Source organism: Seriola dumerili, unplaced genomic scaffold, assembly GCF_002260705.1.
Source record: "Seriola dumerili isolate Sdu_G_001 unplaced genomic scaffold, Sdu_1.0 BDQW01000105.1, whole genome shotgun sequence".
Lineage (NCBI taxonomy): Eukaryota > Metazoa > Chordata > Actinopteri > Carangiformes > Carangidae > Seriola > Seriola dumerili.
In genome coordinates this window covers 1,355,667-1,499,845 of record NW_019174360.1, presented here as the reverse complement: position 1 = coordinate 1,499,845, position 144,179 = coordinate 1,355,667, and the positions used below count along the sequence as shown (strand labels likewise).

The 144,179-nt window shown below is 42.2% G+C and overlaps 6 protein-coding genes across 7 annotated transcripts; 2 read left to right on the top strand and 4 right to left on the bottom strand.

The window, feature by feature from the left end:
* Window positions 1-20,659: 20,659 nt before the first annotated feature.
* Window positions 20,660-50,418, bottom strand: LOC111222765 (transmembrane protein FAM155A-like). Its single transcript, XM_022746605.1, has 3 exons — window positions 49,474-50,418; window positions 23,757-23,928; window positions 20,660-21,143 (listed from the first exon to the last, which is right to left on the bottom strand). The coding sequence occupies exons 1-3, from the start codon at window positions 50,158-50,160 to the stop codon at window positions 20,845-20,847; spliced, it is 1,158 nt and encodes a 385-aa protein (XP_022602326.1). The 5' UTR covers window positions 50,161-50,418; the 3' UTR covers window positions 20,660-20,844.
* Window positions 50,419-53,629: 3,211 nt separating this feature from the next.
* Window positions 53,630-58,929, bottom strand: lig4 (DNA ligase 4). Its single transcript, XM_022746530.1, has 4 exons — window positions 58,872-58,929; window positions 58,331-58,421; window positions 55,421-57,491; window positions 53,630-55,271 (listed from the first exon to the last, which is right to left on the bottom strand). The coding sequence occupies exons 3-4, from the start codon at window positions 57,481-57,483 to the stop codon at window positions 54,590-54,592; spliced, it is 2,745 nt and encodes a 914-aa protein (XP_022602251.1). The 5' UTR covers window positions 57,484-57,491; window positions 58,331-58,421; window positions 58,872-58,929; the 3' UTR covers window positions 53,630-54,589.
* Window positions 58,930-81,195: 22,266 nt separating this feature from the next.
* LOC111222710 (insulin receptor substrate 2-like) lies at window positions 81,196-92,073 on the bottom strand. Its single transcript, XM_022746528.1, has 3 exons — window positions 89,335-92,073; window positions 88,481-88,968; window positions 81,196-82,296 (listed from the first exon to the last, which is right to left on the bottom strand). Exons 1-3 carry the CDS (start codon window positions 92,019-92,021, stop codon window positions 82,292-82,294), a joined length of 3,180 nt encoding a protein of 1,059 aa, XP_022602249.1. The 5' UTR covers window positions 92,022-92,073; the 3' UTR covers window positions 81,196-82,291.
* A 4,687-nt stretch (window positions 92,074-96,760) lies between these two features.
* On the top strand, window positions 96,761-105,951 carry acp2 (acid phosphatase 2, lysosomal). Its single transcript, XM_022746509.1, has 13 exons — window positions 96,761-97,069; window positions 99,646-99,741; window positions 100,198-100,284; window positions 100,595-100,655; window positions 100,792-100,883; window positions 100,967-101,065; window positions 101,579-101,668; window positions 102,561-102,644; window positions 102,734-102,782; window positions 103,053-103,141; window positions 103,350-103,456; window positions 103,778-103,953; window positions 104,115-105,951. Exons 1-13 carry the CDS (start codon window positions 96,980-96,982, stop codon window positions 104,258-104,260), a joined length of 1,266 nt encoding a protein of 421 aa, XP_022602230.1. The 5' UTR covers window positions 96,761-96,979; the 3' UTR covers window positions 104,261-105,951.
* Window positions 105,952-108,360: 2,409 nt separating this feature from the next.
* Window positions 108,361-119,045, bottom strand: gpr137c (G protein-coupled receptor 137C). Its single transcript, XM_022746491.1, has 8 exons — window positions 118,373-119,045; window positions 112,530-112,579; window positions 112,106-112,213; window positions 111,852-111,990; window positions 111,166-111,315; window positions 110,054-110,179; window positions 109,838-109,962; window positions 108,361-109,708 (listed from the first exon to the last, which is right to left on the bottom strand). Exons 1-8 carry the CDS (start codon window positions 118,745-118,747, stop codon window positions 109,426-109,428), a joined length of 1,356 nt encoding a protein of 451 aa, XP_022602212.1. The 5' UTR covers window positions 118,748-119,045; the 3' UTR covers window positions 108,361-109,425.
* On the top strand, window positions 114,815-132,930 carry txndc16 (thioredoxin domain containing 16). 2 transcript variants are annotated; one of them, XM_022746490.1, is made up of 20 exons: window positions 114,815-114,825; window positions 120,608-120,788; window positions 121,637-121,719; window positions 121,860-121,933; window positions 122,666-122,740; window positions 122,958-123,079; window positions 123,179-123,269; window positions 123,571-123,739; window positions 123,935-124,104; window positions 124,396-124,456; window positions 124,593-124,725; window positions 124,842-124,988; window positions 125,167-125,226; window positions 125,800-126,004; window positions 127,775-127,911; window positions 128,734-128,818; window positions 129,340-129,478; window positions 130,162-130,349; window positions 130,427-130,617; window positions 132,604-132,930. In XM_022746490.1, exons 2-20 carry the CDS (start codon window positions 120,635-120,637, stop codon window positions 132,864-132,866), a joined length of 2,547 nt encoding a protein of 848 aa, XP_022602211.1. In that variant the 5' UTR covers window positions 114,815-114,825; window positions 120,608-120,634; the 3' UTR covers window positions 132,867-132,930. The 2 variants fall into 2 exon arrangements, with proteins under 2 accessions (XP_022602211.1, XP_022602210.1); XM_022746489.1 differs by lacking the exon at window positions 114,815-114,825 and adding an exon at window positions 119,800-120,195.
* The last annotated feature ends 11,249 nt before the right edge of the window (window positions 132,931-144,179 follow it).

Here is a 144,179-nt window from a genome sequence, read left to right as displayed (position 1 = left end):
ACACGCTCCACCTCTTCCTCCCGTTTTTGGATTAGCCAGGAGTTAGGCGAAGTCAGGTGCTGCCAAGATGGCGACAGTGAAGCAGCTCACTCTGAGCTTCAAAACCGCTCTTCAGAAACCTGTGAGGTGACGTCACGGGGGCTACGTCGCCATCTTTATTAACAATCTCTGGTTTTAGCATGTCACAGATAAACATTATAAGAAACAGTGCGTTTATTTTTACTTAATCTGCCAATGCTAAAACATAGCGTAGCAGTAGCACATGTCAGCAAAGTGACTTGCTAATGATGCAGCAAAGTTTGAAACTCAAACTAACAAAACAAAAGCAGCACGAGCCCCGAGTGCAATGAATGTGGCAATAACGTTGTGTACGGAATTTAACTTGTAAGTAGAAAAATTATGTTATTCGTTGTCTCACTTTAAATGTCTCCAAGATGAGACAGAACATAAACCAGGACATTATACATCCCCCGTTTGTATTTTGGATCCAATAAAAGAAGCCAAGCGAAGAGCTTTATGAAAATGTCAGAACCATCTCTTCACTGGTCTGAGATATCACAATATATTTTTAGCAGCACTAATGTCTCCTACATTTTGGCTGCACAAACAGTGACTGTAGCTGTTTAGTTTAAGAGGTGGAAATTTCTGTTCCTTCTTCTATAATTGCATTTCTTTTACTCGTAGTCAACATTAACACGAATGTCTGAATCTCAAAATTGACTTTTTATCATAAAGTTTTAAGCCACATTTTTACGATGCACGTTTTAGATCTTGAGGTGGGTTCAGACTTTTGGACCCTATTGTATTTCAACCAGATGAAGGATTTTAGTTTGGCTACTGGTCGTCTGGATCAGTTACAAGCAGGAACAAGCCGAGAAAACGTTAGCGGCAATGTCTTGTGTCCGCTGAACAGCATCAGAGAAACACTGATTTTTAACATGAAATTGCTTTAAGTCAGTGTTTGTGTTTGTTTGTTTTAGGGCGGAGGACACCTCTGCAAATAATTTGGCTCCTTGGCGGTAGAGAATTACAAATTGTACGTTTAATATTTTAGTGGAAAAATGATTCTGAAAAAATCCTCCAAGACACACACAGAAATAAATGAAACTATAGATTCTCGTGGGAAAAGCTAATGGGATTTTGAATATAACTCAATGGTATTTGAGGCGATGTCTAAAGACACGTCTGTGCTGGCTTTACCGCTCAGTTGTGGGGGCTACGGTTTAAACAGGTAGCTTATCAAGAAGCAGACATTACTTTACAGCACAAAAAGTTAATTTTGTGTTTAGATGCCTAAGCTGTAAATCTATAAAGACAAGCTTTTGGAGAGTGTTGTAGTGCAGGAAGAAGTTATAGCGTCTGTCAATGGAGAACTTTTTATAAATAGATCTCAGGTTGATAAGGTTTTGTTCTGAGACAACAATCAATCAGCTTGCTTATTTCCTTTTTTATTTATTTATTTTTTAAATAAGACCTCTTCTTACATCTTCTCAGATAACCCAGTATTTTTACCCGTCTTCATTTCTGCTGAAGTAAAATGTCACAAACCCGTCACTGACGTCTAACTGAGTGTGATATTTTGGTACTTTTCTTCAAGTGGCACATGAAATATGAAACGTAAAGTAACCCCTCTGAGAGAAAAATCATTCTGTGACAGAGGTTTTGACGCGAGTTGCCTGGCGGGAGGCTGTCAATCATTTTGACAGGCACTTGGCCCAAGGGACTGAAAGTGAGGAGGAGCCACACGAGCAAAAGGTAGAGTGTTTGCAGGACCTGAAAACATGCACATGAAGAAGGGGTTGAAGGTAGAACTCCCCCCCTCCCTGCTTCTGATGTTCATTGACCACCTATTTAAAACTTCACAAGACTTAATGCACAATTTCCCTCGTGTTTATTCTCTCACTGAAGTAATTAGTCACTTCCATATGAAGTGAGTAGATAAGACAAGTTAGGGCATATTTGCCTTACTGCCAAGTGAGATGTGCCAGACTAAATTTAAGAAGCTATCCAAGGCTAGTTTAGTGAAATATTGGTTTGCAAAGTCAAGGATAAACCTCCAAGGCTCGTTTGATAGATTGCTAACATGAACTTGACCTTAGGGAATAATATGTTGAACACTAAGGATTGGCTGGACCTTTTTTTTTTAAAGAAAGGAAATAGTTTGACATTTTGGGAAATATGCTTATTTGCTTTCTTGCCCAGAGTGAAATGGGCCAATCAATAGCACTCTGTCTGCTGGTTTAAAACAAGGCTACAGGAGCTGGTTAGCATATAGAGTAGGGGGAAGCAGCTAGCATGGCTGTGTCAAAATCTGCACCAGTGAAGCTAAATAAAATAAAATAAATAGCAAGTACAAGGCATAAAATACAAAATAAACTAGAATAAATGTAATTGCATGAAATAAATACAACTGCATTGGATGCTAGTGTTTGAAGACGTGTGTTTTGAGGTGGGATTTCAAGATAGGAATAGAGTTAATATTACAGATGTCTTGTGGAAGTGAGTTCAAGAGTGGTGTGGTCTCTGGGTATCAAAACGTCAAACGATTCCTTTAAATAAAATCAATAAAAACACTTCCCTCAGTCTACTGGTTTCAACTGTTTCCGTGAGAACTGCAGATCAACATGTGCTATAGCAGCATTAGCATGAGCGTGACACCTGACGAATCACATGCCAGGGATCTTATTTCACTGTGCAAATGTTTTTGTGCTCTTTACCTACCCACCTACAAACATTTGACTTACTCCATTATTCAACAAGCCATACAGTATGTAAATGTCTTTAGTCAATAAGCTCGGTTCGAGTAAAAGATTTGTTCCGCAAGTTTTCTTTGAGGCACAGATCTGCACATTGGTCTCGTGTTTCTTCTTTATAGTATTGCACAATACAATGTTCCTTACTCAGTAAAAAACCACAGCTGTAAAAGTGTTACACAAATGCACGATCACAAGATCGCAGCTCCAGATGGAAACACCATATGTCCGCCAACTACTGTATATGTGATGTCTCTTTAGTCAAACTCGCACCAGACACTATGAGCCAGTTTTGGCGCCGTGGAAGAAAAATGACAACAACAACAACAACAACAAAAAGACCAATTCTTTAAATGAAGCTTAAAGAAATATGAACGTGAAACTTCAAAAAGTCGATAATGGCTCAATTTGAAATGTTTACACACAATTTTCTCGGTAAAAGAGAGAAGACAGCCAGATAAACAGGCTGTATGGGTCTTTTCACAGCCTCATAAATGAGCATCCACAAGCACTTTAAATGCTCTTGGATTAAACAGTCTCTTTGTGATTTAAAGCTCTTGCATTCTGCAGCTTTCTTCTTCTTCTTCTGCTGCTGCTGCTGCACAGCATTTGTTTTCTGTGCATCTTTCATGACATAGATTGTAATCACCCAGTGAGCTGAAACAGCGCAGGAACCAGTCAAGTGAGAAGTCTTGTTTTACAGTCAATTGGTTAGCAAGCAAAGCCACGCTGTCTGGAAGAAATCCCATTTGAAGTAAATGCCACTTTTTTTTCTTTTTTTTTTACCATTTAGCGTTAAACTTTAATGTCTTTTTTTATGATTATTTTTTCTTCCCTGAAGGGAACAAAATCCTGAGAGCTGATATCACTTGTTGGCTTTAAATCGCTGCATTTCACTGACGGGACATTCACGGGGCGAGCATGAGGACGCTCACGATGTGGAGGATTACAGCCAAAGTTTTTTTTGTCAGGAAGAGAATTTAACAATTAATAATAATTCAGTTACAAACAAAATCCCCAGTTTAGGTCACATGATGACCTTTCAGCTTGACGCCTCCTAACAGAGACTATCTGGATTTTATTTCACTATGAAAAGTGAGTGGGGTTTGCAGAGGTATCTTACAAGACAAAGTGATAATGTAGGTTTGTACGTATTCACAGTTTGCCCTGTACAAGCAGCCTGATGAATCATACTGATCGCTTAATTAAAACCGTCTATATTTAGATATTTAATTTTAAAAGTGCATCTAATCCGCCCATTGTTAACTGTTAAACTGCTAGCTCTCTAACAGCAGCTGGCGACGTCAGTCCTTGGCGAAAGAATTCTCCATATGAACTAAGAAAGATATGAATCACAACTTCCTGCTGCGACTTTTCAGAATAAAATCAGATTTTGATTCAGATTGTGGATTGGCCAGATCGCCCGCTCCTACAGCTGACTATTTACTGACAGAATAACATCCGATCCTATTGGTAAGATTAATGCTACTCTGTGATGTTTAACAGGTGATGATCTATGTTTGTTGTAAAATGTTATGGGTTGCTATAATTCAACTGGTAATGCAGTAGGTTATGTTCTGCTCTTGCAGCCTGTTTTGAAAGAAAACCTCTGACTTCTTCACTGCAGAAACAGATCGAGGCCTGAATATCCGGCAAACAGCGAGGAATTATGGTTTTCACTGACTTTTATTGTCAGGAACCTCAAAAAGACAGTGTGAAGATTGTTAACAGGCAGAGGAAATCAATCTGACCGCCTCACACAGTCTGACAGGAGAGGCTGAGTACGTGACTGGGGTTTACGTTCTGCTGAAGCACTTCACATCTCACTTTTACAAGAGAAAACGATCCGGAGGAAAGGACACTTCTTCTCTTTAGACTTGTGCCTGTCTCTGGGAATCTTTCCTGACACTTAACTAAGATAGGGAAGATGTCTTCAGGGCTGTCTCATATTGGAGCCAATAGAGTGCAGCAGGAGTGAGTCCTAAAACGCAGGAATTAGTTAACCTTTTAGCACTTAGGGGTTCACTCATCCTGAAGTCAATGGGTTTGTGGATAGATGACTGAAATGAGGTCTGTGGCGAACACAAGCTCAAGACATTTTCACATTTTATTCTACTAGCAACTAAGAAATCCTGCGGTTTCCGAAACGTTGCGAACAAATTGTTTATTGCAAATCAGAACAACTTGTACTTGTGCTCTTGCAAACTATTGGACGGCTTTTGTAGAAGAGCTTTGTGGACTAACTAAAACTACAAGTTGGAAGTTTAATGGTGGTGATTGTAGCCTAACATTAGCTATTTACTTCTGGCGATTGTATTGAGGCATCAAAAATCATAAGATCATCGAGAGCCTAGAAAAATACATCATCCCTGCCGCACTTTATACGCTAATACTCCCTAGATCATGTTTCATGTCATCGCTCTACCACTAAATTTAATGATATAAATATTGCACAAATTACTTAACATGTCGACCTTTCTGCCCCGTTTAACCCTTCTGTTATAAAGATTTAAATCAAAATTTTCTGTACCAGCCTCACAGAGCCACACACACAGCTGCAGACTGTTAGATTTTGCTCATCGCAGATGTGTCCTCCCTGTTTTATGTTTGTTAGCAACAATTTGAACACCTAACTCGAAGCATCTCGAACCATCTGGCCGTGAATTTAATGGGGAATTTCATGGCAAAGACATACAAAGAGGACATTTAATTACATCGACTGCTGTTGCCATCTGCTCAGTGGGTGACTACAGCTACTGGAATTGGATTATTTGTAACAGCCCCAGATGTTTTATATGTATTCTATATTTTGATTTGTTCTTATATTAGAGTTTTCGTTCAACACTACAGCCCTACTTTGTGTGTGTGTGTGTGTGTGTGTGTGTGTATGCGAAATGGATGTGCGGATGTGTGTGGGTGGGTTTAAGCTTCCTGCACCATTTTTGGATTTTCTGTTTTGACACAGAAGTTAATTTCCTTTTCGGCAAATAGTTAAAGGTGCAATAAATAATTTTTTTGGAGGGGGATTCACACATTGCTGACATATTACCACCTTTTAAGCTGATATGTCAAAACCTGCTAGGAAACGATTGTTTATTTGCACACGCAGAAGACAGGCACGTCAGCATCCGTACACCAGAGAAGTCCTGTTTCTGGCCACCTGACGAATACAAGTTCAGTATTCACTCTATTTTTAGTTTCAGTGTTGAGCTGAGGAGAGCTGTGAAAGTCGTGGGCTGAAAAACCAAAGTAATTAAAAGACGCTTTCTGCGGAGCTGAGGGGAAATACAGAATCTGATTCTCTGTGAATTAATCACTACGAGAGACGGAGGGTACAATCGGCATTCACGCCATGGTCAAATGATTCTGCAGTAGATATGAGTATTTATAGACATTGATGTAAAACACGCAAATTTTTCGCCGCTTACCCACGGTGTGACGTCTTTCAGAGCACAAACACTGTAAACGCATCTGTCACCTGTCCAGGGCGGTGCTGTTAAACCAGAAACAGCACGTCTCCTCTGCTCTCGGGGATGAAAGAATGAGCACCTGCAGCCCTGAAATAAGTCTTAAAAACACACAATCACCGATCAAAGCGTCTCATGCGGAGGCTCCGACACTTACAGGAGCACCAACCCGGGGATGAGACACCACGGATCTGTTTTACCAGCAGCTAGCAGCTCACTCTCGTTAACCCAACCTGGTAATATCTGCTGCAATAAAGCAGAGACACGCCAACGGGTGGGGATGGAGGCATATTTCTTAAATGCTTTCAGCTATAAACTTCACACAACTCTTCACAAAGAGCTGCAAGTTAATAATGCTAATTCTCAATAGCAGCTACGTCAGGCACCATTTCACCTGCAGTTTCAAGCCTATTAGTGGAGGTTTCTGTCTGTGAGACGCCGGATGTATGAAGCTGATGCTCTCGCTGTCGGATCTCTTGCCTTGTTGGTCGTTTATTTTCGTACCGAAACGTCTGGAAATCATTGCAGCTACAACACTAACGGAACAACAGTTCAATCCTTCAAGAAGGAGCTGGCTTTTCAAAGAGTGCTTCTCCGTAAATGTAGTCACACTGAAGAATAGCCCATTTATGGAAACAAGGCAGAGTCGAGTTCTTTCCTCCATCGCTCCACCTAACCGTGAAAGATTCAGGTCTGAGAATTGAGTGTGAATGAATTATCCTCCACTCAGAGAAAGTCCTTTCAACTGAAAGTTTCTTAAGCCTCACAACTCTGTGAGCTTTCACTCCGTCTCATCTGTTTGCTTGTTTAACTGTCTCTCTACCAGGCTGCTCTCATTTCTTTAATATCCCAGAAAGAGAAGAGTAACTCATTATTATTGTTAAGGACAGACGATGTTGCACCGACACAATTTGTTGTCTGATCATCATCTAGCTCACACAAGGAGACTAATTACAATTTATTCATCCTGCAAATTGGCTTCTTACACGCTTGTTAATCTCTTTTTGTTTCCTGTGTTTCATGTGCTTCTCTGTTACTCTCTCTATCCTAGAAATAAAGGTGCCTTAACCTCATAGGATTTTCATTCAGTTATTCACAGAGGGTTTCGGAAAACGCCACGTCCCAATGTGGGACTGTTGAGTGATGATTTAATCTCATTCCTTTTCGTGTCTTTGGACACTGATTTATTCATGAGAGCTTCTTTGGAGAGAATCATACTTCAGATGACACTAAAGACTGCAGCTTTCTGATGCCTGCAGCATTGCCAGTAGCTTCCCACTGACCACTGTGCTGGAAATAACATCCTTTTAAGTCTGTTGTGAAATTAATTAATCCAAGTTAAGCAAGTGTGGTGTATGTACTGATACTGAGGGGGTGTTTAACAAAGTACTGTCTCCTAGTCTCTTAAGCTGCTGTCACTGAGGCGGCGTTCCAAAGTAATGCGTTTTCATTTTAAAACAGTTTTAAGATGAGCGTTTTAGCTCTGTATCAGAAACAATCTCCGTCCATGCTAACACACCTGAAGATGCACATCACATGACCAGTCACGCACACTGGGCATGCACACCTGTAAGTAAGCAGGAAGCAGATTGTCTTCTCTGCGGTTGAGTTGTTGCAGAAAATACTACGAACGAGGAGGAACAGCAAAGACAGTTGTAGCGTTAAAATGCAGAATGTAACTGCACAACAGCTGCTGGCAAAGAGACAACAACGCTTGTAATTCATTATCCATGTTGTATTCACCACTGTTAGTCGAGGCTGATAAGACCCAATCAGAGAATGAACGTGGGGGCCGCCTCATGGTTTCATCTCCGTTTTTCTGCCCTCCCAGACTACATCACAACTCCTGAGTTTTCAAACTAAAATGGGGTCAGCAGCAACCTCCAAAAGTTTTAGCGGCTCGAAAACAAAACTCTGGAGTAGTGTGGATGACAGGTGTAAACGCCGACCCGACTGATGAATCTACAACAGTAAAACTAACCAAATAAAACAGATTCAGCATTACGTTAGATCATATGTTCTGTGCGCTAATTATGAGGCCAGACAGCTCAATACTGGAAACAGGGGGAAAAGCTCTGTCCAAAGCTACAAAAAAAAAAATAAAACAACCAGCCTACCTGCAGTAGATCCAGATCAGCACACTCCCAGTTTAGAGAAGCAGCAGGAGCACCGGCACAGGAGCTGGACGATGAGCTGCTGTGGACGGGGTCATCTGCACAAAAAAAAAAATGCCCACAGAAAAAAGCAAATATCAGTTTAAGTGTACGCTTTATTTGGATTATTTATCACCTGTTTATCCTCAGCCATCAAACAGCACTTGACTAAACTAACCATTTAATCTCCTGCTGCCTTTAGCTTCATACTCAACATACATATTTAACGAGTGGTATCCATCTTCTCATTTATCTCTTGGCAAGAAAGCAATAAATGCATTTCCCAAAATGTCAAACTATTCCTTTAATGGTTTCCCAGTAAAAGAAACTTCTACAAAAATTTAATTATAATCACATTTCTTAAGGGACCTCTAAATTACTTTAATGATGACTATAAAATACCTTTTTCTCCATTGTATAACTACTATTAAAGAGAAACTATGAGCCATTTGACAGTGACACAAAAGGGTGCAGTGATTATTTTGCAGTTTAAGACCAATTTTCTCCATCTGCCTGAAGGACAAAGAGCTCATGATTGATGTGGAGTTGAATTAATTTTAGCACGGGAAGGAAGTTCAAATTATTTCAGAATTAATGGTTAATTTTCCACCAGCAGCTATCTGGAGAAAATGTCATGGCTGCAGAGAGGGAGGGAAGAATTTAAGCAAATGCACACACACAGTTACATTTAAAGTCACAAACACACACTTTGTTTTTACAGGCAGTCTTGTCTGTCCACAACAAACACTTAGCCAGCTCTCCCCTGATTATAATCAATGGGTGAGGGTGCTTTGGGGTACAAGTGTTATCGCCCCCGTCCCCTCCAGGTAATCAGGTAGTCACCAGCTTTGACCCCCACCCCGGGACTCCGCACTTCATGGCGTCCTGCATGCCGTCACACTCACCGTGTGGGAGGAACGCATTGATTTGAAAGGGCCGACGTGTGTGTTTTGTATCGTAATCACGGAAACACATCAATCCCGTATTTCAAGCCGATCCTTGAACTTTTCATCTCGCTTTATTGGAGACATTCTTCAAATTACACTTTCTACTTTTCATTCTTCTCACTCTCTTGTTGGCATTTGATTAGTCTGACTGAATGTGAGCATTGCAAGAAGTCATTACCCCCACAGCTTCAGCTCAGTAGACTTCATGTCTGGAGGTCTGACATCAGCGTGGATTTTACAGAATTAAATACAAAGACTTCAGGTCTGACAGCAATGAAGAACCACTGAACTTATCAAAGAGGCAGCTGACTTTAAACCAGGATATGAGAAACAAGAAAGTTTTATGAAGGTGTAGAGACAGACTGACAGATATGATGTAGATTTACTGTATCTTTGTGTCAGTTACAGCGCCACAGACTTTAAACACTGATTACTGTATGAAACAGTTTTTTACAGTGTTCTGTGTATTTTGAACTGTGTATAAGATAAGACTTAATTACTAATATGCATATTACTGCAGCACAGAGACAGATAATACGGAAATTAAACTAATAGAAATTATTTGAATGAAATAATTAAAGTAAAATTAAATATCAAGGGAAATGGAGAAGCTATGAACAACATTTAGACTATGTTAGTTATTTGTGCAAAAGAATCAATTGAGTGCAGTTGTGCAATTCAGTTTGCCATGATATGGAAGTATATTTAAAGTGAATATATATAGTGGTATTTAAATATATACAGCAAGCTACACACACTGTACAGTAACAATACAGTGCTGTATTGTAATTAAAGTAGATATCATCACTGGTAACACATAACCAAACATTACAGTATTAATATGTTGGACGGCTGCTGGAAGATGAAAGGAAGTTACACTTGTCAAGAATTCAGAACAAATGTATTTGTAAGTGGCACGCTGAAAATTTCATTAAATGTCACTCTGCAAAATCATCACCAGAACAAATGAAGTGCACAGTCTCATTTGTGTCTGCCAGGTGATCCAACGTCCTGCGACTGACCTTTATGATGCACTTCTTGATGAGTGTCTTGATTTTGATTATGTTGTTCTAATTAATGCCAAGATTCGCTTCCCTCCAAGGGGGAGTAAGTTAACGATAACATTGGCTTTAATTAAACAAAAGGGCAAAGGGCTTAATTATTTGTCCACAGCAGCGTTTTTAAGAGTGACTCTGTATTTATATGAACAGTCACAGACGTGTGTAGCAACAAGTCTGACGATCTCTGTTGTCGTGGTTACAATAACAACAACAAAGTGTTTAGCTTTGTCATCATAAGCGAATACTTCCACACGGGAACCGGACACCGCTCTCCTGTGTGAAACGCCTATGTTTTGTCACCTCCTGTCAAAATTACTACAGCCGCAAGATGTCGCCTAGCAACAAAGGGGTCGTAACTATGGGTGGTAATAACCTGAGACGTAACTGAAGAAGAATGAGCCTCGAGTAGCAGGTCCCTGGTTCAAATCCCAGTCGGCTAGACCCTTTACTGCATGTCTCTCCCCCATTCTCTCTCTTGTACTTCCTGTCTCCCTACACTCTCCCTATCAAATAAAGGCATGAAAATCAAATGAATAAAAAACAAATGCTTTTCCTGTTGTGTCCAAAGCCTCCAATGTTGACCACAGAGACATTTCCAACAGGAAGAAAATAGAGGAGACTGATATTAAAAACAGAAGGCAACACATGCCATCAGTCACTTACAGCACATTAATATAGGGCATACTGTTATGAATGATGAATAAAAAAAATACAGAAGCAAAAGGGTGTAAAGAACCTGGAGGAGGAGATCTGCAAAGAGCCATATCTGCTAAATGTCTGGTGCAGCCGGGAACTTCTCACAAGCCATCTGGCAATTGTGACTTGTTACAGATTTCTGGACACAGAAAAAAAGAAGAGATGAGTTTATGTCCTTCCTGCGTTACTCACCTCCCATAGTGTCAGTTTATTGCATAGAGCATGAGATAGAGCAGTTTGCCTCAGCGGCCTGTGCCAACACTACAAAAGAGAATATTTACAGCCTGACAGATTTCATTATAATCAGCTCGTGTAGTGTCCATGTGTCTATGTCTTCCTCATTAACTATGCAATGAAATAGCTCTTAATACAGCATCCAGAAAAGCTTCCTGCTTTAGCCTCCTGTCGTCGAGACAAAAAGGGGTTAACTTTGTCACCCGTTTCTCTTTTTGTGATTACAAAGAAAATGCAATCACTACTTCCTGTGATGCTCACTGCAGGCATCAAGACAACCTGACAACCATGAATTATTTTAACTACATAATGAGTTTGAAATATTACACGCTGCAATCTGCAATGCGTGGTATGGAAGAAAACCTGCAGCTAGAAAACTGAGCCACCTGTGAACCGACACTGAAAAAGGAAAAAAAAAACCCAGTCACCTTGAGTGTGTTGCTTAACAGCATGACGTGCTCATGCAGCAGGACTACTGATAACTGCACTACAACAAGCAGGAACAGCCATGGCTCAAGGCTAATGCATCACATGTACCTCAGATATGTCCACAGAGAATCATCACAGGTGATCGGCTTTGTACCTATTTTTCTGGAGCAACTGAAATCATGAGATTAAATAATTTAACCACTACTCAATAATTAATGTTGAAATTTTATGGAATAGTTTTGTTTGACATTTTGGGAAATACACTTATGCACAATACCACTCATACCGTGTGTATGCTATAAATGAAGCTACTGTCAACAGCTTCTTATCTTAAATTAGCATAAAGACCGGGAACAGCTAGAATGCATGCCTTTTCTAAAGTAATAACATCCACCTATCAGCACCTCTAATTAACAGTCCAGAAAGTCCACTACTCCTGGCCAAGAAATAGTCTGGCACATAACTACCCATAAAACCACAAGCTGTTGTTTTTACACTTCTGTCTTTTGTGCAGATTAAAGAAACAAGATATAATGTGTTAATTAGTGATCTGAAGAAGTAATGGTGGGCGATTTTGTCACCTTTGGTAGCTTTTCTAGTCTAGTCATGCGAAGCTAAGTGAACCCTAAAGCAAGAACGTGTATTTTTCCAAAATATCAAACCATTCCTCTAAATACTTCAGAGTATTTCACTTTGAAACCGTCTATCTGAGTTTATGGGCTGCAGATTTTGAAATTCCCAAGTTCACAAATTTGAATTTTGAAGCCTGAAGTGTTTTCAGGGTCTGTGAGCTCACAAGGGAAATTTAAGTGTCCAACATTTTCTGGCTGTGAAAATAGGTAACTGCAGGTTTAAATTTCAATGTTAAGTATTTAGCAGTGATTAAATTTTACAGTTAAGTAATCAGTTGCAGACAAGAGACAGATTATTTTGGCCCTTATTTACTTCTATATGATTTCTACCTGTAAGAAAAACTATTTTTCCAATGCAATGACACACATGAAAAAAACTCATATTAAAGCATTAAAATTTCATGTGGTTCCACAAGATGTGGCGGCTGTTCTCTCAGCCTCAATCGAAAACACAATGGCTCCAGGAGCTTGTTCGACGGAGTACACAAGACAGATGGGAAGTGACATGTGTAACCCAGAGGGCACAATGTAAGACTGCAGCGTCACTGGACTTCAGTGTGTGTGTGTGTGTGTGTGTGTGTGTGTGTGTGTGTGTGTGTGTTAGTTTGTGTTGCACCTTTCCTCTCCATTTTCCTCAGACAAAAAGGATCATGTAAACACATTATTCTCTTTCACTCTGATGTCAGGCTACCTAACTCCTCCAAGTCTCATGTACAATAGTAACCCCAGCTGTTCTCCCTTAGGCAGCGGCAGCAGCAACAAATGCAGCCTGCCAGGAGTTTTTTTGTCACCCCTCCAACTCGCCGCTGCAGCGCGGGCTTTGATGCAGACGAGCCCGGGCATCGGATGGATGGTGTGTTGGGCGACGGAGGCCGAGGTGTCAAGTCACTGAAGCGTTTCGGGCGAGTTGGATGCCAGATTGTTCGATAAATAAACTCCGACTGGGAGAGGAAAGTGGGCAGCGAGAGGACGAGATGTGGGAGGGATGCTGGCATCGCCAAGTCATTTAGAGCGTGTGACAGCACGAGCACAGACTGGGCTCTTTAGTTGTTGGTTGGTGGTGGGCTGTTTGGTTTAAACACAAGCGCTGCATGTACACACGTATGTTTTTTTTATGTGTTTGATTATAAATAAAGAGAAAGAGGAAGAATCTCATCAGCATTTGGCTGCATGTCTGTATTTTAGCCTCATACTGTAAAATCTGTGTTTGTTTCCTTAACTTGAATAGAGCGTCCTTAAGATTTAAAAATGTCCTCCATCTTGGATTTCAGACTTTTTGACAGGTGATGTTGTAAATCCATTTTATGATCATGTTTTTCATTTAGTTCAGCTTCTTCTGAGTTCTTAAAAATGTTGGTGGTCCAGTCTCTAAAAGTCACACCAGTGATCTCACTTCATCCATTATGAGGTCAATTAAAAAGGTGCTAAAGAAGTGTTTACATCTTTACAGTGTGCACATCTTACGATGAGCAATACAACACCAACACCAAGAGGTTATTTTATATGAGAGATTTCAGTTTCTTTTTTCCTCTATGTGCTTGTCACTTGTTGTAAGTGGGAGGGGCATCATTTTGAAAACGGTGATGTCACCAGCTTCAGAGCACCAACATCAGAATGTGATGAAGCACATTGGCTTAATTTAGCTTTTTATACAGAAATACTTTAGATTCAAAGCCAAATTCTCAAGGGCTTAACATTAATCACTGTTAGTGGATCATGGTGCTATAATATCTAATAAAGAGAGGCAACTAATGTTTTCTTTTTAATATAATTCATTAAAAAAATGCATCACAAATATCTTTGGAAATATGCAGCAATATTTGCAGATACTTAAATTCTATGTGGACATGGACATAACACCCACAAAGCACTGGGGGGGAAAGTGCATTCCTACACTGAAGACATAATTAGAAATGTCTTGACTTGTTGGCATGAGCAGACCTCAGAGTTCAAGAAGACTCTCCCCATCTCTCAGCTCCTGCACAAATGTTTTACAGCCTGGACATTGAAAAAAGGCCCCTGAGATGAGGAAATGTCAGATCGGTTGATATGTGTTTGAGAGGGGGAAAAAAAAAAAAGGAAAATTGAGTGGGAGATGTGTGTGCTCTGCCGTTGGAGAAAATGGCAAAGGCACAGAGAGGAAATTGCAGTCAAACCACTTTAACAGGCAGACCTGCCACAGGAACCATTTGACTGTTTGGAAAGTGGAAGCTTGTTAATCTGCGGTAAAGCTGAACCAACCGGTTTTTGTGTCCACGTTTCCTCTGAGGTTACATCTCAGGTTGAGAATCAGGATGGGGTTAGGGTTCGGACAATAAAATTTATTAGTATTTATTTGCTTGTGCCATCTCGACAGAGTATTTGTTGTTATTGTAGATGCATTATGTAGACACATTCTGCCATCTGTAGACATCTTATTGTGAGTACAAGCACAGTTATATAAATTCTGACATTGTTTTATTTTACAGTCATGTGTTCCATATTGCATTATTCAGATATTATATAAACTGTTATTTTTACAACAGTTTTATATTTTTTTTATATTTTAGACTTTTAATTCTTTAGTTCCCCCTTTTAAGCTCTAATTGATGGTATTTTGTACAACCTCTCAAATGTTGCAAGCCATACTGCCATCTAGAGACAATCTATACATTTAAACAAAATATTTGTCTTTATTTTTTCATTGCATTTGGCTCCAAAAAGAGAAAAATCCAAAGTCTATATCATCCGCAACACTCTTGTATCTAAAATAATCCTATGGCACCACCTTGTGGCTGGAACAACGTATTGGTTAGTTCTTCTTTTCAAACACTACAAATACACTGACCTGGTAGCAAACTGTGCTCGTGCTAAACAGAAGATAAAAACACAGACAAAGATATAAACGCTTAAACTTTTGTCAGTATTGACATGCTACACATGGTTAGCTCGGGGGAAGTTTCTATCCACAGTTCAACTGCTCAGTTCATTTTACAGTAGCCATGAGTACAAGTACAAAGATACAGTTCAGATTCAGACTTACAGCCGTAGTAAACCTAGTAAACATAGTGAAGACAAAATGGCGGCTCTTTACCTTGAGAAGCGGCGGTGTAGTTCAACAGTTGGTCCCATTCCTTGATTATTTATATTCTGTTGGTCCGTAAGTGTCCACGGGTTGACAAAATTAATAAGTTTTTTTTTCATAACTATATTTAAAGTTGTGAATATTGTCATGTGAAGTCAAATGCAGACAGTAGGACAACGTCGTCGGTCGTATTCGTCTTCTTCTTCTTCTTCTTCTTTAGACATTTTTCAATTTCCGGCTGGGGCGGCTTTGGGTATACTTTTTTTGCTTAACTTGCTGCCTACAAATTGGAGGTATCGTCATTATGTTTTGTTGAATTTTCACCGCGGGATGGTCGCGTGAAGGCAGTTGCGCACCTAATTGAAAAGTCAATGACATTTCCGGTATGCGAAGGTAGCTCTGATCCAATTATCGTTGGTCCCGCCCACTGTAATGTGATTGGTTAATTCACCTGTTATGAAGTCCTAACAAGTGAGCCAAAAAAAATCTGATTAAATAACTCTACTTTCATGGTTTTAAGACAGTAACTCTTTCATTTCTAAAGCAAATCTGATAGAAAATTGGGCTAAAATTAGAATTAGAAAAGAATAATAAATTATATATGGAAGAGAAAAAATATTAAATGAAAGAAATGAAATATAACATTCAACCTCTCTCACATCTAACTTAGCTTAGCAGCTAGCCTTGCTCTGTTGAAAGGCCATGAAATGCACCCCCATTAATACAAGCTGCTTGAAAATACCCTGAATCAACACTAAGCACTGTCAGTTATTACGACAAACTAAAACAAACATTAATTTAAGAAAGTCTGCAAGCAACATGGGATCATATTTAATTATTTATTTTTGATTTATCCCAGATGTTTTGCCTTTCTGTAGAATCAGCAAGACTCCATCAAGCTGATGATGCCCACAAGTGAGAAATTAGTGTTTGACTCTAATGATGTTTTACACTTGATGTAACACTCAAGGTGAGAAAGATCTCCATAATGGAAGAAGGAAAATGCCCCGGGTAGAGCTGACCTGATGGAAAGCTAACAGGCTCAGAGTGGTCTGCATTCTGAAATATGATCCTATACTGCCCTCTGCTGGAGTGTATATGCCTCCACATGCATCACGTTCAATATTAAATTCTTATTTTTTTAAAATAAATAATCACTTGAATAAATTGTGTAAAATATATAAATGACACAATTATTTGTTAAATAATTTAATAAATTATTAAAAGTGAAATTATTGTTATGAAATAACTATTTGATCATTCGTATTTTCATAATTATATTTTTTAAGACTTTTATTTTTATATCAAAATGCCATTTCAAGTCCATTTTTCCCAATTACTTCCTTCCACTTTTTATTGGATAATTTGATGATGATGATTGCCCTCTCACCTTTCAGCCAATCACATACCTGCAGAACTGATTTAGCAAGCTCAACAACTGCTGGATTCAGCCTGTTAGCTGCTATTAGCACGAGCAAAATTAGTGTACAACACATGTGATTATTTATTTCGTACTGTCCTTGTTATTTTATCTTTTTTAATATTGAACGCTTTGCGGTTCCATCATTCATATCAAAGACAGTGAAAAAAATACAAACACCAGTAATGTTTAACATAATTTATATTTATTTTCTTTTGAACAAAATGTTAATAAATGTATTTGTTTTACGTCCAAAAAAGATCATGACTCGTGGGACGCATTTTATAAATAATTTCATCCAAGTCTTTTGTAGAAAAAAAAGAAAGTAAATTAGCAAACTAAAGCATCTCTAGTATGACAATATGACAACTTTATCATAATTTTTTCTCTATATTTGAACCCATTTCTCAATTCAAGCTTCATTTTTTTGTATATTTTTCTTTAGACCTCTTTATCTCATCTTTTTAACATCCAACTTAGTCCTACTCATCAACTCACACCACTGCTTTAGACAACAGAAAAATGCGGCAAAAATCTCAAAAAACAGACAAAAACCAAGGAGGCGAACAGAAAACACTGAGATTCCAACAGAGGGGGGAGGTAGGGGAGGTCGGGGAAGGGGAGGTGGCCATTTTGGGGATCCCACATCCTCAGGACATATTTACAACAGAAAGGACAAGGAGTTTGTGGTGGTGGTGGCGGTGGTGAAGGTGGTGGTGGTGGTTGTGGTGGTGGCGGTGGTGGTGGTGGTTAGAGGGAAAGTGAGTGGGGCAGTTTGGGGTGGGGTTCTTCTGCATAGATCCACAGGACTCAGATCGTGAACAGCTAGAGATCGAAGGGGACGGAGCACAAAGTGTGGGCCTGTTACATCCGCTGCTGTCTTCAAGGGGGAAAGTAGTTCTCGTCAACACAGTTCGTCAAGGAAAAACAAACAAACGAAACAACACATCACACCAGAAAATCAAGCAAAAAGAAAGGGGGTCGGAAAGTAAACTGGGGGGGGGGTTAAAGTATAAGAACTGCATCTTGAAAATCCAGAGGCGAGCGTAGACTTGACTTCCATGTGACATCCCACTCTATATGAGAGTGTGTGTGTGTTTGTGTGTGTGTGTGTGTGTGAAATCAATGGTCATTACGTGATGTGAGGCGAGGTAAGGTCAAGCTGTTAATGGGGAAGGGAGGAGGCACTGATACCACGTTTTTCACAGCCGAGAACAATTTGGAGGTGAAGTCAAAACTCCAATCTGTCTGTAACTGATCATTAGAGGCAACCAGGATGGAGGACAAAAAAGAAGAGAAAGATTTGGCGTCCTTAGCTTTAGTTTTTGGTGCATCTCTAGTTGCTCATGGTATCAGATTTAAGTATTGGATAGATCTATTTTTCTGTCCAATCTCTAGCTAAAGATGGGAGTTTAATCCCTTCTTAATCCCTGCGTGACCTGTCCTCATGTCAATGTGCACTTTATTAGCAGCAGCCATGCAAAAAAAGGAAACAAAAAAAACAAAACAAAAACAAAATCAGATGGATCAGCCCTTTAAAACTCCTCACACTCCTCGCACGCTGACACTAACACAGCCCTTTGCTAGTCTGTGAAAGATAGCGGTTGATCAGCTTGTCTAAGGGTGATTTAAGAGTCGACACATTGATTGATTGGGTGGTTCTTGGTCACTTGCTCAACTACGATACTGAGAAGTCAAGCCGACAGTAGTGAAGAGGCCACAAAGTAGGACACTAACACCGGCTGTTTGTTTGTTTTTTTTTTGTTGTTGTTGTTGTTGTTGTTGGTTTTTTTTTCTCCATATTGCTCCATTGCCAGTATCTGCCTCGCTGGGCTTCTACAGCAGAGAGGCACTCAAAGATCCGGGGCCTCATTTATCAAACCAAAGCACAGGACGAGCGCTACACGTCGAATACGAAAGAGGAAAACTGGTATTTACGAAACGTTGTTTGATAACACCTTCATGCAGTGATCAGTGACCAATCTGTCGGTGGATGGAAACGCCCCCAGAATGCAGAAAAATGGTCAACCACATCCCGATGAAAGTTGTTGTTGTGGATTAAAGTAAAGAAAGATAAAAAAGATATTTAGGTTCTGGTGCATCATGGGAGGGAAAGCTCGTGTTACACGTGTTCCTGCAGGGTCACTATCTCCCTACGGTCTGAACAAGTTCGAACAATATTGTGCCAAAGATCATGATGCAGCATTTTCTAAATTAAAATTATAAAATTAAAATTATTTCTAAATTGCTAAACTACAATACTTAAAATTGACATTGGAAACTGGCTGCAGCATTTTCAATGTAATTCAAAGTTTAGAAACGTACTTTTAGAAAAAAGTTTCAGCTCAACAGAAAATAAACCCGTCTCAGTTCATCTAATTAAAATAAATGATGCTGAAACCTCACGGGTAATAACTTAATTCCTCTGGCTCTCTTATATGGAGCTACAGGTGCTCAGTAATACAGACAAAATAGAGACATTAAAGACACTGTGAAATGAAAAATAGTTTTTCATATCAAAATCCATCTCTTTTCTTTACTGTAAAATGTAAAACCCACCCATCATATAAAACTGCACTTAGTAGTAGGAAGATCTTAGTGAGAGTGTGTGTGTTGGCAAAAAACTTTTATATTTCCAAAGAATGCTGTTTAGGTCTAATTTATTAATTTAACCTTTATTACCTGCTTCTGATCTGACAGCGTGGGGGAGGCAGGTGGAGGTGTAGGGGACTGCATCGCACTGTATTCAAGGGTGGAAGGATAGAGAAGCCACACCCCCCCTTTGTGTGATCCAATCATATCTGTGAAATTTGATTTAAAATGTTCTCGTTATCAAGCTAAAACTGAAGCTACAGACTCTCTACGATTAAAAGCTGAGTTGCGGTTTGTGTGCGCTGGAGATTCGGTGATACCTGAAGAAGAAACCGATGAGTCAGATTGTGTGTGTGCAGAAAGCGGTTTACACGTGGTCGATAAATGAGGCCCCTGGTGTTTTGACTTCATGCAGCTGTCCTCTGGTGTCCCTGGGTTGTCCCTGCAGTCAAACACTACCTGCAGACGAGCCACCCGGCTGCCTGTCTGCAACGACGACGCTACCGTCTGAGGTAAACTGATGGCAACGAAGCTCGGCATCAACTCCCGCAACACCCTGTAATCATGAGCTGAACCGTCGCTACCTTCATCCCTCCTAACTTGCTCAATGGCCCAACAAGTTAGAAGAGAGAGCGCGCCAGTCTCAGAGCACTTAAGGTCCAAAAACGTGTAGGCATGTACCGTCGTTTAAGAGGTCGAGAAAAAAGATCTAGTGGGACGAAATACAAGCTGAACATCAGAATATAGAAGAATCACAAACATTTTTTTGTTTTTCAGAGACCCACATGGAGGATGGATGAGCTGGTCCTCGAGCAGCATCACACACACGGCGGCTGAGGAGACGCCTCGGAGGTGATGGAGAGGAGGAAGTGGAACACAGTTGATATGTCAAAACATTCTGGCACCTGAAAATAATGCAGCAAGAATCTGAGGGTGATGATGAGCGAGGGCACACACTTCACCGATGTCCATTTTTTCCTCTGACATGCCATCCACACACACACACTGAAAACGGACGGAGGGAGGGAGGGAGGGAGGGAAGGAAGGGAAGGAAGGAAGGGAAGGAAGGAAGGAAGGAAGGAGAGGAGGGACAATATGCTAGAAAACATTTGGATGGAATAGAAACAATGAGCAGGTTTCAAGTGGCAAGAGGTCAGTTCTTTAGGGGGGCGGTTCTCAAACATCTCGGTTCGTCGATGTCCAATCCCAGCACCCTTAGCTCCAGTTAAAACCCTCCCACTTCCTGTGGTTGATGGTTCATCTGCGGCAGATTGTAGAGGCATTTCCCAGCATGTCTCGCCAGACGTGTCCCTGGCAGCCATGACATTGTAAAAGCCATAATGCTCTCGAGCGACATCACTCTTTACAAGCTCCAGCCTTGATTCAACCCCAAGGTTCACTCCTCATTAGAAGCACTCTCCTCTGGTGAGAAAATGGCAGCCATGCCCACCAACGTAGAATTATGGGAGGCTGAAATGATGATGACAGTGTGTAGGAGGACGAGGGCCAGCAGGCAGATCTTCAGTCGCCCGCTGCACAGTCTCGGGGTAGCGGCGGAGGTGACCGAGGCCCCCTCGGGCTGGCAGGAAGAAGCAGTCCTTTTTATTGTCCCGCCTGAAGGGTTGTCCATTTTGGAGTCCCATCGGACGTCGCAGCACTCCGCCTCACTGTCTGATGGATGATCCCCCAAGAGCCCTGAGAAACAGAAACAGATGACAGCGGTTGACCATGCTGACTTTTACAGTACAAATATTCATATGAAGAGTCTCGGTGATGTGGTTTCCTGATGGTTGTCAGCCTTCAGGTCACGAGACATTAAGGTTCTCCAGGGACAGAATTAAAGATTCAGCCTCTATGGCACTATATTTAATTGTAGACTGATGTTTGTATTGTTAATTATCTGGGGGATGAATTGAGAAATTGTTTATTGATTTTGACTAATGCAGCAAATTAAATACATGACAAAAGAAGTTACTTCGTTACAGCGACACAAAAGTGACATAAAGGTTAAATAACGGCATTAAAGCTGCTTCTTTAGTTCAGCCTGATAAATAAACCAATCTGCTACAGTGCAGGTGTAATCTGATGCCGCCACTCTACAGGAGAAACCTCAGGATTAGATGGAAGCAAAGCGTCTGAATGAAGCCTGAAAAACCAGTTCAAGTTCAGTTAAAAAACATCAGTTTAATCGCAGCACAGTGAGACCGTCAGCGTGCTCGGCTCTAGTCGTGACGCGGAGGACCAGACACGGTGACCCTCCGCTGAACTCAGATTTAAGACCACAACCACGCAGGGGGGGTGACGCATCGCTGCATCAGTCGATGACTCTGGAAGTCTCAAGTTGGCGGCATGAAAAAGGGAGCTGTCACCGCACTTATCTGCACAGGGAAAACTACACGGAGCTCACACAGCTCTCACTGAACGGAGGCGCAAGGAGTCGGATGACAGGCTGCTGGGTAAAAACTGAGATCTGGAACAAAAACTTAAAAGAAATAACAACCACAACTCTTTATTTTAAGGCCGTTAACCGTCTCCACCGCAACCACAGTTCACCAGGTGTTTTACCTGATACCTCCTCTCAGCACAGACTCCGCTGGACTCACATCTCCCCGACCCTACTTGTTGGTTCTGATGCACTTTTAAGGGTGAGATAAAAACTGTAAAAAAAAAAATTAATTAAAAAGAAAAATTGCCCAATGTTTTTCTTTGTTCCTATCAGCAAGTTGACTGTGATGTGAATAATGAATCCCCATAAGAGTGACAGAATTGCCGTCCTCTGCGTATAATAAATTAAACTTTTATGACCCACTGTGCACATTAACCCCTCATCTGTAATTATTTCATTTTTCTTTTGTGATTCATTTTACGAGGGGAGGCTGAAATACGGCGGCAAGAAAAAGAAGGCGAACCGTTTATGTGTAAATTAGTCTCCAAATATGATCAGAGCTTCATCTAAATTACAATTCTTAACAAAAACAATCAGTTTTAACTAATAACACAGGCTGATGGTTTTAGCAAAAAGTGAAGTGGACGCCTGAAGTTCGTCAAAGAGCCGCTTGTCTCTCCACAACACGACTGAGGAAATGTTTCATGGACTGATGAAACTGAGGTTGAACAGTTTGGAAGAACACGCCGCTCTACGTGTGGCGTAGAAAAGGGAACAACATGAAAAGGTGAAGGCAGGGTGGAGGCGCCTGGACAGCTCCACATCACCGAAGAGGAAAATGTTTATCCGGGTCTCTTCCAGGATAACGTCAGGGTGTCTGTCCGGCTGCTGACGCTCAGGAGAAGCTGAGCGATGCAGCAGGACAATGACCCCAAACATCAAAGTAAACTGACTTCAAACTGAGAAAATTCACCTTCTGGAGCGACCCCAGTCAGAGCCCAGGTCTTAATCCATTAGAGCTGAAACAGTTCAGTCCAAAACTCGCCCTGAACATCGAGCAGCTGCTGGAGGAGCTGGTTTGAGGTTATTGGCGCCGACGGAGATTCAATCGGTTATTAAGAGTTCCATCAGCACCGTGACTGTTTAAAGGCTGCGTTCAATAAAGACACAAAATATTATAATTGTTTGTATGATATTAGCTTAGGGACACTGTGTCTGTCTACGTTTATGACTTCGATAAAAAATCAATGTCGAAAAACAAGGTCCTTCCAAAGGAGGGTTCACACACTTTTTCTCGCACCTGTATAAATTGTAAAAAAATAAAAAAGTCCCTGAACATTGTTGACATTACCGTTCTCTGACAACCACTCATTTTCCTCCAGTCCCTAAGCTCATTAAGTCCAGATGTAATTCCCAGCACAGGTCCACTCAGCTTCAACCGGAGCTGAAAACACCTGTGTGGGCCTTTTCAGCTGATGTTGTTATGTTGCTCATCTCCTCCAGATAACTTGTGTGTTGGCATCCAGCCAGCGTCTGGTCCTCTGAGGCAGAGTCCTTGGTGATTACTACAATATAAACTGCAGTAAATATTGAGGGACAGGCCAAATTCAATTCATCAATGCACTGTTAAAATGTCCTTGTGTGAGCGCGGCTGTGCTCAGACTCGCCACTAGATGTCATCAGAAAGCCTTTGGAAAGGCCTCTGTTGTTTTCCTGGAGGAATACCATCCAGGCAATATGGAGACACACATTCTGGATGAATTAATACTGTGCACCCTTTTATAAAAATGCTGTTCATTAACATTAATTAAATTAGAGGGTTTTCTCTGAAGAGAATGAAAAGGCCACACAAACACCCACACATGCAAACACACTGCTGCTGTAAACAGGAAGTAAACACTGGCCAGCGAGGCGGTATTAACCTGTGCAGATGAAGCTGGGGCTGCCGCCGTGGATCAGGTCGTCGTTATCGGGCAGGATGAACGGACAGCTCTGCTGGACCTCCAGGCAGTACTGGTGGCACGGTACCTTCCTCTGACAGGACTGCTGGAACGTGGGGAAATACTGCGCACACAGCCAGGGCTTATAGGCCGTCTGAGGGGGAGGAAGAGAAGAGAAGACGACATAAATATATTCTGCTCCGTGATGAGTTGAGGTTTGAAAGTTATTTGGCTCTCCCTCTGTTAATAGCGCGGCACATTTGCTCTCTGTACAAGAAACAAAACATCTGCTTGGTAGTTATTTATCACCCCAACTCCGTCTCCTGGAAAGTAATTACTTGTATATTTAAACCGCTGAGCATCAGATACAAACTCTTTTCTCACACAGATACCCAGCACTTGATGCATTAATGAAAGCTCAGGAGATATTAGCCAAGGCTAGGCTGCTAGCAGGGCCACTGGTCTGTTGGATCAATCTCACTGCAGAGGGTTAGCTCACACAGAGGAAGGCATCCCAAATACAGTGTGAGGATTTGCTTATTTATGGGACATGAATAATGAGAGGCTGCCGCAGCAGGTAGAGGACACTGAATTTTTTACAATAACTTTGACAATAATAAATAATTACAGAGTTACCGCCCAACATTTCCTCGATCAATTGGCTTATGAGATGTCAGACATTGTGAAAAATGTCCATCACCATTCACTGCAGGCCAAAGCGATGTCTTCAAACTGTGTGTTTTGTCTGACTAACAGCCCAAAGGCAAAATATATTTCATTTACCATCATATAAGACAAAGAAAAGCACCAAATATTCACATTTAACAAGCTTTTAAGGAAGTTTTTGCTTAACAGGGGATTTAAATGGTTCATTAATATTCTGTCAATCAGTGACTCTTTTCATTTACTAATTGTTTCAGCTCTACACGATTCAACTGTGGAGAGGTTTGTCAAAACTACTAAAGGCATTTTCTCATTTAGTTTGGTTTGTTTGACAACGGTGTCAATCAAAACGGAATAACCTCACCAAATTCAAGTCTCTGTCCTCCTCCGAGTTAGATTTGCTGCATTTCACTGAGAGGCAGGGTGTAACACAAAATGCACAGACTCATGTGCATAAGGAGACAGATGGTGACATGTAATAGCCAAAGCCTGAGGCTTGGAAAGCTTAGCAAAACAAAATGAACCAAGGGCAAACCACAGTCTGGATTTATTCTCATTTTTAGCTATTTCTTCATGTGCTTTTTACTGGGATTAGCACCAGAGAAGGGAAATTACAGCAAAGAGCACAGACAATCCATCATATAGAGAGAGTGTAATAGGATTTGTTTAGAACCCTCTCCTGCTGCCAAAATCTCCGACCCGGTGAGAGGAGAGGTCGACACAACTTCTGCTGAGTTCATGTGACTTCTGCTACACGGGCTGGCCGGCGTGTAATTGGTTCAGTGTGAGTTTAGAAGCAGTTTTAAGGCATAAAAAGAACCACGAGGGAATGAAAACATCAACAACTTTAGATCAGAAAAGTGAAAACAAACGCTTCATGTGCAGCAGGACACATGAGTATTTAGTTCACTGTGTTGCCTAAAAACAACTAACGATTGATTATTTGAACCAATACCAATATCAATATTTGCAACCTCCTAGTCAATATTATAACATATTTTGACATAAACACACAACATGTGTGATAAGAATCCCCTCAGTTTGGTTCAGCATGGCTAAAAAAAATGACTCAACTATATAGCAAGCAGCGCTATGAGCTAAATGCTAACATAAGCGTGCTAACATGCTCACGTTGATGATGCTAACATGGTGATGTTTAGAGGATATAATGCTGAGGATTATGGGAATTATATCAATTGTTTTAAAGGTTTTTTTTTTGCCACAAACCAAAATATTGATTAAATGTCTGTCAACAGCTTTATGGATTAATTAATCCTTCATTTACAGCTGCTCTTGTTTCTTGCTATGCTAACAAGAGAATCACCATTTCCAACCATTAATTACACCAAGATAACAGCTGCTCCATGTCCCAGTCACATCATGTCCTACATGTCACATGTTCTGTTTCAGGTTAGCAAGGTTATCTTGAGGAGTTTTCAGGGTTTTCACCCACGGAGGGAAGTGAACACGTCGACCTGTGTCTCCAACCAGAGGCAAGTCATGTGCACGCTGCCTCATCATGTACAACCCACACAAGGTTACTCTATTGTCACCATCAGCAACTTGCGCCGCTTTCGTCACTGTGGCTCCATCAGAGGCCGTTGTCTCCTGTAACGTGATGGCAGCGCGGCGTGTCGCCTACTGTCAGTCACAGGTGCAAGGAAAAGATCTGCCCATGAAATCAAAGAAGAAATGTGCCACTGCTTAAGTGATGAAAGGTTGTTGAGAGAGTCGTTTGACTATGTGATGCACTCAGGCAAAAGAGGCACAACAGCCATTTCCAAGTCATGAATCACAGACTAAAACAAACCATTAGCAGCAATCAGGTAATTACCATGTAGGAGAATAATAAAATGTTCAGCATTAACAGTTTTACACTTACAGAAGCAACAGGATCAGATTTAAAGGGGAACTCCGCCACTTTAACACATCACAGGTGTCGGGGAGTACGACAACACACTCTTCAACCAAACTGGTGGCTGTTGTTGTTGTGTTGCATTGTGGGTAACATTAAGACACATAAGCCTGATTGGTGCAGTGAAATATGTGACATCATATTTTTTCCCAACTGAGACCCGCCCACTTCAGAGTGAGCAAAGTATGGACAAAAAACACAAAGTGCACGTGTAGGACGCCACTGCTCATCATTAGAAGATAATTTGGCCTTTAAACTAATAATATGAGAGATTTAATTTTGCAGTTTGCAACAGAATCGAGTTAAACTTTCCCTCGGAAGTTTTGTTTCCTGTTTGTCCTGTTAGCATTTAGCAAGTGCAATCACAGCCGCCCACAGAAACATCACCGCAATAGAGAACACACACTGCACCCGCAGTTAATTATCCCCTGTGTTTTTTAACCACAGGGGAACGTCCATAGCTCAAAGATGGGGTCGTTAACTGTCCCCTGTGTCATGGATGTTTGGTTAAATTACACCCAGCACCTCCACCCGGCTGAAGAAGGTAAATCTTCTGCCCCCTCCTCCACCCTCCCTCGTACATCTAAACGCTGAGAAATCGAACAGGGCTCTGGTTTATTTCCTGTTTAGACCAGCATACAAAGATAACACTGCACCGGCAATTATAATAATTAGAATAATCTGATTATGATGGTGATGAGAATGATTATGACGAGAACAACATGGACCCGAACCCTTTGTGAAATCAAATATATTCCAGACACCTATGACTTCATGTGTGTGTTATACTGCACTGCACAGGTTCAATCCTCCAGTATTTGTTTTTGTAGTAAATGATGTCATCCTTCAAAAACAAAAAAAAAAAAAAAGTGGTTTTGTTGTTTTGAAGGCAGATCTGTCTCCATTTTATTTCAGGTTGAACTGGTAAAAGAAAAAAAAAGCTTTTTCTGTGGATGTTCTGTCATAATAAACATGTTCATTCAAACCGCAGCGACTACACCTCTTTGTATGTTGGAGGGTAATTTGGATAAATCACACTGACAGTTTAATTCCCATCATCCTCTGCTTTTAGCGGCAGTGTTCTCCCCACGGAGAGGCTCCACAGCTCAAATGCGTAGAGGAGGAACTGGCTCAAGGCCAAGATAAAATCACTCAGATCACTGATTACATGTGAGTTTGGGTGGAGGTGGAGGTGGAGGTGTTAAATCCACGCCTGGAGATTTTCAGCGTGGCGGCTTCCTGTCTCACAAATGGCTGCTGTTTAAAATCGCGATGATTTAGCATAAATTCTTGCCAGCGGTGAGATAATCCGTCTAGGGATGCCGCGGTTATCAAAAGACAACCAAAACAATACGACCGCAGTCAGACAGGAAATCTGGGTCCTCCTGAAGATGTATGCTGGCAGTTGCCAAGGTAACGGCTTTTTCTGCTTTTCATTAGAGCTCAATGGGTACTGCCCCGCACTCTCTGCTGGTTTTCTGTTAGTGTGCACACGTTTTACGCGTGCATCCCGGCCCGTGTGTGTGTGTGTGTGTGTGTGTGTGCGTGCGTGTGCTCAGCGTGAAAAGGGAAGCGTATGAGAGCAAATTGAGTTAGTCAGGAAGCAGGCCAGGAGTCTGATTTGATCAGTCTAATGTGTGATCAGTGTGAATGGGAACCTGGCACTCAAAAAGCCTCTGTCGCCATGCAGCTTAGTCTGCTTCAAACAATCTACTGAAGCCCAGAGACACAGACAGGACAGACAGCAAGCCGGCAACGTGGGCTTCACGCCTGCAGCTGATTTCAGCCCCAGCCCGGCCTTTTGTGTTTTCACCCCCCTTTAGGTGTTACATCTGTCCACAACTTGAAATCTTCACTTCCAACGATGAGATCAAGGAGAAAGTGGTCCTGACGTCGTGGACACTTACACTGACGCAGAGATGTAAAATATGCCAGGAAGACGTTTTTTTTTTTTTTTTTCCCCCTCCCAGTGCTTACGTGCAAATCTTTTGAAGCCTAAAAATAACATTTAAAAATTAAGATTCAAACGCTGACGCTCTGGCAGATAAGTGTCAGCAGCACTGGCATCTGAATTTCGCCACAGTGATTACAATTATATAAGAAGCAGGCTGGAGAACAAGTCATGGACTGCGCATTATTTTCTGTAGCATGCAGTAAAGTCATACTCTGGGCCCAGCTTCTGCTTCTGCACAGGCCAGGAAACACTCTTCATAACTTTATTCAAACAGCTGAATTAGTCTGAGTGTTTATTGCTTTCTCTCTTTCCTCTTCATCTCTTTGTGCAGAGGCAGATTCAGAAACCTTCATCCTGTGCAGATGCATATAAATATAAACTATAATGGAATAAAATGATTTTTGCACATATTAGTGGAAGCAGCAGCTCAGCTTCAAGCATCTGGGGTGGGCGTTTCCCATGGCAGCGACTGACTGACATCTGAGGAGTCAGAGTCACCAGGTAACAAACACAGGGAGGTGTTTGAATCATAGATGGGATCTGACACTGACATCTGAATCACAGGGACAAATACAAAAATAACTAAAACTTCTAACATCGACACAGGTCCAAACAAACGCCACAGGTATTCTGTGTGTGCTACAACGTCAGTTCAACTTAAATACTTCCAGGTATCAGTTGAGGAGCCTCTTCTCTCTCACGGCCTGATCTCCAGGTCATCCACGATTTTATTTCATCTCGGTCACATTATTATAATTCGTTGTATTCAGGGTTGAGCCAACAAAAATGTCACGCTTTCAGTAAAGCGCGAGCGAGCTGCTCGGCTTTTAACTAATACTAGAAGACAAGACCATATCGCCCTTGTTTTAGCCTCTCTTCACAGTTTTAGAATTGATTTGAAGATTTCACTGATCGCCTTTAAGAGATTTCATTTGAAGTGCTTTAGTCCTGAAATGTTTTAACCCATGTAAATCACTCTGTAGCTTTGTAACGAAAAGTGTTATATAAATAAAGTTTTTTATTATTATTATTAATATTAGTTTGTGTTTCTGCTCAGCACATAAAATAAGTGGCAGCTTGGAAAAATGTGCATCTGCCGCCTTCAGGGAGGTGTGTTGTCATGTAGCATCAATCAATCTGATAGAGCAAAAACATTCTCTAATCAAATGCTGGAGCAACCCTGTCTCAATGGGGAGTGTGTGTGTGTGAGTGTGTGTGCGTGTGTGGTAGTCACACTATTTCATAATGTAATGATGCTGCAACCAGCAGGTAGCAAACTGTACTACGTGTGAAAGGATGAGGGGAACTACTGAACTATTTTGGTGCAATATAAATCAGCAACTGCAGAAAAAGAAAAGGACATAATGAAATGGTTCTTGGTTACTTTAAGGTTTTCTCTCTGCTCAGCTGCAAGGGGGTGGGGGGGGTCCCCAGCTCAGCTCAGATGGACATATACACCCCCCCCTTTGTTGTAAACCTGGTTCAGTGTTGGTCACTCCACCAGCCGTCTCAGGCTGACAGCCGCTGCTTCTCCTGGGCGCAGGGGCTTCCCCTCGCCATTCCCATGATCCACAAACCAGCTGACACAGAGGCGACTGTGGGAGAGCAACCGCTGAGCTGCAGAGACATTTCAGTGTTTGCTGAATATTCCTTCAGCTGCAGAATTACCACCAGCGCCACGAGGAAATGTCAAACATCAAATAACCGTAATAGTCTCGCCAAATTTTCCCTTCAACACGAGTAAGTGGAACTGGACGAGGGACAGAAGAAGAACCGAAACAAGAATAATTCCTACTACAACTTCAAATCGTAGAGCGGAAAAAATAACAACTAGAACTTTTGTTTGGTGGTTTTCATTTGTTCCAAAATCTCAGAGCAGGATTTATTTATTTTATTAGGTGTGAAATAATGGACAAAAATGGATGAATATTTCCTTGGAATATGGAGAATAAGTGCGTTAAAATAGGAATTACAAGAGAAGAGAGGAGGCAGAGGGGAAGCCCAGTGTAGGTGCATGTGAAGAACTAGTGGAGTGAATGAATGAAACAAGGACTAAATGGATGTGCTACACAAAGTGAAATCATGCAGGTAAAAGGATTAAAGTAATATACTCTGTGTCATACAGATTTGTATGTATAAATCATAGTAGCACTTGTAGTACTTACGCATAAGTAAGTACACATACACGCATATTCCTTCTGTGTTATGTAAATGTGTACTGGATTTCTCCACGTTAAAGACACACTTTCACTTTCTTTCACTGTTTTTTATTATAATATTCTTATGATTCTTATTGTTTCTGTCTAATGACAATAAAATATTATGAAACATGATTAACTGGGGGTTACAAAATGTTATGTATTTTCTTCCCATATAGATGCTGATGATGACTTTTAAATTCCTTCATGATCTTTATGCTTCTTCAGTGAAGTTTTCCGTCCTGATGTGAATAAAATGCAGCGAACAACAATGTACATTTGCATTGTTTGTCATGAATATAAATGCTGCTGATGCTACACAATTACACTGAATCTGGTGGTGGCCTTAAATGTGCATTAATGGATATTCTGGCCACTTGCCTGCGGTACAACAAGCACAATACTGACACACTATCACAAGTTTTCATTGGCCTGTAGCCACAGAGCAACATTAGCATTCATTTGGAGTCGCCACTCCAGCCAACATTCACTCTTCTCTTCACTGTAGCTCCAAAGCTTTTCCCCAATCTCCACTTTTTACAAGGGGTAGGTGGATTTTATTGCCTCTGGACTGAAGCTAGCTGTTTCCCCCTGTTTCCAGTCTCTATGCTAAGCTAACGGACTGCCAGCTCTAGCTTCATATTTAGCATACATATATATATATATATATAAATAAAATAAAATATATACATCTAAAATAAAAACATATGTAAAAATTATATATAAAACCTATTGGAAATTGGAAAAAATTATATTGACATATATGTCCAGCTCAAACACATATGTATGTTTATGTATGTATGCTTATATTGTTATGTACATGTATATCCATCCTCAAGTTTAACCAGTTTAACAGAATGTGAGGATAGACATGTTTAAAATTAATAATAAATTAATAAAAAAATAACATATATAAGCATATAGATATTTATATGCATGTTGTTTTAATAAACGTACATATTTATTTTGAACATATATGCTCGCAACATGTTATCCATAATATAAAAAATAATTATATATTTTCAAACATACTGTATGTACATGTATATATACATTTTAAAAACATTTCTGTATATTTCAGTTTGTGCTCCACACGTCTTTAACTGACTGTGTGTGTTTATTATTAGCCGCTGTGATGTGTAGTCAGGTGTACGAACAGTGATGTGCAGCCTATTCCTGAACTGTACTTCACTAATCAAACACCGGGTTGACTGCACTCATGTGGCTTTAGGTAAAAACTTCAATTCTTCTTCTTCTTATTATTATTATCATTATTATTATTGACGCTCTTCCCTCCCAGCTGGGCGGTGTTGTCGCGCGCACGCACACGTGGCGGCGGTAAAGTGGAATGACAGCTATAAAAAGAATATGAGTCAGCGGCAGAGTGAGATCCCAGTTAGAAGCTGAATGACACAGATCATTACCACTCACACAAATCATGGTAAAACAGGAAGCGGCTCTCACACTACCCGGGCTATTTTCAGACGCCTTATCCTCGTTTGAGGTATTTTGTCGGCACTGTAATGTACCGACTGTGCGAAATATTACATCCAGATTCTTGATACTGAAAAAAACGTCAAATTAGGACGATTTATTTTATTTTATTTTATTTTTTTAAAGGTTAAATTTTATAAAGCACACACACACAACATCAACCCCTGACAAAATGTTTGGCAGGGCTTTGATGCGCTCACAACTCAAATCTCAGCAGCTGCCTCAGGTCACTGACGCAACCCTTGGATAATCAAGCAGGACAGGGATGTAAACATGTGTCTGTCTTCCTGCATTGATGTCCGCACTTATTACATCCCCGTCCCCCGGTGATGTAACGTATCCAGGCGCTGTATGTGTGCTTCTGGAAAATGGCACTCTGAGGCGGAGCGGCCTCATCAAATTAGATGGTTTGCAATTTCAGTGCAGCCCTTGTTTGTACGTTCACTGTGTCATCTTCTACCAACAAGTGCTCTCTGGATAAAACGGGGTCAAAGAGCAGCTGTTGTGGAGGACTGTGAATTTGACTGAGTTTAAAAATGGCTTCGTAAATAATCTGCCCAAGTCATCATTTAACCAAACCAAAAATAAGATGTGTTAAAAAAGAAGCAGGCAATTCATAAATCTATATAAAGGTCCAATGTGAGCACAGATTCTAAGCAAGTTGAATGATTTTAAGTTAAGTTTAACTTCAGTATCAGAAATGAAACAGTCCAAACAACAAGTTTAAAGTCGTTATTCTTTAGATTTTCACTATATAAAAAAACAATGTTTGATAATATTCTGGATTCAAATTCACTGGAAATGATGCAGCATGTAACCCAGATTGTAAGTCTGGGTTAAACTGGTGTAAAACATTTATAACTAGAGAGCTCATACCGCTGTCAAGGTTGCAAAAGCCTTTAAATTTTTATTTTAATAATACTGAATATTTAAATTAATGAGCCACAAAAATTTGCAGATGAAAAATGTGAATGATTAATGACAAACTGATGGTGTTCAAACATCATTATCCATAAACAAACACTGTACTACCTATCTTAAATACTAATACTAAAAAACCTAACTTAAAGCTCCCATATAGTCTAAAGGCAGATGTCGGTGTGTAGTTTGATTATAGATCAGGTCTAGGTTCTGTATTAATACTGAGAAAGTAGCAAAGCCTCAGTCCTCAGAGAAATGCACACAGCCTGCATTCAGACACTGAGCCTTAAAACCAGCCGTCAGGACTTCCTGAACTTTGTGATGTCACAACAAAGCAGTCACTGCTTTAGCCATGACCCAAGGACTTGGACTGAATGAATGAGCAGACTGAAACTCAAAACCATGACAACGTCTGCACGCAAAATATTAAGCTTGCAGCCAGCAGCTGGTTAGCTTAGCTTAGCACAAAGAGTGGAAACCGGGGGAAAGCTAGCTGTTTCAACCTGTTTGGAGTCTTTATGCTAAGCTATATGTGTGTGAAGCTTGATGCTGAACTCGTAACACTTCTTATAGACTGGTAAAATAAACAGCTGTTAATGCTAACGTTTGCTATGTAGCATTAGCAAAACTTACAAATAGCTCCTTTAAACGATTATAGGTATTTCCCAAAATGTTGAGCATATTCTTTTTAAACAACGGGGTTTATACACATTGTTCTGAGCTTATGTTCTCTTGTTGAGAAGAATATACCTGTGTATTATACAGATTACCAGCCATATAACCTCTTCAACAAGACACAAATCAAGCCTCATTTTTAACATATTCATATTTTAAATTTTCTGTGGTTCTCACCCTCCCATCACTGATATCTTTGTGTTGTAAATAAATATTCATAATGAAAACAAAAACACTGACAAAATGGTACGAGCCATGTCAGTTTCTCAGAAGCACACCCGTCTGAAAGAACAATGTGTAAAGGTTAAAACAGCAAACAGAGGCCTTGATTAGTGATCCATCAATCGTATTGACAGGCCTCCAGAAGCTTCCAGAAACCTCGCACCTTCTAACTGGAAATGCCCCACGGAGCACAGGGAATTATGGGACGTCGGAGCGTGTGGTCTGACTGACATGATCCAGGATATTTTTAAGATCTCTTTTGTCTTGTGCAGCAGCTCCTGATCCATGTGTGGACAAGGAGGATTGGATCCACCTATCAAGGCACGAGGACGTAAACTGCATCCAATTCCCTGAACTATGTTTTGTAGATTAGTTCTAAGAAAAACATGACCATGAATGTGTATGGCAGGATTTGTTTTCAGCCTGGTTTAGCACGCAGGCGCAGCGATGAATTGGATATATTCACAAAACAGGTAGATCTGAGAATTGGCTTGGAAATCCTCTCGGCTGTGGGAAACAAACCCAGTCTAAACTAAATACGAGGTTGTTTCCCAGGTTTGGTGTCGTGTTGAGTAGATTAAGCCGTGCTCTGGTCACAGGATCCCCGTTGGCTCGGCGCCAGCCCTGCAGCCCTCTTCTACAAAGGTTTAAAGAATTCATTTTCAGCTGGATCAGAGCTCGGGGAGGCTGCTGAATAGGTCAGCGTGGCTCTGCTTTCTCTATCGATGCAGAGCCCGCTGACTGCAGGAGGCTCGACCTAAGCCCAGGACATATTGACTGAAACCCTCCCTCCGAGACGTCGCTCCACGATAAACACAGCCGGATAAATGCTGAGCGGGGGCTTTGACGCTTTGACACACAAGAACCAAAACAAACTGGACGGAGCTCAGCTGCACTGCTCATGTTACACATGTTTCAAAGTGAGCAATACTATTATCATCTTCATCCAATACTACTTCCTAAAGTCTGCAGGCTCTGATTCAGGACTGGAAGTCTTGTGCCTGCCATTTTAAAAGGAACAGCTTGACATTTTGGAAAATTCTCTTATTTATTTTCTGCTGAGAGTTAAATGAAAATATCGATCCCACTTACATGTTTTTGGTGTAACTATGGAGCCTGAGCTGGGAGTTGATTAGCTTAGTGTAAATACGTGACGCAGGAAGAAACAGCTGAAGCTGGCTCCATCCAAAGTTAAAAAAATGTGCCCAGAGAGAAAAAGCTGCAGGACACGACGCCCCGTACAAACCACACGTTCTTATATGGATGAAATAAATGAGATAAACATGTAAAATAATGCTGAGAGGACAGAGTTCGGCAACCTCAGAAAACACATGCACATAGACAAAACACAAACAAATTCATAAAACAACTTCATCAATATGACGACACACGTGCTGCAAATACAGACGACGACAACCAAATACACAAACGCGCTGCGAGTAGCACAGATGACAACGGTAGTGTTTCCAGGGGACACAAAAAAAGTGACGCACCCGTCCCGGATGCACTTGTTGTTCACTGCTTTTAATCAGGTGCGTCCCAGCCGGGTTCATCACTCGTTAGTGTCCCCTGGAAACACTTCCGTTGTGTTGTGAGTCTCTGCAGCACGTGTTTTGTCTGTTTGCATGTGTTTTCTTCAGTCGCAGTGTGTTGAGCTCTCAGGGCCACCGTAGCAGAGGACTAGAAGCACTACATTATTATTTTACATTACTGCAGCGTATCATATGAAGCACTGGAAGTCCCGGTTGTTCTGACGCTTGCGCTGACCCTCTGCAACTTGGTGTCCACAGATTATTACGTATGAGATGAATGACGTCACTGATGATCACTTTCCAAGCTAAACATTATCAGCCAAGTGTTGGCAGTAATGACAGCGAGGGAATGAGGAGCAACGGCGTGCCTGAGGCGGAGCAATCAGCCTTTTCATTTATCAGAGTGAAAGGAGGTGAAAATGTGAAAGGTCAGTGTGTGAGTGATGGAGGGCAGATAAGTGTCATGAAGAGTGCAATCCTTACGTAACACTGTCAGTGTCAACACTCACCTCCGTCACCGCCTCAGAAAGGTCTACTCAAGAAACAGGAACGAGGTAAAATAAGAAAGTATTTCAGTCACAGTAACAGAATCATACAGTAAGTGTGTTTTTCCCCCATCTGAGCTGTAAATGCGTTCGCTAGAGGCGGAAAAAAAGAATAAATAATGCTAAATATACTACTGTGAGGCCAGTTCTTCACGTCGTCCTCCCATCCTCTGGTGGCAGAGGCCCATTTAACATGTGGCAGGTTGTGTTCCTACCTCATTTATTTCCCAAACAGCTGTAAGAGAAGGGAGGACACCTGTAGCGTACCGCTAACTCTCGCAGACACCGCCTCAGTGAAAGGAAGAAGAGGAAGTCGTGCTCTATAATTCACACGAGGTATTACGGAGATAAGAATAACAGAGGGTTTTCGACAAATTAATATTTTGGACTGCAGTTTGTGCTACGAGAAAAAAGTCAGGAGTCTGAAAGCATTAGAGCTCAGACATGAAGCCCAGTGGTGTGTTATACTTCAGAAATGTAAAGAGTTTAATGTACAAGGAGAAATAAGTTAAACAGTCATGAGGACTTCCTCTCCTGATTCCGCCCCCACAACAGGAAGCTGACATCAGTTCCTGCAGTCCTCACGCCACGTCTACAGTCAACATCACAGCCTTGAAAAACCAAACTCCTCGCGTCGCCGAGCCGTATCAAGGCAGATGCTGAGTGTGAAAGAGAATAGTTAAGAAATGATCTACTGCTGTAACAGAGCTGAACGCCGTTGAAGAGACGGGAGAGGGGCTCTTGGTTCAGCTACTCAGAGCTCAGCGGAGAAGCTCTCATCTCAGGTGCCCACTTGGCAGATCAGATGTGAGGATTTGGAGGGGAGGCCACGCAGGAACATCAGGACTGTGGGTGTACCAGGTGGCTCTGCTAATTGTTTGACATGCTCTATCTCTTCTCTGTTTATGCTAAACGAAGCAGCTCTCTTAGACAAATCACTGAGAGATATAGTTGAAGCTCCATATGGTCTAAAGGCAGATGTCGGTGTGTAGTTTGATTATAGATCAGCTCTAGCTTCTGTATTAATACTGTGAAAGTATCAAAGCCTCAGTCCACAGAGAAATGCACACAGCCTGTATTCAGAAACTGAGCCTTAAAACCAGCCGTCAGGACTTCCTGTAACTTTGTGATGTCACAACAAAGCAGTCACAAATCGTCTGACAGCTGAAAGATTTTTCTGTGTGTTTGCGCCAGAACTGGTCCAGATGTGGAAGTAGCATCTCACAATCATGCTGTATACGGGCCAGATTCGGGGCCGTGGAACCGGGCCTATACCGGGCCAGAGGAAAACAAGCATGTTGTCTTAAAAGTAGTTCCATTCAACAGATGTAAATAACCTTTGTGAGGCTATGCATACAGGCATTCAGATATATGCTGTGGTTCTTTCCGTGAGGTCGGCTGTCGATGACATCTAGGCCATGACCACGTGACCAGACGTCAATTAGCACCCGACGCCGTCGTTCCGCACGGTAAGCGACATGTGACGGCACTTACTCGTCTCACTGAACAGATAGGCTTCCTTTTTTTATCAGATGCATCAGTCCACACTCACTCCAACACTCAGGCATGGGACACATCACCCCAGCACCCACAGATGCTCCCGAGGGCTCGGTGAAGTGTAATCTCCACAGACAGCCGTTTAAATCACACCAACCTCCTGCTGTTGGTATGTTCTGAACATATTAACTGCGTCTGCGGTGATTGATCCGTGCTCCCAGTGTCACTACGAGGTTAGCAAGTGGGTGAATCAATACAAATCAATAAATCAATACAGAAAAGCAATTCTGATCCCTTCCTGCTGAGTCTCCATGAAAACTATTTTTATCTAATAAATTTCTGCTGACAGGCCGCCGTCCTTTCAGACCTCGGGAGCTGCTGCTGACTGCAGCTGAACACAAGTCAAAGCCAGTGTGGACGCAACAGACCGAACGCTTCAGTGGCTCTTACTTGCAGCTCGTGTCTCTCTTTTAACGGAGTGCATTCTCAGTTTGTCTCATTTGTCTGTAGAGAGTGCAGCAGTGAGCATGGGCACTCAGAGAGCACGCACCTCCTCCAAGGCCAGTGTCAAACAACATGCACCAGACTAAAATCTAATTCCTCGTAAAAATGATCCAGATCTGCCCAAATAAAATTTACGGATTCTTCCCGGGCCCACGGCCCAGCCCTCCAACAAGTGTGGTGCAAAATCGCTTCAGGTCTGATAAACAAACCATCAAACGCACGAGTGAAAACCAAGCAACAACCTCCAGGCCACTTGAGTCTGGCTCCAACAGTGAGTCAGTCCCCATAGACTCCCATGTTAAAACGTCCAACTTTACAGCAGAAATAAACATGATTACAGCCTAGTACAAAAACAGTTTTGGTCTCTAGAGCTAATTTCCTCCTTCATGACACCTGTTTAAAACCCCCCCTCCTCTCTGCCAACTTTTGGATTAGCTGAGAGTTAGGGGCGGAGTCTGACACTGCCAAGATAGCAACGGTGGAGCAGCTCACTCTGAGCTTCAAGACTACTCTTCAAATTTCACTTTAATATTTCACTCTGTCACGGAAACTTCTTACTGCATCTGGTTTTGTCTGCAATGAGTATTTGATATTTAAGATCATCACTTCTGTCTTCTAAATTAGAACAAAAGCAGAATGATTGAGTGCTTTTGCCTTCATCATCTTTTTGTTTTATCGCAGGTCCATGGGCGGGATACCACAGGAAGAGAGAGAGAGAGAGTAGCAACAATCCTCAAGGACAATATCGCAGCTCACATCTTATCTTAACAAGAGCATAATTATATTTTCTCCACAAACCTCTGATGTTTAAGACTACACAAAGACTTATTGGGTAGTATCATTCTTACAGAACGCCCAGTTTACCGTGGATTATTTCACAGACAGTGAAGTTACACAGTGTGATGTGGGAAGATATTTCAAACACACGTTTCTGGTTTTGTTTTGGTTCCAGCAGAATATTTTCTTTACTGCAAGTCGTGCATGAAGGAAGGAACAAAGCCTCATTTCCCTGCAACAGGAAAGAGAAATAATATAATAACATCATGGTGCAGACTCTTAACTAGAATAAATATAATTTTTAAATGTCTAAATCTCCTCTGTAGACTCGCCTTTTCGTGCTCCAACTTTTTGTTTTCTATGTTTAAACAGCTTCACCTTGACAAAGAGTTAAAAATATATTGGATGAATGAAGCACCTCACTACTGCGCATCAACACTTTTACAATTATATTTTCGATTGAAAAGGTTTAAAAGTCAAATTACAGTGAAGTATTTTAAAAGAAAGTGAATTATTTATGGGAAATTGCACGTTTACCGTCGCCTTTATCTCCGATACACTGCATAGATCTCCACTGCTGTCATCACAGTCGCACTGGGCGACATGTTCCTTCATTACCACGATCACAAACTATAGTTTATTTTGACTCAGTCCCACATACACTCGCTAAAACACCAAATGTGGATTACTCCGCAGCTGCAAATAGTCCCTAACCCAAGCTGTTTGAGGAGATTACTGAGACTTTTTAAAAAAAAATGAAACTATGTCTTTGCAGGTTGTTTTTAAAGACTTACGTCTCCAGTAGGAACTAATGAGTGTCACACACAGGGTGGGGAAGTCAGACGATATAGAAAGAGGGACCTGTTGACAGTATGGCTCCACTGGGACCGGCATACATAATAGAAACGGTCAGAAACTTTAGTTATGCCTGCAGGCTGCATAATGATTTTGGGCCCAATACTTTGCTACAGACTAGACTAAAACACCCATTACAAAAAAAGGCAACACATGCATTCACAGCTACACTTTGAAAAATCAAAAAACAATCAGGTCTAATATATTTTAAAACAACTCAAAAAGCTCAAGATATTGACGCTCACGTCTGGAAATAAGGAACAAGCAAATGGTGGATGAATAAATTCTACCTCCAAAGCCTCTGTTGAAGCGATGGATAGAAACAAAGTTGACAGGGGGAAGGAGAGACGACGAGCAGCTGGCATGAAGAAATTAGTTAATTTAATTTAAATGAAATCACTTCCTGACATGTAAACTCTCACAGACCAATAACAAACCCTCACCACTACATCACCGAGCTTTTAGCCGTGACACTGTTTTGCTGACTTTTCTCTTCTACCTCCTGCTCTTACTTCCCCGCCTCTACTTCTTATCCTCCGTCAGCTCATGTCAAGCAGAAAACATTTCGGAGCAGAGAGGGAAGAACGATGTAAATCAGCGCTGTGGCGAGATAAGCTTGAAGTTCTGAATGGAAAAGCTGTTGATTTTTATCAATCATCATGTACTACGCTACCGCAGGCGGCGCACACTCATTTGGCCTCACAGTATCCAAGAGAAGCTTTTTTTAATAAACTAAAAACATCTTAAGTTGGCAGCGCAGACTCCATCATACTGTAAATCAAACTTATTCCATAAGACAGCAGCATGTGTTGTGCAATGGGCAATTTAATGGAAGAAACTGCAGATGTAGCAGTACGTCCGTCCCATTCTCAGCAACACAATATCTCAGTGACGCCTCGACGGAGCTTCTTCAAATTTGGCACAAACGTTCACTTTGAATCAAGGATGAACTGATTCAAATTTGGTGGCTCAGGGTCAAAGGTCAAAGGTCAGTGTGGCCTCACAAATGTCAAAAATGTTTCGTATTTTATACGATTCTGGATAAACAGGGATGCGACCTGAAAGTAGTCTTGAGTGGCGGAGGGATACAGCCACGATGCCGTTATCCTAGTTTCTGAGGAAATAGTGCTGTTAGGTAAACAGTCTCATAAACAAAACTCAGTGCCCAGTGACAATTCAGTTAACAGGACAAACATCCTGCTCAATCATCCTAATGGGCCACATGGAGCTTAACAGAGATTCAAACATAACCTTTTACCTAGTCCACTGTATACATGCAGACCTGCTCTGGAAAGGCTTTTTTTTTAAAAGAGGTACTTAATGGGTGAATAAGGGGAAGGTTAGATAATCCCATTAGTGCCAAGTGGTGGGGAATTTAGATGTGATCATGTGAAGGCAGCACACAGGATATCTGGGCTACGTAATCATCAGTTTTCGTCTCTATATCCAGCTACGGACAGTGTCCCCTGAGCAAAGGCAGAAAAAAACCCTCCACCCTGCTCTAAAAAAACATTTTCTACATTAATTAAACACTAAAATTCAATACGGCACACAGCGACTGGGATATGCATTCAGGCATCTATCTGTCCCCGTAAAAATAATCCATTCAAATACCTATGCAGACAACAGGACTGTTAGACTAATTGATGTCATGCCCATAAATGAATAGAGGTATTAGTCTCACCCTTAGGTGTTTCACAGGGGGGAAAAAAAAAAAACACATCCTGCTTGCAACATCTTCATTTTCTGGCAATTATGAATCCAACGTAATGAATGTTTTTATAATTAAATTTTGCTTGTTCCATTATGGCCTAAACAGGAGAACAGCTTGGCAACTAAATGGAATTCATCTCCAGGGAGGATTTTTTAAAGAATGTGTCATTACGACACATCTGTGCGTCTTCCTTAGGACTGCATATGTTTTCTAATCTTTACTCAGTAGCTGCACGTGTTCAGCTCAGAGTGGAACTGAATTTAAAGCCCTGAGAGTTTGACCTTGTGTTTTAAGTATTTCTGTGTAACATTAAATATTTTCAAAACAAACTCTTCTTTAGGTATTTATTTCAAGAGTTTTACCTTGATAAAAATTCAGTTAATCTTCTTCATCAGGATCTTTGTGGGTGTGGTTTAATCAGATTTGATTAATCAGTTACTAAATCCTGATTGGTGCGCTCGGAACGAGAAGCTGATTGGAAAAAGACATTTTAGGGCCTTTAAGTGTGACAAGTATTAAAATTATAAAGCTCTAAGAGGACAAACACAATTCACTCATTTTAGGAGATATCCTATCTGACACCTAATTTGATGCATATTACATTATATTCATTAAAGACAACACCTAATCGTGTGATCAATCATTTGATCTTGCATCCAGTTCGTTTAACTTGAAAATATCAATAAAAAGAGACATTTCAGGTTCTGAGGAGGAAACAGCAGAGTGGTATTAGTGGTATTGTATCGCCATCACTTCACAGTAGTGGGCCGAACGACACTGCCATCCCCAGAGCCATGCCGCAAGCTTGAGTAAAAATCCAACGGCTCATTAAACAATGGTGCTGTTGTGAATTTGGGGTCCATCCATATGTGTGCAACCAAAACACAAACAAGTCTCGTTTCCTCTCCACAGATGCTGTGTAACTCGCTTCCCAGCGGCTTCTTAGCAAATGTAGACAAGAATGTTTACAGAATTTATCTGGCGGATCAAAGATGTAGAATGAAAATAGGTAAATTTACTTTACGACTTAAAGTTCCTCTCCAGACACGTTTTAAATGTTTTCCAATATAAAAAGTAAAAGAAAAATAAAGGAAAACTGGGGCTGGAAGCATATCTACTCTTCCTCATTGAGAGATTCTGGATCAGGCCTTATGCCCCGCCCACCACTACTGCTGCTGCTAGGTTGACCAATGAAAGAGCAGCGAGTATCAAGATCCAGATGCGGTTTACTAACATCGTTAGCTGCATGAAAACAAAAGTAGAGGTTTGAAACAACTATATTGTGACACTCAATCCATGCAACAAGATTAGAATTTATTTCAAATCTGAAAATCATTTTTCACTTCTGGCTCCCATATGGAGTAACCCAGATTTCCCACCATCCGTGTCAGGATGTGCAGCTTAGACACTGGCATGAAAGAGGTTTAGACCAGCTCACTGAACTCTATGAAGGAGGAACAATGCAGTGTTTTGAGGGGCCTGAAGAGTAGATATTCTCAGTTTGTCTGCTATTCACAAATACGACACGTATACACCCGAAAACCACATGAGCAGAGGAAATCCTCACACGGCCAATTCCAAATGCTTTTGTTTAAAAATGATAACATGAGAAAACAACGGCAGCAACTTTCTCCCTTCTCTGTGTTGGTGGTGTCTGACCTGCTGTGTTTTGTGTACGTTTCATTAAAATTGTTAGGATGAAAAATGTGGTTCAGTGTCTCCTTGATGCAATTCGATTGTTAAACACAAGAACCTCAATAAAAATAAAAACAAAATCTTGTTTCCTAAATGGAGCCACTCCTACCAGCAGAGATGATGCAGCTCTGATTAACTTGATTGACAACATTACTATACATCAGAGAAATGACTCCACGTGTCATCTATAATGGAAATGCCACAGAGGTTAAATGAGGCCTATTAATTGGGTAACCCACTTTAACCCCTTCTGCCTGGTGCAGTTTCCCTCCCTCCCTCCCTCCTGCCCATGTGGTCTGATCTGCTCTCTGCTCTTCACTGTTAAAACAATATGGAAGCGCTGCTGTGCTCTGCAACAGCTAGCCCCCCCCCCCCTCTCCTCTTCCCGCCTCATTAGCATGCAGCTCAGGGATCTGCCCATTCATAAAAAATAAAAAAAAAGAGCTGTTGTGGAGTGGGCCGGGCATCTTGAAGGGACAAAACCCTCTCCAAGGTCAGCATTCACAACCGCCGCAGGAAGACACAAAGGCCGGAAATCACACGTGAGCACTTCCGTTGCCTTGACCGCCTGGAATAATGCAACGCACTGCAACGGTCTTCATTCATTCATGGCTGCAGCGGCAGCCGGATGTGAGCCACCTCCACCATGTAATCACTGCTGGTTTGGGTGTAGACACACAAAACACTCTCATCGTCAAACTAATACACAGCAAGAACGACGCTGATGGCGACGGATCTCCATGGAAATACTGTCTCTTCACTGATGAAGGGATGCCAGGTAGTGTCCCTGTGATGTGACAGGTATGTAGCTGTTTGACTGAATAAATATTAATAATGATCAGATTTTAGTTCAACGTTAGAGGGAGGGTTTAAAAATCTGATAATGACATCAGCCAATCATTTACCTGCTACACCTGTCTCACTGACGGTTTCACAAATCTACGCCACTTCACTAATTTACTTTTACTGGTGAGTGTGTGATCATAGTGGCTTCATTATATTTAATCATGTAGTAAAAGCTACAGAGAATCTGATAATCTAATCTAATAGTGACTCAAGTACCTGATCAATAAAAGTACATCCTGTTTATTGATTTGCAACATTGCTCATATTTAAACATGAGCTCATTCTCATCACAACCTGACACGGTGGCCTTTAGCCAATCACACGCAAGCCGTCAAAGTTTTAAAAGTGTCCTCTCTCTCTCTCTCTCTGTCTCTGACCTCCAACCTCTTCGCCGCCTCACCTGTGAATTCCCGACCATCTCCAATCAAAACCATCCAATCAGAAGTTTCCCCCTCTCTCATTCCTCATCGCCACCGCCGGTGTCTCGGCACCTCGCTCCTATGGACCATTCCCCACGGTGATCCACTTCCTGTCAGGGGTCTGAGCGCCAAAGTCTGTTCTCATACTCTTTTGATCCTCTCATGAGTCTCTCCTGATTGAGCTGAATTTCAATTCAACAGCTGAGATAGTTCAGGCTGTTGTAGCCAGTTAGTCATAGCATTAACCGGCTTATATACTGTTTCTAATAGTGATTGGACTTGTTAAGATGTTGTTAAACAGCAGGTTTGTTCATCCGAATGTAAAGCTCAAGCATTTTCAAAGCCATAAGAGAAGACGCTTCAATCAGCGCTCAGATTTCGTTTCAGGGCTTCCACATCGGAGAACTGATATCCCCGTTGTCACACATCATTTACTGCAGAATTACATAACTGTCCCTTTATAATTAGGGAGATAACAGATGAAGAGAGTGTAACTTTAACATTGGTCTCTTTCTAAACTGTACATCCCCTCATCTACACACACACACACACACACACACACACACTCTCCCACATCTTATGGCATAATCAAACAGGTTCAGACAGTGACATGATGTCTTCACTGAGCTCAGGCGCTGCCCTATTTTGGTCGGAGGAGCTGCCCACTATCAAATGAAGGGCGAGTGAACGCGGACCACTCGGTGCAAATCAATAGGGATCAGCCTCGTGGTAATGCTGCCACCCCGTCCCTGCGGCTCAAAAAGAGCTCAGATCAATGCAGATGTGTGCGGTTGACAAGGATCTAAAGAGGGACGACGCTGTGGACGCTGTCCTCCTTTCCACTTGCACACAACACCGGCTAAGATTAGACATTCAATTGGACCTGGAGGGTGGGGGGTGGAGGAGACGGATTTGTGCACAGACTTGTCAGGGAATGTGTTTTAAAATTATTTGATATCATAGCGGCGATGCAGGTAGTGGTGGCAGGTCTAAAAGGTAGAGGTAATAACAGAAGTGGCAGTGGAAGCAGACGGTTCAGTTCCAGACACTCCATCATTACTTGCTCAGGTGCTGAGAGTTCTGCCTTTTAAAATCACAAATGAGTGAAATGACCACAGAGGAGCACATGGGCAGACACCTGTGAAGCCAAATTCATTATTCTTGTCAGGCAATTTCCAGAGTTCTTGTGAAAAAATTGTAGATATTTTTTGTCTCCCGCTGCGATCCTGTCAGATGGGAACTGGGACGTTTTCTAAACCCAAAATGAAGAGTCCTCCAGCTCATCATTTCTGGTGGGAAACCCTGATGTTTCTCACTTTTCTCACATGTAATTTGGGAAATCTAACATCATCACAAAGGCAGGATTAACCCTTAGTGCGTGCATCCTCTATGCATTAGCAAGAAATCTGTACGTTCATGAATCTATTTAAGTATATGAGCCACGTAAACACAAGGTAAACTGAAAAAATAAGGCTTTGATTCTCCTATTCAACATGGTGCTGACGAACAAATCAGTCAAATAACCACAAACTGATAGCCACACAACAAAAAGCAACATGTAGACATTTTCAAACAATTAGTCAATTAATTGAGTGATTGAGAAGTCATTAGCAACAAATGTGAAACTAATTGTATACGTCAGAAATGCAGAAACTCCACTGGTTTAAGTTTCTTCGATGTTCCTGGAAACTTACAAAGTGTTTCTCTGTAGCATTAAACATTCGTGACTAAATGAGCGACAAACAAAAACATCTTTACTTATTATTTATTAAAAGTTTAACGCTGAAAAAACGCTTTGTTAAAACTGCGTGGCTGTGGTTTGATCAGATTTGAACGACAGTGACCAAATAACCAAAACTGTTCAAACTTTGGCAGAAAATATTGGATTCTATCACTCACAGTAAGAAACTGACTGAGAAAATACATTTCAGGGCCTTTAAATTTGCATTTTTTCTGATTTTCCTCATCTTTTGTGACAGTAAACTGAATATCTTTGGGTTTGAGAACTGTTGGTCTGTCTAAACAACCCATTTGAATACGACACACTGAGCTCTAAGATAAGGCATTTTCACTATTTTCTGTAATTTAAAACCAAATGATGAACAGATTATAGAGAATATATTGGGCATATTAATCAATAATGAAAGTAATGGTTAGTTGCAGACTTAATAACAACAAAACACAGTGTTTTTAGGCTTTACAACAAACGTTCATTGTTGTTTTGATGCTACAGACTTTTGGACAGGAACTATAACATTATATAACGTGGTTATTGACGACTGAAAGCAGCCACAAGCACTGAAGTATCATGAAAGCACCAGCAGTTCACTACAGACATTCAAACAATAGCTTTTGGGTTTACCTGTGGTGCACCTACAAGGAGATTACACATCTGTGTGCTGGAATAAGCTTCCTGTTAACAGGCCCTGATAATAGTTGTGTTGTTAGACTTTTGGCATCACAGGTGGGAAACCTTACATTAAACAATGTGATTACAGTGCTGAGACCCCAGGCCTTCGTGGATAACAGTTGTTTTCCTGCCAACATGCTTTTTGAGAAGCCAGGTTTGTTTTGGCTTCACTGTTTCCTGTGAAACTACTAGTGAGTCTGACATTTCATTTTGGTTCACACTCGGCATAAACAACAACAGCAACAACAATGAAAAACAAAAAAAAAAAAAAACGCTGGGAAAATACTGCTGCTTTCAAGTCAGCGTTAGTGCGCCGGGCCCGGTTTAAATGTTTCAAGCCCGGCCCCGCTGTCAAGATGAATGGAGGGTTTTCACAGAGCCAGATGATGGAGGATCCCATTGTGAGGAACAGCACAGTGGTCATGTCCACTGTGTGATGTTTCACCTCAGGCTAGAGGAATCAAAGCGCCACCTGAGGACCGCAGGACCCACTCCTGCACAACAAACGCTAATCTCAATGTCAAATATCCTCACTTGAAATGTCAGCGATCTTCCCGGCTCGACCGGCCTGCACTGCCGCTGCCCTGCATGTTGAAATGAGACAATGAGGCAGGGATCTATTTGTTTTCACACCTGCCGGCTCAGTGTTCACTATAATCTTGCCATATTTACAGAGATTACATGCACATATGCCTGAGCGGGCACACAACTTGAACAGCTAGGCTTCTACAAGTCAGATAGCCATTAACTCAACAAGAGCTTGACATTATCGCGTGAGTCATGCTGCTCTTTCTGTAACGCTGCAGACCACATACAACATTTTTACAAACCCACAATCAAGGTAATGGACAAGGGTCATTCAGCAGCTTGATTAAATGACTGTTTCCTTCAAAGGTCGAGAGGTGACATGAAAACGTGCGGGGGAATGTCACACACGGAGGCTTGAGCGTAATGCACAGCTGATGCATCGTCAGCTGACATCAATGGGAGCCTTTCCTCCAATGGCTGATGGCGAGCCTGTGTGCTGGCTTGGCTATTTCTTAAGAAAGCTGCATTCATCAGCGGTGTAGCATGATCGTATATTCTAACGCTGGCAACCGATCTTGAAGTAAGACTCTGAAGTGGCTCAAGTCAGGCTTTACATTCATTAACAAAGGGGCTTGTATGCAGAGTGTGGTGAGCTAGTGGTGATGGGATATACAGTAAAGCTTCTGGCAATGACGAGTTATAAGAAATATCAGAACTAAGGCTGCAAGAGCCCAAGGTCTTCAAATGTCTTGTCCCAAACCCAAAGATGTTTGGACTTTTTTTCACTTTTTTGCTTGAAAAATCATGATCAAATATTTTTTTTTGACGATCACCTGATTGATTAATAGACTAATCATATCAGCTCTACCCAGAACAGAAGAATGATTTCAGGATGGTTCGAATTGATAAATACGTCCCTCGGCTTCAAACCATGATTTCAAAACCATCAGTGATAAAAACTGTGAAACCTGATTTCATGTTTAAATATAAGATCCATTAAAGTACAGCAGTCTGCTTGTGTAAACACAGAGAGTGTGCGTCTGTAAGAATGTGAGGTTTACAACTTGAACGCTGGAAGTATCTTAACCTAAAGAAGCTCTGTTGTCTTTTTGTCTTTGCCAGGATTAAGACATTGGACAGCAAACAGGATATAAAAGAAAGTGGACCATTGTTTAATTAATACACACACACACACACACACACACACACAGACACACACACACACACACACACACACACACACACACACACACACACACACACACACACTGTTTTCCTCTTCTAAATATAAGCTAGTTTTTAACTAGGCCCAGCTCATGTGCATGTGGGTCTATCTAAATGCATTGGGTTGGTAGAAGCAGACAGATGGCCTGATTAGAGTCGCGTTTTTGACGCCCGTGCTCGTGTCTCTGACACTGGCTGGGTGAATGGAGGCCATCTGGGATTGGCCAGGGCTTCTGTGAATGGAGCCGGGCAGCGCCATTCAGCACCGCGGACAGCTCCGCGCTGCCGTGGAGCTGTCCGCGGTGCTGGATGCAGCTCTTTGTGGCTCACAGCGGCCGCACACAGCGGCGGCTGTGTCCCTGACCGGCTCCCTCCCGCGTTTCCCGGACACCCACAACAGCCTGTTTGACCCACCTTGGTCTGTTATGAGCTGGTTAACAGCGCATGGCAATCAGAGAGCGAGTCTGGGCCTGGCTGGAACGAGGCCTCCGTGCGGGCCTAGTAATGAGCAAACACAAGTCGAAGCGAAAAAAGCCTTCCGCCACATTAGGCAAGGAAACCACCTCTTGACTTTAATGAAACGCTCTTGATATGAAGTGGGGCGGCCATGATGAACACCTGGCGGACTGCGACAATGCACACAGGACACAGGCTCCCAGAGTTGTTTGCATATACCAGCAGTCTCCTCTTCATTACAATGTGATAAACGCGAGGCTATAAAGGCTCAGGCAGCTCTAACAGCCCAGTCTAGGTTATCGATGCTTGATCAGGATTATTGGCTAAAGCAGCGCAGCGGTCTTCAATGTCAAAGAACAGAGCGTGAACTAAATGATGCTGGGTGCTGAAAAGACACTAGCAGGGCCTCCATCTGCACATTAGCATGGGGCCTCAACACAATGAGGAGATGAATGAACATGAGGCCCGGAGCCGGGAGTCTCCTTGAATCTGTCATCCGTCTCCATGGCGACAGGAGGAGGAGGAGGACCAAAACTGGCATCTATTCGGGCCCAAATCAACAGATGGCCACCACATCACTCTCCCCTCCAAACCCCCAACTGCCCCCCACCCCCAACCCCCCACACACCCACACCCCCTTCCCTTTGCAGCCTACCTTGCACTGCTCCATGCACGTCCTCACTGAATATGCCCCCGGCTCATATTTCTGAGTCAGGAGCTCAAAGTCCTCGTATTTCTCCTGGGCGTGCTGGTCGTAGCGCTGGTACGCCTGGACGCACAGGCTGCATCTGGTAGTGTCGCCATCGCCGAGCACGTCGAGGCTGCAGTTCAAATTGTCCGGACTTGTCGACCCGTAAAACAAATCCAGCAGAGAGTAGGAGTTACAAAAGGAAAGGTACAAATCGCTCATATTTACAGCCCGCGTCCCCTCTTTGTCGGAAAGGCCGCTGCACAAATGGTCGGCATCTGCGAAAGCAAAGCAGTTCTTAGATAAACTATCCTGGTGGCAAGTTTCGAGCCGCCACAAATGTTTGGTAGAGTTTCCTATAAAAATAGCATCTGGGTTTCCTCTGAGGCTGCTGTGTGCTGAGTGGGTCTGGGGTGAGAGGAGGTGGGAGGATGCGAACTTGTCCAGGGTCCGGGCCAGTTTGGCCTCGGCGCAGAACCACAGGTGATCAGAGAGGAGGATGGTTAAGAACAAGAGGGATGCCAAGGACAGTCGCCATCTCTGCGCCCTCTCTGAGTCGGTGAATGGCTTTTGGTTGTCGCGGGGGGGCTCTAGCCAGATTTGGAAGCCGTCGTCATCTTCTTGCTGCCAACACGTCCCAGCACCCCTGGTCATATTTTGGGAACCGGCCGACTCCACCGTGGGGGCTCCTCTGCCGCAACAGTCATTGACGTGGGGTCCGCTTCGCGTTTTCCTCCCCTCAAGTGTCGGGTGGTGGGTTGTCCCGGCTTGCCTTTGCTATTAGCGGTAATTCCCATCAAAATGAGCGTGGGTCGGATGGGAAATTAGACGCTGGCGACTGCGGGCCGCATCCTCCATGGCTGACCGGCGAAGCCGCTGTCCTCCCCGTCCGCCTTGAGCTCCGCGCCGCTCCGCTCCTCTGCGTAGCCTCGACTCCCGTTTTTAGAAACACTCACCGACGCGTTTACGTTTTCCCCGGCCTCGGTCGAACAGGGACAAGGGCGCTATTCTCTTCCAACATGGCGAGGCTGTCTGCCTTTGTGTCGGCGGAGAGGCCTACAGCCTGTAACAGACCTCTTTTCTTTTTCAAGCCCTCACCGTCTTCATCTCTCTGCCGTTGTTAAGTTGCCGCCATGTTCGCCAAGAGACGGTGTATTTGCAGGAATCTGCGTCAAGTCAGCAGCAGTAACCGGCAGCGTTTCCGGGTCTGACATTCAAAATAAAGGTCGCAGGCTGATTTATGTAGATTTGTGTGTCATATCTGCCTCATTTGACCCCTCAAATATGTGTTTAGACCCCTTCTCCAAGTTGAGGGTCTATTGAACTTCAAAATTTGAAGATTCTTAGACAAAAATAATTGGTATAAGCCTACTGCATTTATAATTACATAATTTTAATACAGCAAGGAAAAGAAAAACTAAATAATAATGTTTACTGCATAACTAAAACAAGATAACATTTCATATAGAATGTGTACAAACAAAAACATGTTATGATGCATCCAGGGAAGCTACGTGTTGCGTTTTATTTTGAAAGTCACCTCACCTAATATCCGGTATTCTGCTACTCTCTCGTGCTAACTTGGCCAAACTTCTCCGTCTCTGACGTTATGCGCGCGCACCGCAGCCGCCGCATCCCTCCATACGATGGCATGTCAAGTCCGAGAGGCCGCTGAAAAATTCACCAGAAATATTGTAATTGTGACTTCAAAATTAAAGCCTGTGTGTCAGTCTTAAAAAAAGAAATATTATTTAAACTATTTGTGTCTATAGAAGAAGAAATGAAGAAAACACTTACTTAAATCAGGTGTATAATAGATACGAAACAATAAAAGGTGCTTACTAGCTTAGTAGAGTTTGTAGTTTAGCCTGTTTTATTTTGAAAATGAATATTAGCAGACTTATTCTAGTCTTTATTCTGGTCGACTTGACTTTGGACCAGTCACACAGGTTGGTACTCACCTGGTTTCAGCCTCAGGCAAGATGCTCTCATCCAAAGAAAGGAGCCTGTTTCCTCTTTAAAGGACACCAATGCTTTTTGCATGTTTTAGACCATTTGGGATCAAGTGTGCTTCAGGCTGCTGTTGTGCACTTGTTTTCATTTATTTCTGTGTTGTGTTATCGTTGCATGGTGATGCAGCAGAAACATTAAAAATCTTACAAAGTTCTGACGACTCCATTACCACTCAGCGATAATTTTGAGAACAATTAAAGCAGACATGAGGTTTATTGTGACAGATTGCACAATTAAAGCAAGTCTCAAGTCTCTTAGAACAGTAGTAAATGAATGCAATTTGTATTTGACGTTTTGTTTTTTGGCCAAAACTCACTTTTGTAAATACTTGTATGAGGCTCAAGGTAGGAGACAGTTAGCTTAGCTTAGCATAAAGACTGAAAGCAGGGGGAAAGAGCTAGCCTGCATGGCTCTGACCAAAGGTAAAATCCACCTGCAAGCACAACTAAAGCTCACAATTAACATGTGGCATCTTTTTTTATTCTAAAAAGCAAAGTGTAACATCAAAACTAGCCGTCTCCTGGCTCTAGCTTCATACCCAGCACATATGAGATTGGTATTGATCTTCTCATCTCATCTCTTTTGAAAAAAACAAAACAAAACAAAACGAATAAGCACATTTCTGAAAGGGGTCACAAGCCCTTTTCGTTTATACAGAAAAAAGCTTACCGGTGTTGTCACTAAAACCACTTGTTACTTGTGGTTCTGTTATTCTATTCCTGATGCAAAAAGTTGCTTTTACCTGCTTGTACATTGTCCAGGCAGATAGTTTGTGTTGTCACCAGTGGCTCCGTTCTCCACAGTGAAAAAGATTTAAAGGAAGGGCTCTTATTCTACAAACAAATGTTTTTCCCCAAAGCAAGTGAGAGCTTATAAAAATGTATTAGACGCTGTAATTCAGAGCTAGAAGAGCCTGAGACTGATTCTAACTTTTACTGATGCAGTTTGTAAATCTGAGTCGAATCAACCATGACCAGTTTAGCAGACTTCGATTTTGGTCAAATGTCACTGATTTATGAACCTTATACCCCTTGTTTACGGAGCTTGAGTTGCTGAATTTCTTCATTGAGGGTGGGCCGCGCTAATTGCTGCAGACAAACCCTCCCTGCAGCCATGAGCCTGTGTTTGGTCTCTGCAGGAGCTCATTTATTTCAGCTGAGTGCGCGCAGCTGCTGGTTGTCTAGGGGGCCGCTTCATTTGTTTCTGCTTGTGTCCAGCGAACTTGCCATTCTGCTCTCCAACAGCTACAGCCAGTCTAATTAGGGCATTTATCCCATTAGGACATGGTATTTCTGCAATGCTAGCTTTCAGCGGCTGTTTTTTTTTTCTGCTACTGTTTTCATATCCACATCCTTAGGACTAATAATTTGCTCCTGTGAAACCTTTCAGAGGACCAGCAGTTGGACTATTCAATACAAACAGCTGTGCTGCAGTGACACAATGCTTCACATTCAGAAGGCACACAGGAACAAATGCTGGACGAGTACCTCTAATTAAAGCCTGTCAATCAAACGCTCACTCTGCATCACCTGGAAATAGTCCAGAGTGGGCGGCGGGTTACAGAGTGCTTACTGAAGCACATTATAATTTTTTTAACCAATAATGGAGATGATTTTTCTCTCAAACAGTTAATGCTTTTTTGGCATTTTTAACAAGAGGCATAACTTTATAAATAATAAATAAATAAAAAACTGTTCCTAAACTGGCACAAATGTCGTAAAAGTTGAATTTGAATGAAAATTATAAAAACTTAAACCCACAAACCCTACAGGGAACTCTACAACATGTCAATTAGAGCCATTATTCACACTATATGATTAGGAACCGGTGCCTCATCACTTCTACTTTGAAAATGTATTCATACGGCATTTGGGCACAACAATGCCCAGAACACCTCAGGTAGCTACCTGCACCCAAGAGGCGGTGGTAATGAAGGTTATAACATATCAATGAGTCCCAAGGCACATTGCTGACATTTTTGAAGACAGGAAAACATGGCGACATCTTTGTTGGAGGGCCTTGAGCTGAACCGGTTTTAACGTACCCCTGTGGTGTCCCTCGGTCTCTCTCTCTGCCAGCTGAGCTCACGCTACAAAGCTGAGGCCATCACTTCACACAGACGCTCGTTTTTAAGTTAATTACCAATTTTTAAAATTCATTAGTCACTCAAACAGTCAATGTTAATGCTGTTTTTTACCAAATCAAATTATTTATTAGGGTTGTACTTAATTTAGTAATTACACAGACATAAAAGCACAAAAGGCACAGGAAGAATTTCACTGTTTCCTTTTATCAAAAGGCCACCACCTATCAAGGAGGGTCTAACAAAGATGCTATCCAGTTGCATTTTGGGAAATATAGGATGTTTATAGGAGTTTGCCCCCTACATTGTACTAAAAATCAGAACGTCTCGCCTTCTGTTGCTTCAATTTTGACCAATCTTGCGATACTAAATCACTGGACTGCCCATTTAAAATGAAACAATAAGAATGGGCCATATTCCTGGTGGAGTATTCCCTAGTCGTTGTGCACTCATCTGTTCCCCAGGCTTTACTGATTTACATTAGTCCGCTGTGGATTGGATAAGTTCAAATCTAAGAACAGTTAAAAGTATTTTGAGAAACAGAACCTTTATATTCCCAGAAATCATACGCAGTGTTCCAGTTTTGGTAAAGTGGAAAACCTCTTCTCCTCTCCAGTAAATCAGCTAAAGGTTTAAAGAGAAACCAAAACACCTTCTGTGATGTCTCATAATGCAACTCTAACTTTTTGAACTGAAAAAAAAACTTTATAGTGGCATATTCATTTAAAACTAATAACAAGCAGCTTTAATCATTAAAAACAGAAGATAAAACTCATCAACTTTGCATGAAAGTAAGTGAAGTAACATCCCTGTACAGTCACGTCTTAAAACCTCTTATCTCACCCTTAATGTTGATGGTGAGTTTTTAATTGTTCAGCTTTTCTTTAAGTGTTTATTACTAATCTTATTAAGAATGAATTAAAATGCTTGATAAAAACAGGATATTCCTCCAGTGTCTTAAATCTGTATATATCACCAGAACCCTCATTAAACCAAGTAGTTATCGTCATTCATCAGATACCCTGCTTCAATTGAATCAGTCACCCATGAGTCTTTTACGATCTTAAACTTCTTCCTAAAGCGCCGCCTCAGAGTCTTGAAATCCAGAAGTCGTGTTTCCTCTGTGATTATGACGTGAGAGACTCCTTCCTCCAACTCCTGCACCACTGTGCCCCCGTGGTATCGAAACTCCAGCGCCCGGATGTCCAAACAGGTGGCAGGTATGGCAGTTTCAGGGTCTCCTATGTCAGCATAGCTGTCCATGTAAACTGTGAAGGGTCTGAACATACTGGTGGGAAGGTCGTCCCAGCTGTAACGCTGCTCGACCTGCGCGAGGTCCACGGCCGCAGCCGCAGCCGCCGCCACGCCCCCACTGCCGATCCTGCCGAAGACCTCTCGCAACTGCTGCTCGTCTGTGTCCACAAAGTAGCTGTCGCCGTAGCTGTCGTACTCCTTGGCAAAGTGTTCCCTGGTGGAGGGCGACATGTGGATCATGTGGTGTGGTTGCCATGGCACCACTTCCTTCTGGTTCAGGCACTCCAGCAGCCATGAGGGCCAAACCACGTCGTGCTGGTTGGACAAAATCAGGTTCTTCACACGCATGTTCTCCATGCCGGCAATCACGCAGTAGGTGTCCCGTCCTGGGTTTTGAACCACGATTCCTCCACACCTGACACGGAGATGACATCACTAATCAGTTATTTGTAATAGGATACTTTCAGTCATGATTTAAAGATGCTGATAATCTTTATTTATACATGGTATACAAACAGTGGCTCAAATGAAAAGCTCATAATTCATTCACAGATTTCATTTTACCTGGCCACGCCCTTCTCCAGCTCGGCCTTGGGGTGATCCTCGGTGCCGTTCAGGATGCAGAACTCCACATCTTCAAACATATCCGTCTCCTTGGTAACCCCGGAGAGGTCCTGAGGCTTGAAGTGGTCGATGAGCCCGATCACCTTCTTGGGCTTGGCTGCCACCTTGCGCTTCTTCTTTTGCAGTTCGTTGTCGTTGATGTGAAGGTGGCGCGAGGCGAGTTTCCCCGACGCCTTGCTGCGGAACTGATCCAGCTCTGCCAGAGTCATGCACTGGTGCCACTCCTTGTCATCACGGATCTTCTCGATCCTGGGGAAGCGGAGGGTACAGTTGGTTTTATACATGTCGCTCCCGACTATCTCGGCCGCCTTGACTTGGATGATGACAGAGTTGCAGGGTTCGATGTAGGCTTCTGGCTTCTCTGTGCCACACAGGATGGACGCCGGCGGGTCGTTCTTCCGGTACACTTTCCAGTGCTTGGCTAGCTTCAAACCGAGGTCATACAGCTCCTTCATGGTGTATCCAGAGCCGATGCGGCAGAAGCTGTGGAAAAGTGAAGGTTTCTCGCCAGGCTTTGGAGCTTCAGCAATGGCACATAAGAAATGGGACATCATACCACCCCGTCTCCCTTTCCCCCAGTAGCCACCGACAATCAGCAGGTCAAGCTCATCCATCAATCCATCAACGTATTCTGGCTTTATTTTCAGCCATCCCTCCCCTCGCTTGTCAGGTTTGTAGATGGATAACGGATCCTTCACCATGATCCCTTCTTCTCTGCTGTCTATGGCGTCATTGAGGGCGTTCACCACCTCTTGCACGGTTCTGGCTTCGGTCTGTGGCACCAGGTGAATCCTTCCCTTGACTGGGGTGAAAACCGTCTGAATGGTCTCATAGCGTTTCTTCAGTGTTTCCTTGCCAAGCTTCTGGTCATTGACTAACAACACGTCAAACACGCAGAAGCACGTCTGTAACTCGGAGTCCTCCATCAGCCTCTTGATGTCGAACTTGCTCCCTTTCTGCATGAAGTTCTCTGTGCTTGAGTTGTACGCCATCATCTCGCCGTCGAGGATGCAGTTCACGACGTGGCTTTTGAAAACATTGTGGATGTAAGGAGTTAGTGAGCCCTCAAGTGCAGATGCTCCAAACTGCTGCGTGTACTCAAAAGCATTCCTGCTAAAGTATTTGTACACGTCTCCATCTTTGTGCAGCTGAATACGCTCCCCGTCCAGCTTGGTCTGGATGTAAAAGGGGCTGTTGCCCATCTGTTTCTCCACATTGCGGATGTTAGCCACACCTGCCAACATGGGCTTGAAGGCAGAGAAGAGTCCAATGGAGACTTCGCTTAAAGAGACAGACGGGTTGTGGAGCTGCTGGCACACCTTGTTCAAGTCTGTGTTGACATTGTAGAGCTCAGCAGCGTCCGGGTGGAAAACCTGGAGAACAGTTTCTTTGCTGACCCCGAGCTTCATGTCCTTCAGGATCATTCTGATGAGCCATTTTTGCTCTAGAGCCGAGCTCTGGGTGATGAGGTGCAGGAGACTCTTTTTCACAAGATCCTTCTGATTGCTGGCGTTGTTCATGGCCACCGAGTCCAGAAAGTCATTGACTTCTTTGATGCTGAGGTTGCCTTGGCTGGTGCACCGTTTCTTCAGCACAAAGTACGCCATGCCCGCAAAGTCTCCAGCTTCTCCTTGGGATGTAGATGGAGCTCGGTAGTTCAGCAGTTTATTGGCCTCTGGGCCATTCTTTGGAAGGCCTAGTACGTCGATGTACAGTTTAGCTAACATGTTCTCTTTGATGCCATATGCCATCCGCTCGCGTTCAAAAGAGGGGACTATGAGGCGCATAGCTGGGTAGAAAGAGTCTGTTGTTTTGGGCTTGTCCTTGTGGAGGGCAGAATGAAACTTCCTCCATGATGCAATGAAATCCCCAAGGATCTTGGATTTATCTGGACGGAGTTTAGACTTCTGGATTTTCTCTAAAGTGGTACACAGGTGAAGGAAAGGAACCTGTGCTGCGACAGGCAGCTGGCCAGCAGCGTCACTTCTGGAAGTTCCCTCCATGGTGAGATCTGTAATACACGTCAAAGATAAAAATCATCCCAATAGAAATAAATCAACAATTTACTGTGCAGTTTGACCAAAGCTAACTTCAAAATTAATCAATATAATAAAGCAGAAATAATGAAACGTTTAATCAGAAGAATGCTCAGCTATTCTGAAAATCATTTTTCAAACAAACACAACCAACATTTGTCTGGAACCAGTTTCACTTTCAGCAAACTGAAAATCTTTGAGTTGTGGACAATTGGTCAGACAAAACAAACAAATGGAAATAATCATTAGATTCTGATTATTTTTACACTTATTATTATCAATTTTAGCTTCCAAAGGGTAATTTCAGTCTCCTATCATGGTCTAAAATGTGAAAGATAAAAAGTATTTGTGGGAAACCCTGAAATATTCTTTCAAAGAAAATTAAATTAAATTAAAGTTCTGAATATCTGCTTCAGTGTTAAGATATTATTATCATTAAGCAATATTAGTCCTCCTACTATAATATATAGATGGTTTTCTTTTTGACAATAAAAATGCCTTATAAAAAAAAATCTAAAATTTTTAAATAATTAATTAATCTTTGTTTTTTATTTTCGTCATACAGGTGGTCCATATTGAATGCAATCCATACATTTACTATAAACATAAAACTGAGAATTGTTTAAAAGTTAACAGGTATAAAAAGCCAGAACGACCACAAGAAACGAACCTACTTCTGTTTTGAAATATGTGTTTCTCTACAGACATAATCTAGAATATCATGTTTTCATAACAGTTTCTGACAGCATAAACCCTTAGTGTTAGAATAACAGAATTTTATCATCATTACTATTATCATTTTGGTTCCACTTACTCTTCAGTTGGAGATTATTGATCCACACAGGTCAAACTTCAACATGTTCTGACATGTCTCACTGTGACAAGCCAACCTGTTTTAATATGACCTGTAAAATGACAGACAGTAGATTTACACAATCATTCAGAAGAGCTGTCTAAACATGATAAGTATTTAATCAATTAATTACTAAGGATATACTTTAACTACTTTTAAACGTCAATATTAAGTGTAACATCTTCTACGTTAATGGCTGCTACAACTCCGGTTAATTTTCAAAATAAAAGTATCTGTTGTCATAGGAACTGTGTTTTGTCCGGGCATGTCTGTCCAGATAAGTTACGAACATTTGCCAAAAAGCAAAGCAATATCTAAGATAACATTTTATGTTCATAATGGCAGTTTAATGTAATATTCAAAACAAAACGTGAATGAATTCAGTTAAACGCTCGCGACGTTTAAATCTTTTTTAAGACCGCGAAAGTAAAAGGTACAAACAGTAAGGATATATATTAGCAAAAAACAATTAAATATAAAAGACTGAGCTGTTACTTTTCACCTTGTATCCTCCAACTCCAAACAGTGAGCTACATTCCCAACACTTCCTTGTATTCAAAGTAGGGTCCTTCAGGGAAAATGTTCCGCCGGAAACAAGAGCGGAACCTTTGTTTCCACACGGTGTTGTTTTGTGTTGTTAGGAAACTATTACATTTATTAACTAAACTGGAACCACGTCACATTTCAAATACGTCACATTTTGTATATTTAATCTTTAATGAGTCATTATGACTATAATTTATCAGATCACTGTGCTTTCCTGTTAATACACATTGTTTTATACCTATCGTGTTTCATTTTTAATGTTTTTCTTTTTTACTCTATCTAATCTTATGTAGCAAATGTTCAACTCGTTACGATTTAATGTAATATCAATATTAGTATTAATTAATATTAGCACTTATAATATTGTTGCTCTTCCATTCACCAGCAGAGGGCGACAGTGAGACGCTGCAGTGCTGAGAAGGTGCAGTGAAGTTGTTTACCATCCTTGACTTGTAGTAAGGTTGTAGTACAAGTACTTGTAGTACTTGTTGACCACAAGAAGGCGTTTCCCCTCATTAAAAGTCTTCTTCTTATTGTCACTAGATATTATATAATAACATTGCCTTTGACAATGTTAATAAAAATGATGATCATGCTGATAAGCCAGATGGGTATGGGATCATTTTAAAGACATTTCAGATGATTTCATGTATTTATACTAGATGCAAGCTATAGCATGGTCTCCATATCTTTACATGTGTTTCCTCCAAGTGCTTCAGTTTCCTCTCACATGCAGCACAGGTGAGTGGGAGACCCCAGTCTGCCAAGGAACTGAACTTCAGGTGTAGTTTTGCAACACAACACACAAGCAAAGAGCATCAGTACAAAATCATCCAAAAATCTGCAGAAATATTCAAAGAACGAGGGGGCAGAGGAGACCATTTAAAACTTAATGATGCTGCTAATGGCATCGTGTCAGTCCTCTTTATTGCATCTGCATGATGAGCACAAACCAGCCATTTTGAGTGGAAAAACAAGCTGTTATATATATATGTAATGAATTTGTATGATTTTCAAATACTGACTTGAACATAGCCGTTGTTCCACCGTGTTGACATGTAATGGATTCAGCTATTTACTTATTTGTTGCCTACAGCTTAATGACTTTTAACCTTGTGCTTTTGTTTCCATCACAAACTTGTTTTGACAGACATCATTAGGTGCTCGCTGGGGTAATTCCAAGTACATGCTATTACTTGTGTAGTAATGTAAAATCATTCCAATGATGTCTTGTTGTTCCCAATCAAAAGTATCTGAGGCTTGTACTGACGTAGATTCCACAAAACACAGGTCACATTCCTGGCAGAGGCAGGGCCGCTTCCTCAAAAACAAACACATAACTCGATGCTTGTTTCTCTTAAAAGTGACTATGGCAATCATGTTTATTGGAAGAGTTAATTGCTTTTTGTGCAATTTAATGTTTTAATGTGAAGAACTTCAGTGTTTGTGGGCAAGACTGTGAATCTCTTCCATCATAATGTAGGCTAATAGGATGAATAACTGGCCACGTTTTCATGCCAATAAGTAGAAATAAATGTTTCACAGCATAGTTTCCCATTGTTGACAGGTTATTTGTCATTTAGTTCTAGTTTTCTCTGTTTAACGTCAAGTGGTTAACTGGTAAAGTTTTGAGATTATTGATTAAATTGCTAATTTTTATGTTAATTTCTACGTAAAATGGACATTTTTATAGTTTCAAATCTTGCACTAAATGTCTAGAATGCTCTTTAACTTTCTTTTTTCTGGGACCCTTTTTTGGACGTATATAAAGATTAATGGACTACATGTCAAGATTTCAAGCACAGCCAGAGCATAACCCTGAAATGATATGCTGGTTTTCTTGCTGCCTTGTACAAACTCTTTCTTTAAAAAAAATAACCTAAACGCCAAAAAAGTCAAATCACAGGACCCACAGGTTTTAAAGCATAGATATGTGATCAGTGATGCCTTTGGAAGAGACTTCCAGTCTACCAGCAGGACTTCTAAATCTGAAAAATAAAACAGACTCTGACCCCTGAATCTTCTCCAAATTGGGTGATGTTCATTCTGCTGACAACAGGGGGCGCCCTGTGTCTGTGCAGGAGGAGCTGGGCAGCAGTGAGCCCTCAGTCACACTCCAGCCAGGGTTGTTTACTTCTCTGCTGCTACTGCTGCAGTGGAGGATCCTGGGATATGTGTGGGGAGGGAGGAGGTCCAGTTGGAGCCACTATGTGCTCCAGCAGTGAACCCGCCGTGTTTTCACTTCACACACAATGCAGTGCAGTGGAGAGGAAAGCTGGCTGTTTACACTGTATGTCTGCGCGCAGTATGTGCACACTCTTCACGCACTCTGCAGTAAACGGCCTCTCATGCTGTCATGCTGCAGGCACAGGAGTTACATAAGCCCTGCTGGATGTGCTGCTGCACTGCAACGAGCTTCGACCTACAAGACAGTAAACAACTGACGTCACTGCTTCCGTGGCATGCATCAGCTCGCACCAGGACTGAGAGGGAACGGGAGGTGGAGGTGGAGGAGGAGGAGGAGGAAAGGGGGTGCTTGTAGTGTACTGGTGTAGGACTGAGTGAGATTTTGGCATGGAGGGACAGAGGGAAAGAGAGAATTGGGCCGAGTAATAGAGCTAAAATCCCCCTCGACATGGCCGATGATTAAGCAGCGCATCAGCCTCCTCATTCAGAGAGAGCTGCTGGTGATGAGTGGCTGCACAGACAAGTCGTAAACACTTCCTGTCCCCTGCTGGTTGCTGACACACTGAGAAATGTGTTTGCCAAAAGGCTCATTGATTATTTACACTGATTGTACGAGCTTTCGTAAAGGACACTGGTGTGGGGAATCCAGGTAGAAGTCAATATTTACCCTCCTTTAAACGAGGAATTCCACCAACTTTACACATGAAGATCAGTGTACTAGTCATTCCAGCCAGTGAAAACAGCTGGAGAGGAAAAGCTCTGGGAAAATGAACCTGATGATGTCATAGTGATGTCATCAGGGTCATTTTGGACTCCCCTAACTTTAGGTAAAGTGTTTTTCTACCTTTAAGAAGGAAGCAGAGTTGAAAAGCTGTGAAAACCTTAAATTTGTGCTCCAGATTTAAAATAGCAATATAATCTTTAATATATACATACAATATTACATAATATATATATTGTATAAGAGATGTAATATAACACCTCGTATGCTAGTACACTACATATTATGTCAAGTACTATTCTGCCTTACAAAGGCAAAAGCCGTCCATGTCTGTGTTGCTGCGACACCTTAATTTCCCCCTCTAGATCAATAAGGACTGAGCTAATCCTATTTACTAAATTTAGCATAGCATACTATAAAATGAAGTGCGACATGTATTCTTGGTATCGGGCAGTACAGTGCACCAGCTGCTGACGGTGGCCCAGAGGCTGAAGCTGACATACATTACTGACAAACACAGCGTTCGTGTGTTTTCAGGACAGTATGTACCCACATGTTTGCTGCCTAATATGCCATTCCTAGCAGTTGTTTTATAAACAGAGTGAAAAAAAAGCCACACACTTGCTAAAGCCGCTTTTGATGCACCATCGCCTCAAGGCACGATTGAACTCCTCACCACATAATCTTAGAGAAATGTCAGGGGAGATGAGGACAGGGAGATCCTGTTCCCCTCAATTACAGAACACAAAATATTGTGCTGGGCTTTTTTTCAGCTGGCAGCGTGAGCCAGACAGCACCCAGTGACCTTCGACTAAAATTAGATCAGCTTCACACATCACTGCCATTCCACACGGTGATCTGCCCTCTTTTTTCTACCTGTTTAATAGCTGTCTATCTCTGTGTCTGTCTCCTCTGTCATAACATGCTGTGTCATAACAGCTCTCTCCCTCGCCCTCTCTGCTGTTATGAAATGAAATTTCCGATAAAATCCTTGACCATTCTCTGTTTTCATCAGGCCGACTGGACAGCCAGCTGACCTGTGCAGCAGTCTGGCTCGGTTACATCATGTGGCATAACAGCAATGGGGTCGAGAGGTCGTCACAGCAGCCCTTCAGTGACCCCGACTCAGCCTTGGTTTGGCTTTGCGTGTGAGATAACACCCCCTGAAAGTAATAAAGTGAAGCAGATGGACCTTTACAAAGAAGGTCAGGGTTAGATTATGGGCATCTAATAAAAACAAGCCAAAGTGCTCCTGAGGTAGGTCGAACCAACGAGTTTGCTGATAATTAAAAATTGGTTAGTTTTGATCATTAGCAAGAAATCACCACTGAAACTTCAGCACCTTGTGTCTGTCATTACAACGCTGAGTTAAATTAGTCCAATCTAGGCTCAGGTGTCACTGGGGCTAATTAAGCCATGAAGAACCACAAACAGTTATTGGATCCATTATCAGCACAGGAGATTTGTATGTGAAGGGAGCTGTTGGCTCACACTCTCGCCCGCATGTCTTTCCACTGTCACCTAAGCCTTCCAGATTGGCACCGGCTCATCATGTTAAATTTAAGCGGTTGCTTTTGACACCACAGTTCACGCCATCATGATTCATTTGAGTCAGCCCTGACACGTGTAACATCAAGGTATGTATTCTGATCTAATTTTACTTGTCACAGACAAAATAAAGGGTATTATATTTCCGTTTGTGCTCTGGGATGTGGGGTACCTCAGGGCTTCATTCTCGGACCTCTTATATTTTCTGTATACATGCTTCAGTGGGCCTCATTATTCACAGCCTTGTATTGTTTATATGTGGATGACACAGTTTTATATTTGGCTAAATCCTCGTGTTATTTTATTACCTTATTAAAGAACTAATTGTAGTACTTATATTGAAAGACTGCTACGGCCCCGTCACTTCTGATTGTGGACTATTGCTAAACATCGTGTAAGTCAAGAAAAGCTTAAACAATCAGTTGTTTCATTGATTAATCAACTTGACAAAAAAATTATAAATAGATGATAAATTATACTGATGTGTGTGGGAAGAGCCAGTTCTAGACGTTATTCCATTATCAATACCTGCTTATCCTTTGCTTGATAGAAGATCCAGGGACCTCTGGGGAAACATTAGTAGGTTATTTGGGTCCTGTTGTTGATTCTTTTGAGTTCCTGTTCTCCAGCTGAACCATGCAGCATCTCAGCAGAACAAATGTGGGATCAAATTAATCATTTTCTGTTTGCTTAATCACCACAATTACCATTTTGTATATATGTCCTATATTTATTTACTTTTGAAAACATCCATTTACCATTTTTGACTTCAGACATCACAGGTTTATTCACATAAATAATCTAAGAGGTTGACCTATAGAAGGAAAATAATGAATTATTTACAATGAAATAACACATATAGTGACTCACATATGGTTGTGATATTTCAGAATAGGTCACATAGACTTTGAGAGTATTTTCAGCATATTTTCAGTTTTACAATGCAAGTTTATTTCATAAGTGTCCCCTGTCTTCTCATATTCAGGCGCACTGAAACGTGCATTTGTGGTGTGTTTCGGGGCTTCCCTTCCAGTAAGGTCGTGTTATTGATCACACTTTTATCAACTGAGCGACCTTTAGCCTAAAGACAACACCTTCACTTACCGTTAATATGTCACATCAGAGGCTAAGCACATACAGTACCAGCAGCGACGGAGAACACAACATGGCAACACCCTCTGATGCATTTTATACAGCGTTATGTTATCACCAGCCCTGCATTAAGATATGGAGCTCTGCTCAAAAACAACTCCTTATATAACAGCCAAATTAATGACATCGCAATGTTCTGAGGGAGTGGGACATCTTGTTGGACACGGAGGTCAAACTCTGATTCAAACCAGGGAACGGTGCCAAGACAGTAAGCTGTGAAGTTTGGTCTTAAATACTGATAAACAAGACCTGAGCTCTTTGAACTGAAGCCAGATTCATTCACCTTTATTTATTTACAGTGGAATCCAATGGTCCTGACACCCAGTCGTACAACCGCACTGCTACTTCAACACAAACAACTTCAATTCAGATAATTTAGTGACAGGGCAGATTTTATGCTGCTGCACAGTGGGAACATTTATGAATAACATATGTGCTCTTGTTTATTGCTCTTTGTTATCACATGTTTTTGTTTTCTTCAGACCAGGACTCTGAACCTCAGTGTGTGGTGCCAAATTAAGACACTCGGCACTCTCCGTAATCCAATGAGCAAGTGGAGCAACAACGGTCAGGTCATTTGTAAACAAACATGGCTCACAGCCTCTCTCCGGTTGGTTTGTCTGTGCGGCCTGGAGCAGCTCTGTCTGAGTGTCTGCACTCAGCTGCTTTTTGGTCGGGCAGCGTCCAGGTCTATGGTCAGTGCCTGCACCAACCTATAAGGCTGAGTCAAAACTACATACTCCCAAAAGATGCAATCAAATAAGAAATACATTTTCCAAACTGTGATCTGGTATCATTAATTTTGTGTCTGTTTATTCATTTATTTACCCTTTTACAGTCCCTTATTTAACTGTTCAGATACCTCACTATATCTTCACTTAAATCGCACTTTTCTAGTCGTGTCAGGCACAAGGACACGTCGAAATGCAGGTTGGAGGAGCCGGGAATCCAACCACCAACCTTCCTGTTAGTGGATTAACCCACTCTATCTGCTGAGCCGCAGCCAGCCAGGAGGTACGATCCACATGATCTACAAAGCACTACCAAACCACTGATCAACCCATTGGTAACAATCTACATTAACAAGTTATTGACTGACTTTCGAAGTGACACCTTTTTGCTTTAATGGAAGTGCATTCAATCCATGATGCATTGCAATATCAACCACAGACGACAGTCCAGTTCAGTGCTGGTATCTTGTTCTCAGAGCTGTGCACACTAAACGACTTCTGCAGTAAAATGCACAGAGATAAGATTAGAGGAATGTACAGCTGGTGTGGATGAACAACATGTTAAATATCAACAAGGAGCGAATTGCTTGTATCAGGAAGCAGGTTCATTGTGCAGAGGCAACAATAAGCCATCTGAAACCTGCTCCCCCTCCCAGCTCTGGCTCTCTTCTTTCTAGGGCAAAAACAAGTGTCGAGTCCATGATTAGTTGGAAAAGAGAGAACTTGTAGTTGACAACAAAACAGCCTCCTAACAGCTCTACTCATAAGAAATCATGCAGGCGTGTCTCAATTAGTTGTGTAAGCATGAGGCATGGAATGAAAGGTCACGCTCTGTTTACAGCACACTTGCTATTAATTGCAAGATAATCTACTGTTTACTTTGTTTGGTGCACACCTTTAGTTAAGCCAATCAGAGCTATCCAGAGAAGCTGTTCCCTGGTTGTGTATTTTGCACCTGCTGTTGATGTCAGAGGTGTTTGGATGTTCTGCTCTCGGCTTCACCTGCGTGTTTGGGGACAGCACAGAGTGAATGCGGGTCTCTCTCTGCTGGATTTGGTTGTGAGGTTTTGGGTGCAGCATCTTTGCGTGCCACCGCTCTCCATTAAGCCCCTCAGAATGTGTGTCTCCCTGCGACTCCTGTCCTGTTCTGTAAGCTTTAGCCCCATGGCTGGCATGTTTGACGGATGATTTACTTGGCCGCTACGCACGCAAACATGCCCCCGGTGTGACCCCGGTTTGTTGAGTGTTGTTGTGCTGCTGACTAAGATTCCTATAGGCTCTAACCCATTCTCACTAATAGGATTGGGCCAGGCTTCAAACTCCTGCAGACAGCTGCTGGAGAAAAGTTCATGTTTCACCTCTCCTGCATCGACGTGGTGCAAAGAATTAAGCTCATACAAGCTTAGAGGAAGTAGGTGATTCAAACAGCACCTCTTTAGTGTTGCTGTCACATAAGAAACCTCATATATCAACAGTTTGAGCTCTGGCCTGCCTGACAGCAAATGAGAATGAATTTCAGGTTATTATCTTACTCAAATATAAGCTTATGTAATGTACTGTACAGTATGTTGAACAGGAGCTCTGCATACAAAGCAAAATGGTTGCACCACGTCTTTTATTGTGTTTATCGTTATTTCTTTACAGCACACGTGTTCTTTCTGTGTGCAGACGTCTATTTTTGTTCAATACACTGATATGTTTAAGGGGAAACATGAAGAGCCACAGCCCACTGATACCCGATGTGGTGGGTGACAGACTGTCTGAGGAGTGTTTATGACCCAGTCCAACAGCAGCAGGCGGCCGGCCACAGAGGAGATGCATGAGGGCAGGATGGGCTCCATGAATAGAAACCTCTGGAAAGAAATATTGACCTCGTCTGCGCGTCAGTAACACACAAACATACGACGGGATCACGTCAGAGGAAAGTTTTTAGCAAACATGAGGGGAAATTTCCATATAATGGGAACACACTCGCACTGGTTAACAATGCCTGAGGTGTGTGTGTTTCCACGTTGTGTGTGTGTTCAGTATGCGTAAGCTGAGTGGGCCTTTATCTTTGTTGTGTGACCATAAAAGCCTGGTTATTGGTCATAAAGGTGCACGCGTCAGGACACAGTGAGCTCAGACCTCAGCACACGCGTGTGCACTGTGCATGTGTCTGTGTCATAAAGCTTAACGTTGTGTACACAGGGTTGTGTTTCTTTATTTGAGCACAGTTTGGATGTAGTGTGTGCGACACCAGAAAGGCCGTATCATTAAGCTGTTCGTCTGTGTGTGAGCCAGTGTGGACATTTGTGTGTGTGTGTGTGTATTGCCCTGTGGCCCAGGTAACGGAGGGACACGTACCTTCTGATAGATTAAGCCTTACATAACTCCACATTCCACTCAGCAGGTAAACAAGCACCAGGACTAAGGTCAAAAACAGTGAGACTACGGAGCCAGACACCGGAGGCTGGAGCAGACCCGAGCCGCAGTGACCCACATGCTTACAAACTCAGGCTGTCATTAAAATCTGCACGGCTTACAAAGCTCAGCAATCAACAAGAACTGTAAACATCCATTTGTGTAGTCGGTTAATTGCCACTGTACTACACTGACTCCAGTGGAGGTCAAGGAATGCTGGGAAATCAAAGACAGAAATATGCTGCAAACATGGGGCCCTATACGGTCTGATCGTAGCTGAAATATCTGTAGTCTTATATGGAAACAGTGGAGCTGCTGCTGCACCTTTCAGTGTATTTGTCATGACCGCAAATCAAGTTGCATGTCAGAGAAAATCTTTCAGCAAATCTGAAGCATTAGCATCTTACTTATGTTTATATAAGGAAGGGGAATATATATGTGTAACTGTTAATATACAAACTGCTTTTTTTTTTTACTTTTTCTTTATCTTTTTTGTTAATATTGTGTTTTTGTGTCCCTATGGTGAGTTTAAGTTACCTTTGGACAGAGCCAAGCTAGCCTTTTCTCTCAATGCTTCCAGTATTTACGTCAGGCTAAGCTAGGCTAAGCTAAGATAAAATAACCACCTATTTCTACCACTTCACATTTAGCAAATAAACGGTGGTATCGATCTTCTCTCAGCAATGCAACACTGAAAAATGTCAAACTATCCCTTTAAATTAGCTATTTGTTTAGTTTTGCTAGTGCTACATAGCTAATGTTATGCAGCTAGTTGAGCATCAAACTTTTCTTTTACTCGCCAGGAGCTGTCTTCAGCAGTGGAAAGCAAAGTCGATGTTAACTCTTGTTGCGTCTTCTGCTGAAGTTAGCATGCTAGCTAGCTAACTAGCCTGTCCCGTCACTCTCCCATAGAGACTCACTGTAGCCTCGTAGCACTGCTCAGAGGATGTAAGTCAAGCCACTAGCATCACACCTGAGTTATATTTACGGCAGTGCTTCATTTTGAAAATGAAAAAAAAGAAAAAAAAAGTCTAATCAATATATATACAAATTACATCCTAATATTTGTGTAGCTTCTTAGCAGTCTGTGAAAGTTGTACATGGTGCTGTTGTCCTGCAGCTGAAACTGAGGCTAGTAAAAGGTTAACTGTTCGTATTAGCCCTATGAATAGATGGATTTAGATGCTTTGCCTCATTTGGCAGTGCAGCGAGCACCAAAATGTTTCGAGAAAAGTTCATAAAAAATCTGGGTTTAAGGAGGAATTTGAAAGAGGCGCATAAATCCTGCTCTTAACAGGAGTGAGCATGAAATGATTCCTGTCTTCATTCATACACAACACCACTCACGCTAATGGAAAGATAACATAAATTTTATTGTACCCTGAGGAGGAAACCTGGCTCAGACTCAAAGCTGCTGCTGCTAAAATAAACACACAGACCGACAGGTCACACCACAACACAACAAGCTGATTCATCCACAGTGTTAAGGCTTTAATGCATACTGATGCAAATCACATTTTGTGCGTTTAAATAAAGGCTGAGGATAGCGGCAGACATGGTGCCACCCTAATATATTTACAGAGATGAGATTAGAGGAATGTAGAGGGATTTGGACTCAGGCCAAAACCAGAGGGATGGCACAGTATAGTAGGCTGTGAATACCTCAGGCAAATTAATTTCAATTTCATTTCTTTTTTTGATTATTTAAGCGCAAATTCAGACATTGTGAGCTCTGAAGTAACGTTTCTGGTCAAAATAAATTGTTATATTTACATTTACTAAATAGTGGATATATCTAACATGAGATTCTAGGATGCTTTAATCTTAGCATGAACTGCCGAAGGACATCATTTGACCGAAGATGAGTGGCTTCAGTTTTTGGTGGACCGTGCAGCACCAGAGAGGTCACTTCATATCTGCAGGGTTCACTATTCATCAACTGTATTTAACCACTCAGGCGAGAGACAGCAACCAACTAAGTTTTGTATTTATTATGTCTGAATTTGGCCATTTGTGTCCCCAAACAATCCAGATTAAAGGAAGTGCTAGTGATGCTACAACAGCGTGTAATACAGTGTAATAATGTAGATTGCATTGAGATGGAAAATAGGTTTATGCACGATTCTATGAAAAACAATTGAAATGCTGCATTAAGTTAAAAAAAATGTAACTGTGTATTGTAGCTTTTAGGTCACCAGCAGTATCATCCCAAATCCAGTGAGTCAGATTGGTTGTGTTGCTGTGGGCCGCCCTCAATGTTAAACTGCCATGCTCCGCATTACAGGCTTAAGCTAATGCCTCATTAGCATCAGTGTCTCACTGACTCCGCTCTGAAACAGCATCCTCCTCCACTACAGACGACCTGTAAGCATCACCGCCAACCACGCACCGCCGCCGACTGAAGCATGTGACGCACAAGGAAAAGATCATCCATAAATGTTGAATGCAGCAATAGTACAGTATGGATTGTGCCTAAAGAAAAACACAGCAGTTTAAATATGATTAATCAGTCATCAGAGTCCTCCCGCCCACACAGCAATAAGGTTTACATATATTATTATATATGACATTATCTGTTTCAGATCTGTGTGGTGTCAATCTTCTTCACACGAAGACCTACATATTTTCTACATTACTGAAGCATCTTGAGGGTGTGTTCACATCAAGCATGTTTCGTGTGGTTTGTTCAAAATTCCTGAGCCCCCCCCCCCATGTGAGAACAGTGGCTGAACAGGTGTCACAAAATCGTTTCACACCTGAAAATTGTATATTAACATCTACATTAAACTGAAATCGAAAACAATACATTTTGAAAATGCCCTTTACAGCTCTGTGTGTCTTTAATTTTGTTTACTCTCAGGCAGTAAAGGTCAGACACACACACACAGATGGAAGCATGGATAAGCCGGCAGGGTGTATGTGCATGACTGTACATGTGCATCAAAGTCACCATAACTCCTAATCTCACATTGCATGTTTTGGTTTGGTGCTTAAAACTCAGATGTCATGCAGAGGCTGTGTTTCCTGACATGTGTGGATTGCGTGTCCAACTCCAAACAGTGTGTGATGGATTTTTTGCATTTTTAAGTATCTTTTCCATGAATTTGAAGAGCTTTGTATCATTACAGGAAATAAAACAAGAAGTCAGATTTTCATGATAAATAAAGGATTAAACAACATAAAGACTAATGTGGTCCCTGACCTTTTGATTCATGCTAGCAGCATGGCTTTATATGGTCATGCTAGCAGCATGGCTTTATATGGTAATGTTGGTCGAAATATTTTAACAACTGTTGGATGGATTGCCGTGTTTTCTTGAACATATATTCATGGTTTCAAGAGGATGAATCCTGATGACTTTGGTGAGCCCCCCCCCCCACTTTTCCTCTTAGCGCCACCAGCTGGTTGACATTGTGAGCCTTTAGTTAAATGACAAATCATGACAAATGCTTGCTGTGATATTTTGTTCAAGCACCATCATCAGGACAAAGATTGATTTTGTTCTGTAGTTTATGATGAAATATTTGTGTTCAACTAATGACATTATCTTCGGCCTCAGTTTTACTTTGTGTTTAGTGGTAATTAGCAAATGTTAGCATGCCAAGATAACACGTTAAACTAAACTAAAAATGATCAGAAACACAAGAAATAAGTTTTATGGGACAAGCAGCGTTTCATTTAGCAACACAGTTAATCCTGTTCTGGATATACAATGCAGAAAAACATCATCACATGATGGAAAGTACGACCTCTAGCAAATATATGCATGTTTAAAGAGATCTATTTAGAAATGTAGATGAGTCTCAGAGTCTTAGGACAACATTGGATTATAATATAGGATCTGGAGAAAGAGAAAATATTTATCTTTCAGAAGCTCTTAGTTGCAAGCCAGGATATCAAATAGCTATGAGGATTCCTTTTGAGCCGCCCGAGGGTGTACAGTAAATAGTTTTAAAAACATCCTCCTCCCAACATCTAAAGGCCATGCAAACTCTATTCAGGCAAAGTGGAGTGAAGGTGACACTGTTGTTGTCAGACTGTGGATTTGCATATTTGCCGTAAGCAAGCATTTCATTGGTCTGTGCAACCAGTGAGTGTTCACATGTTCAGCCCGAGGCCTTCGGTGACTCATGCTTCAGTCAGAAGATCCCAGGCCTTTTCTAACCTGTTTGCCTCATTGAAAGACATTGCACACAAAAACACAACATAGACTGAGGTCAGATTTCTCTGGTTGACGCTAATTAGTAATCTTTACTCTTCAGAAAAAGGCCACAGTGTCTTAGCCTGTGACACCCACCCAGGACTCATTGGCTGATTGATTGACACACATTCAGACTTCACACCAGTTAGTGTTGGTCGCATGGTGCATTGTTTATATTTCTATACTGGATTAGGTAATAATGAGTGGGACAGACCGTGATAAACATCTATGTAAGGGCTGAAAAGAAGTATGATATTATCATTTTTATTCTAATTGTGGTGCAAATCTGAACAATCTGGAAGTGAATGTCTAAGAAAATGGTACATTGTAGTGCTTTACAGATATTTGTCGGCACCCAGCTTTAAACCGGTACAATCCCAGGACGTCTGGTCACCGCAGGTTTAACCCGACCAATGAGATAAATTCTTCCTACTTCCTCTAAGAAAGTACAATTCCAGCCTGAATAAGGTTTCCAGCGTGATGTGAATGAGCACAGGTCATGTTTTACAATCAACAGAAGAAGGGCAGCATGGGAGAGAAACCATCCTGCAGGTCACACAGACCCTGATCTGTTTAAATTGACTCCAAAACAGTAAAGTGACACATAATGCTGCCTGCATCTATCATAGCAGCTCGTCAGAGACACAAAAATATGAGTCAGTTTGCGTTTGGCTCTTTTTACAACAGTGTTTTCCATAAGAATCTCCCTCGCAAAAACATGTTTATGAGCTGAGTGTGTGAGAGTGTTGGCTGATAACACAGCGCGTGGACCAGCAGGTTGGAGTCTTCCAGTCCACTGCCAGCGTGGTAAACAGCAGCAGGAGTGTTTGTGAGCGGTGGGCGGGACCTGGGCTCCACATGCTGTCCAAACACGTGGAGTCTGACTGTCATGGTCCAAGAGATACAGAGCTGCAGAGACTTGAGTTTTCCATTGACACACACACACGCACACGAACTCACATGTACAGGCTTCCTCAAAGACAAAAATGTTCAATATGGTGGCTCTCTTCTTTTGATTCCTCTGCCAAACGTGTACAGTGAAAGCTGTTAAGAATCCAGACAATACAATGAGTTTAAGAACTCTTTGAGTAATACTTAAGGAGTGTTAGTGATTATTGGATGTAGTCTAAAGCTGAGCAGGCACAAGGCCAAGACAATTACCAATGTTACCAAATGTGGTCCGTGAGGCTCTCGAGACATTTTTTCAAATAGCCAACAAATGAATCAAACTTTCCATGAACAAAACTGACACATCCAGCATCCAGATTTTTTGTTTTTGCCTTGTGGCAGTTTCCCCGTCAGGAGAGGCATGTAGAAGGGTGGAAGCTAAAAAAAGCCAAGACAGGTCCGGAGAGAAGACGTGACTGCAACGCATGAATGCAATGCAATTCTTGTAATCTACACCGCTGCTGCTGCTGCTGCTCCAGGAGAGAGACCTGGAGAGGCTGGACACCATGAGAGGAGACACCAACTGCCCTCGTCACACTTTACAACCTGCATCCTGGTTCCCAATAACCTTCACTTTTAAGAACCTTGCATGGCTCAGTATAGTGTAGTGCTTTTATATAATAAGGATTGGGGATTTTCTAACCATATATATAGAGAGTACTATTGATCTACCTTTGTATATTCCTTACTCATATTCTTTACATGCACCAATCTAGTGAAAGAGACAGAGGATAATACAAGTGACATGTGTGCAGGCTTCATTGTGTCTTTGCAACTTCCCAGGAGCTCGTACACATGCAGATACAAACCCAGAACGTACACACAGTTTAATATTGTATGAAGACATATTGATTCTCTAAAGTTTGCAGTGATAACATATAGACTCAGCTCTCCGGCTCCCAGGCAATGAGCCGTTAGCAAACATACAGCAGCTTACGGCATGTTTTAGCTTTAGAGAGACTATTTGTAAGTTTCCCTTTCCTCCGCCGCTGAACGTGGTTTCTTGCTGGGAGTGGGTGGTGGTGATGAGGTGACGAGGTCATACTACGTCTTCTGAGCGGCGCTACTTCTTCAGGGCAAACTCAGACTGGACGCTACGGTTGACTCCCTATTGGAAAGTGACGAGACAATCTGGCTGGAATGGGGCTAGCCGGTTAGCGTGCTAAGTTTGGTGAAAGAAAACAGGAGCTGACATTAGTGTTTCCACCTCTTAGACAGCTCTTGGCAAGTAAAGGAATGAAGTTTGATGCTAATTTGCAACTTTTTCTTCTAGACTGGTAAATAAACAGCTGACAACAACAAACAATAAACAATAAACAACCCAGCCCATGATGATGATGGTTAAAACTTCTTTATTTGCGTCATAAAATCTATACATTGAAACTGATATTTGATTTAAAATGGTATTTCTAAAATATATGTCAGTGTGTTATGTTTTCATGTGGGAGCAGCAGAGCTGTGTGGCTCTTTCGTATCCTCTGTGAAGAGCCAGAGCTGGCTAGTGTAAGTGGGTCACAGCTCCGCCCTGCTGCTGCGTGGCGGAGTTCAATGAGCCTGACTGAAACCCTCCTTAGGCTGATTCAGGGAGAAATAATGGGGCCAGCGACTCCCAATCCCCTCAAGAGCCGCGGCACAGCACGGCAGCAAGCTGGCAGGGAGGCCCAGTGGAGCACAGGGTGGACGAGGTTGCCAAAGGAGCTGCTATCCGCCCTATAAGACCCACTCACATGCTTGTAATCTACGGTGCATACCGCACATGCTGTTCTGATGTACAGTGCAACGGGGGCATCGAGTCCATACTGTTCATAAAGACTTGCCTTTTAAAGTTCAATTTCACATGATTATTTCCAGTTTGGCTGCCGGCAGCAGATCAGAGCACCAACAAAACAAGTGTGGGTTACAGGTTTAATTCCCACTGGAGCTACTTACGGAGTTTCACGAGTGCACATGATCTGTTTATCTAACCAATTTCCCATGAACAGATTTGAAAACTAGCATACATGACTGTTGTCCAATAGATAATCAACAGAGCTGGTGCTGGTTTCTGAAGATCATTTGCTCACAGGATTCAAAGCATTAACTCCAACATAAAACCAGATTCGCTTCATGTTACGCTGCTGAAAGTGACTTATTTCTGTGGCACATTCACCTCCTGTGAAATGCACAAAAATGAAATATCCACGTGCACTGTTATAATCATACTTCAGTGTAATACCCTGCTTCTGCTGACTGTTCACAATATGTTCTTTCTCAGTGAAAGTGGAGTCACTGCAGTGAAAACAAGTGCAACTAATGAGATGTGACTGTAAACCAATACCTGGCTCTGTGATCAATATTTTAATTACATCTTAGAACCATGATGCTGCTCCTTCACATGTGTTTATTCATGCAGAAGTGGAGGGGGAAATAAGTTGGATTTCCTCTTTTACTGGAGCTACTGCACTACAGTTACACTACGTTTTTCTAATAGCATCTCTACATTTACACCTTCTCTCACCCAGAGTGATGCAACACATCGTTTGTTTACACAACTGTGAACATGGCAAAGTGAAAGAGGGATTATCTTGTTATTGCTACTCATGCTACCAGGTGGAATCAGGTTGTGTAGTTACTCACATCTTAGCTATTTAACAGCGAGTACAGCTCACATGTTCTCAATGCAGTAAAGTTTTAATATACAGTTATACAAGTTTATAAATCATCAAAGGTTCTGTGTATATATATATCAAAGTTATACAAGTGTATTTACAGGAGAGGGACAAAGGTCTTTGACTCTGCACGCCTCCTTCTTCTTCTCCACCTCTTCCTGTTTCTGTGCACACAGTCCAGACTTCTGCAGCCAGCGCAGCGCCCTGGACGACATCGGCCTCGCTGCTTCTTCAGAGGAGCAAGGAGGGGAAGAGCACATTAAAAGATGCCGCGTTAAATAAGTAGAACGATGCAGTTTGAAACTAATGGATAGAAAGGAGTTAGGTACTTTCAGACTGGAGGCGTGTTCCTTCAGCGGCGGGGCGGTGGTGGGTGGAGTCGGTTGGGTGGAGCTCCTCTTCAGGAGTCTGGTCTCCAACCCAGTTGTTGATCAGAGGTTTTCTTCCTCTCTGCTCCTGACTCCTCACCTCAGAGGTCGGGCTCTTTGAGCTGCCTCGGCCTCCTCTGCTGCTCCTCCAAAAAGTGTATTTATTAGCCTACGTGTTGGCAGATGTTAGCATGCTAACACGCTAAATACAAAGAAACTACAGAGAACATTACACCTCAATGAATTGTCATTGTGAGGCCACATAATACACTATGTGTTATTGTCATGCAAGTTGTGAAAGACGGCAAAATATGATTCGTCAGGTACCGACATGTAGCACAGCTAGCGTAGCCATGACGATAACATGATAACAAGCTGCTACTGTAATAAACACTGCAGTTTCCCTCCATTGCTTCCCATCGCTGACCACAAAGGCACTTTTTGTCAGCCCGAGTGCCAGACAGTTTCGCCGCTTTGATGTCATTTTGAAATTGGAAATTTCCTGATTTTAAAAGACACAGGAAATGTCACAAGTTCTAATAAATCAAACCTCCAAAATCACATGATGATGACACAGATTTCATGGCTGCAGCACCACAGCTCGTCCGCATGTGTGTACAAGCATTTGATTGTGAATGTGATGCTAAATTTGGGAATAATTATAGGGCATCCAGGAATAGATCAGGTATGGACACACACACACACACACAATAACTTCAAAGGAGCATCCTGTACACTGTATTTTAGGAACCCATAACTGTTGCTGTACAAGCCTGAGAATTTCACTTCCCTGGCACTCTTTATTTTCACAAGCTCTTTGTTCAGGAAGAAAACCAGCAACAACAAAAGCCTCATGCAACAAAGACTGTCCTTCTTCTTTTCCTGTTGTTTGCCTTCAGACCAGAATAGGTTTCATTAAAGAAAAAAAAGGAAGAGAAAGTGATTTTCTCTTTTTTTTTCAGGCAGACAGACAGTGCAGAGGGGGGTGAGGAACATTGTGTCCCTCCTGGTGGCTTGGTGGTGGGGTCTTATGTAAGGCTGGTTTCTGCCTGGCAGCAGAGCAAAGCTCCACTGACAGTGTCACACTGCTAATTAATACACACCAGCTAGAGGTGTGCCCTCATTGGCTGCTTGTGTGTGTTTACTGGAGATTTTGTAACTTGGTAAAATGATGCCCATAAGAATATTAAAGCGACACAACTGCATTAAAATATAAACATATTGTGAGTGTGGGATATTTTATTTCATCTCAGCGTTTGGTATTTCGAGGGGACACTCCAGATGAGACCCAAGGCACCCACTTAAATTGATATGTGTAATGGGAGCAGTAATAGCCTGAAAGCTGCACACTTTTTTTTCTTAATGTGCATTAAAAAAAAAGACACTGATTTATTAAACATGACCAAATAAAATGTTCCTAGAGAGACGAGAGAGAGAGGAGATTGTGAAATACAGTGAGATGGTTTTTGAGTGGCGTATTTGTCAGCCGTGCTAGCAGCTTTGTGCCAGTGCTCTGAGCTAAATGCTAACGTCAATGAACCAAGATTCATTGCACGCTGCTAATGAAAATAAAATGGCAGCAAGCAACGCTGACAGTATTACACTTTTAAATGTAAGTATTGGGCTTGAGCTCAGTTCAACAGTTAACGGCACGACTGTTAAAACCAAGTGGCCTTGAAACCTCAAATCAGGAGCGCACCAAAGTCGCTCTGACGCGGTTAGCATGGCTACAAATAAAAGCTATATAGTGTAATGCTTGAGTCTGAGAGACAGTAAGCTGTATGTCACATAAGCATCAGTGGAGTGAGTGCAGTCTTTATATTTCCCATGTGGATCATGTGTTTTAAGTCAGACAAAGTTGTACATTTGCTGCCTCACATATGACAGATTTGTTGTTGCTATTTGTTGGTACCTACAGATACTTCCACACGCTGTTTCTCAGTCCTCCCCCATTTTCAATCATTAGTTTAGTTCACTGACAGGTCCCTGAAAGCAGCCATAGGTCAAGCTGACAGTAGAGTTTAAGATCTGCCGGTATGTTGCACGCATGGACTGTAAATCTTAAATTCCAACAATAAAAAAGTGACAACTCTATTTGTCATTGTGAAACACACCGAGTCATTCCTGCACTGGCCCACTTTTCTGTGGAGGAAAATGTGTCAAAATATAATCTACACAGCTTTTCGTCAACAGCTTTAACTGGGACAGTTTGTTCAGTAAAATGTAGTTCCACACAAAACCGTCCAATACCAGACTAGAAATTCTGTCAGGGAACATGTTTTGCAGTATTTTGGGATTTCTTATGTCTGTGCATGAAGTCCTAGAACCAGGAGGCGGTTAGCTTAGCTTAGTTTAGCAATCTTAGCAACGACTGGAAGCAGGGGGAACCAGCTGACCTGGCTCTGTCCAAAGGTCAAAAGTCAGCCTGCGCCTCTAAAGCTCACTAATTAACACTAAAACTAACAATGAGACTTTATGGGCTATTTCCATGTGTGTGCAAGTGCCCAATGCCTGTATGTGCACAGTCCATTAAAGCAGACAGATGTGCGCACCTCTGGTTTTTCCCTGCAGGACCCGTTTAGATTTGTCATCTAAACATTAAGTCTGTGAACTCTACTCCAGCACAGTGCAACAGAAATTCATTCCTCGCCTATTTCATGTAAATTCAGAATAGTCACATCAGACAATCTTTGCCTCTTTTTCTGTGACAGTAATAAAAATGAGGCATTGTCTAAATCTGTTGTGTTGTGTGCTCAGGATGATTTCTTTTCTTGAGCAAATTTCTTGTTTTTCCCAAATGATGTAGAAATGGCTTGATACGGTGAATTGTGCATGTAGCTGCTGTGAATGGGGGAAAAAGTTCCTTGGGGGAGCATCACCCCTGAATATTGACTTAAGATGGGGCTAAGCCCCAAATGTTTACAATGTCTGGCTCCGCCCCTGCGTCCTGACCTCCCTGCACTCACTACACAGTCTTTTCTGGAGACGCGTGGCTTGGCAGGAAGTCATTGGCTCAGTATGAGTTTCCTGCCTCGGCCTCCGTCTGCAATAAAAAACACTAACAGAGAGAGAAAGTGTTGGCTGGAGAGTTCAGCTCCTCACTCTCCACAGGATGGAGGTGGGATATCCTCCTGTCTTGACGCACGGTCAAGAGGTTATTTGACTCTGTGCCAAGTGCATGACATTCCAGTGGGTACAGGAGAAGATAGTGAAGTCATATGAAACTTTTATGTTATTAAATCAATATATAAAAAAATAAAGTGACCCTACTGTATATAACATCCCAATATCCACTGTGGTCAAATGTTACAGTAGTAGTAACGTTACATAGGGTTGCTTTAAAGCATTTCTGAACATATGGATAATATTTTTTTCTGTGTTTAACTTTATAGTACTAGTAGATAAAGGTAATTCTGTAAGAAAAATATTATATTTTCATTATTTCATTACTAATATTGCAAAGAGAAGCATGCTGTTTGTCATTTAGGCTGCATGGACCGTTCTTTGTGGGAAGAGAAAATTTGAGACAAAGTTGTACCTCTTTAAATAAATTCATTTATTTCTGTAGGTTGCTATCCATAATCAGTACAGACAAAAGCAATACTTGACTACCAGATTTTATAAATCATTATTATCATCTCTTGTGAGCATCACAATAAACAGTATATTGATCTATGTACAATGGAAGACAACGACACATTCAAACTGAGTCAGTCCAAGATCAATCTGTAAAAGAAGAATCTGTCCATGGACACAGAAATGAGGGGGAAAGCGCTTTGAGACATGTCAAGAACAGAGTTCCCAGCGACGAAAACAAAACACTTGGCAGAAAGAGAAATATACAAGGAGCAAAAAACAGCTTCTGCTCGCCACGAAAAGAAAAAACAAAATCGTCAATGCAATGTTACATTTGGTTCCACGGTTGTAAACTAGATTGTATTTATGTCACTATTGCATATGCCATTAGGTAAAGTGTGTCAACAAGGCAAAGAGATCTCTATAATAAAATAGACAGAGTTTTTTTTTTCATAGTCACAGAGACTGTGAGGGAGAAAAGCATACAATACACTGTACAACCCCAAAGCAAAAAAACCCATCCCCTTTTTAAAAATCGGTAGCCAAAGTCTTTACACAGGAATATCATTGCAACATAGGTAAAATCTAAGTACTCTTTTTAGTTAAACTCTTTCTATGTACACAATATACACATTCAAGACTCTGAAGATAAATAGATACCACCGTGGTACAGCTCCAATATTACTTAACTTTGTCAAAACCGCCCCCCCCCACCACCACCACCACCACCATCACCACATTATGTTTCTGCGGTGTTCCCACCAGCTCAGCGATACATTCAGACATGGTTGAAAGTTTTACAATCTAATGTACACTAAAGGGGTTTGTGAGCCGGTCGGAGTCAGCACAGTGGACGATGCAAAGACCACAGAATGGGGGATGTCGACAGAGGGCTTTCAGATGAAGTTATTACAAATGCTCTGGCAGCCATTTTGGAGGTTGACAGCTCTGGGGAGGCAGCTCTATTTAACTTTTTCTTTTCTTTTTTTAAATGTGATTTGTGACTGGAGATAATTTCTCTATTGATTAAAATGTTTAGTTTCTCTTAAAAAAGTCAAACAACAAATGAAAAGTTGAATTTATCAGCATTAAGTCTTGTTAAAGCCTTGGTGTGAGTAACTTAAATTAGCCAATGTTTGCTAACGTTAGCTAACGTTAGCTAATGTTAGCTAACATTAGCAAACTTTAGATAGATAGCATTGTGTAACTAACATTACTGAGTTGGTTTGCACACTTCTTCTTGACATGTACTAGTATTACGCTACATGTTAGCATTTAGCATCATCCCGAACCTACAACTCGTGGCTGCTGTTCAGCAAATGTTTCACAGTCTTACTTTAAAGAAAGACTTTCGTAGCATTTAAAGTAAGAAATAACACATTCGTCAGAAGCAACTAAACATTGTTAGTTAATTCCTCAGCCTTACTTGGTCTGGTATGACCTTTAGTGTAATTTACTAAAACAGTTTACTGACGTGATGACCCTTCTCTGCTTGTGCTAATATTGTGTTAGCATTTAGCATTATCTCATAACTGTTATACAGTAGTCACATAGTCTTACTTTAACTTGTTATTACATAACTGTCTTCAGCCGGCTCTACTGCCATACAGTTATATTTTCCAGACAGCTGACTCTCCAGTGAACCTCCATGATGGCGCCAGATGTGGCTCTTGGCCTCTCTTCTTCTACTACTCTGTTCTGCTCCTCCCCTCATGCACTCGTTCACCAGAAGCCGTCTGGACTTTGCCCCCTCCCACCCCCACCCCCCCCAACCTTGATATTTTTTTCATAGGCTCCACCCCCTCCGTTATCACCTCAGCTAGACAGTTGTACCATCAAATGATATCACAGCAGGGCAGCCGGCGCTGAGCTAAACAGCAGGCTGTAGGTTTGAAGGTAGGAGTGTGTGAGGTTTTCAGGCTCAAGTGACTGAGGAACTGTGGGAGGTACAGTGCATTCAGATGCCTGGTGTTGTGGGGTCTGAGCTGAGTTATAGAGACATGCATAACTCTTAGAGACATTTAGAAATATATTTCTTTAAGTCCAGCGTTTTGATTGGACAAAAAAATAAACTAGGTTAGAATAAATAAGAAATTAGTAATTAAGAAAATACTTTAATATCAATACGATAAATCAGCTCTCAAGCAGCCCCACTGTACTGTACATTTCTGAAATAATATATTTTAATGGTAAACTAGGCTTTTTACTTTCCACAAGAGAATAACAATATAGAGATGTAGGTCCAAACAGACATACCGTAATAGAATATTTATCTGTCATTTCATAGAAAACATAAGGACAATATAGACATTAAGGCATCGGGTAGGTCTTATCAGACATTCATCTTCCAAAAATAAATAAAATATCTAATCTAAATATAATTATATACTCAGTGTACCTTGGTATCCTTGCTCCCTGGGCCGTGTCTATAGTAGGTTTCCTTGTTCACTGACATACCAGTTGGTCATACTTTCTCAGAAACACACTCGCACACATACAGGTAGTCATCAAACTACCCTCAAGTAAATAAATAACATCTGGGTACCATGAGAGCTTTGTTGTTGTCTGACTATCTTCGCTTCTGTGCTTGTGCCAAAAATTTGGGTCACGGGAGCCCCAATGGCCAATGGCCTCGGAAAGCGCATGAGACACGCACACACACAAAACACAAACACACTTGTCCTGCCTTTAGCAAACTCATGACATGCATAGATGGTGGCATGCTTGTTTCCTAAGCGTGTGTTTCCGTGTGTGTGTGTGTGTGTGTGTGTGTGTGTGTTTGTTGAGGGTCCAGACAGTCTTTTAGGGCCACAGAGCCCAATGGAAGGGCAACGTTTTTTAAATTCGAGCAGCAGGTTGGTGAAGACGCCAAGTCAGAGGACGGAGGAGTCGCTCAGTCTGAAAGAGACAAGACAGGAAAAAAAATAAAAGGAGAGTTAATGGAAAAATTCAATAACCTCAACAGCCTTTGCTTCACTTTCATTCCACTACATGACAACAGCAGCGGTTTATGTTTACCTTCAGCGTTCATCTCACGACTTTTAAACAAACTTGTGGAGAGCATTTCCCTCAATACACAACATTTACTGCCTTAGTGGGGTGCATTGCTTTGCTTCTTTATATAAATATATAAATATTAACTGCATCACAGAGCTGGGACCCGCTCATCAACACATTATAGCTCCAGCTCTGCCCGGTCGCCCCCACCGCCCCGGTCCTGTGCGTCGCTTTCTGCTCACAACGCACGACAGACGATTTGCCCGGGAAGCTCTTGAAGGACGGTGGGGGGAGGCTGGCCGGCAACGGTCGTAATTACATAATCTGGGATGTGGAGTGATGGGGGTTGGGGGTTGGGGTTTGGGGGGGGGCAACACGTATGGACTCCTGTCGTGCTCTGCCGTGTTGCTATGGGCACTCGCTGAACAGAGGAGGAACCAGTTAGCAGCAGTGGCAGTGAGCAGTACAGTAGCTGATGCATCTCTGATATTATACACACAGAGAGACTGTGGCTGGTTTTAATCAAATTGGTAGTCTGTGTGTGTGTGTGTGTGTGTGTGGAGGGGGAGGGTGGGGACACTGTAAGAAGCGCTAAGAAGGAAGGATTTACTTGAAGTCCGGCTGGTGGTCAAGGGGTGGGACATGGGTCAACTGGAATCCTCCAGGAAGAGCGTGCACGTGAAGGCGGCGCAGGGGCGAAGGAGACAACCTCTAGACAATATCCTCGCTGCAGTCATGTGTCATGAAACCACAGGAGAATTACACGGTCTTTGGGCCGGGACACTTGTGTCACTGTGAGGCTGATGAAGCTCCTTAAAAAGCTGTTGGATAACCTCAAAAATGTGCGGCGGTCAGAGCTGAAAACGAGGCTGTTTTTCTTAATTCCTGAAAAGCTGCTGCTGTTGGAGCCGTCACCCAATACACATATAAAGAAGAAACGTATCATTAGATCTTTTTATAGATGTTTTTAACAGGAATAAATGATAAACAGAGAAGGATGAAGTGCAGCGGTGTTAAGTCACTAAATCCGAAGATAAGTCCCTGAATCTTATATAATTCTCTATTAAAACACCCAGAACTCACTTGCACATCGACACTGATTCTATGTCATGAGTGAGATATTACCGTTTGGTTGATTATTGCCTCATGGCTCACAGGGAACATTCCTCTATGATTTTATGGCCCGTTTCCAATTAGATTTCTGTTGATTTTTTAGCTCAATTACAATAAAAAAAAACATGTGGACATGCCCAAGTGCACAAATGCCGACACCTTGCGTTACGTATTCCCCCAGCTGCTGTCTGGGGAGTAGCCGCTGGCTCTCGTTGATCTACCCCTGGCCGTCTAATCTCGCCTGCAGAGGCTGTAATCTCATCTGGAGCCGTGGCTGGCTAAATGTGGGGAACGCTGGCCACGCAGTTATCTCGCAGCTAGCGCTTCTGTCTGGAACATCCCGGCCTACTTTAGCCCCCCGCCTCCCTGTGCCATGACACACACACACACACACACACACTGCCTGGAAACTCTGACACAGGAGCCCGCGGTGTTATGTGTGCATGTTTGTTCTCTATATATCAAGTAACATGGCATTTCTGGATTTCCTTGGCTTTGGCTTTCTGCGCTGCTTTGCTATGTTTGCAAGATCTCAGCTTCAGTGCAGCTGGATGTAAATAAACCATTTCACAGCTTTTGTGTGTGTGTGTGTGTGTGTGTGTGTGTGTGTGTGTGTGTGTGTGTGTGTGTGTGTGTGTGTGTGTGAATTTGAGCTGGTGTGCAGGGAAGCAGCAGCAATGAATGGACTGAACAATCAAGCTGATGGCTGAAATCAGGTGTCACCTTTACGAGTAATTCCACAAACGCCAGAACAGAGTGTAACAGAGCTCCACAGGGGGATGACGACTCTCTACAGCCCTTATATGTAAATGTCTGTGTGTGTGTTCTTTTATAAGACCAACACTCGAGCCTCAAGTCTCTATAACATGAGATAGAAATCGATATGATAGATGATAACGATATTATTATCATATCTATATATATAATGATAAAAATAATAATGTGTGTTATTAACATCACATCAATATTTCATTTTATTATTATTATTGTCAGAACCGGCATTTCACGACACTGCTCCTCTGAACATGAAGGAGTGTTACAGGACTCTGTAAGTCACAAGCTAAACTTGCCACAGAGTCTCAAATTTATACATGATCGATTATTGACTATCAGAATAGTTTATGGTTATTTTTCTGTCAAATAATAATTGTTTCAACTCAAATTTAAAATTCTAGAGAAACACAAAAACAGGAAAAGAGGGAACTGAGGAGTGATGATGTAAGATGAGAGTCTGAGTGGTGTGTGTGTGTGTGTGTGTGTGTGTGTGTGTGTGTGTGTGTGTGTGTGTGTGTGTGTTTTATGAGTTTAGTTAAAAACAGGTCTCTTCTCCCTCCCTGACTCGCACAACTTGTTATGACGGCATCATCTACTGAGCATGCTCAGAGCGAGTTAGAGATGCATGGCTGCGCAGCTCGACTCCTTTGGCTTGCTGCCTCTTCTTCATCACACACACACACACACACACACACACACATCACCGGAAATGCGTGCGACATAAATAAATATATATATAAAACATGCGCTGCGTGCATCATCTCTGTGATGACATCACTCGCAGTACTACAGACTGAATGACGTTCAGAGGAAGCGGGATTTGAGTAGATGGCCACGAATGCCTCTAATCTGGCCGACGAATTACACACACACACACACACACACACACACACACACACACACACACACACTCGCTGCTGATGGTCATGCTCTCTGCAGCCAGGGGGGCAGCAGATGGCTGGCCGTCATTAGTGGAAGGATAGTGAGTAAGTAGAAATGTGTGTGTGTGTGTGTGTGTGTGAGAGACATATAGTAGTGTGTATATGTTTACATGCTAGCGTGGGCACAGGCAGGGAAATTAGTGTAATGAGAGTGTTTGTGTGTGAAGATCGGGGTAGAGTGGCAGGTGTTTAACCCCCCCCACCTCAACTACACACACACACTCTCACACACTTGCCCTCCAGAGACTGGCCATCTGCCATGAGCACTCAGGACGGACTGGGAGTGTCACAGCGGGGCTCCTCCAGTCCCTCGCCCGTTTTCTACCGACTGTGACGCCTGATGATGAAACTGTGAAGCTCCCTCACGGAGGAAGGAAGCAGGAGCCGCTCGTCGCCGTCAGATGACGGTATTAGGGGATGGAGACGGAGACGGCTGACTTGGCTAATCTGGGTCTGGTACAGAACGTCCACCTGGCTGAGCTGCGGCTAGCCAGAGCCGCTGGAGGAGACGGGCGGAGGGAAACACCACCTCAGGGTCACATGGGCTGGCCCGCTGACAGAACAGGAGGTAAACAAATACCTGACCCTGATGCCAGGCATTAAGACATCTAAGCTGACTCCAGGTGGAGCAGAGCAAAAAGAATGTATCCAGCTGTCAAGAGCTTATGACCATGGGGGGGGGGGTGTTGACTGGAAGCAGCGCAGTCACGTTTCACTCTGAAGGGGGCTGTCACATGGGTCTGGGGGTGGGGGGGGGCAAACGCTAAATTCCATGGGGCAGTTATGGCGGTTCTTTGATCCTGACAAACAGCCACATCTTCCTCCACAGCGGCGTTACCCTGACCCGAGAGTCAGCAGGTTTCCATTCCAGCCAAACTGCATTTCACTCAGAGGGCGAACTAATCGGCGGAGTCGAGGCGTGGAGGCGTTTGGCTGGAAAGGGAAACCTGCAGACTTTTGGGTCAGGGTGGCCGGCGGTCCTGGGGGGCCGCGGGCGTTACGTTCCTGATAAACACGTAATTAAAGCGCTCCGCCGGGTGGTGGACTGGTGCCAAAAGAACCCCCTCCCCACGTAGCGCACTTTGACCTCCTTCAACCCGCGTCGCCACTCAGCAGTTGGGACTGAGTGTTCAGTAAACAAGCAATCGGGATCCCAGAATGCACCTTGGTTGAAAGGGGCCCTCACCAATGAGTTTGTTTGTTGCTTCAAAAAGCCGAAGCCCCTCCCCTCCTCTTTCTACTGAGCATACAAGGCCGTGCACCCCCCCCCCCCCCCCCCCCCCCCCCCCCCCCCCCCCCCTCCCCTGCTTGTCTTACTTCTGCTAAGTGAACAGCCTAATGAGGCAGAAGGGCAGCGGAGTGCACGTGCCATCCTGCCCCATTATGCACGCATTCATTCGCTCTCCCACAAACAGGCAGGCAGCACTGGAAAACAAAACAGGCCTCTCTCTCTCTCTCTCTCTCTCTCTCTCTCTCTCTCTCTGCACATCCCTGCCAAGTGTTCACGGATGCGAGCTACACCACTGGAAAAAAAAAAAGAAGAAGAAGAAGAAGAAGAAAAACACTGACTGCTCTGCATGTGTACGTGCTGGAGTCCACATGTATGTGCGTGACTGTTTTCCCTCCCTCTACGTTCAACCAGCTTCATTAGCACCGTAAACATATTTGATTTGCTCCGAGTAGGGAACATGATGATAACAAACACACACACAAACACACACACAAACATGCGAGCACGTGCTGCTGCAAATTAAATTCACTTTTCGAGCTTAATTTCTGTCCCGTGTGTTCAAATGGAAACGTAATATAACGTCTCCGTCCACACAGCGGCCTCGTGGTGAAATAAAAGCCACTTTCTATTCAAATGGCCTGGAGCCGGTGGGGGGGGGTGGGGGGTGAAGAGGGGGGGACACACACACACACACAAAAACAGGCCCCTCTCTCACAGCAACTTTTCAAACCTGCTCTGCCAGGAATGTGGACCGTGACATCCAGTTACCTGATGGCCGCATAGCAACTCACCCACTTTGTTGTTTTCCCTCGCTTTCCACACACACACACACACACACACACACACACACACACACACACACACACACACACACACACACACACACACACACACACACACACACACACACGGGGGTGTAGGTGCTCACAAACACACGTGATTTCACTGAATCCAATAAATGGCACAGGGGGCTCAAACTTGGCTTTAATGTCAACACTCTGCCGTCCCTGCGCTCTTTGTTTACACCGTCTGCTACCTTACCCCCCCACCCCCCACCCCCCCACCCCTCCCGCCACAGCCTCATGTTGTCCATTGGGATATTCTGGGGCGTGGTATTGATCATGGGATGGTGGGAATAAGGGGTCTATAGAGGTCAGGTCGATGTGCAACACATCCTAATGCCTACCCAGCTGAACAACACCAGGCGGAAATGCCCCCAGCTCAGTGTGACATTACAACTGACAGGAAGCTTTGACTATCAGCTCAGAGGCATTCCTGTGGTATTACTGCTAATAACAAGCCACAGTTAACCACTTTGACTGACTATCTCAAACCAAAATCTCTGTGGGTTTATCATGCATCTTTTTCTTTTTTCTTTTTCGTTAATTTTGTGCAAAACAAACTAAATCCGTCAGCGTTGGAGTCTACTTGTGTATTTTTGGTGCCTGCAGCCCACAACAGAGGCGGCGAGGCAGCGTCCTGCTCTGTCATGGTGCTTGTTTACTTCAGAGAGCTCTCCAGCCCGGTCACGTTTCATAGCAGCCTCGTGCTGCGTTCACGTGTGGTGGGAAATACCGGGAATTAACAAATATGGAGGATCTGAAGAGCAGTGAAGGAAACATGAGGAGCGGCTGCAGCTCTCCTCTTCCTTTTGACTCCGTTCGCTTTAGTGACTTGCAGCCACAAACGCGCCGCTCGTGTTAGAGGATTTGAAAGTGCTCAGGAGTGGGAGCTTACGAGGAGCACCTGAAGGCAGCATCAGCACCACCTACTTATGTGCTTTGAAATCCAGAGACAGTTTGAATTTGAATCTGGAGGAAACACATCTCTGTTTCCTCTCTCCTATTTGACTGCCAGCTGTACAGAGCAGCTCTCCGTCCACACAGTAAAGACAAAACTGTTTCTATTCAAATTTCTAAAACATATTTCTCCCCTCCTTTAAGACAATAACGCCTGCAGTGCTTAAAGCTGAAAGAGTTTAGATGAATTATTCAGCAGAGACACATCTGACATGGGCCTCACTCACCTTTGGCAGTGGTGGCAGCCTCTTTGAATCCCAAACAGACATATGGCGTGCTGTGTAATCCATTGATACCCCCTTTGCAGCTGCTGGTGGGTTTGAAGCCAACCAGGTCTTCGCACTTCTCCACGTCCCTGTTGTCCAGCAGGTTCAAGGCGATGTAGTTCAGTCCGTTGGGGTAGCCGGCCGAGCTCTGCCGGTTCACCGGGCTGCCGTACTCCTCGTCGGAGCCCTCGCTGCTCCGGGACGAGATGTTCTCCACGGAGCTGTGCCTCTTCACCGCGTCGCCCCGGGCGAAGGAGGGAAAGACCGGCGTCACGGTGGCGGTGGAGGAGAAGGTCTCGGAGCTGTGGCGCCGGCGTCCCTGCGGATTGGCCCGGATCACCTTGGCGGAGCAGTCGGGGTCCACTGTGGGGGAAGAGGTGGCCCCAAGCAGGAAGACCCCAATGCTTTCTGGGACTCCCTGGTCCTCCAGAGAGAGCCTCCTCTGGCTGCTGGATTTTTCAAAATAAGAGATGTTTAGTGATCATGCAGCTTTTATTTTCACAGTGAATTCACAGAAAATGTGTTTACGAGATGTTGAGTCTTTCCACCATCTCCACCTCTTCAGAGTAACAGCTTACACCAGGATTCACATCATCAGTGTTTCTACTGCTGACGGTCACACACTTCACTTCACGTGCTTTTATTCACTGATTTAAAATGTACGTTTGTTCATTCAGAGGAATTAAAATGCCTGCGAGCTGTTCTTCTAATGAGCGACTCACTGTTTCCAGGCTGTGATAAATCACACAGCCAGCCTGTTGTAATAGATGATAATAAATCATAACACTGCTCCCTCCCAACGCTGCTGCACATACCTCGCTGTGTTCTGAGGAACAAGCTGTGGCGGCGAGCTGGTCATCCCGAACGTCATCTCGGTGTAGTCATTTTTCATCTCGCTGCCGAGGCCCTGAGACCCCGTCTGGTAAACGCCGTCCTCCTCAGAGCAGGGGCACATGGACAACACGGGGCGTGCAGAAGGAGTGTTAACCTCCTTGGGGGAGTGTGACGCCAGCTCCAGGTTGATGTAGTCAGTCAGGGAGGACCTCCCTGGGCCGCCACCACCGCCGCCGCCGCCGCCGCCGGAGCCCAGAGATGAAGACTGGCTCTCTGTGGATACAATGGAGGGTGGGGAGAATCTGGTGCAGCTGAAGTCAATGTTAATGTACTCCCCGGGGCTCCGCGGCTCACCGGGCAGGGGGTGTTCATTCATGCTGGGCAGGGTCCTCAGGGTGTCCAGGGAAAGCCTGTTGGGCCGGCCCAGCCTCCCCCTGTACGCCAGGTTCTCCACCCGGCCGTGTCTGACGGGAGAGGGGACCGAGGGGCTCAGCGGCGAGGTCTGAGCGGCGCTGGGCTGCATCACCGAATAATAGTCGGACTCCCCCGCCCTCTGCCTCACGCTCTGAGGGCTCATCAACACATACTGGCAGCCATCTTCGTTCTTTGACGCCTGCAGCTTGGCGGGCAGCGTGAGGGAGCCGCCCTGGTAAGCCGACCTCACCGGCGCAGGTTCACCGGCCAGCAGGCCCAAGTAGTAGTCAGGGGGGGTCTGGAGTGGAGGAGGGTTTCCGGGTGACATGTTCATGTATTCGCCATGTCTGTCCGGGCTCTCCATGGAGGATTTGGAGCCACACCACATTCTCATGTAGCCGTTGTCCTCCAGAGAGCTGCTGCAGGGGGAGTTGGTTTTGTAGCCGCCGCCGCCGCCGCCGGCCCCCGCCTGAGGGTGCACCCTGGGGTTCACAATCTGCTTGGGTGCCGAGACACACATGGGGCTCATGGGCACGTAGTTGTCTCCCTTTCCAGACTGGGGTGCTACACCTGGCGTCATTGGCATGTAGCCATCGTCGCCAAGGTTACTGCTGGAGCTCCTGGAGGAACCGATTTCAATGTCTCCGTAATCCTCGGGGTAGCACACCTTGGGCGAGGCGGAGTGAGAGTTCTGCCCGTGCGCCATCCTCATGAGCGTGTACTCATCCAGGGAGGCGGAGGACAGCGGCGCCACCACCCTCTGTTGACGCGGCGTGGTGAGGGAGTGCGTCCGCTTCCTGTAAGCCTTGTCAAACGCCAGATCGCCACCAGCGAGAACCCTGCCGCCGTTCGCGCCCTCCATTATCATGTAGCCACAGGGGTCGCTGATGTCCCGGGACGGAGGCGTGCTGGACAGGGAGTCAGGGGTGTCGCTGCGGGTCAGGGGGAGGAATTTGGGTTCACCTGGGCTGGAGCTGTAGTCGTCACACAGCATGAAGCCGGTGTCACTGAGGGAGCCGGAGATGGAGGCGCTGCAGCTGAAAGGCCGCCTGGCTTTGTCCGGAGTGGAGATACCAGCCCCCCCTCTGGGAGACATGCTGATGGGGCTGGAAGCGGCTGGAGGGGAGTTGGACACCGGCATGGACCTGCTGTGGTGCAGGTTGGAGGAGGACTCCAGCATCCTGCAGGTGCGCCCGCTGCTGAGGGTGTGAGACCTGCTGAGGTGATTGCCACAGCTGGGGCTGGTGGGACTCCCATTCACAGATATGGACATGGACACGGGCCGGGTCACGCTGCCATCGCCCTCGCTGGCCGTTCTAATCCGGCAGGACGTGAACTTCCTCCCCGGGGATGTGGCGGCCATGCTGTCTGTCCTGGATCTCCTCACCAGGCCCGTCTGGCTGGGGGGGAGGTTGTTGAGGTTGCGTCGCGTGGGCACAGAGATGGGGTTAGTGCTGGCAGACTGGCTCTTGCTCCGCGGCCTGAACTCTGACAGCTCCTTCATGGCCTTCATGGCCTCCAGGATGGTCTCGTGGATGTTCTGCGCCACCACCGAGTCCTCTGCCTGCATCCAGAACTCCCCGGGCCCGGTCACCGCTGACCGGCCCACCTCTATGAAGAAGAAGCTGTCTGAGTGTCCACACCTGCGGATGTTCATGAGCTGTAGACTGACAGCTGCTGTCTCAGAGTTCAGTTTCACAAAGCTGATGGTGCGGCTGGACAGACACAGCCTGTACACTCCAGTGAGGTTCTTGATCTGACCCAAGCCTTTGGATTTCAAGTTGACCTGCCATACCTCCTTGTAGGCAGCTGCTGCGGGAGTAATGAGTCCGTAGCTGGCTTCCTCAAAGCCCACTAAAGAGGAGGTGGATGCGGGGCTGTCGTACACTTTCCCCTCGGCTATCAAATCAGTCAAAACCCCGAACCAGCTCTCCTGCTCCTGCTCGTTGTCCGCAGCCACCGCGAAGTACTCGTCCTTGGTGTAGAGGGCGATGAGGTGCTTGTGTTTGGCGTCGGCGCGTTTGTTTACGCACAGACACGAGTCCAAAGTTATCACCCGTTTGGCGGCGGACTTGTTCCTCCATTTCTTCTCGCTCTCATAATACTCCAGCCGGGCAGGGCAGCGCTCCGTCGGCTCCCGCAGCACGAAGAAGCGCCTGTGTCCGTGTTTCTGCTTCCTCAGGTACCCGCACTTCTTCACACCGTTCGTCCCATTAGATAACAGGTGTCCTCCCGTCGCCGGAGGACTTGCCATTTCGCTCCACGTCTCTCTTCAAGTTCCAGATAAGCAAAGTCTTTTATTTAAAAAAAAAAAAAAAAAAAAAAAATAGATTATCTCTCTGCAAAAATAAAACTTTAAAATAACCCGTTTATTATTATTATTATTTTTTTTTATCTAATCCATAGCAGACACCGATGTGTGTCCGCTGTCCGCCACGGGAGAAGGAACAGTGGAGCCGCCGGACCAGAGACCGATCTGATCCTGGAGAAAAACAACATGTGACGCGGCTGCTGCTCTAAAAACAGAATAAAACACAGAGTCATAGAGGGGCGGGGCGTCCTGCAGGGGCCGTGCCTGTCCATCATCCGGGGGCGGCGCTGCCCATTGGCTGATTTCATAATTCGCTGCACGCTAGCCCCTCCCCTGCTTTTCCAGCAGCTCTCTCATGTAGAAACTGAAAATAATGTGGAGCCCATTGAATATCAAGAGTTCCTGTCTATCTTACTGTAAACTGAAAGCACAGTAAAAAAAACAACACACCCTCACACACACACATAACTCTGTTTATCTGTTTAAATGCAGCATAGCAACACCTCCATTAAAATTTCTTCCGCTTATTCTTCTTCTTCTTCTCTCTTTTTTTTTAATGTGATTGACAGGCCAACTGAGCCCATTTGGATTAATGAGGATTTGAAATGTGCAGCATAATGCTGGATTGTAACCCCTTCATTTCTCAGGCACCAACATTGTAAACAACCCTGACGTCCCACTTGTTATATAAGGAGCGTTGTGGCCTATTTTTAAACCTGTGGGTATTCCTCTCCAACCGGAACCTGGCGTTTCCTATTTCATTACCTCACCATTTATTCTCTACTTTAACACTACAATGATGTCTACATATGGTAATAATAATCATGACCATTATCTTTTCAAAAATGTTGCTTTTTCTCTTTTAAAAAAGAAAAGAAAAATGTTATTTTGTGTGTGGTTTGATATTCTTTAATGCTTATGCTGCACCTCGCAGTGTATTGTAAAATATGTTCATACTGAATGAGAAACAGACATCTCACAGAGGGGGAATGACTAAAGCAAGTGCGTCAGAGGCGTCTGTGTAACAAGCTGCAGAAATGCTGCCATCATCTGGCTGCTCAGGTTCACTCTGCATACCTGTCCACACAACCCCCCCCCACACACACACACACACCCACACACACAAACACACACACACACACTAAAAAAGAAAACTTTCCTATTTGTGGAAAGGTAGTGGTAGATAACAAGCATTTTGGAGTGACTGTGTTTGGCTGGGAAGGGCCTGTCAGATGACAGGAGGAAGCTTGCAGACATCTGTTCATCAGATCATCTCGGTAATTATGTTAGTAATTCTCCCTGTGATCTTCATGATCATCAGTCAAGTCCGTGTTGGGGGGCAGATCACCCACCAAAACCCCCTCGACATCCGCACAAACACACGCTTGGATTGGTTTTTATAATCCCCCAACAAGCAGATTACACCTCTGCCATTGAGGTGTCGGTGAGAATTAGACCGTATATAAATGACAGGGGGGGTGAGGGGGTGGGGGGGTGCTCTGCGTCTTAATGAGCATATCTGCCCCCTTAAACAAACACATAGATAGATTAAGGGTAATCCCTGCCTTCTCTAATCACTATTGTTCTCATTATTGTTATTGTTGGAGGGTGTGTGTGTGTGTGTGTGTGTGTGTGTGTGTGTGTGTGTGTGTGTGTGTGTGTGTGTGTGTGTGATCTCAGTGACATTTGGCCGTTGCCTATTTTTCTGTTTTTGCACAAGTGTTAATTTACAGGGGTTAAGCCCGACAGCACCATGTGTTTTCAGCATTAGCAGCCACCTATAATCTGAGATATGAACAAAAACACAAACACCTCCACTGGGATTTAGCAACACGTAGCATTTGACCGCAGATATAAACAGCCTGGGGCAAAAACAAAGGGAACAAAGAGATTATTGTTGACATTTAACTGGCAAAGACTTACAATAACTTGGCAACAATACAGCGGGAATATTGCTGAATGATGAATATTGTTGTTTTGCTGTTCTGTGTTTTGCGGGCGGTTCATGGGATGTTGCGTACTCATACATTCCCACAGGGTTTATTTCAACACTAATCTGGGTGTTTTCTGTCCCTCTGCAAGCCTCAACTCAGGCATCTTTTATTTGACTCATTACAACTCTGCCAACAAAGCATGTGACATGATTGTAATTTTATTATTCTGTAGATATAGTTTAACTACAGCTCGCTATCTTTTGGTCCATGCAAAATAAACTATCTGTTCCTTTTATGCAAACAGATTCTGAAACCAGCAAAGTGAGACATCAGCAAATTAGGAGCTCCTCTACCTCAGAGGGATATTTTGGGATTCTTTCCACTGCTGGTTAATTTTCAACTCCAGTGTGAGAAAGCCTGAGGACAGACATAGAAATAGTTGTGTAAGAAATAGTTGTAATAGTTGTATTAGGCCTATTAGTAAGTAACAACAATAGTGGTAGTAGTAGTAGAAGTATGATGTGTTCCAGCATTAGTAATAGTAGTAGCCGTATTAGCAATAGCAGTATGCTACAGAAATAATGGCAATAGTAGAGGATAATATAGAGAGGAGTAACTACAGAAACAGGGAAGTTGGTCACTTACATGGGATGACTATCTGAATTAATAAGATGTTGCATTGTCAAAATTGAATTTTCAAAAGAAGATACAGGTAGAAAAGTAAATACATTCAGCATCAGCTGTGGCTATCTCAGCAACTAGCTTTAACTGAACTCTGTTTCTTCAATACACTCACATGTAGCCTCACGTGGACCACTTTCATCAAAAACCACTCAGCAGTAATGACACCGCCGACCTGCTCACCAGGTCAAGACTGTACTGAGTAGACTCCACCCAGCACAAGCTGCTGGTCCCGACGACATCAAACCAAGGCCTGCCAAGGTCACGGCTCCTTAGATAACAGGGTTTATTCATTCTATTGGTCTAGAAATGATATGTCTTAGTGTGTAATCACAGTGTAGTTGAACAGCGGTGATGACAAAAGGTAGAGAGAGATCCCGCTGCTCGCTCCTCACCGGTGACTTTAACTGGTACCACAGGTTTCCAGCTCTTCTGAGGATCAGTAACCGGAGTATAAACTCCTCCAGGCTTAGTGCTTCTAGGTTGCCAGATCCTCACACAAGAAAGCCGCTTTTCACTGTAAACACATACAGATCAGCGTACCACTGGGTCATGAGAGAAGGGTCAGCTCTGAGTCAGAGGTTTTCCACGTTAACCGCTGCTCTTGAAACACAAAAAGCTTTTTTTCCAGACCTCAACCCTTTCACACATGCAGTTTTAACTTTTAACACCTCCGGGATTATTGCTCACTTTAACAAGTGTGTTTATGACCCAGTGCTTTGTAGTATCTGTAAACCAGATTAGGGTGAAAGCTGGTAAATACCCGCATGCATGTGTGTACACATGGTTAACTGATCAATTACTCTTTTCAGCTCGAGATCAGCTCAACACGAGATTTCTGCAGTTAAAGTAGATTCAACAGAGAACTCCGTATTATATTGATTGTACGACCACTGTATTACGCTCAGAACTGAATGTATTAAGTATTTGTATGTATTATTAGGTATGGTTCTGACATATTTGTTAATTTTCTGCTCTCTATTACAATGTGAACAACATCCAGAAACACCTCTTACCCATAGGTCTGGACTGAGGCTGAAAGTCTTGTATGTGTGAGGTTACTGTACTTGTTAGGTTGCTTAAAACTGAAGCACCACTGACCTCTAGTGGCTAAGGAGAGATATTGCAAGTGAATGACCTGCCAATTCTGACCTGTATGTTTTGGCACATCTGCAATGAAAATGAAACCAACAACAACAGAAAAGTTGTATAAAATACCAGAAAGATCTGGTTTCCCCGATGGCCAGTCCAGCACTGTCATTTATTCAGTTTAATTCAACCAAATAAACAACTTCAAATATTATAATATAGAATAATATTGATAAATAGCTACTATTTGTAAGTAGCCTAATAATTATAAGCAATGGGCCCCTGGACACAGATATGTAATAGGCCTCCCCACCACTCAGGAGCAAGCCCTACATATTAAAAGAGGCTGTTGTGGGTCTCTCTTCAGTCATCGTGTGTCTGTTACCTTATAATGTGTCTTTTCTTAGGCATTTTATATCTCTTTCTGGTCATTCTGCATCTGTTTTGCGTCCTGTTCTAGTTTGTTTTGGGCAGAGAGAGTGCATCTCTTTATGATCCTTTTGCATCTTTTAATGGTTGTTATTCGTTTTGCACCTCTTTGTAGTCACTGTGGTCATGGGTCTCTCTGTAGTCATGTGTTTCTATTAAGTTGTTATATGTGTCCTTGTGGTTGTGCGTCTTCTTTGTCGTGTTGCATCTTTTTCTACTTGTTTTTTGTGTTATTTTAAGTCACTGTGGGTCTTTTCGTGGTAATTGCAATTGACGATCTAACAATAACTGCTACCTTACTTCACACAGATTTTTTCTTCTTCTTCTTCTTCTTCTTCTTCTTCTTCTTCTTCTTCTTCTTCTTCTTCTTCTTCTTCCTCTTCTTCCTCTTCTTCCTCTTCTTCTTCTGTGGCGTTCTAAGGCAGTTGGCGTCCAAAATGCTGCTTCCGTTTTAACTGTTTCTATATTTCAAAATAAAATGCGCACTAAACAATGTGTGCCATTTTTCACACAAAAAAGGGCAAGTGTTGGTGAAATTTAGGTATACGCTTTCAAAAATAATAGCGTACACACCACCCTTAGAAAGCTGTAAGCACCCCATGTATTGAAAGTTTTTTATTTAAACTTAACGGCTACATTTTACGGTTCAACTTCCGTTAACCGCGGCTAACTTCATTTAGCTAGCTCTGACAGGAGACCTAGGCAAGGAAACAACAGACATATCTGCGGTTAGCTGAGCGTTAGCTCTTCGATCACACAGACGGAAACATGGTGCCCGCTGCGGTTCTCTTTATTTTAACGGTCGGGTCTGTCTGTGGACCAGCTGCAACAGAAAAAACACTAGTTTATGTGACTGTGGTGAGTATTTTCAATATCTGGTAAAACGTTGTAGAGGCTGTGTTGAACTCTGCAGCGACTTGCCTCGTTTCTCTTCGGGTTGTAAAGACGCTTACGGAACTGCGTTCAAAATTTGGGAGGTTTTGAGTTTTCTTTGTTTTTCAGTAAACATATTTATTTTTCTGAACACGAGTTAAGTTAGACGGAATTCGTTAGAGTTTTCTAGTAAATTCGGCAAATTAAAAATCTGCTTAGTAACACTTATTTTTTTAAAGAATCGAATTCTTGTGTTGAGTTCATACTGCTCTTTAGTACTGCATCACCTTAGAACAATAACAGGCTAAGTCGTTGTAAAAGTGGACATTTCAATTGAAAGTAAGAATAAAATTCAACTTGAAATAGTATATTTGAATTTGAAAATGTATAAAAGTCGAGGCGTGTTGTGTATATACACACGTAAGAAACCACTAAACGACCAAAGATAGTCTTGACAAGAAAACTTGAGAGGAACTCAAGTTTCAGATGACGCTTAAATAAATCATGTGAATTCTTCTGAGCTCTCATGTTAATGTTATTCCTGACAAACGTGGAGACAACTCTGCATAACGGGCCTTACCTGTCTGACCTGACACCTAGATTATTGAAGTGTTTGGAGTGAGCTACAGCAGCAGTCATTGTCATTTTTTTTTTTAAATTGTCATACACCCATCCTGTCAGGTGACATCAATACAGACACTTTGGAATAACTAGCATTTTTTTTTAAGTAAATGCTGATGTTTTTTTGGGTCATATCTAATCTCTGAGGCAGAGCTGGTCACATTGATAATGATTTGGGTCATGTAGAAAACTCCATTGATTTCAAGCAGAGAAGAGGAGCTCATATTAAGGCAGTAGTAGAAGAAATGCAGTGTAGTCAAGGATACAGAGGTTATTGTCTTGTTACTGCAAGATGATACAGTTTATCTCCTGCTATTATGTTTTTTGCAGCTTTTTGGAGGGTGTAAAGGTTGTTTGTTCCTCTCAGGGTCACATGTAGTAAAAACCTAGCACTAAAGAATCACTGACTGTTAAGTGAAGGCCAGTGAATTTTGGCGTGCCTTGATTATTTTCTGTGCAAAGTGTGCTGGTGATGTTAGAGTTGCAGCAAAGTCCTCAGTTCACCCCAGAGAGAGCACAATGTGGGAAGCTGTGAACACTAAAATCTTGTCATGCTTGCTTCACTTTGATTATTTTGTCAAATTGAACTGATACTTATAAAAGATCCTGTAAATTTTGAACATAAAGAAACCCCCCAAAATTTGATTATTTATCAAATATCTCCACTCTGTCTTGAGGACGAGTAGGTTAGGTTTCCTTTCTTCTTCTTTTTTACAGGGAATCTGCCACTGATGTGAGAATTGAAAAGCCATTAGACACACTTATGTTTACCTGTGTTAAAACCATGACATCAACAATCTTGCATGTCACAGCAGTAAAATATGCTCCTGAGGGGAAGGTCAGGTCAGCAGGTCATTGTAGATTTGCTCATGTGAAAGTTTTATTTACGTGACTGTTGCAGCTATTCAAGTCGCTAAGCTCAATGCTTCCTATTTTTGCACTCATTCGTAGAAACCGTTACCCAGTTGCCTGCTAGATAGCCATTCATGGATTGTGGAGCAGATAAGATTAAGAGTTGTAAAGGGATTATCCACCCTCGAAATAGAGGTTACACACTTTTTCAGCTATTTTGAATAAGATCAGTCATGCATTCTCTTCAGACCAGGAAACCCAGAAAACCACACTTCTCTTTAGCGGCTCGAAGACTGAAACTTGAAACCGTTCTGCTTGAATGGACAGCTGATGTGGTGGCATCGAGTAACAAGACTGAATTAACTACTGTCAACCTATGCCAACAATAGCAGTTGGACTGTAGTAGTAAGGATGCTGTGGTGTTTGTCCCTGTGTTTCTTTAGCACCTTACCTCTGTTTTAAACCATATATCACATTTTTAATGGCTTTTAGACTTTTTTTTTTAAAAACATTTCTGGACACAGCTGTTACTGCAGTTTTTAATCATCTTCATGCAAATGTGTCATGGAGCTGCTTGACTAGATAACTGACATTACAGTGTCTCTGTGGTGAGGTCTCTACTGTCAGCTGACTGGATTTTATAATCACCAGTGACACAAATGAAACTAGGACCAAGGTTTTGGCTTCATGTTTTTGAGGGTGAAGTTTTACAAAGGTTTTATGTGATAAAGGCAGAACAATAAGCACCGTCGCTTCAGTTACAGCAATGCAGATATACACTCTCAAGCAGTGGGGAATTGGGCTTTTAATTGTGCTTATAAAGTAAAACAAAAGTCACATGATGAAACGATGAAAGTTTCCAAATTGTGAAACATTCTGCTGAAATCCAACCCTGCTAGTCTAATTTCAAAAATATTTTCCTAACGTTGTCTCCATGCAGCAATGCTTGAGTCATTTTACTCAGTTTCAGTTTTTAGGATAATGAAAAATACAGTTTTTTATGCCAAAGAGGAAGTGCTGTTGTTGCAGTTGTACAGTGTGTGTCCTTAGTGCTGTGTTACCAGACGTCTCTCCTCTTTCCCCTCCAGCTGTTCCGGCATGGTGACAGATCACCAGTCAAAGCCTATCCCACGGACCCGCACCAAGAGAGCGACTGGCCACAAGGCTTCGGACAGTTATCACAGGTACAGCCTGCCTGACTTCACCTGTGTGAAACACATTTGCATAGTTACTGAGCTTCTTTGTAGATGGAAGCGATGAATTGTTATTAAAAACGATCCCATAGACTTCGATTGTATTTATGTTTCAAAATGCTCAGTATAACACACTGATCAACTGTAAATGAAGTTATTATGATGATGTGCACAGTTCATGATTAACTGTGAGTTCTGTAATATTATTAAAGTCTATGGAGGCCTGTTCAGTCCCATTGTGTTCATTACGAAGCATCTGTAGACACTTATACAGTCATCTAATAATGAAGCCAGTCGTGTGTGAGTAGCACAACAAGCCCACACATTTCCTTCAGGAAATGCAAAATGCTATTTTAATCAGTAAAGGTGAACTACACTCAGTGATGTCATCAGCGGTCTAATGTCAGTTGGATGTGTGTGTGTGTGTGTGTGTGTGTGTGTTTCTAGGAGGGGATGAGGCAGCACTTTGACCTGGGCCAGTTTCTGAGGAGTCGATACAACGGATTCCTCAACGCATCCTATGACAGACATGAGGTGAGAGACGGACTCTCGGATCACATGACCCCCTCACCCGAACCTTTACACACACATGTTGATTCATTAATATTTAGGAGAAGGGGCCTCCTGCGTGTTGGTGTTATACAGGGTTCCCACTGGTGCTGGAATTCCTGGACCATGATGGAAAAGTGGGGGGGGGGTTTTCCAATGGGAGCAGTTAATTATCCAGTGCTCGCACTTGTATATGAACAGAAAGTCTGTTATTAGCACCTCTCTTCTAACTCTCTGTATATTTAATGCTGTCTATTTCAATTCTCTGATGACCAAGCCGCTCCTCTGTCCTCAGATCTCAGTCCGCAGCACAGACTACGATCGCACCCTGATGAGCGCCGAGGCCAACCTGGCAGGTCTGAGCATCAGTTCACTCCTCTTCCTCCTCCTGCTTCTCTTTTGTTGCTACTTCACTTTGCAAGACTCTTCCTCTTCCTCCCATAACAGTCTGTATTATTATTAATATTATTATTATTATTATTGCTCCTCTAGGTCTCTACCCCCCCAGTGGCCCGCAGGTCTTCAAACCCAGCCTGAGGTGGCAGCCAATACCTGTACACACTGTGCCACAAAGTGAAGAGAGGGTATGTACGTGAGCGGGTTTGATCAGTGCAGAGAGCTGAAAGTGATTCAAAGCACTTTGTCTGAACTCTGTCTCTTATTTTAGCTTCTCTCGTTTCCTCTGGGAGACTGTCCTCGCTACAAACAGCTGATGAATGAGACTGAGCACACACAGGAATTTATTAATGTCACCACCAAGTACCAGGTACTTCTTTTCTTTTCTTTTCTTTTCTTTTCTTTTCTTTTCTTTTCTTTTCTTTTCTTTTCTTTTCTTTATGAAATTATATCTGTGCTAGGATCAGCTGTAGCTTCCATAGAGGACGCTGAGGTCATATCCTCAGTATACAATGTCTGTATGGAAGTTACATTTTTTTTAGCCTGATTGTGATATAGTATAAATACCTTCAATTAGTTACTTTCTCATTTACACCATAATGTAGGAAGGTGAATTACAGAGGATAAAATCAAAAAGTTAAATGAATAAATAAAATGTGGAATTTGTCATTTTATTTTTCAGTTTTTATTTGAAATTTAATGTATTTTTTGTTTTTATTTCATTATCTTTAATAAGAAAAATACATATGATGTTTCTAGGTGGGCGGGGTTGCTTTTAAGAAGAAATGAATGAGTAGCTATAACAGTAAAAAATGAATGAATTTTCTAACGTGATACAGATGTAGGTATGTGCTTATAGATCTGACTGTGCTCCTCTCTTCAGGACATCATAGAGCTGGTGAGGAATAAAACAGGACTGAACAAGACCAATGTGGAGTCAGTCTGGAGTGTGTATGACACACTCTTCTGTGAGGTGAGAACACACTGACAAAAACACACGCCAGTGAAAACAGGAAGTGAAAACCTCAAATTTTTGTATTCATACATCTGTTGATTTGTCCCAGTTTGTATTTTCCAAAAAATCTTCTGATGTGTTCAGTGGACTCAGAAACACGACCTTTCACTGACATTATTATGGGAAGTAGTTAGATATTAAACTTTATGAAATGTACATGCACCAGCCCGTACAGCACAGACATACTGGAAACATTTAGCCTTGAACGCCCCCCACTATTCGAGACCGAATTGACGAGCTGTTTGAATTTCAACAGAAAAGTTTATTGAAGTGAAGCATTTGATGGGCTAATCTGTGACTGATGAGTGTTGGTTTTAGTCTTGTGACTCCACCCGCCCGCCTCAGCAGTTTAGAGGAACACATGGACACTCTGGCAAACACACAGTTTGAGGAACAGGACCGTGTTATTTGGTTCACAAAGGCCTCTGCGTTCAGCGAACCACATATGCCAAAACCATCAATCTGCTTTATTACTGTCAATAAATAAAAATACCGACATCAGTATCTAGAATTTCCACTTTTACATAGAGATGCTGCTTCACGGTCGTTAAGAAGCAACATTCCCGCCTTGAGCTGACTGTGTAACAGGGGCTAATATGAAATCAGGGACAGCTGGGTCACTTAGTTCAGCCGCACAATAATTAAGCAGCAATGTGAGACATGGCTGCCGAGAGACGGAGGTGAGGGTGGAGCTGCTGAGAAAGTGCTGACACGGACAAAAGGACAGTTTGTCAACTTAATTACAGCTTAATTAAAGATTTTAGAAATTCTTCTTTTAGTATTTATCTTGGTTTTTCATGATGTGTGTGTGTGTGTTTGTGTGTGTGTGTGTGTGTGTGTGTGTGTTCAGTCCATTCACAACAAGTCAGCTCCTGACTGGGTGACTCCTGATGTGATGGAAAAGCTCAAAGTGCTCAAAGACTTTGGATTTCAGGTAAAAGCAGTTTACCGTCGCTTCAGTTACAGAATTTAAAAGTATTGTAATTTAATTGTAATTATAGTTTGATGTCTGATTTCTTACAGGTCATATTTGGGTTCTACAAACAACAGGAGAAGAGCCGGCTGCAGGGAGGTATGTGTGCGTAGCTCAGGGACGGAAAGTTCATTCTTAAAAGAGACAAAATGTTTCATGTTTTCATTTTCTTACCTCACATTTGAGCTCATGAATACATAGTTTCATTTAACTACTGAACTGAGTCAAAATAAACTACAGTGTGTACAGTGGTTTTACTAATTTCTTATCTTTTCATGGGATTTGTTGACAATAAGGAAACTTTATAATATCACCAGACTTACCCTTTAAATACAGGGTTAAATGTGGAAATTGCTCCCTGTCTTTCAGGTATCCTGTTGGGCGAAATAGTGAAGAATCTCTCCAAGATGGCCGCCCCCGACCCAAAACAGCGACTCAAACTGATGATGCTGTCAGCGGTGAGCGAGTTAAAACACTCACAGGATAAGAGTTATTGTTTTTGAATGACTGGTACATGCTAAGCTAACCAGCTACTGGCTTTAGCTTCACTCATAGTGTACAAACATGAGTAGTATTGGACCTTCTCATCTGACGTGTGTGTGTGTGTGTGTGTGTGTGTGTGTGTGTGTGTGTGTGTGTGTGTGTGTGTGTGTGTGTGTTCCACAGCATGACACCACTGTAGCTGCTCTTCAGGCCAGCTTGAATGTGTTCAATGGAAAACAGCCACCATACGCTTCCTGTCAAATATTTGAGCTGTACAGGGATGACAACGGGTAAAACACACACACACACACACACACACAAGAGACAATTACTCAAGCATAATACTGACTCACACAGACTCGAGGAGCCAACATCAGAAAGAAAGGGGGGGAAATAAATAGACTTTTACTTTGAAATTTAACTGCTGAATCAAAAATAAAAGCATGTATTAACCAACTGATTTAAAAAATGCTTTTAAAATATTCAAGGCTCAGAATCAGTCAGTTTAGGATTTGTGTGTAAGTCTAAATCTGCTGTTTTAGGGTGAAAACTGCTGATGGTAAATATTTGACTTTAAAACCTGTCGTCTCTCTTCCTCTCGCCGCCTCCAGCTCTGCCTCTGTGTCCATGTTTTACCGGAACGACAGCACAGCGGCTCCGTACCCGCTGCAGTTACCAGGCTGCTCCCTTCACTGCCCCCTGGAGGACTTTGTGAGAATTACAAAGCTCTCTATCTCAGACGACAGGGACAAAGAGTGTCAGCTGCCCTCTGAAGGGAGAGATAAAGGTGAGCTTTTCACACACACACACACACACACACACACACACACACACACACACACACTCTCAATTAAAAAACTTCACACTGCGAGAATAAAAAAATAAAAAAAGATGATAGATTGTGCCACCATTCATCAATTTGCTTTCTTTTATCTCTCCGATCTTTAGAGGTGATCATCAGTCTGGCGGTGTCCGGCTGTCTGCTCTTCTTCCTCATCGTCCTCCTCCTCGGGATTATTTGTTGGCGGAAAGAACCAACCAGCAGCCGGGGATACCACCATGTGATCAACCACGAGGTGGGAGAGGAGTCCTGACAGAAGCACAAGCTCCTCCCTCGTAGATCTTCAAGCCTGGCGTCGTGGGACAGCAGCGATGACGACGAACTCTGAAACTCCACGGTGACCTTTTGTGATGGCGTCATCGCCGCTGGTTCGGGACCCACTATGATTTTTTTTTTAAAACTGGGAACTAAGAAACATTTGAAATTATGATTTTAGGAAAAGTCTTCTATCATCACTCTAAACTAAAGAGTGAGAAACTGCTGGAGGGACCAAGACAACACAGCAGGGAAACTTTTTTATATCCATCACTTTGTCATTTAAAGTAGCTGCTGTGTTCCCACATGGTTCAACCTCCAATCAGCTGCTTAAGTTCAAGATTAATATATGACCCAGATTTCTGCCTGGTCAGTCTGGGCTTTTTAAACAGTTCAATGAGAAAGTCAATGAGAAAAATTGTGATGAAGTTAAAAGTTTAAATAATTTCATAATGATCTGGAAACTTCTCGGTAACGTCATTGGGAGAAAATGTTCTTATCTTTTTAGTGTTTTACGTCACCATCTCCCAGCAGGTCCGATTTTTCATAAAATCCTTTACTTAATTATAGAAGACCGGAGTTGTTGACTTAATTAAAACTTAATTAGTTAAAGATGTTCATCCCCAGTTTCCAGAACTGGTTTTTAATGGACAAGATTACATTTGGGGTGTGTGTGTGTGTGTGTGTGTGTGTGCTGTGTGTGTGTGTGTGTGTGTGTGTGTGTGTGTGTGTTTTAACTCTGAGGCCTAACAACCGAGATGCCTTCAATATTTTTAATAACAGATTTTGTTTTTTTTGTTGATGTTACCAACGTTTTGTCGGATGGTGCTGATCATTGAGAAAGAGCCTTGTGACAGAAAGCGTCTCCTCCCTTGTGTCCTTTTAGCAAAACACTAAAACACCAGCTCAGTGTGACTCGTTTGACCTTTGACCTCCTGGAAGAGGGAAAGCAAAGGGTTTCACCAAGAATCAAATCAGACTAGCGATCATATCAATGACCTTCTTACAGGTATGATTTCAGTTTTATTCATCTTCCAGTGAAAACGTTTTTGAATAGTGAATATCTGGGGACTTTGGAAACACTGGAAACTCTTACATGTGTGTTTTTGAATTTCAGCCTTTTTAAAAAGTCAGCTTTCGATTATTTGAAATATAAAAACATGTTACGTCTTTTGAAGTTGGCATCTAACACTAAATGCTTTAAGTGCGCTTTCTTTCTACAACCTTCAGCTCATGCTGCTGTTGAAAGTTTTTAGTTTTATACAACAGGAGATGATGGTTTCTTTGTTTGCTTTGGGACTATGATTCAAAAACATAGAAAAATGTTAATATATTACAAATAAGTATAAATCCTAATGCAGCCATACAGGGATCAGATTTTTCTGTAAGTCAGGATCCAGACTCTGGACTGTAAAGGAATTTGCACATTGTTGAAATCATCATTGTGTTCAGGTACGTCAAACATGGAGAACACATTATTTGCTTGTTTCAATTGTAATATTCAACACAATGGAGATTATTTGTCAGTATTGCGTGTCCCCACTCTGGATTACCATTTTATTTCATTGTCTTTCATGCTGTATGAACCGATTGATCAGACTTTGAGAATGTGCTTGTAAAATGTTATTTTGGAACAATAAACGATCAGTCTTTGCAAAGCTTGTTAATAAATAAAATATCTTCATGTTATATTTTCTGGCACAGCGATTTCACTAATAGTTCCCTGAAATATGTTTATGTCAAGGAAAATGGCAAAAAAAAACATGCCTGTGTTTTGCACTGAGCTGGCCAGCTGCTGTCTCTGACTTCATTCAGATGTTCCTCATAAACTTGTTAACTGGTAAATTCCCCCACATGACCGGTGTTGGTGGGAAAAAGTCAGAACAAGTCGGATCCACAGGAGCAAATGAAATCAGGACATTCATGTCAGTGTGCATTTGGTGGTAATTTGATTTTCTTATGTACTTATCACACTTTATCAACACACACATATATATATATATATATATATATTATAATATAATATATATATATATGTATGAATATTCTGGTTCACATTTGTCTTAAAAACAGTGCAGTAGGCCTTTATTTAATCATGGTAGTGCTTTTCTTGCATACATCATTAGTGATCTGTCACACAATAGGTTACATTCAGTATGGCCACGGATAAAACAACATAAAACAATTACCTCTGCCTTTTCAGAGCAGATAGATCAAATAACATTTCCACACAAATAATATCACCTTGGAAGGAAAATATGACACTGAGTTCTTGCACTCTGATTCAGAAGCATGCACTGCAGATGTTAGTTTCTTCAGAAATGATTTGAACAGCTGGACCCAACGATGAGACGTTCACTGCCTTCACTGTATTTTAATGTGTCCTGTGAAACTTGTTGATACGAGAGATGCTTTAACAGCGGTCTACTTCAACTAAATGACTTCACTGGTAATTAACTCCAAGAAACAGTACCAGTGTTCTCGCAGCTTAAAGTTAAACCCAGCTGCAATGTTGCTTCTTTGTTGTCTTGTATGAAGTCAGAAGTGTACATGGTCATTTACAGATTGAGTGTGCTGAAGTACCACGGTGTTAAAGAACACATGGATAGCATTTTTTCCCCCTCAGTCCTGAAAAACTTAGTTAACACAGATGCACTGATTTTGGTCTGAGAACTGGGTCATAAGCAAAAATGTTCAATTAAAGTAAATATTGCTTACAGACTGCAGTCAGTCATGAGATTCAGGAAATGTGTGAGATTATGAATAACAGAAGGAGAGGGAGAGTGAAAAAAATAAACTATAAAATCTGTTAGACAGTAAAAATCAACGTAAAATAAAAAATAATGTATAAAAGCATACTAAACTTCAAAAACAAAAATCTAAAATCACACACATACTGACTCAAAATGTCACAAATCTCACACTTGGATTAGAAATCGATTAGCTTGGAGACACACAAACGATTCAAAACATACATCATCCCACCATTTCTTGTGCAAAAATATTTTCCTAAACGAATGAACGAAAAACTCTAAGATATGACAAAAATGTGATGGCACATTGATATTTCCTTTCTCAAAGGATAAATAGCAACATACAGAATACAGACAACAATTGAAGAAAATACATCAAATAAGGAGATGAAATCCTACATTCAGGCTCCAAAGCCTTTTTTCTCTGAGGGTGAATTTCTTCTAAGTGCAAATTGTTGTCTCACAGCTCACAAACAGATCAGAGAACATGAAGAGTTTTTGGTCAAAAAAATATTGTTTCAGAGACTCTTCCACCCTGTTATCAAACAACAAACAATCTTAGGGCTGATTTTTCCACCAATGCTGAATGTAAATTACATATTGCAACTTTAATCTGAAGCATATTGATAACGTTGCTGCTGTGTAAAATGCGTTTTGACAGTGTAGGCTATGTAGTTGCACTGTGACGGAATTTGGCCACTCCAGTCTTAGGTTTTCACATAGTTTCTATTGTACAATTGTGGGTTAGCCTGGATTTGGCGGCACATATTTTGAGGCTGCAAGAACTTTACACAGATGATATTTGTGAACTGTGAAATAAATTTACTAGTATTTTGATTCCTGTCAGTAATGAAAATTGCACAAAAAAAAAGAAGCTTATTTTACATGTCAAACTATACAAGAATCCATTGTAAAGTAGGACTTTGTGGACAGGCTAAAGTCAAGAATGCTAACGCCGTTTGTACAACTTTCTATTTGTGTGGCACCAAATTAGCTTTTGAGCTAAGAGCTATTTGTAAGTTTTCTCTGCCGTTGCATGTGGTATCTTGCCAGTAGCAGGTGGTGGTGATTGTTGCTTGACAAGAGCTTCAGCCATTTTTGCGTTTGCAAGACAAGAGGTTATAATACACCCTCTGAGCAGCGCTACATCCTCAGGGATAGAGGCTACGGTGAATCGCTATCGGAAAGAGACGAGGCGGGCCGAGGCTAGCTGGCTAGCTGGAAGTTAGCATGCTAACTTCAGTGGAAGAAAGGACGCGATACAGACAAGAGTTAACATTGGTGTTGAGTTTTCACTGCTAGAGACAGCTGTTGGCGAGTGAAGGAATGAAGTTTCGCATCGTTTCTTATGGACTGGTAAGTAAACAGCTGCTAATGCTAACGGTAGCTACGTAGCAATAGCAAAACTTACAAATAGCTCCGTTAACTATCACAGTTTGAAAACGTGTTTGCTACCAATAAGTTAGTAAAACAAAGTCTGTGATGGAAACGTTTAATTTTCTTTTCGTATTTCAACTTTGTTGGGTCTCTTTTTGTTCGTTTTGGTGGTTAAAAAGATTGTGAGTTTAAGCTAACTGTTAGCGTCGGCTAGAAGCTAGCCCTCACTACCCGAACAGCTAAAGGCAAATTAGCAACAGCTAATTCCTGTCCAAATGTAGTCAGACCTAAAAGTGAGAAACACCATAAATCTTGGTTTTTATAGTCAGAGAAGTCTTTTTGAGGATCAAAGTCAATCCTTCACTGTTTTTTTTTTCCAGCCTAAATGACCCTTTTTTTATGTTTATTAGCACGCTAGGATCATATGCGTACCCACTAAAAACAGTAACACAACCTATTTTTGACCACTAAAAGTTTGACAAATGCTGAGTGAATATAACATCTTGATTTACAGATTAGCATTAGCCACATTAACTTGATAAGCCTGCTACATGGATCCTCTCTATGCATTGTTGTACCTCCCACAGAAGCATAACTGAATAAAATTTGCAAGGAATGCAAAAAAGAGAAAATGAGAACGATGATTATCTGGTCCCTGATGATTCCACTTTTAAAAATGATAATCTGACCAAAACATTTAACAGTAAAGGTTTGGTCTTTGCAGTTTTAGGTGTATTAGCCATATTGGTGCTAAAACTCTGGTCCATGGATTGCGCTTGCTTTTATTCTGGTCCATTCACGCCATTTACAGATGGTGCAAGTCCTCAAAAAGCAGTTTGTCATGGCACAACACCTTCCCAGTGGCTGATTCCACCACATTTCTTCAATAAATTGGTAAACCAATTTTTATGCCCAACTTGGTCCTCAGCAATCTTTCAGATTATCTCTCAAAGGTACCTGCTTTGATGTAGTTGGGGAAGCAAAATGGTGACGCAAATGCAGACAATCATTAAGATATTAGTCTGTTTTATGCTTAATTCTGTGGGGTGCAGAAATATGTTTGAGACCCGCAGTAATAATTCTGTGGTGTGGAATAGAAGTTACTGTGATGATGGTGGTGGTAGTTGTTGTTCTGTGGGGTGGAGTAGTAGTTGTGGTGGTGGTGGTGACTCTGGATGTTCCCGTAGGCAAAGAGGACGGGGGCGGTGGAAGATGGCGGTTGCTGGGCTGACGCAACGCCCGCCGTCAGAGTCCCGTTACATTGGATGGAGCCATACCAACTGGATGCACCCAGCTGGGGAGTGGTGGAGAGAAGGCTGAGAGGCAGAGAGAGGAGGTGAGGAAAGAGAGAGACGATAAGAGATAAAGGCAAATCAGTTAATTGAACAACAGATTCTGATAGACTATCTGTGCTTGTGTGTGTGTGTGTGTGTGTGTGTGCCCACCTGGCTCGATCAGCCCTACTGTTAATGCTTCTGGACAGGTCGTCGTCACTATCATACCGTCGAGGATTGTCAAAGAAATAAGCTCTGGAGCTGAAACTGTGGCTGTTGATCATCCCTCCTGGAGCCTGACAGATATAGAGATATTAAAGTGTCGTTATGGTTTGTTAGATTTGAGAAAGTCCACAGTCCATTTGCACTTTAAAGGTGTTGTTATACCAGGTTTTGGTTGGGTCTCTGGACTCTGAAGAAAACCACCACTAAGCTGGTCGGTAGCAGCTCCCAGAAGAACAAAATGATCCCAAACACGATGTAGGCTTCACCACTGATCTCCTGCACGTCAGCCTGTAACACACATACACTATATGATGCACTGATTTACTCATTTAATACAACTTACCAACTCACAATAAAGCATTAGCTTGTTGTTTTTATATGTTAGTTTGTATATGTATTAAAGTAACAAGATGGAACATGCTAATGCTCCCATTCCCCCACCTGCTAACCTAAGCTAATTGCCTGCTAGCTCTGGCTACGTAATTACCTCACAAAGAAGAGAGTCGTGTCAATCTTATCATATAACTCATTAAACTATCACGTAAGTGTATCTCCCAAAATGTCACACCACACTAGCTCTTTCCTCGTGTTGCAGTCTTTATGCTAAGCTAGGTAGTTACCACACACAAGACGAGAGCAGCATCGATCTTCTAATTTCTCGGCAACAAAGTGAATAAGTGAATTTGCCAATATGTCAAACTTTTCCTGTAACTCTGCAAACGGTGACCTAACCTTTCCCCCCCTGAGTTATTCATTATCCAGCACTGGTGATACGGCTCATTTAGCCCTAGCACTCCTTGGCTTTAGCTACATTTAACATTTAAAAGCACCACAAACAGGAAATTATCAGTCAGCTATTTACTGATGCACACTCAGAGACACAAATATACAGAGTAGGGACATAATGAGATGCTCGCCTCTGACAGCTGTTATACAGACAGATTAAAGGAATAATTTGTGATGTCAGATTATGCCCACACATACACATTGTGCACATACACACAGAAACACACATGATGAAACACTTTCAGATGGGCTGCCCATCTCAAGGCCTGAGCCCTGATGTAGGTCAGGACACACAGACACAAACACACACACATGGTTATTTATAGCCAAACAAAGCCCTTTACCCCACTAAGCATTGCTTTCCCAAATCTCCTAACATGGATTGTCCACACACACACACACATACACACTGGAGTCTAGGTTTCTGGCTAAATAAATCTTATTATTGTTATTATATATCTTATTTTACATCATGCTTGGTACATTACCTGGTCAGATACGCTGTACCAGCCATAATTAAAGGGGCTAGGTCTGTCCTGTGGCGACAGAGCCACCACCACCAGGTTGTAACAGGCTCTGGATGTGTAGAGGAGAATCACCATGGCTCCTATGGCGGTGGCCTGGCACACAGACGTACCCTGGAGGAAGAGTTACTGCGGTTATTACAGGCTTACACTCATGTATCACAGCTATTGGCCTGTAATTGAATGGCAGATATGGGCCACAGATGTGATCCACAAATATAACACAGGTCTCTCGTCACCAAAATGACTGAAATTGAGTTTTAGGCGACATAAATATAAGCGTTAGTCCCCATTTATTGTTTATATCTGTCAAATAGATGACAATGAATTTATCTTTTGCATTGTTATTAGCACCACAAATCATACATACAGCATACAAATCATGTTCTCCAGACATAAGGTAAAATGCTCTTTTGCTTCAAGCATGTTTTTTAAATTTTCAGTAAAATTTAAATGCAAAAACGATCATTTCACCTGAAATTGTGACTCGTATCACAACTGAAATATCTGCCAAAATAATCCCAATATGATTTTTTTTTGCATATCGTTCAGCCTTAGTTATCAGTGTTCAATTTCTCAACACAAAGCAGCCGTGCAATCATTTTGCCTGAGTAAAATGCAGTCTGCAATTAGTGATGTTATGGTTTCACCTTAGATTCCAGGTAAACGTTGGCTGAGGACATCTTGGCAATTTTGAAGATGCAGACGGCCAGAGAGATGGCGCACAAGACGAAGAGACTGTCGTTGATCAGGACACGGGCCAGGACTGCATGTCTGATCCCCCCATCACTGGAGACATGAAGGTTATTAACTTGTTATAATAATAACTCAACGTCTTCATATTCACACACTAATATGCAGGAGGAAATGTTCTATTGATAGCATTTTTTGTGTTGTTGTTTACCTTGGCGATTCTGAGCGCTCCAGAGCTCCTTGCACTAACAACGCACAAGTCAGATTCACCACCAGGAAAAATATACTGAGAGACAGGAAGAACAAACGCAGAGGAACCCTGGAGAGATAAAGATGAAAGGAAATACAGTCAGTAAGAGGAGGGCCAAAACAAATGTATTCCTACAGTTTCCAACAACTAATTAAAATTCATATTGTTCTGTCGAAGCAGACAAACAAAGTCTGGAGATAGCTTATTAAAACCATACAACCATACTCTGAATTCCTGCTTTTAACAATCAAGGACATTAGATGTAGATATTGACAGTTTCATTTGAAATATTTTCCAACTAAAAGTCAAATTACGAACAAACCAAAAAAAAAAGAAACTGCAATTTACATAAAAAACAGCAACATCAATACAGTAACAGACTTACTTGTACTTGGTGAGCTCTGGGGAATACTTGGCTTTAGCTTTAAACATCACCTAAAGAAAGAAAAGAAAATATATTATTACATATATATAATTTTTATGATCTTTTAACAATGTATTATCAGTTTATACAAGGGATATTTAATTCATTTAATAAAATAAAGACCAAGTGGAGCATGTGAAAATGAGGTAGGAGGACAGAGGACAAAGTGGTGGTGAGATTCTTTTAGGAGCAGAGTGTGAACTTAACAGAGCCTGAGGAGATTCCTGTGTGTCACTGAAGTACACACACACACACACACACACACACACACACACACACACACACACGCACACACACTTGACATTGAATTTGACTGATTTTGACATCTGCAGGTATGATTTGACACATTAATTTTAAAACTGTAGGAGGAAATGCATAATTAATGTTATGTTATGTTTATATATATATTTTTTAAAATGTTTTTAATTGCATAAAATACAAATAAACTGAAATTCATATGTGATTACAGGTGAGCTGAAAAAGGCAAGGAAGAAGAAGAAGAAGAAGAAGAAGAAGAAGAAGAAAAAGGTAAGCAGGACAAACTGCTGCAAATGATTAAGTACATTTTTGGAAATTCAATTCAGAAACTGTTCATGCAAAAAATAACCTCATAGAAATGTCTGTTGGATGATCTGGTCAATAAAATACCTCACAAACAAGGTCCTTGAAATAAGTTCAAATCAAATCAATGCAAAAAAAATTTAAAAAAGCCTGTAAACCCAATAATATCATAAAGCTCACTGCTTTGTAACATGGACCCAAATGTCCTTGTACACGTGCATCAGCAAAGAAAGCACAGGTCATCTTCCCGGTCTCCCAGCAGCCTCTTCACATTCACTTTCATTCGCTTCCATCAGGACAGCGGAGGCACTAACACATATATATGAGGTCTTTTATTCTGTTGCTGTTGGCTCTTAAAATAAAATGTAATTCATGGTGAAAGCAGCTGTTGATGTGTTAAGGCTTCTGTCGGTTTTAGTAATAAGCAACAATAACAGTGATGTTGCATTAACTTGTTTTTATTGTTCTTTATTTAAATCGTTGCTGAATGTTTTAGTATTTTATGATTCATTGTTGTCTGTGAGCCAAATCCCCCGTCGGGCACAATAAACAACCAGAGTCATTAAAGGGACTGACATATTGGCAGCAACATTTAGACAAATATCATCTCTATTATCTACTGTTATGTAATATTATCTGTTAACCTTTCCTAATTGTAGATAAGAAGGAGATGTAAGCCAGAAGCTGTGTAATGCAGTCACATTATGTAAATGGCCCAACAAAGAACCAGCGGCTTGTTAGCAGCTGTACAGACAGAACAACGTATATGTAATTTAAAGAGCAGATCTGCGCTGTAGCAACGTAAAAACAGGCATATAATAATCTAAATTGGACTTTAAAACAATGTTGTCTCAGTTTGGAAACATCTGCAACGTTCACACATTTTTTTATCAATAAATGTCTGTTTTGCTTCTTTCTCTCTACGACTTAAGCAACTCAACATCCTGTTCATTTGCTGATCCAAGGAAAAATGTAAAGGAAGCAACGTGCTTTACATTTTGATTTCTTTGTTTGGTTATTTATATTGATTTCATTTCCATTCATTGATTATTTTGTTGTTTGTCTATAAAATGTCAGGAAATAGTTAAAAATGCCTGTTGTAGTGTCCCGGGGCTCAACACCACAAAACCTAAAGATTATTATTTTGATTGTATTGTCTGGTGTGAAAATAATCTAAAGACTGGCCGACAAAAACAACATATCAACTGCCAGCTGCTTTGCTGCCAACATGTTATCAGCAGTGACCTTAAAAAAAAAACAAACATCAAAGTGTGCACAAGTCCCATTGAAGTGTACAGAAGCTGGGACACTGGCCTCCACTGATCTAGTTTAACACTCACTTCCTGGAATGACTTTTTGCTTTTGAAAAGTTGTTTACCAAAATGCAAAAAAAAAAAAGAAGCTTATTAAGTTATGAAGTGGCACAAACAGATGTAAACAACATTATCTTTGCTCAGTCTAATCAAAGTCTCTCAGACCCTTCAAATGATCCGATTACTGGTGATAATGGTTCATTTTTCATATTGGCACACAGCAACACAGTCAACACTCAGTTTAAACACACACACACACACACACACCTACACTCGCACACATCAACACTCAGCCTTTTGTGTGAGAATGTAGGCCAGGAGGAGGTCATTTGCAACCTAGAAATGAAGCAACCAGCCAACAGAGAACAACCAGATTACACACTGTATGTATACTGTGTGTGTGTGTGTGTGTGTGTGTGTGCGCGCCACAGACATCTATGTATAATACGGCTAAATCAACATTTTCTTTCAGTAGAGATGGTGTTGGAGTCTTTAACTGACATGTGTACTTATCTCGTAAAATTTGCTCCGGGGAAGTAAATCACAGGTCGGGCCTCATCGGCCTGAGTCATCAGAAAACCAGTATTTCCACACATGCGTTTGTGTGTGTGTCAGACGGTGTCACATGTGGCCTGATGTTATATCAGCTCTCAGCTCACGGTGTTTATTACCGTCGGCGAGTTCAACATTAAACAGTGCTGTCCAGCAGTGAAGCACTAATGCAGGAACTGCGCTGTGACATTGGTTAAACAAATTAATAATCAAACTGGAGTCAAAGTTTCTGTGTCTGTGTGCAGACAGCACAGCTCTGCACTGTTGTTCAGCTTCTGGAGACAAACAGTGAGTGATGATGCTTTATACACTTTGATCAGACAGTGAGGGCACTTCAAGTTCCCCCTAAAATAATTAAAACAGAGTGCAGCCTCACGCTGTGTCATTGATTAATTATAGTTTAAGACAGTGGTTCCCAACCTTTTTGGCATTAGCAGGTCAACAACAGTGATTGCACTTTCTCAGGTGTTTTATTTGAATCACTTACTGAGTCCTAAAGGAGTAAAACAATTAAAGAAACCGTTGAACTCTGTGGAAGGAATATATTTGATTCCCTACAACCTCATTTAGCATCTCGTTACGTTTGAGATTTATCTTGTGGACCACAGCTGCAACAATTAGATTACCTTGGACTGAGAAATAAAATTTCAATATATTAGTTGCATTACTACTTTGAACCCTGTGAGGGGCCTGAATGATTTAAAATGTAATGCCTGGTGGGGCACAGGAGAGTCGGTTTGTCCGGTTACAGGAGGGGAAAATGTTAGACAAGTTGTGTATTTCTCAGCCGATAGTTGTCGCATAAACACACAAAAAAGAACAGCAATTTGTCGTCCAATGAAAGTCTATCATTCATGTGCGTATTGGCCAACCAGCTGACCTGTAAACAAAATGGGATAAAGGTAAAGTTGCAGGATACAAAAACTGAAACGATGAACTAAAGGAAGCTAAATAGTTAGCGATAACTCTCTGTGGGTTTGTCACTATGAACAACCCCTCATATAAAAGTAGGTATGTGTTCCGTTGTTAACGTAAAAATATTGATTATAGCATCTTTAATGTTAAACGTTCAGACAGGTGTGCCCTCTTTGGATATGGGTCAAGACCTGCAGCGCTGCGGCACGACGGTCGCGGAGCTTCCAGTTTGCTGAGTTTCTGCTGAAGAGGAAAATATGATATTACTCAGGTCTGACCAGGCCAGACACAAACCACAGGCAGGAAAACTTTGTTCACTGAGCTGGCCAGTCACATGGCATTCCCACCATAGATATAGATGCATATTTTTAAACCTATAATGATGGGTTCAGCAGATATGGAAGAACACCATTTTGTTGGTGATGGCGGAAAGGGAAAAGGCCGCTGTTGCCACATACATGTGAGGTATGTCCGTTTTCGTGCACATAACACAAAGAGCAAAAAAAAAAAAAAAAAAGGAGGACATTTACTTTTTATTGAAATGAGTGTAGTTTGTAGGAACTTAACTGGTCAAAGATCAGCTGATGTGCTACAGTGTTTATTCAGCAGTCAGATGACACCATTTGCTTCATTACCTAATCTCCACCCATATATGTGATAGAGCTACGTGCTGTGTTTGCCTCTGAAGCCGTGGTGTTACCAACTGGAGGCCCCAAAGCGTGTAGGTGTTCAAGAGAAACAAACAGGTCTTTGACATTTGGAGCAGGCAGGTGTTAAACAACAGTGACTGACCAACTGTTCCCTCTCTCACACACACACACACACACACACCTCTGGGATAACGTGCTGCTAACAGGAACATTTGCTTCAGTCTTGTCCACGTATTGGACAGAAAACGTCAATGGAGGCCAGGACTTAATGCAACACTGAGCTTTTTACCAGGAGAACTTCACATCTCTCACCCCGGGATATGAACAGTCAATCTGCAGAGCTCTCAAATCAAAAAGTCAAAGTCAGTGAACCCACTCTCCTATGTAGGCCAGCGATGATCACAGTGACCACATTTCCCCCTCTGAGGAAGAGGAAACCACTGCTGCAGATACATTTTGCGGGGAATGACTGCTATTGCGGAAACCATACAAGCAAAAAATGTGACTTTAAAGTTGGGAAACAAACATGTCTTAACAGCTACATCTTGACCACGCACATTACTGCATGCTGAGCTGCTAAAAGGAATAGTTTGATATTTTAGGGAATGCGCTTATTTGCTTTCTTGCCAAGAATTAGACGAAAATATCACGCTCGAGTCCATCAGTGAAGTTTTATGTTGGAGCCAGAAGATGGTTATCTTATCTTAGCGTAGCTTAAAGAGTGGAAGCTATCCAAAGGCAATAAAATGCATCTACCAGCACCTCAAAAGCTCAGTAACCAACACGTTATATCTTGCTTGTTTTGTATGAGAACAAGCTGTTGATTTACACGGGGTTATCTGAGGGACTGTTTCTTGGCTGTGCACAGTGACCTAAAAGCTGTAAAAATGTGTTAAATTTAATCTAGGACTGAAATTTATGACTATTTTCATTCTAAATTATTCCGCTCTGCTGATATGTTCTCAATTAATCAGTTAATCAGCCAGTAAACTGCCAGTAAACTGCGTGTTTTTCTACTGATCTACTAATCAATTAACCAATAATTAGGTTAATTCATTAGTAGATTATTTCAGATCATAGTTTATCCAATATATTGAATTAGTCTAATGGTGCATTCAGTTTAAACTGGGAAGTTGGAATTTCTGAATTCCCAGTGTGAAATTTCAGAAATTTCAACGTCAGATTTCCGATTCGGATTTCAGAACATCAAAATCCAAGATGGCTGCTCTGTGCATGAACACACAGTATACTGTTTATTAGAACTTCTGTCTTATTTGTGTCTCATTAAATCAGTCATACACGCAGTACTGTGCAACCTCTATCCGTGGATAATATACTGTGTAATGCATTGTTATGATCTGGTATTGCTCACAATAACAACAACATGAAACTTCTGATTTGATTGTTTGTACTAGAACATCCATTTGGGCCTCTGTCTAAAAAACAACAACTTATCGTTTACTGCAAATTCATGATGTATCTTTAACTTGAGCTAACGGAGTATCTTTGGAGAGCTTTTGCCCACGGTGTGTTGGGTGATGTTGGTACAAACAAATGAGGACTCGGCAGAATACAGTAGAATAGACTAGAATACCTGGCATTTGCTTGTATGGCGTTACATGTGAAATCAAATGAATACACTGAGAACAAAATTGCAGTGTCAGCTATTTTATGAAATCAGGTCACACACACATACACTCAAACACTGCAAACCCTCTCAGACACCTCTGTCTCTCTCTCTCTCTCTCTCTGTCTCACACACACAGACACACACACACACACACACACACACACACACACAGTCCAGTCCTACCTGTGTGAAGTAGAGGTTGAGCAGGCAGAGGGTGAAGAACTGCAGGCATACGGGGCAGCAGTAGAGCAGCCAGTAGGCCAGAGGCTGCAGCTGGTTGGCCTGCACCACATTTTTAAAGTAGAAAGAGAAGAGGGTCGTCCTCAGCGCTGCCCACAGCAAACACAGAAACAAAAACACGCTCTGGTAGCTGAAGCGCTTGTGTCCGTAGTGCAAAATAAGCCAGAGCTGCAGGTAAACGAAAACAAACAGGAAAGAGTAGAGGACAGTGTAGATGGTTGTCAGACTGAGCTCCAGTGTTGGGGAGATTGCAGCTCCAGGGGACTCCTTCAGTGAGGTAAACAAATGGGAATTAACCTCCTCTCCTGCCGAAAACATCTCCACTGGCGGCTCGCACTAACACATGGGATGCTGTGAAGGCTAAAGCACTAAAACTGGGTCAGACCTGGGCTAAATTCACCGTGGATGACAAAAAGACGAGGGTATTCGAGTGAAAAATTGCGATAATAGCAGTTTATTCTGAAAACAAGTGGCATGCTGAAACTGCGCCGGGCTTTCAATCCGATATTGTGTTGAAGAAAAATTGGAGTCTAGTTTTTAGAGAAGCTGGGTTAAAAAAAAACAACAAGAAGGCGAGAGAGGAAACAAGAGAGAGGTCCCCCTGTGATTCTCTGCAAAGCTGCTCTCCGCAAAAAACAACTTGAGGGGGGAAAAACCTCCAGATCAGCTGTGATGCAGTTTAAGACCCGCCCCTTGCTCTAAATTAAAGCGGAAACTAGCTCTGCTTGAGGCGCCATCTTGGCTCAACACCCGTATCATTTTCATGTGAAACAGCTGACTCCGGGGGCACAAGCTCGAGCCAGTTTCCGAGCTAAATCTCGCCAGTGAACCAAACTGTCCACGCCCACTTTCTCAGTGCCCCCCTCCCCATTGGTTAATCGTGCCGCCCAACCTCCACAGCGCTCTCACTTAATTGGTTTATGATGATGTCAGCTGTGGAGGTGTCCGTCCTCCGCACGCTTGTGATCGGTCATTTGTTCAAGTCGAAACTGCTCCCCAATCCGATTGGCTCATAGGAGCACGTGGGCGTTCCTCGCAGAAAGAGAGGCATCAAAACAAATTCGCAGAAAGTCACGTCAAGTTTGTGAGAGGTAAGCAGCGTCTGCGGAAAAGGGGTGTTGCCTTCAAAATAAAAGCGAAAAGTTTGGATTTGCACGGGACAACAACCTTGGACAACAACGAATAAGTTATAACTATAAAACAACTTTATTCCCATTAACTACATTTACGTACAGAATTATTGTCGCGCTCATCGTACTGAGTAGTATGGACTACTCAAAAACAAACGTGCCAATGTAGGATTTTATTTTCAAATGGTAACCGGAAATACAGTTTCAACTGTATTAGCTTGACTGATGGAGCATCATTCCTCTAAGACACATTTTTCAGCTTTCACTGTTTAGCTTCGCGAAAAATAAGCTTACAAACTAGCCATGTCTGTGGCCTACACCTCCCACAGACACATGTCGACGTGTTTATTCTTAATTTACAGGTGTTAACTTTAGCTAGCTCTAAAAACCCATGGACGAATATAAACCAATAGGCAGCTAACAAGCATAGCTAATGAATTAGCATCACCTAAATTCCTAACTAAAGCCATTTTTGGACTTTCCTCTGGATTTTACACTCCTAGGAAAAAACTCCTGCTTATAATTGGCGTCATAATGTGTTTATTTCCGTTTTCCACGGTTGTAACTGTGGCTTTTAACGTTTTTGCCACTTGGAAAAACAAAAGTTGAACCTTAACCCTCCCCCGACTTTCTCAGGTAACAGTAAGCTAGCATCTCTGTTGTCACTACTTGTTCCTTTGCTCACAGCTCTCGTGTTTCTATTCAGAGACCAACAGATATAACAGTGCAAATCTTATGAACTACTAGTGAGTGTTAATAGTTTGTTTGGGACCCATACATGGAGTAACCCTTTGGAAACTAAAGCTGACATCATTACAGCCTGTGTATTCCGAGTAATAAATGGGACACAGCTGCTTCATGTGTAGACATTTAGCTGAGAGATTAGGCATGAAAAAACACTATCAGAGCACAGTTCCTGTTTCTGTTATTCATAAATGTTTGTCTAGTAAACATTAATGCACAGACAACGTAGTTATTTTCTCTCATGTGTGCTTTTGTTGTTTACTCCTCCATGCTGATAACACTTCTGCATCTCCTGGTTTCACAGAGAGAAAAATACAGTCTGCTCTGCACAATGTGGATGTGTATTGCTGCTGTCCTGTTGTGGACCAGGTCAGGAGGATGCACAGAGAAGGCCAACACATCGGACCTAATTGAATACACCGCTGCCGACTTCTATGAGAAATTGCATTCTGGGAAGATGATGTTTATCTATTTTGAGCATAAAGGTAGGACGCTCACTGTGTAGCAAAAGTAAACAACTCACATTTGTATTGAGAACATGTCCGGCAGCAGTATTGTAATGTATTCGTCAGAGCCATTGCTCACTTCAAATGTTCCTTTCAGCACAGGGGTGTTGCATATGCATTTAGCTACCTCGCAGACATATTGATATTTCACACATGCACAGCAAAGTTAGCCAAACATGCTGACGTGACATCTCTTAAATGAATTTTGGACAAGTCTAATATCTGAAAGCTGATTCGCTGGGGAGTCGGTTTAACTGCACCCTCAAGGGATCTGCTGCCTCTGTATTTGAACTGAGAAGAGTCCAGTAGGGGAGTAGAGCAGGTTTTCAGGCACGCAAAGACAATACACTCACGTCTCTTGAAGGCCATGGATGTTAGGGCGACTGCTCCGAAGTCGTTAAGGCAGGAGTTCTTGGTACACTTGGGCAGGAGGTGATGATGGATTCTTTGAGGCTTTCCTTTTTGGACAATCGTCTAAAAGTAGCCCACACCACCAAATCTTGTGTTTGTCTATTTTTAGATTGTGCTGCAGTAATCAGGGGTTGTTGTACAGCATTGTATGTTTAAATTTGTCGCTTTCCTTCTGTTCCCTCTCGTCATTGCATGTAAGGCAAGTGGTGTCATGTAAGTTCAGGTCGGGAGGAACCTTTGGGTGACACTTGAATAAAAATATGTCTTTATTCATTTACATTAAAAACGCCATGTCAAGTTCCATTCTTTATTCAAATGATACGATCCTTTATCTCCATCTTGTGCCTGCTATTTAAAGCATCTCTTGTCACTTATCAAGGATAACAGTGTTCATTCTCTGCCACCTCTGTCTCCAGTCTCTCCAACCATCTCTCTCTTCCTGGTGGAGCTGGAGAAATCGGCTGAAGTTCTGCAGGATTATGGAGTACTGGTTGGCAAGGTAACCATAGTTATAAAGTGCTCCATCTGTCAAAGAAGTTGATGTTAAAGCTCATGTTTTCAAGTTTTTTCAAGATTTGGACACAGATGACAGCAAGTGAATGTGTGGCTGATCCGAAGCTTTCGGTTCTCTCTGTTCAGGTCAACTGCAATAAAGAGCCGGTTCACACATACTGCACTGATGAAAGGCTACTGCACACAGCTTTTCTGTTCAGGTAGGTTGTGTAGACTTGAAGTACTCAGTGACGGTTAGTCACAAAACTCAAAAAATAACCAGAGAGTATATAACAGGACAGTTTTTACGCTTTGGGCCACAGCTGGAGACACGTTTTTTTTAGCCTGTATTCCTTTACATTTTGGAAATGCTGTTTGCAATGTGCTCATGGATGTAGAGAGAACTGTCACTGCTTTGATGCTGAAGTTATCAGGAGATGTTTGTGGGTGTTTATCTGCGAAGGACATCTGAGATAATGATCTCCTCAGAAAGTGTACGTCACACTGAATCTAAAATATGTGTATCATGTCTGTGTTCAGATTTGACTGAGTTATAACTGAGACTCAAGTTGCTGTAACTGCTGACTGGTGGTAAACATGCAAAAACCAGAGCCTTAAAAGATGATAACTAACATTGTTTTTAGAAGAGTGGCATGTACCAACCCGTCAAGCCTCCCACACCATAATTTGGAAACCTCACTCTCACCATTTGGTTATCACATTACAGAAACAGCCTCCAGAGTCAAATCAAACAAGACTTCTACATCGACTCATGATTATTAAAATTATATTCATCAGTCGAACAAGAAGTAGCAGTCAGAACACACTTCCACAGCACCACAAACTACTATGAAGGTGAATCAGCACATTCTCTAAAACAGCAATAAACCAGCGACAGAGTATTTGGTGCAGTGTATTGTCTCTCTCTAACTCTGCCCACGTCTTTGTGTCAGGGCTGGCAGGGAGTTCTTGGGTTTGGATTTGGACACTGTGTTTGACGTCAACTCCATAGTCTCTGAAGTCCTGTTGTAAGTAAGCAACACTCCCTCAGTTATAATGCCACACAGCTGTGGGAGATTTTACTTTCCAGTCTGCACTTGTATCTAAAACACTCGAGACAGATAACGTTTTCTTCTGCTGCTTATTTATGTATTTCACCGCATTTAATGCTGTTTATCATCATCTCATACAGACGTGAATAATAACCCCAGCCTGTAAACAGAAGCTCTTCTCTTTCTCTTCCAGCGCCATCCTGCGTGAAGAGGTCAAGTACGTCCACACAGACGCCGACCTCTTGGCCATGGAGAAAGCAGCCAGGGGGCAGAAGGATATCGTGCTGGGTTACGTCCGCAGTCTGGGAACACAAGGTATGAACAAGGAGGCTCTGATGTGTTTAACAGCTGATTAACTGGCTCTTGTTCTGTGTCTGATTAATTGTATTGTTTCTGCTGATCGGATCACTTCAGAGCACAGGTCGCTGATGGAGACGGCTTATGTGTATGGAACCAAATACCAGTTCATCCTCATAACAGGAGGACCAGTCCTGAAACATTTAGGGTGGGTTCTTCTTTTCTTTTCTTTGCTTTTCCTTTCTTTTCCTTCACAGTGCCCAGATTGTGTTTCATGAAGGTGTCTTACTGTGAAAAAACAGAGGGATAAAGTGATCAGTCTGGTTGAAGAGCTGCTTGTTCCTGACTTGGAAACACAGACCTGAGACATCGAGTACAGATCACATCGATTCACAAAGAGCAGCACATATCGAACATAGAATACGGAGGGTCAGATATTACAGGAGAAAGTTTGTATTCACTGTCTCTCTCTCTCTCTCTCTCTCTCTCTCTCTCTCTCTCTCCTTCAGTGTTAATGAGTCGTCTCACTCGTCTCAGGTGTGGTTCCTCCACTGTGGAGTTCACAGTAGGTTCATGACCCCGATGACCTCTGAGCGCTGCCCTCTGACCCGCATGAGGAAACCCCTGTCCATCCTCAGCCTCCACTCCTTCCTGCAGCTCATGGAGGCTCCACTGGTGGTGAATAGGATGCATTTAATTAAAGGGGCAATTATTTGTAATGAGCACAAACCACAACAGCCTGTCCCCTGTTTTTTGCTGTAATTACAGACTGTGTTCGTTAATGATCATTGCTTCACTGTCAGGATGTCCAAAAGGTTAAAGTTAATTAAACTGTTAACATGTACATAATTGCATGTGTCTCTCTGCTGCCAGTCTGAAGTATACGACGACCCCTCCGTGGTCCCGCCCCCGCAGTTCCCCTACCAGCAGACCCCCCAGGTGTTCCTGTTCTCTCGCCCCGCAACCGAGCACCTGGACCTGGACACAGCCACCACTCTGGCCTGGAGGCTCCGTGGCATTGCCCTGCTGCTGCTCGTACACAGGTGTGTAGGAGGTACAGGTACATCTCTGAGCCAATAAGAGATTGTTATTTATTTATTTTTATACCATTTCTAAAACAAATTACATTACAATCACAAACACATTGTATAGAGCTAACAAATGCTGTTTTTTTTTCCCCTGTGTTTTTACTGTATCTGTTTCCTGTTTCTGTTTCTCCAGCAAAACTAAATCTACCTTTGTCACTGTCTGGCTGTGTGTGTGTGTGTGTGTGTGTGTGTGTGTGTGTGTGTGTGTGTGTGTGTGTGTGTGTGTGTGTGTGTGTGTGTGTTTAGGCAGAGTGCTGCAGTGAAAACTCCTGATGAATATAATGTTGCTTACAGGCTGCCTGAGAAGGTATGATGGTCACGAGCAAAATAAACAAACTAAATTACTTGTTATTCTTACCCATGAGTGCTTTACTTCTGTGTGTGTGTGTGTGTGTGTGTGTGTGTGTGTGTGTGTGTGTGTGTGTGTGTGCGTGCACTTCAAGGGTTCTGAAGTCAAGTATATGACCTTGCACAACCTTGATGAGGTGTTGGAGCTCTTCTCAAATGAAGAGGAAGAGGGAGGGGAGGAGGAGGAGGAGGAGGAGGATGAAGAGGAGGACGAGGATTCAGAGTTTGGTAAAGTGTCCAGTGGTAAAATGGAGAGAATAAGACTGAAAAACAGGAAGCAAAGGAGGGAGGAGGACGAGGGAGAAGATATACCTGTGTATTTATGTGTCTGTGTGTGTTTACAGGGCAGCTGGACGATGAAATTGCAGCGTCTGTCTATGAAAACCGAGGCAACCTGCTGGACATGGACTCAATCACCCAACTAACCTCTGAAAACTTCCACACTGCAGTAGCACAAAGCAGCCTGACGGTGGTGCTCTTCTACCTCAAATGTAAGACACAGTCTCTGACATTAGTGCAGTGTCTTTGGGGGAAATGTGCTGTTGTTGGAGATGTGTTCTTATTTTCACACTTTCTATTTAAAAAAAAAAAGGGCAGGAAGCAAATAATTATGATATAAAATAATTAAATGTGGATTGAATTAATTGTAGTTTCTGTTCTCACCACCAGGGGATGCTGTTTCCATGGCTTTTCTCAGCTCCTTCATTGAAGTTGCAGAGAGGCTTGCAGGTAATCGGGAGATGACAGTAAGAGACAGGAGTGGAGGTTTTCAGGGTCTGACACTGTGACCCAGTGTCGAGGAACATAAGACCGTGTTCAGAGGACGTTCTGAGTCTTAGTAGTGTCAAAAGAAATTAACAGGGCTGCAGAAAAAAGTAAATACTCTTTGTTTTACCTACTTGTGATATTTAGAGCTATAGAGTTTTTGGGGGATGTAAACAGGAAGTATAATGTTGCCATGGCGTCTGTGAGTTAGCTCTGAGCTGCAGCTTCATCCAACTCTGTTTTTGTTTACATTTTTGGCAATCTGGAAAAAGTAAAAGCTGAATTAGTCATTAGCACTTCCTGGTTGCAGTGTACATCACCTGATCACTTAGATACTGAAGACAACTTTTAAGACCTGATTATTCTCACGCATCTCTGTCGAAGTCTGCTGTACGGTGCGTTCGATGTAATTGTAAATTTGCCACCTCTGATCTCAGATGATTTTAGGTTTCACTGTGATTTATTACAGTTATAAGTTTAGACAGTTTTGAAGTGACCTGATGTTGATGTTTTCCTGGTCAACGCTCTTTTCCTCAGACTCCGAGGTCGATGACGTCCACATGGGCGCGGTCGACTGTGGCGAGTGGACCGACCTCTGTGCCGCTCAGCCAGGCGGCTCTCTCCCAGCCCTGTTCCAGCCAATCACGGCCTTCCCCGTTGTCTTGGTGCTCCGCCCCCAGGAGTCGGCCCAGCACTACAGGGGCATGCTGGGTAGTGAGGCACTGCATCGCTTCATCATGCTGTGAGTTTTTCATGACTGTGTCTAAGCAGGAGTTAAATGATATCGTTATCGTTATGTTATGTAGAGTATTACTGTTTCTATGGAAACAGGCGTAGAACGTCTTCTGTGACTGGAGCGAGAGAAAAAAACAGCCCTGATGACGTCATAGTGATGTCAGCATCAGGTTTCTTCCTCTTGGCCCTGGACAGGTGTAATTAAAGATGCTATCAAGTTGCATCATGGGAAATGTTCAAGCTCATATCATACAAACAATTATAATCTTTTGTGTCTTATTCTCAGTGCTGGTGGGAGAAGTAGATAGATTCAATAACTGGTTGAACCCCCTTTTGGCACCAGTAACCTGAAAGCAGCTCTTCCAGTAAATGCTGATCAGAGCTGCACAATGTTCAGGAGGAGCTTTAGACCATTCTTCCTACAGAACTGTTTCAGCTCAGACTTCAGTTCATTCCACAGGGTTTTTTATTGGATTAAGGTCTGGGCTCTGGGCCGATCCAACAGGTGGATTTTCTCCGTTTGAAGTCAGCCTATAGTTCACTTTATTTACTGACTTTGATGTTTGGGGTCATTGTCCTGCTGCATCGCTCAGCTTCTCCTGAGCGTCAGCAGGTCGATGATTGATCCTGAGATCTTTTTTGTGAGGAATGGTCCACATCTGCAGACGTTTCTTGTGAACAGAAAACTCAAAATGTTTTAGCTCTAACACAAACTTCTGATCTGGATTCATCGACTGGACTCCTGGCTCGAGTATGTTTTTGTTAATTGAAGGGTTCACATACTGTTTCCAAATACACTGTGAATATTTGCATGAATAACATATATAATGATTTGTGTGTTATTAGTAAAAACAGATTGTGTTTGTTCCTGATAATAACTTGGGTAAAGATCTAATCAGATTTTAGGACAAATTTATACATAAATGGATATAAGATAATTCATGAGATAATTCAGATCTTGTCGCTGCAGAAAGAGCAGAATAAACAAACAACTTGATCGGCATCCACATAAAAACAAACAAAACTCAAAATTCACAGTATCCAAAGATGTAGTAAATATTCTGCTGCTTCTAAAAATCTCCATATATGATAAAGACAGTGAAGGAAACATCCTGCCCTCCCCCGCAGGGATGTTTGCTTTGGACATCAGAGTGATGTCAATGACATGTAAGAACAAAGGGCTACAGTGTGTTTGCATTAGACCTCGGCCTAACCTTAAATAAGATACTATAAATATATATAAACTCATAAGAGATTGTCCACATGTTTAAACCGCTGCTGCCTGAAATCGCCGGACAGAAAACATCCATCTTAGGGAACATTTTATGAATACATCTTAAGTCTGAAGGATTCTTGGAGCCCGTGTTTATATTCATGTGCAGTCATGTTCTCTGTAAGTCAGGAGATTTTCCTCAGGCAGAGCCTCTTTGTCCTGTAATCTCCCAGAGACTTGGATCCATGCTTTTGTTTTTTCATTATGTCTTGATGAAGGAGTCTCTCCTCGGAGCAGGATGAGACCAGTCAGACCGAGTTGTTGTCGCCATTTCTCCTGGACAACATCCATCAGGTCCAAACACACCTCTGGGCTCTGGAAAGAACTGTCAATGCAGAGTCCATTTTCATTTACTTGAAATAAAAGCTTGAGTTTTACTTGTCTTGCCCACTCACTCGTAGTAATTCTTTAGAAATAACAGTGTGAAAGCTGCCTGTATGGGGTTGTCATGTTTTAACATATTATTTTTATACTATTTACTGTCATGTTTTGTTCTGTAACCAGGAGCCGCCCTGCGTCTCCTGCGCCGCTGTCCACCCAGGAGGATGTGATGTCATTTCTTCAGGAAGTGCCTCACCCTGAGCTCGCAGGCTGTAAGCCTGACAGAGTGCTGGGGCTGTTTAAGACAGGAACACATGCAGGTAGGAGGCGGCAGTTGTGTGTTGGCATGATCAATGCATCACAGCACATTATTGGCTATTGATGATCTGAGAAATTTTCTAATTGATGATATGAAAACTTGGATTTCATCAACTTTTTAATGGCCATTGAAGCTTTGCCTCAGTCAGTCAAAAGGTTGAGATGAATCTACACTTAAAGAATAAAGTTGGTGTTATTGTGCATTTTTCTTAACGCCAAACAAATCCAACGGAGAGTCTCCTGCTGATGACGCAAATATGAAAAACCTGGTCACAAATATTTATGCTTTTATTTTTTATTTTTAAAAAGCCACAGCAATTTGCAAATGTTCCTCAAACTGGAGGAAAAAAGTTCACTTGTTAGAAACTGTTTTCAAGCTAAACAGTAGAAACAGTGTTTATGTTATAATGTAAAATACCAGGAAGATGTGAATGTACATATTTGACTGGCTGCTGCAGCAGCGCCTTGCTGGATAACAGAGAAAGATAAACCAGGTTCAGCTCAACACAGTGCTAAACTCAGTCTGATCTGGACTTAAGTGAGTGTTCCTGGCAGCAGGTGTGTGTCGGATTGAGTCAAGACAAAATACAGTGTGTGTGTGTTCATGGTGATAAACTCTTTTTCTTGTTGACAACAAGAAAAATATGAAATATTATCAACTTTATCTTTGGAATTTGGAAGACATGAAAAGAAAGTTCACATTTTAATGAAAGACGGACCAGGTCATGACCCGGTCCTGCTCTCTGTACAAACCACTGGCCTGTCCACTGTCATCATGTGACATCATGTGATGGTGTAATGTTGACGTCTCTCTCTCTTGCCAGGAGTCCCGGTGTTTACCGAAGCAGCGAAGTCATTGAGAGGAGAGGTGCTGACTGGTCTGTTGACAGACGAACTGGCAGAGAAATGGTAACAGCTCTAAAGTCAAGATCCTAAAATTTGGGATTTTACTTGAATTTTTTTTTTCATGTGCTTTTATCTGGAAGTGGCGAAACACAATGTCACCAAAGTAATGACGCAGAAATGAAAAGGTGCATTTTCTGAGTTGTGTTTGCTCAGTAACATTTAAAGGCAGCATTTGTGCCAGCACTTTAAGGCAGTACGAGATGGTATCTGTGAAATAGGTTTGTTTTTGACGGGTTCAGTTCACATCAGCAGCCTGTCAAAATACAAATTCAAATTGGATTCAAATCCAGTCGAGTATTGAAAGGTTACTTTTGTTAATGTATGGTTACATTTTGTAAAGGTTAAAATATTCCTGTGTCATTAAAAAGTCTTATATTGGCTCAATGTATTACCTTAATGTCTTTAATAATGATTTAAATTCTTTTTAATTATTATATTTCTATTTTAAATACATTTTTTCTGTCTGTTTGTGTGTATATTTGATATCATATGGTGTGTGTATATGTGCGTGTTTTGCTGCTCAGGGCTGCAGACCACACCGTCGACCTCCCTGCAGTGTTGGTGTTTCCATCTTGGAGGACACACACTCGTCCCTCCACGCTGCCCGTGTCGTCGGCTGAAGAGCTGCTCACACACATCAACACAGCACTGCTGCATCCTGTGGTAAATCCAACTGTGTTCATTTGTCTGTCTGTGTCGCATAATCATCTTTGCATTGAGAAACACTGAAAAAAGGAGAATGTTTTACTCTAATTGGACAATTAGGAGTAATACAGCCGAATGGAAAATTCCGAGGTCTCAGCTTGTGCTTTTCTCTTCATTTAAATAAACTGAAGTGAAATCGCACGATGTCAAAACTTGGTGTGGGTGTTTCTTGGAAGCCGAGATGGAATTGTTCACAGCATGTCACAGATAACAAGCTCCATATGTGGATTCAGTTGTGCATGTGTGGTTTCTGCAGTAAATCAAGGCCGCAGAGGGATGCATCATTGTCTGAGTCACGTAAACATATGGAATTAACTGAAGTGGAAGCAGCAGCGTTTTAATCTACATGTTGCTCAACAACACGACCTCCAACCAGTGACAAGTTGTCTCCTTTTGGTGGCGCTGTTGTCCTGATTTAATCAATCCCAGAATGCAGCAAGGCCTAATTAACCATGTAAAAGAAGGATTTCTATCAGACCTTCTGTAAAGCCTCTCTGTTTTATTTATATTTATGTAGTCGGGCCCTCGGTATCCACAGCACCTGTTTTCTATCCACCATGCAGCCACTTCCTGTTTGGCTTTGATTACACAAAGTTACTTGTCAATAGAAATCACTGGAATGACTCTTGTTGTATCTCCAGCCTGAACTGACGGTGGGAAACCTGCCGTCCTTCCTCTCTCTGGGTAAAGCCCTCCTCCTCCTCTTTGTGGGAGAGGAGGAGGACGAGATCGGACGGAGGCAGAACCAGGCGCTGGTGGGGGAGATGAGACGAGTGGTAGAGTTGGGGGAGGGGAGGATGGAGCGATATCTAGCCTGCTGGATCCACCTGTAAGTGCACCTCCCACTGTTGTCAATCAATCTCATTATTATCTGAGTATTTTATTAATTGCTGGTGTGTTTCCCAGTGGCCGTACTCCGGCTGGCATGTCCGTCCTGGGGTCATACCTGGGCTCTATGCCCCCCCTCCCCACTCTGGTCCTCACCCATTTGCCCTCTGGAGATGAAATCTATCAGTACCCCCCCAACACCCCCATCGTGGCCCGCTCTGTCCTGCAGTGGCTGCAGAGGATCGAGGACGGGACTCACTCACCTGCAGGTACGGAGGAGGAAGTGTGGTTAACAAAATAAAAGTCTGCAATATGATAAATGTGCACAGGACGTTTGAACCTATAGTAATTGATATATTCACTAGAAACAGCATCTGAAGCAGGTAGAAATGTGCATGGTTTCCTTAAGCAGTTAACCCACAGGTTAAATCCGTTCTGTTGTCTTCATTGACGTTCTTTAAAACATTAATGAATCATGTTTTGACTAGTACACAAAACAGCAACAAATCCAAATCATAGTTGGACTTAAAAAAAGCCTAAAAACTGGAACCAAAAGCGGACGGAGAGCGGCTTTGTAAGGTCTTACTGTTTACTATATTACTGTAAGTGTTATCCAAACAGACATACCAGTAGAGCCAAAAGAGATGGATCACTGCAGTGATTCAGTTGATCTATTGTCTCAGTCAGAAACAGGGTGAATCCTGAGGAACGAAACATTATCAAGCGCCTCACTTTCTCTCTGAGTCACTTCCCCCTTTCTCTTCACTGTAATTGCTCCATAAAGTCAGTCATTTGCCTCACAGCTTGTTTGTTGTGAGTATTAAGGTCTGTTCAGCACTTGCTGTTGAAGTGCAAATGTCTGCATCTAAATGTGTTTCCCAGCTGGTGAATACATCCATAAGTAGAAGGGAAGGAGAGCGCATACCTCCAAACAATCCTACGCAGATAATAATCCGGATCTGACAGACACGTGTGCAGCATTGGCACCGCAGATGCAATGGTTTCTTCCCCGGCCTGTTCCTTAATCCCTCCAGCAGTTTGGTGCAAATTGGTTCAGTAATCCTGCTGACAAGCAAACAAACAAACAAACAAACCAACAGACAATAACAACCACCTTGCTGGAGATAATGCAGGTATTTTCTGGTTGTCTGTATTTTATCTGAACAAATTACAAAACCAGCAAATGAGCAGCAGTCACAACAGTGGTGTTTTTAACTGGCGCAGTGACGCTCCTGTCTGCAGTGATCGCCCTCCTGCATGCAGCGATTAGGCGGCTAACTGCAGTGATGACTTTCCAACTCAACAAATGTCTTGGCTTTCCAGCTGGCTGACTCCAGTCCGCACATCATCAGCACAGTGTCTGCTCTGTGTGCACTTACACCGGTCTCCCATTTCCACTGACAAATATACAGATTCAACATCAGATTTAACGCGATGACGCCATTTAATGGCATTTAAACCTTTCCTATGTGCACTGTTGTGTTTATGGCTTTTATTGATCCACGTTTTATTTCATACACTATAAACAGATTAATTAGAATTATTTGACTTTGCCTTTTTAAATCAAGTCTGTTTCTACTCTTCAAAAGTGGATACCGTCAAATGCTTGTGATTAATGGGATTTCATTAACTTGTACCAGACGAAATAAAGAGGGTAGAGGCAGGTTGTGTGTCCCATGAGTTGATATAAAAACAGAGTGGTAATAAAGCTGTTTCTGAGTTAAAGGACGAGAGAAGTTAAAGGAATATGGCACCAGTTGTACGTGTTGGTAAAACGTACAGATTTGAGTTTGCGGCCTTTCTGTCTGAGGATTGTGAACGACATGTGCGAGAGGCTTCAGGTTACTCATGCACTGAACGTAAATGAGTCTTTACATGAAAGTGATGATTGTTAAAGAAACTTCAGCCTTTAAGGCACAACTATCTGCAGCAGTTAACCCTTCACCTCAGATCCCTGTGTGTTTGTCTCTGTGTGAGCCGAGATAAGACGCCAATCTGACTTGTGTCAGACCATCTGAACCGAGAGGATTATTATCTGTTAATGTCGTCCAGCACATTCCATCCATTCTCCACGGAGAGACTGGAGATCTGCAAAACTTTAAAGCTGCCTAAGGGTGTAAAGCCTCCAGTCTTCATGCCAGGCAGTTTTAGTCGTAATTTTAATGATGCTAAATAGTATTAAATGAAATCATCTTTAACCCTGTATCAAACCGAACTTTGCAGTGAGAGGTCTCTGTGTTGGTCCGTCTCTGCAGGGATGTTGGCTGAGGACAGTTGGCCTCCTGCCGTCAAGTTCTACGACTTCCTGAAAGTCATGGACGCGCAGGAACCTGGCTCCACTCAGCAGCAAACGCCCAAAGAGAAAGAAGAAGAAGAAGAGGAGGAAGAGGAGGAGGTTGTGGGTGAGGAAGAGGAAGAGGCGAATGTGGGAAATAATTTGGTGGTAGAAGAGGCGACAGATTCGTCCTCCAGCTCTGCTGCTCCTGATGCGAACCCTAACCCTCACTCTGAACTGTAACAGATTACGAATGGAGGGAAATGACACGAAGCCATTGATTAAATTTGTTTGACTATTGATATGAGCTTCAGTTTTTTCATTTTATTTTCTATGTTTATGAAGCTGTTTTAAAACACTCGTTCTTGTACTTCTACGTTCACATTAGTAAAGATTTATATGTTAATATCACCTCAGTATTTTCTCAGGGTTGTTCACAGCAATGCTTTGTATCATTTCCAGTTTTCTTCATACACAGCCTGCTGTGGTTTTCTGACTGTTGCACAGTGAACTCTGTGGTTGCAGCTGATTACCTCACCTATTTTTTGGTTTCTTTGTTATTTTAAAGCTACAATTTGCAGAAGTGTGTGTCATTGTGTCAGCCATTCCTGCGAATATCTGTCAGTTAAAACATGACGCAACAGGTTGTGAACCTGAGGGAGGCAGTTTAACTCTGGAGCTGGTTTAACATTGTCAGAGACACAAACTCAGAGCTTGTAGGCTTCATACTTGTTAATGTTAAACCATTTTTTGTAGATGCTTTATCTGCCAAATTCAGTTTTAGTTTGTTTTGTGAAGTTATTATTTATTTTGGCATTGTGCCTTTAGGTGCAGGGAGAGAGAGAAAGGAAAGTCAGGGAGAGAGAGAGGGGATGACATGCAGCAAAGGGCCACGGGTCAGACTCGAACCCACGGCCTCTGCGGTTCGGACTAAACCAGTGTGGTAAGCGCTTGACCAGGTGAGCCAATGAATCACACCTGCAGTTTTAGTTTTGTGCATAAACTGCAGCCATTTGAGGCGTTATACATTAGTGACAGTGATTATCTCCACTAGAATAAGAAGAAGAGCAAGGTCACCAAATACACTAAACACTGCAGTCGTACAAAGAAACTAAATGTACAATTACAGTTCACTTCTGAGGTACTACTCTTTCTTTTTTAAACAATATATATCAAATAGAATTTTATTTTATTTTAAAATCAGAAAAAAGTGGTGTACATTAACCCAGGTGTGTGTTAACATGTTGAGAGACAATCCAGTAAAGCTTATACATGGGAAATTGACGTTTCCTTGAATATTCAATATCAGGTCTAAACATGTTGTTTTGTTTTACTGGATATGTCTGATGCAAAATGGTAAACATGTTTTATTTTATTACTAACACTAATTTTATCACCAATTAACACCTTTTTTAAATGGTCAAATTTTGTTATTAAAGTAAAGTATTGTTCTGAAATAAACATTTGGTGTTACTATTGGCAGACTTACCAAAATAAGAGCAAAACACTAAAAACAGATGCAAAAAACCCTTAATTTCACCCTTAAGGTTTCCTTAAAATGTTCACTTCACTATTTAAAGTTTTCTCCTTATTCTGCTCTTATATTTAAGAAATCACTTAAAGTCAGTTAAACCATTGTAAAACCCCTTAAGTTAAGATCTTCCTCACACATTTTGTGCTTTACTTCATTTTTCGGAGGAAAATATTGAACTTTTGCTCCAATATATTTTCTTAATTTAAATAAGTTAAATTTTTAGATTTTAAATAAGTTACACTCACACTGTAAGATCAATATTCAACATGGAAAAATATGATAAGGAAATATTATATATGTCATGTCATATGATTATATTAATAAGAAGTCCATTCAGGAATCAATAGTATCTAGTTGAACGATTTTATTGTCCAAATTAGAGTTTGAATTAGAGTGTGGGAAAAACCGGAGCACCCGGAGGAAACCCACGCCAGGACAGGGAGGAACTGGGTCCAGTGGTGGGCCTGGCCTCAGTAACGAGGCCAGAACCACCAGTGAGCCCAGTTCCCCCCTGTGTGGCACAGTGTAAACTACTGATAGGAGACAGGCCAGGGCTGTTCACCAGCATTAGCCTGTCCGTTGACACCGGCAACAGTGAGGCAACAGTGCTATCCGCTGCTCCACCGTGCCACCTTCAGGAGTTTACAAAAGGATTATGGCCAAGATGGACCACACGCCACAAATAGCGATGACGCTCATGACGGGCCAGAAGTGTTCTCTCCATGCAGATCTCTTCTTCTTTTTTGCAGCTTCAGTCACGTGCTTGGAGATGTGGTCTTTTAAACTGTTGATGATGACCGCTTCCACGCTTGGTTGCTCTGACAGGATCACAAACTTCAGAGAGCTCTTCCCGCCAAGCTTCTTGGTGAGATCCTTGATGACGGCCTTGCAGATCAGTTTGATGTCCTTGTCTTCAGGGCAGAAACCCTCTTGCACAGTGAGTCCCTGCAGAGTTTTGTTCACCAGTTGTTTGGCGTAGGTGGCCATCTCCTTCTCCGTGCAGATGTCCAGAACACGGCACTTTTGGAGCCGTCTGACGGTCAGCAGTGTGACAAGCAGCTGGGTCTTGTCGATGGTCGTGGTGGTAGCTTCACAGTCAGAGGAAGGAGAGGCAGCAGACTTGGTGGTCTCCTCTGGTGTCTTCACGGAGAGCTCGTTGACTTCTTCAGTGAGCTCCACGGTCTCGATCTCCTCATGTGGGAGTCTTGGCTCTGATGTGGCTTGACAGGTGGAGGCAGGAGAATTAACTTCTCTGGTTGGTGGCTCCACGATGACTGCAGAGGGGCCTGGCTGAGCAAGGATTCGTCCCACATCGTGACGAAAAGCAGATAATCCAGTGGAATGAGGAGCTGACAAGTTGGAAAAGCCGTCCCCCATTCCCACTCTAATATTATCGTCCATGAACCATGGTCCCGTCTGTGCTGCGCCGTGAAAGCCGGAGAGATGGACCATCGCAAACACATTGGGACCATCGCCCCGACTCAGGGACCTGGTTCCAGGGTGAAGGTCAGCAGCTCCACGAACAGGAGCAGCTGAGCCTTCGGATGAATTATTCTCCATTGCAGAATAATAATTGTCTTCAGATGGATTCTCGGATAGAGGTGTGTGTCTCTGGTGAGGTCTTGAGGACAATGACCAACAACCAGGAAAACTGTTAGTTTACTTCACATACATGTGCCTTTGATGCAGCAGATCAAAGGCACATCAAAGTCATCTAGAATCTGACGTAGCTACCAATGTGCCACGCTGCAACGTGCTTACACACACCTGCGTTCGTACACACGTTGCGGCCAGCGTCAGCACGCAAGTTACTTGCCGTGCGTGGGCATTTGCGGGCGTACGTGCGTACGTACGTGCGTACTAACATACGTTGCAGCAGTGTACGTACGTGAGACGACTCAACGCTGTCGTTTTCATCATTTATGTAATTTAGTTTAAATGTTAATTTTGGATATATATATTTATATGATTTCCCATCAGGTACTTACTATAATAATAATAATAATAATAATATAATTAGTCGTCTCACGTACGTACACTTCGCTGCAACGTATGTTTGTACGCACGTACGTACGCACGTACGCCCGCAAATGCCCACGCACGGCAAGTAACGTGCGTGCTGACGCTGGCTGCAACGTGTGTACGAACGCAGGTGTGTGTAAGCACGTTGCAGCGTGGCACATTGGTAGCTACGTCAGATTCTAGATGACTTTGATGTGCCTTTGATCTGCTGCATCAAAGGCACATGTATGTGAAGTAAACTAACAGTTTTCCTGGTTGTTGGTCATTGTCCTCAAGACCTCACCAGAGACACACACCTCTATCCGAGAATCCATCTGAAGACAATTATTATTCTGCAATGGAGAATAATTCATCCGAAGGCTCAGCTGCTCCTGTTCGTGGAGCTGCTGACCTTCACCCTGGAACCAGGTCCCTGAGTCGGGGCGATGGTCCCAATGTGTTTGCGATGGTCCATCTCTCCGGCTTTCACGGCGCAGCACAGACGGGACCATGGTTCATGGACGATAATATCAGAGCGGGAATGGGGGACGGCTTTTCCAACTTGCCAATTGCTCGTCCAAGTGGATTATCTGCTTTTCGTCACGATGTGGGACGAATCCTTGTTCAGCCAGGCCCCTCTACAGTCATCGTGGAGCCACCAACCAGAGAAGTTAATTCTCCTGCCTCCAGCTGTCAAGCCACATCAGAGCCAAGACTCCCACAAGAGGAGATCGAGACCGTGGAGCTCACTGAAGAAGTCAACGAGCTCTCCGTGAAGACACCAGAGGAGACCACCAACTCTGCTGCCTCTCCTTCCTCTGACTGTGAAGCTACCACCAAGACCATCGACAAGACCCAGCTGCTTGTCACACTGCTGACCGTCAGACTGCTCCAAAAGTGCCGTGTTCTGGACATCTGCACGGAGAAGGAGATGGCCACCTACGCCAAACAACTGGTGAACAAAACTCTGCAGGGACTCACTGTGCAAGAGGGTTTCTGCCCTGAAGACAAGGACATCAAACTGATCTGCAAGGCCGTCATCAAGGATCTCACCAAGAAGCTTGGCGGGAAGAGCTCTCTGAAGTTTGTGATCCTGTCAGAGCAACCAAGCGTGGAAGCGGTCATCATCAACAGTTTAAAAGACCACATCTCCAAGCACGTGACTGAAGCTGCAAAAAAGAAGAAGAGATCTGCATGGAGAGAACACTTCTGGCCCGTCATGAGCGTCATCGCTATTTGTGGCGTGTGGTCCATCTTGGCCATAATCCTTTTGTAAACTCCTGAAGGTGGCACGGTGGAGCAGCGGATAGCACTGTTGCCTCACTGTTGCCGGTGTCAACGGACAGGCTAATGCTGGTGAACAGCCCTGGCCTGTCTCCTATCAGTAGTTTACACTGTGCCACACAGGGGGGAACTGGGCTCACTGGTGGTTCTGGCCTCGTTACTGAGGCCAGGCCCACCACTGGACCCAGTTCCTCCCTGTCCTGGCGTGGGTTTCCTCCGGGTGCTCCGGTTTTTCCCACACTCTAATTCAAACTCTAATTTGGACAATAAAATCGTTCAACTAGATACTATTGATTCCTGAATGGACTTCTTATTAATATAATCATATGACATGACATATATAATATTTCCTTATCATATTTTTCCATGTTGAATATTGATCTTACAGTGTGAGTGTAACTTATTTAAAATCTAATTATTTAACTTATTTAAATTAAGAAAATATAGTGGAGCAAAAGTTCAATATTTTCCTCTGAAAAATGAAGTAAAGCACAAAATGTGTGAGGAAGATCTTAACTTAAGGGGTTTTACAATGGTTTAACTGACTTTAAGTGATTTCTTAAATATAAGAGCAGAATAAGGAGAAAACCTTAAATAGTGAAGTGAACATTTTAAGGAAACCTTAAGGGTGAAATTAAGGGTTTTTTGTGCAACTGTTTTTAGTGTTTTGCTCTTATTTTGGTAAGTCTGCCAATAGTAACACCAAATGTTTATTTCAGAACAATACTTTACTTTAATAACAAAATTTGACCATTTAAAAAAGGTGTTAATTGGTGATAAAATTAGTGTTAGTAATAAAATAAAACATGTTTACCATTTTGCATCAGACATATCCAGTAAAACAAAACAACATGTTTAGACCTGATATTAAATATTCAAGGAAACGTTCATTGTATTTACACCAAAAAATTCATTTTAATGAGAAACACAGTGAGAAAACAGTGATATTACTATTGTTATGGCCCCACGATTAGGGACCTTAATAAGCCCCCCCCCACGGCTTTTAAAAATACTTACCAGCCTCTACTCCCTCCAGTAGCTAAATCTTTGTTATATAAAATGGGATTGAGAATTTTTGAACCTCTGTCAGAAATTTTAATTTTTCAAAGGCATGTTTCCAGTGCCAGTAAGCCCTGTCTGCCTTCTAATGAGTGTTTTTACTGTGAATGGCTGTTGGCTCCTTTGCAGATTTTCCAGGTCAATAACCGTAAGCAGTGCCATTCCTACATTTAAATAGTTGCCACATCTGCCGTCTCGCTAATAAAATCAGACCATGCGTGAAAATTGCAGTGACTTTAGATGATGTCTATATCCTGGAAATTTCCTGGATTTTTTTATTCTGATGTTATTTTTTTCCCATTATTCCACCTCCTGTTTTGTAATGGCAGCAGCATCAAGGCATGGTTTTGTAATGTTTCCCAGCAGTTTAGCTGCAGAACAAAGGAGGTGGAATTCATTTGTTACATTTGCCTGTTTTAATTACTTTTAGATGTGGTTGTTTTACTCCATTAGTGTCTCAGAACATCATCCTAAAGCATGCACTAAAGGGATTAGGGACACTTGAATTGTGGTTCAAGGTGGATTTTCTTTTTGAGCCCTTATATGATGAAAAAATATATAGACATATAAGGAGTAAATTGCTATTATTCTATTATTTATTCCATATTCAACATACTGAGCAAAAATATATTTAAATTTCCATATATAATGAAAGGATAATGTCATTTTTGAGGTGCAATAAGTTTTAAATGTTTCCAAGGCCAAAAAGCCTGGGCCCCTTTGTGGCCTCAATGTATCAGCAAAGAATCCCTCAACTATTCAAAACGGCCATCACTGTCATTTTAATGATTAATAAAATATTGGGTAATTACTTTAGTTATTTTATATATAGTATATAGTTATTTTTCCTTCAATTTCCTCAAACGAGTCACTCTGGTCTGTAACGGCGGGTAAACGTTAGCTAGTTAGCTGGTTAGCTAGTCTGCTTGCGGCCTCAGAAGTCCACCGAGAAGACAGGTGAAGTTAATTAAAAACAAAAAGTATTAGTTAATTAAACACTACGCGGTCACCGTCGTGCTACTGTGAATGGACACGTCTCAAGAAAAGAAACTTCTTGAAATGAAGTGTGAACCGTGTCAGCGGATTCTCAACAGAGAGCTAAATGTTACCGTTAACTGGAAAAGAGTGAGAGTTAGCTCGTTTTCAAGTGTTGCGTCAGTTAGCGCGTTTTTGTAAGCTAGCTAAGCTAGCTCGGTAGCAGCCATGGAGAGAAGTGAAGAGGACCTGACAGAATGTCAATATGGACTATTTCCTTCTTTTAAAGAAAGGAGAAGGGACTTGAACATCAAATTACGTAAGTCAGATACACCCACTGTTCGTCTGTCTGCCTGTGTGCCTTTGCCAGCTGGGGTTTTTTTTTGCTATTTTTGCCCGTTGGCTCCGGGCTGTGTCTGCCTGTGTGTTTTTATGTTTTTACTGTGTTCTTGTCGATATTATGGAGGTTACACAATGTTGTGTTCTATACTGAAGCTCTCGTGTTAATATTAGTGTGTCTACATGTACACAGTAGCAGGGACAGAGGCCACGCAGCAGGCTTTGACGTTTTGTATTTACTGGTTGTATAGTCACCGTCTGACTGTCTGTGTGTGTCTGTAGCCTTGGCAGAGGCTCAGCTTCTTTAGCTGTGTGCTGTATGATGAGCATTAAGCTTTAGTAACTAACCGGAATACTACTGGATTGTAGGCTCATGTATTTGATGGATGCATTGACAATCTCGGATTTGCAGATACACTTGTGGATCTTTTAATGTTCAGTCCTGGATCTGTACCTGTACTAGTCCATAAACTTTGCAGTACTGTATGTTGTTTATGTTAACACAGTTCCTAAGAAAAGTGTGCAACATAGTCCTTTATTCGCAGTGATACAGCAGCAAAGTGGACAGTTCAAAAAAGAAATGCAAAATGACGATATCAAATACTATAAAAGATTACAATGATATATTACATACAAGTCAGATTTTTATATAAAACAAAAACAGCAGCAGATAAGTAATATAAGTAAGTGTAAGTCATGTGGACCTGAACCGCAGTTTAATTGTAACCATGATAGTGAAAAAATATCAAACTATTAATGGTTGAAATGTAAGTATTTTAGGTGTTTGAAATGAGAGATTGTCTTATTTATTGATTATTTTAAAGAAATATTTGATTCTAAATGCATTTCAGAAGAACAAAATATTTGGCAGAAAACAGTCCTTAAATAGTAACTGATTCTTGTCTTGGAGTGGATTTCTCCATCATGAAGTCAATGTTCAGTTTACTGTCCGCTGCTCAAGTTGATCAGTGTCAAAGCTGTAGTGAGCAGAGTAGAAACACATGATTCAAATTCAAGCCCAGACTAATTTGTGTGTGTTTGTACATCGTCAGCGGCTTGATCTCACCATGCACTCTCTGTTTGGGTTTTTCCAGTGGTGCTAGTAATTACAGAAGGATTAAATCCTGAGGTGCTGCTTTAGTTTTCCTTTCTGACAAAATGTTATTTGATTTTAAAAACGTTTTTTCCAGAGTTCTGGGCTTAAAGGCTTATCTGATCTCAACTCGTGTCAGCTGTGTAATATATGAAAGTGCCAGTGTTGGCTTGGGAAAATGAAATAAATTTTGCCGCTGACTTTTAACAGTTTGCTCTTCTGCTGTTGGCAGCACCTTCTGGCAAACTGACTCCTACTAGAGGAGCTGAAGAGAAACAAACACATGACATAATGGTGTATTTGGATCTGGTCGGAGAGGTATTTTAAGACTGGTCTACACAGTCTGAGGAAAATAAACTACTATATATGGCTGCAGATGGTTTGATTAATGATGCACATTAGTACAGGGATTCAGGTTATTAACATTATTTTCATCCCTTACAAATGGTCACTAAACCAAATGATTTTTACTATGTTAGTCTGGAAACTGATTTATAAACATTGATTTTCACCAATATATAATATCATTAAAAGAATTTGGAATAATCTGCTCGTTATAAAACTAATGACTGCTAATCGTGGTCAGCGTTTCTAAGAAAGTCGATCTCATATCAGCTATGGTAGTTGTTAATAATATTATTTTGCAAATTGATCAAATGTTTGCTAAAATGTAGGTTTTAGGTGGTAACAAGCAGCAGATGTGAGGCATCACATTTCCATCTCTCATTTCTGTTGTTGACAGGAAGTTAAAATACTGCAGTGTGTCCTTGTTGCAGGGGAACATAAGGTAAAGATCATGAGTTAAAAAAGTTTATTCTTTGTTGGTGTGTTCAACTCTCTGAAGGTTTTCTCTAAGATTTCTTTAAATAGATGATGTTTCCATCACAATCAGATTCTCATCAGGTCAACATGTTGAAAACCGTTATTACACTGATATAAAGATGAGTTGTTCAGATGTTTATCCACATCTGTCTCCACAGTGAGTTGTCAGTGAGTCTCCACCACAGTTTAGCTGCTAACAGTGAGGTTTTTAGTTAGTTGTGACCCTGAACTGTAGGTTGAATATTGATCATTCACTCATCAGAGAAATTGTCAAAATGTGGATTTTATTTAAGATACTTTAGCTGTCTCATTTCCAGACTTAGTGTCTCTGCTTGAATCACACTCTGATAGCAAAATACCACAGTGACAGAGATGCCACTGTTTGAATATACAGTGTGTGTGTGTGTGAGTGTGAGTGTGTATATGAACCCGTTGATCCAGGGGTCATACACAAACAAACTTAGGATAATTGCATTTGCTGCAGCCCGGAAAAACTTGAGTCAGCATGATCAATCAGCAGGGAAATGATACTGCATAAATCAGTGTAATTAAATTGTAGAGCAAACACACAGCCCTGTGTTACATGTCAGTTATGACATTAGTGTTCCTAGAACATGTGTATCATTCAATTTCCGACAGGCACAACACACACACACAAACACACACATGCACACACACACACATATAGACATAGATGCTTGTTTTTCTTAATTTGTAGGGACCCTTAACCATTGCAACTTAATGCGTTATCCAGAACCTAAGCTGTTGAAAGTGTGCACACACCGAGTGGGCCTGATGCCTCGAGTGGTGTGTACACTGTTAACCTTTGTAGACAGTTTATACAGTTTCATCATTTATTTATTATTCATTGTGATTTTTTTTGCTGATAAGAGTCATTGAAAAAACAATACATGAGGTTTAGTTTCACTGTTGCTTTCAGCTTGCTCAGTGCTCACATTACCAAACATTATATTGATTGAAACGTAGCTAGGCAACAAGCCAGTTTCACATAAACAATGGTTATTCATTCAAAACAGTTTTCAAAAGTTGTATAACACTAACTGCAAGGTCTGGTTTCAGCCGTCTGTGCAGCAGCTATACTGCCGTTTGAATCAATTACAAGAGCGTGGAGAAGGAATGCGGCTCGATTACTAGGCCGAGCGTATGCGATCATCTGATGACATAATAATGGTGGTATAATAACACACAGATGTGTGAGTGTAAGAACGCAAAAGCAAGGATGAGATGATGGGGAGGCAGAAACACACAGAGCCACAAGGAGTTTCTCTCTCTGGCTTCACTGTGTCTGAAAATAAACCTTCCCGTCCTCAGGAAGGTCTTACCTGTGTGTGTGTGTGTGTGTGTGTGTGTGTGCGTGTGTGTGTGTGTGTGCGTGTGTGTGTGTGTGTGCGTGTGTGTGTGTGTGTGCGTGTGTGTGTGTGTGTGTGTGTGTGTCATGGTTTGTGTGTACACAGTTGATCCTGCAGTATCTCCATACATACAGGATGTCCCTCGTGTGTACGTACGTCATTGACGTGCGTATGTTTTTGAGTGTGTGTGTATATGTGAGTGTGTGTGACATAGATGGATGATCCCAGCCAAATGGGAGCAGGGTCACAGAGATATGGAATTATGTGTGTAGGGAATATATTTTGTGTGTGTGTGTGTGTGTGTGAGTGTGAGAACTTGATCTGACTTTGTGGGAATAGATACAAGATTGTGCTGATCAAATTCATGACCATAATTATACTAAAACTCCTACGGGAGATCCCTTCATCTGTGTTCTCAGAGACACACACACAGAATCTCACTGTTAAAAACCAGGTTGCATTTCTAAATCATGCCAAAGAAAATGTACAAGTTGTGCAAATTCGGCCCTTTATATTTACATAGAGGATAATTAATGATGAGCCTTGCAGTCATTGAACAATAACACTCTGCAGAGGCCATTAAGCTCCATGAAGTGCACTCTTTTCTTAATCACACAGGTTAAAGTGGTTTATTCAATTTATTTATTCCATGGCCGCTAACTAGTAAAAAGTATAAGGTATGTTCATTCATATTTTTGTGTTGTGTTGAGTTGGCTCGTCCTCGTGAACAGCTGGAGAAACTTTATTTAATTTAAAGAGGTCATGTGGGGTCTGAGCTGTGTTGTTATCTGGAAATGATGCACAACCTCCAACTTAGTCGTTAACGATCTTTTTCCCAAATGTTATGTTTTCTCAGTTTCCGGACTTCTAAATATATTGAACTGTAGCGATCTCAGGCATCACTCACCTTCCAGACCACAAGAGTGCAGGGCATACGATCCCAAGCCTTCCTGAAATAATAGCTACATGAAGCTGATAAATTATTTAAAAAGTTTTGCAGATTGTTTAATTTGAACCGTTGTCATTGGCGGGAAAACATAAAACTATCCAATATTTCACAAGAAAAAGCAAATATTAGA

What these genes read in the sequence shown, in the direction of transcription:
- LOC111222765 (XM_022746605.1), bottom strand. Translation starts at nt 50,160, where the DNA reads ATGACCAGGGGTGCTGGGACGTGTTGGCAGCAAGAAGATGACGACGGC. An exon ending in CGTGCATGGAGCAGTGCAAG is followed by an intron (nt 23,929 to 49,473) that starts GTAGGCTGCAAA and finishes CCTCCCCCTCAG; the next exon opens with ACGGCCTATAAGCCCTGGCT. An exon ending in CCCCAGCTTCATCTGCACAG is followed by an intron (nt 21,144 to 23,756) that starts GTTAATACCGCC and finishes TCTGTTTCTCAG; the next exon opens with GGCTCTTGGGGGATCATCCA.
- lig4 (XM_022746530.1), bottom strand. Translation starts at nt 57,483, where the DNA reads ATGGAGGGAACTTCCAGAAGTGACGCTGCTGGCCAGCTGCCTGTCGCA. An exon ending in CTGGAGAAGGGCGTGGCCAG is followed by an intron (nt 55,272 to 55,420) that starts GTAAAATGAAAT and finishes TCTCCGTGTCAG; the next exon opens with GTGTGGAGGAATCGTGGTTC.
- LOC111222710 (XM_022746528.1), bottom strand. Translation starts at nt 92,021, where the DNA reads ATGGCAAGTCCTCCGGCGACGGGAGGACACCTGTTATCTAATGGGACG. An exon ending in GTTCCTCAGAACACAGCGAG is followed by an intron (nt 88,969 to 89,334) that starts GTATGTGCAGCA and finishes TGAAAAATCCAG; the next exon opens with CAGCCAGAGGAGGCTCTCTC.
- acp2 (XM_022746509.1), top strand. Translation starts at nt 96,980, where the DNA reads ATGGTGCCCGCTGCGGTTCTCTTTATTTTAACGGTCGGGTCTGTCTGT. An exon ending in CATCCTATGACAGACATGAG is followed by an intron (nt 100,285 to 100,594) that starts GTGAGAGACGGA and finishes CTCTGTCCTCAG; the next exon opens with ATCTCAGTCCGCAGCACAGA. An exon ending in AACTGATGATGCTGTCAGCG is followed by an intron (nt 103,142 to 103,349) that starts GTGAGCGAGTTA and finishes TGTGTTCCACAG; the next exon opens with CATGACACCACTGTAGCTGC.
- gpr137c (XM_022746491.1), bottom strand. Translation starts at nt 118,747, where the DNA reads ATGTTTTCGGCAGGAGAGGAGGTTAATTCCCATTTGTTTACCTCACTG. An exon ending in TCAACCTCTACTTCACACAG is followed by an intron (nt 112,580 to 118,372) that starts GTAGGACTGGAC and finishes TTCTTTCTTTAG; the next exon opens with GTGATGTTTAAAGCTAAAGC. An exon ending in AGAGACCCAACCAAAACCTG is followed by an intron (nt 109,963 to 110,053) that starts GTATAACAACAC and finishes TATATCTGTCAG; the next exon opens with GCTCCAGGAGGGATGATCAA.
- txndc16 (XM_022746490.1), top strand. Translation starts at nt 120,635, where the DNA reads ATGTGGATGTGTATTGCTGCTGTCCTGTTGTGGACCAGGTCAGGAGGA. An exon ending in CCAGTCCTGAAACATTTAGG is followed by an intron (nt 123,270 to 123,570) that starts GTGGGTTCTTCT and finishes TCTCTCCTTCAG; the next exon opens with TGTTAATGAGTCGTCTCACT. An exon ending in CTTACAGGCTGCCTGAGAAG is followed by an intron (nt 124,457 to 124,592) that starts GTATGATGGTCA and finishes GTGCACTTCAAG; the next exon opens with GGTTCTGAAGTCAAGTATAT.